Consider the following 105,316-nt stretch of genomic DNA (forward strand, 5'->3'; position numbering starts at 1 on the left):
GTCATCTTTACTAGTTTTCCTAGGGGTTTTAAGTATACAATCATAAAATAATTTTGCCTGTTACGTTCTGTAGGCTTACAGATTATGTCCTTTTGGAAATATCACATATGTTAGAAAAATATGTGATATCCTCCCAATAATGTTAATTAGTACTGTTTACAATAGACACCTCTGTGCTTTCCTGGTTTCAGTTGGAATGACATTAGGGTTAAGGATGTTCATTTCAGCACAGTTAATAACAGTCAAAAAAAAAAAAAGAAAATCCAAAAATATCAAACTAAAGGAATTTTAAAATAAAATATAACTTTATAATATTATGGAAGCATCAACAAAGATGAGCACATAAATAGATATGGAAACATTTGTACTTTGTCTTTAGGTGACAAAAGGCATTTTCTATTTCATTATATTATATAAGACTATTTTTGCAAGAATAAAATCACATTATGAAGTTCTATGTAATGAAATATTTGGTCACTCAAAAATATTAACAGTAAAGCAGGTACTATTTTTATTAGCAGAGAGTAAAATTACTATCTTTATTAACAGATAGTAAAAATTCTATCTTTATTAACAGATAGTAAAATTATGATTTTTCTCTTCTTTTTCCTTAACTATTTTTTTTTAACATGGAAGGTATTTTATCTTATATACAATGACATAAAATAGTAGTTTCGTGAAAAATATGATTTCTTACCAGGAAAAGAAGTATAGTATTCATATTTTATTACAAAATTAAAAAAAAGTTTTGATCAACTCACCCATAGTTGGTGAATATTTACCTGAAAGACACAATTTTAAACAAATATTTATTTCACTAGATTTAGCCTTTAAAATAAAATAAAAACAAAATATTTTACCAAATTCTATTCTAGTAGGAAGAATAATTTTGGGAGAATTAACATATACACTCTATTATATATAAAACAGAGAACCAACAAGGACCTACTGTATAGCACAGGGAACAATACTCAATATTTTGTAATAACCTATAATGAAAAAGAATCTGAAAAAGAATATATTTTTATGTATAACTGAATCACGCTGCTGTACACCTGAAACTAACACAACATTGTAAATCAACTATACTTCAATTAAAAAAAATTGTTTTATAAAAAATAAAAAAATTTTTAAGAGAATAATAATATTTTGAAGGCGATGCATCAAAATTCAATGTTTATTTTCAGTAGTGTGATTGTGGGTGATTTCTAATTTTTCCTTTCGCTTTAACTGTATTTTCCAAATATTGTTAATGAATAAGAAATAATTAAAGTTATTTTTAAAACAAAAAAATTCAGCAGGCAAAAGTAAATGATTTACTTTTTCCACACTTCCCGACAAAATAAACCATATAATAATAGGAAAAATGTGTTTTATCATCTCACGTTTACTTTCTGCTTTGTTTTGTTTTATTCTATTTCTTTTCAGTACTATCTGGAAGGTATGATTTGAAGCAAACATTTGCTTGACTTGTCCTTGGCTTTTAAAATGAGATGCAATTAGTTTTAGCATCTGTTAAAAAAGAGTCTTTTCATCAGTTTCATAGGTTTGTTGTGAGGATTAAATCAAAACATATGTCAGGGCTCAGCCCAGCAGACAGCACTTAGCAAGCACTTTGAATATGGTAACAATCTTATTGCAATGATAAGGCTTTCTCTTCTTACAATAATCACGATTATTTTCTCCCCATCAGATGGAAGACTTATTCAAGTTTGCAATAGATTTTCACAAACCATAGGGAGGTTATATCCATTTAAAATTTGTCCAGAATTCAAGTTTAAGAGACTTTGCTATCCAGCAAATATTGAAGTTACAAGAAATCTCAAAGAAAGTGCTGGGGCATTTCATAATAAATGGATTGCCCATTGTTCATAGATCTACAACTGCTCTTCTCTAAGATGAGAACACAGACAGGATCTCGACGGATGTGTATTTGCCTGTAAATTTTGAACAGGCAAGCTGTAAAACACAGAAAACATTTTTTTCCCTGGGAGCAGGAAACAGGGCACAAAGAGGGCCACTTACAAGTCTGAAGGATTCCAGTAGGAGGACACATAAATATAAACTGACAGTGTAAAGACGTGGCTAAAAAAATATGGTTTCTTAGACTCTAGCTCAAATCCCAGTTGTCATTAGCTAGCTGTGTGACTTTGGGTACATGACCCAGACCCTCTGTGCCTCGGATTCTCTTCTATAAAATGAGGGCAATAGTTTTAGCTACCCCAGGGGATTGTTATGAGGAACAGATGTATCAGGCATATAAAGTACTTAGAGTAGTGCCTGGAACAAAGAAAGGACTTAATAGCTTATAGCTGCTATTGTTACCAACAATGTTATAACTACTGAAATATTGTCGTCATCATCACCATCATTTCATCACTATTGTCTGTCATTAGTAATATTCAGGCCAGTGCACAAGATACTTGTATCACAGTATCACCTGTGCTATCAAATTATAATGTGAGTCTCACGCAAACATCCCTCTCTGCTTAATGGTAGAAATTTTTTCTGCCACTCACAGAAGGGAGGGCATTAGACAATTCTTTTGAGTATGTGGGAATGTTTGCGTGACACAAAGATTTTAAATATTTTTAAAAGGAAACCTGACCTAATCATAATAGCAAAGAATTATGCAGCGCTCATGGTAGGAACGTAAAATGGTGCAGCCGCTATGGAGGAAGGTATGGAAGTTGCTCAAAACATTAAGAATAGGTTTACCATATGATCCAGCAACCCCACTTCTGGGTATTTATCTGAAAGAATGGAAACCAGGATCTTGAAGAGATATCTGCACCCCAATGATCATAGCAGCACTATTTACAATAGCCAAGACATGGAAACATCCTAAATGTCCATCAATGATGAATGGATAAAGAAGATGTGGTATAAACATACAATGGAGTATTATTCAGCCTTAAAGGAAGGAAATGTGGCCATAGGCAACGACATAGATGGACTTGGAGGGCATTATGCTAAGTGATATAAACCAGACATAGGAGGTTAATACTGCACGATTCCACTTTATATGAAGTATCTAAACTAGTCAAACTCACTCTGTGAATATTAACTACTAAACCCTGTATTCTGCCTTTCTAATAGCTGTAATAACACCTGTAGTAGTACATGCAAAACAGTGCTAGTAATAGTAATGACATACTGTTGGCAACCCTGTCGGGAACTTTGCACTGACTGATAAAATCCACCCAGCAATCCTGGGATGGGAAGGCGGCAAGAATCATTCTCCTCTTGTTTCAGATGTAGGAACTCAGAGCATCTGAGGCTCAGAGCCTTGCGGGAGGTTACAGATGGAGCTAGGACAGGACCCTGCCTGGAGGGAGATGGGCAAGGGAGACGGAGGTTAGGCAAGGAGGGGGGAGGATGCCCAGGAGCTCCCTCGCCCCCATAAACTGATAAAGCCTCTCTCAACGCAAGATTCACATCTTAGCACAAACCTTTGCTGAAGTTTAACTATTATCCAGTGGGCGGTCTAATCCCACAGGAGCCTGAAATGGAAATGGGCAACGGATGGACAATCCTAGGACTTTAGGTTCACACTGCATGTCAGGGTCTGCCCGCCTGGACAGTCTTTCTTGCAGGGGACCGCACTGTCATGGGGTCCCTGAGTACTCCCAACAGCCTGTCATAGCGGAGAAATTACATTTTGTGCATGGCAAATTTCTAGTCCTGGAACAAGATCTCTCAAACGAGCCCTCTGTGAAGCCTTGCCAGGTCAATCACGTCTCCAACCTCCAGATAGGCGTATAGGCTATTAGGACTGACACTCCTTTGTCTTTCTTCCCTTTAGCCTGTGAACTCATTGAGTGGAGATACTCACGCCATTTAATCTCTGCTTCCTGTGCCCCTAACAGGATCTGAAACCTACCACCTCATTGCTTCTAAAACGCTCTAAAATGCGTGGCTTTTCATGTTCGAACGTCTCCGAAATCAGAATGCCCCTTACATTTGCAGGCATCTTATTTTCTGCAGACCAGGCTGCTATGGGGACGTGGTGGTTATTGCCTGCACTGAATATGATCACATTCAAAAAGTCAGCATCAAAACTTGTAGTGTGCACGTCAGTGGCTCAAAAGAAACTCCCAGAGGGAAGAACAGGCTCTCTTAACCCCTGGGTTATGAGAGGAGAGAGAGGTAGTGAATAAGCAACAGTTCTGAAGACTCAAGAGTAGACCATCACTACCTAATTGTAAAGACTGGCTTACCTGCCCAGGACCAATGGGTTTTAATTGTTTTACACATTGTTTTGAGAAATGCTGCAATCACTAAGGTTCTGCACAGCAAAAGGATAATATTAAATGGAAAAATGTGACACTGATAATTCAGGAGGCCAGACACTAAAAGTGGAGAAATTTTAGGACCCTCTTAACCAGATTCTTTCATGTATATTTTCTTTTTTATGTATGTATAAGAGTGACATCTCATAAAAAACCTAGGTACAAGTCAAAAGTGTTACTTTTCAACAAGTATAAAAAATTCTAACTGATAAGAAAGCAGTGGTCATAGTTACACCAAGAGCATTTTTTTCCTTTTTTAAAAAAAAGTTTAATCAATACTGTGTTTGATTTATTTTTCCATGCAAAGATGGCCTGAAGAATATTTGAAAATAGTTCACACAAGATCATAGTTTTTTGCCATCCCATAAAAATTGTTTTCACAACTGTGTGTAAGACATGTAAGAAATGAATCCGTAATGAAATCCCCTCTTATATTTCACTTTATAATTGTTGAAGGCAACATGATTTTGGTATAAGAATTAAATAGGTTTTCCGAAAATTAGTTCCATTTTCAAAACCTCTCCATAAGGCATTTAACATATATTAGCATAAAAGAAGACACCTGGTAATCAAGTAACATGACTTCTGTCAACAACATTTTCTCATTCATATTCCTGTCCTTGTATTTTTATTTGTCGAATCTTATTTACAAAAAAAAAAAAAAAAACTATCCGTGGATCGTGTCTATTCAATGGAAATACCTGAAAAATACAAAGAGTATCTTTTTCTTTCTGAGGGTACATGAGATAAAGATGGCCCTTACCCTTCAGGGCATCTCTGATTTGACTACATACAGCAGGAGAGGTTTCTAAGTATCCAACCCCAGACGCTGTCACATTGCTCCTCACCTCCATGTTGGAGACCGGCCAAACTGTGGAGGCAGCAGACCCAAACCAACAGAAGCCCCACAGGCAGCGCCATGCTCCTCCGTCCAGGGAACAGTGGTCCACCGGCTCACCCTCAGGATTTTATAGCCACAGCCCCTTTCTCCTCCTCCTTTGTTCCTCCTTCTCCTGTTTTTCCATCAGCCCCAGTCTCCTCCTTCTTCCGTCCCCATCCTGCTTCTAATACCCCTTCTCCTTCTCACCTCCCTTCTCCCCCTCCCCCTCCTCCTCTTCATCCTTCCTCTTTCTCTCTCTTTCTCTCTCTCTCTCTCTGCCCCAAAGCCAAACCACCTCCCTTGCATAGGGAAGACATACACAAAAAGAAGTACTTAATGAAAAACTGGCATTCAATAAGACAAGGATTAGAAGAGTCAGGGTGAAGAATTTCCAGTTGTTTCCATGACAACAAGGATCCCAGGAGCAGTCAGAGATTCTTCCAAGTCTTGGACCTTACCAGTCTTTGAAAGCCAGGGCTGAAGACTCCCCCGGAGGATGCCAGAGAGGCTGCCTGGGGAAGCAGGTTTGCTTTGCTCGTACAAGCATTTCCGTGTAAGCTCTGTGAACCTTCAGTGTGGGCCACTGTTCTCTGGTGGCCCTTGGCGATCTAGCTAATGAGCTGCCGGTGGCGGTGCAGTTCTGGGAATAAGCGATGCACCATTTCTGGTCACTTACATTTCACAACTCTGAAAAGTAAGATTAATTGGGAATTCTGAAACACACCCTACTGTATTCTTTATTTTTTAATTGAAGTATAGCTGATTTACAATACTGTGTTAGTTTCAGGTGTACAGCAAAGTGATTTGATTATACAAATATATATCTGTACATATACATATTATTTTTTCTGTTACAGTGTATTACAAGATGTTGAATATAATTCCCTACGCTATACAGTAAATCCTTGTTGTTTATCTACTTTATTTTTTTATTAATTAATTAATTTATTTACTTTTGGCTGTGTTGAGTCTTTGTTGCTGCGCGTGGGCTTTCTCTAGTTGTGGCGAGCAGGGGGGCTACTCTTCGGTGTGGTGCACGGGCTGCTCATTGCAGTGGCTTCTCTTGCTGTGAAGCACAGGCTCTAGGCGCGCAGGCTTCAGTAGTTGTGGCTCGAGGGCTCAGTAGTTGTGGCACAGGGGCTTAGTTGCTCCGTGGCATGTGGCATCTTCCCGGACCGGGGCTCGAACCCGTGTCCCCTGCATTGGCAGGCGGATTCTTAACCACTGCGCCACCAGGGAAGTCCCTATGATATTCTTTTTTTTTTTTTTTTTAAAGAAATCTCCATTTTAATTTTTATTTATTTATTTATTTATTTATTTATGGCTGTGTTGGGTCTTCGTTTCTGCGCGAGGGCTTTCTCTAGTTGCAGCAAGCGGGGGCCGCTCTTCATCGCGGTGCGCGGGCCTCTCACTATCGCGGCCTCTCTTGTTGCGGAGCACAGGTTCCAGACGCGCAGACTCAGTAATTGTGGCTCACGGGCCCAGTTGCTCCGCGGCATATGGGATCTTCCCAGACCAGGGCTTGAACCCGTGTCCCCCTGCATTGGCAGGCAGATTCTCAACCACTGCGCCACCAAGGAAGGCCCCTATGATATTCTTTAGTGTTAAGCCAAGGCACTGATCATGTATCTGTCCCTATAATGAATTAATAAACTATTTTCCAAAAAAAAAAAAAAAGGAAACTTGGCTCTGTAGAAATGTGTGCCCAGTTTGGTATAATGATTAAGAGCATAGGCTCTTTAGGCTACTGGTTTGAGTTATGTGTCTACCTTTATATAGGCTGTTACCTTACCTTTCCACGCCTAATCTTCTGTAACACAAGCTAATATTAGTTCCTGCCTCATACGGTTTTGTGATAATTAAATGCTAATTAAACAAAGCACCCAAAGTTATGCTTTGCACACAGCAAGTGCTCAGTAAACGCTGACCATTGTTATTTATTGAGCACCCACCATGTACCAAGGATTCTGATTAGATGGTCTCATTTAATTCTTAAAACAATCCTATGGGATAGATTTCAGTACTCCCATATGTAGACGAGGACCTTGAAAATCAAGGACATTCCATAACATGCTCAAGATCCCCTGGATGAGCTGGAATTCATATCTGGACCGTCCTTTGCCAAAGCCACAACGATGAATATAGTCAACAGTTGTGAAAATGGAAATTCTGAGGGGTGAAATGTCTTGCTTGGAGCCCCACAGCCAGCTTGAGAGGAGGGCTCGGATTTGAAACAATCTTTTCTGGACATAGTCCAGAATGGCTGACTCAGGCAGAGACAGCGATGATGAAAATGATAACGACAAATATTTATTAAGCACATTTTACGGGCCAGCTGGTGTTCTAAGCCATGTGTGTCTATATTCGTTTCCTGGGGCTGCTGTAAAAAATTAACTGTCTGATAACAACACAAATTTATTCTCTTACGCTCTATAGGTCCGAAGACTCACTGGGCTATAATCAAGGTGTTGGCAGGGCTGTGTGCTTTCTGGAGGTCCTATAGGGTAGAATCCTTTTCCCAGCTTCTCAAGACCACCTGTGTTCCTTGGCTCGTGGCCCCTTCCTTGCGTCACTTGAACCTCTGCTTCCATTGTTACAGCTGATTTCCCGGCCCTCCTGCCTCCCTTTTATTTTTTAAAAATATTTATTTATTTATTTGGCCGCGCCGGGTCTTAGTTGTGGCCTGCAGGATCATTAGTTGCGGCATGCATGCGGGATCTAGTTCCCTGACCAGGGATCAAACCTGGGCCCCCTGCATTGGGAGCAGGGAGTCTTAGCCACTGGGACCACCAGGGAAGTCCCCTGCCCCCCTCTTATAAAGACTCTTGTGGTTACTTTGAGCCCAGCCAGATCATCCAGGGTAACTTCACCATCTCAAGATCCTTAACTCAATCAAAATCCCTCTTACCGTGTCATATAACATATTCACAGGTTCCAGGGATTAGGGCGTGGACATTTCTTTGGTGGTGATGGGTATCTGGGCATTAGCATCTACTAACTACCTCACCCTAACTTTCTGAAGCAGCTGCAATTACCCTCATTGTCTTCATTTTACAGATGAAGAACTGGTACCCAGAGCACTGAGTAAATCTCTTAACGCCGTAAAGGTTGTAAGAGGCAAAGCTTTCTAACCGAGTTCAGGCACTTTTAAGTGTTCCAAAATTCTGCCTTTTGGGATCTTAGTATACAGGCAAAAAAATTATTAATTAAATTTGAATCTTAGGAAGAGGGATAGAAATGAAAGCTTGAGGTTAATAAATTAATGGAGGTATAGATATTGGGGTTTTTTTTTGGTGAGACAGGGATATAAGCATAAAATTATAGGTAGTAAAGAGTTTAGAAGAAGTGGTAAAATTTGTCTCTCCTCCATATCCATAAATGGTAATTATTATCTAGCTTGTACACCCTCTGCCATTTGCAAAGTACTTTCCAGCATCTATTGCACTTATAACAAGGTCTTGTGGTGGGTGTTATTCTCCTTCACTTGATGATTGGGAAAACTGCACCCACATCTGACTTTGGTTTGACTCCAAAGCCCCAGCATCACGGTTTTCTACCAGCCAACAATATGGTGACCGTGGCAGGATGCCAGCCCCAGCTACCCCGTGACCTGGGACGAAGTGTCCTCCAAAGCATTTGAATGTGCAGGTGCTTGACGAGTAACTTGGTCCTAACCTGAATGTTCCAGACATTCAGCTATTAAGGATATTAAGGCTCACTTTACAGTTCAATCCTTGCGTTGAACCACCCCCAACATATTTTCTATTCATATCCACGACTTGATCCAAGTAGACTCATTAATATTCCAGAATGGCCACCCATATCAACTCCTCAAGTCTGTACAAAATCCTTTAAGGCGCAAGGAAGCAAGCCATGCAATTGTCTGTTCTGGTTGGGAGAGGCGGGGCAGGAAGCACCCCACGGGGAGAGATGGGGGTATAAGCAAGCTGAGGTATAAGCAAGCTCAGCTGGCTTGTGCAAGAAATGGTAAAAAAGACTAGTGGAGCTGGAACAGATCAAAGGAGGGGAAGAGTGATAAGGAAAGAGTTTGAGAAGGACTTGGCATGGACTGTGGATTTTATGATAAATGTGGTGGAGAATTCTGAACTAACGAATGCCACTTCTCCCCACTTTAATCCCTCCGGTGGTTTCCAGTTGCCGTTAGGACATAAGAAAGCCTTTGCAGGGTCCGGCTCCATCCACCTCACCAAGCACCCCTCAGGCACTCCGGCTCGACTTGTTCCTTGACCACGTGTAACTCTTTTCTATCTCAAGCCTTTTTCACACCCTGCGGTCTCAGCCTAGATGACCCCCGGACACACACCCTGGCTCCCCTCATATCTACTCATCCTTCTCTTCTTCCGGGTCTTCATTCAAATGTCATTTTCTCAGAAGAGCCTCCTCTGACCTCCCGATCAAAAGTCACTTTGCCCCAGTTAGCCTTTATCACAGTCTCTGTTCTCCTTCATAGCAATGATCACAAGTAAGAAGAGTTACAGTTGAACCTTGAACAACGTGGGGATTAGGGGCACTGACTGCACAGGCAGTTGAAAATCCATTATAATTTACAGTCAGCCCTCCATATCCTCAGTTTCTCCATGTCCAGGGTTCCTCCATATCTGAGGTTCCTGGTTCCTCAGATTCAACCAACCTCAAATGGTATAGTAATGTAGTATTTACCACTGAAAAAAATCCACGTAGAAGTGGACCTGTGCCGTTCAAACCCATGTTGTTCAAGGGTCAACTGTATGTGCTTGTCTCTGGTTTATTCATTTCTTGTCTGTCTCCTTCATTGGCTGTCAGTCCCATGAAAGGAGGAACCATGCCTGTTTCACACACTGCTGTATACTCATCACCTAACCCTGCACCCCACCCATTGTAAGTGCTCAATAAATATCTGTTCTTGAGTGAATGCATAAAAGCATGCATCAAGAGAGATCCAATTGTTACTGAAGCAAACTTGGGTCCAGTCGTACAACGTGCAGCAAAGCCAATCTACTGACACTAGGTTGTGGTGAGGGAAAGTACAGTGTTTATTGCAGGGCACGAAGCAAAGAGACTGAGAAGCTAATGCTCAAAAGATCTGAACTCCACAATGGCTTTCAGGGAAGGGTTTTTAAAGACAGTGTGAGGGAGAGGGTCACAGAGTGTGTGATCAGCTTGTGCACAATTCTTTGATTGGTTGATGGTGAGGTCACAGGGGGTGATGTTTCCAACCAGTCTAGGGTCTCTGTGTTTGTGGTCAGCAGTTCCCATCTGGTGGGAGTCTGGTTTCCGTAAAAACAGTTTAGGAATCTCCATCAGACATCGTTATCTGTGTCCTTCAGGGAGGAACTAAGGTCTTGGGACTCTGCTGTGTGGCTGATCTGTTGTTTAAATTGTTACCAGTTCTCCTGCCTGGCTGCCGTTCTTTGTCTCTGAATATTCTCATTCCTCTAATCATTAACCATTGAGCCAGACTTTCTGAAACTCAAGGGGATGTTCAGGAGACTGAAGTATTTCTTTAAGTGAGAGCTTTTGGAATATGAAGGAGTCTGCTACAGAGAAAAGCCCATCTGGGGATTGCTCAGTTTCCATCTCCCCTTTTCTTTGTTACTCTTCATTCCTGAGGGGAACAGGGGCGGGACAAGAAAGGGAATAAAGTTTTGGATAGAGAGGTTAATCATGAATTCATCAGGGGAACTCGGATTCACTATCAGCAGCCTTGTAGACTGGACAGGGGAGAGACTGGAGGCCAATATGTCAGCGAGGGGAACAGGACAACAGTTTAGGGGAGAGATGGTGAAAGCCTGACTTGGATCAGTCACAGCAGAGACAAAAAGGGATGGATTCAGGAGCTATTCAGAAAGTAGAATCAACTGGATCTGATGACTAATAGGACATAGGGAGGAGATGGGAAGAGCAAAGCTTTACTCTTGGGTTGATAATTTGAGAGATTAGGAAAAACACTGACAGGTCTGCAGTTGAATCTCATATCTGTCACTTACCATCTGTGGTCTTTCGGTAAGTTACTTAACCTCCCAAATTCCAGTTTCCTTCCTCTGCAAAATGGAGATGATCATGCCTGCTCCTCCGGTTGTTAGAGGGAGTAAATTGGAGTGTGGATACAAAACTTAGAACATACAGTGAGTAGGCACTCAATAACTGGTAGCCAGTCGTAGAAATGGTAATAGTAGCTGAACCTCAAAGCAAACCCAGAACACCAGTTCCAAGACCTGCGTTGTTGTTTCTGCTAAGAATGGCATATTTATGTGTCATTGAGGAAATGGCATAGAGGCAACTAGAGCTAATAGAAAGTATGATTGATGAGGATACTAAATGCTGATTATTAAGGTACTTTAATATCCAGCCAAGTAGATGGGTGTGATGCATGAGGAGGGTTTAAGGCTATAGTTATGGTTCCCATAATGAGTAGAGCCTTCAGAGCCATGTATGTTGGTTCGAATCTTGCCATTTCCTCCCTGTGTAACGAAGTCACGCAGATTACTTGGCTTCTTGAACCTCAGTTTCCTCATCTGTAAACTGGGGATTAAAAATATCTGTCACTCGACTCACAGACGTAGAGAACAGACTTGTGGTTGCCAAGGAGGAGGATGGAGGAGGGATGGATTGGGAGTTTGGGATTAGCAGATGCAAACTGTTATATATAGGATGGATAAACAACAAGGTCCTACTGTATAGCACAGGGAACTATATTCAATACCCTGGGATAAAGCATAATGGAAAAGAATATAAAAAAGAATGTATATATGTGTATAACTGAGTCACTTTGCTGTACAGCAGAAATTAACACAACATTGTAAATCAACAATCCTTCAATAAAATAAATTTTAAAGATACAAAATAAGAGAACACCCCCCCACCCCAAAAAATATCTGTCACTCGATTTATGAGAACCAAGTGACTTAAAGTGTGTTGAGCATCTATCCTGGAACATAGTAAGTGCTCAGCACATGCTATGTCTCTCCTTCCCATCACACCCTCCCCTCCGTAATGACAGTATATATATTTTGTCTTTTCTGTAAGAATAAGCTTTGTTACCCTCTGGGGATAGAAAGAAAATGGCATGCATGACATCAAACCTGGGAGTTAGTGGAAGAAGAAGGAAACCCGTGGGAGTAAAATTTTTGTCTTCCTTCATTCCAGAAAGAAGCAGCCAGCCAAGATGAATGGATGGTCCAGTTACCTGTTGGGATGCATGACCTTCCTCCTCTACTCCTGTGAAACAAGTGGAGGTGAGTATACTGGGAAATGATGGGGAGGGTTTGGAAACTGGAAAGAATGAATGGACCAACGTAAAGATTACTGGATCCAAGTAGGGAGGAGATACCTTAGTAGAAATCTCAGACAGATGTGGGGTTTGGACCATGGATCTGCCACTTTTTCTCTGTGTGACCTTGGTCATGCAATGTAACCTCTCTGAAGTCAGTTCTCAACCTTGAAAGAGGAATAATGGCATTTACCTAATGGGGCTATTTTCAAGATTAAATAAAATAACAGACATAAGCATCTTTCATAGACTCAGCACATGGTAGGGGGAATGCAAATATTTTAATTTAAAAGGGGGGACTCTATAATTCCAATGGGCTGAAACCTCAGACCCCCCTACTTGGACACTCCCTTTATACTCATTTTTTTAAAAATTGTGGTAGAACATAAAATATACCATCTTAACCATTTTTTAGTGTACAGTGCAGTAGTGTTAAGTACATTCATATTGTTGTGCAACCAATATCCAGCACTCTTCATTTTGCAAAATTAAAGCTCTGTACCCATTATACAACTCCCACTCCACTCTTCCTCTTGTCCTTGGCAACCACCATTATATTTTCTGACTCTATAAATTTGACTACTCTAGGTACCTCATACAAGTGGAATCAGACAGTATTTGTCTTTTTGTGATTGGCTTGTTTCACTCAGCATAATGTCAACAAGATTTATCCATGTTGTAGAATGTGTCAGAATTTCCTTTCCTTTTAAAGATGGTTGATATTCCTTTGTATATGGATATATACACCACATTTTGTTTATCCATTCACTCGTTGAAGGACACTTGGATTGTTTCCACCATTTGACTATTGTGAACAATGCTGTTATGAACATAGGTGTTACAAGTATCTCTTTGAGAACCTGCTTTCAACTCTTTTGAGTATACACTCAGAAGTGGAATTGCTGGGTCATATGGTAATTCTATTTTTAATTTTTTTGAGGAACTACCATACTATTTTCCATAGCAGCTGTACCATTTTACATTCCCACCAGCAGTGCATTAGGGTTCCAAATTTTCCACATCCTTGCCAACTTGTTATTTTCTGCTTTTTTAAAAAATAAGATCCATTCTGGTGGGTGTGAGGCTACACACGATGTATCTAGGAATCTAAATTAACCACTCAAAGATTGTGTGGTAAGCGTGGAGGCAGAACAAAGAGAGACCTCGATGATGTATAGTTCACTCAAGCTATGGTGAAACATCCTCCATATTAGAGTCTTTTTCTGCCTGACGCACTTTTCTCCCTTGGATAAGGTTCAAGAAACATTCCCATATTCATGCACTGTGATCCCATGAAGTCTCTTCAATGATCACATTTGATATTCCAGAGATTCCTAGTTTAGAGCCACTTGGCAAGCACTAGAGTCCATGAAACCCTGGATTTGTATAAAAAAGATGTGTAATTATCAGCATAGTGAGGATATGTATTGTAACAGACACACTCCAAATTATCAACTGCTTAACACAATAATGATTGATTTCTTGTTCCTACAAAGTCCGATGAGGGTACAACCGGTCAGCAGGGGTCCAAGCTCCTTCCATCTCAGGGCTCCACCATCCCCTAGGGCATCAGAGTACTCTGTGGATTTTTTGCTTTCAGCTGATAGACAAGGATCCAGAGAGCCTGGAGGGTCTTGGAGGAGAGTTTTTTGGCCAGGACTCACATGATCCTTAACTGCAAGGGAGTCTGGGAAATGTAGTTTAGCAGTGGGTTTGGGAGGAAAACAAAGCTGGTTTTCGTAAACACACAGCAGTCTCTACCCCAAGAGCATACGAGCATTTTCCTAGAAAGAAGGGTCGGGTTCGCAAAAGAACTGACTAGTCCCTAGAAGGGTAAGAATGCATAGTTTATTCAGACAATGTACTTGAGTGTCAGCTTTTCTAGGTATTGTCTCATTTTGGTCCTGCCTTCCTGAGACCCTACCCCCATTCCTGTGCTGAAACTTGGTATCCCCAAGTCCCCCCTGCACATATTTACAGACTCATTTATTCAATACACGTTTACTGAGTGATTCCTAAGTGCCAGGCTCTGTGCTATGGGCCAGAAACATAGCAATAAATAAAACTCATGCCCTACACTCAGAGAGCTCACAGTGAATGGAAGTGATAGATACATAAACAGATAATATTATTTTAAAACTTGGTAAGTACATTTATAAAGATTGGATCAGAGTATTCTTTTTTTTTTTCACACACACACACTGTATTTTATTTTTACAAGAGATAAATAGAGTGACACCAAGCATTGTACATGGATGACCACAACAAAAGCAACAATGATTGCAATTACCAAACATGAAACACACTCATACTATGTCATAATATTGACATTCAGTCCAGTAATCCTCCACTGTAACAGCTCCTTTACTTTGCAGTGAAAATTGATTTGTATATTCTTTGCCTCTGAGACTTTGTGGGATTTTTTTTTTTTAAATTCAGACAGAAAGTCACAAAAATTATACTCATCCTCATCAGTTCACTCAGTCCCATGTAATTAATTAATTAAAATTTTTTTTTTATCTTGATCTTTTTTTAGCACTTTGGATCAGAGTATTCTAAGAGTGAGGAAGAGTATTCATCCAGGCCGAACTGAGTCTTAATGAATGAGTAGCAGGGGGGAAAGTCATTGTGGGGGGAATGAAGGGCATGAACAAAAGCCCAAAGACAAAGAACATGGAGTAAGGTCAAGGAAATGTTAATCTGGGAGTGAGAACAGAGAGGTCAGCAGGGCTCCGATTATGGAGGATTTTAACCCAGCTAAGAAGATTAGACCATCTGCTGGATTACTTTACAGATGGCTAATAGTATCTATTATGTGTTGATTTTTACTAACAACTCCCAAGGATAAACTTAATTCTATGTACAGGGGGTACCTGCCTGCCCTCTTTGCTACCACCAGCATCCCGTATACTCAGTGGTGTTCCTGGTTGAGGAAAATCATTGATGATGATGATAGCTAACTTTTGCTGAGTAGCAGTCATGCTCCAACTACCCTTCTAAGCACTTTCTAGATATTAACCGGTTTAAACTTTACCAAACTAAGACCAAACAGTTCTGAGACCCAGAGGAGATCCAGAGGTGGAAAATTCAATGTTACTTAAGGATCCCTAATTGCATCAACCCATTGGTGAGTCTCAGAAATGAAGGTCTGCCTTTTCTACTCTCTCCCAACCCATCTCTCATCCCTATCATGGCCTCTAATGAGGGTAAGAATCTGATCCAGAACAACAATGGGGCTACTAGGTTATAGATCTTGAAGAGAGAGACCGTGTCTTGCCCATCTGTATTAGTAATGGACTAACAGCTGTAATAAACAATTGCCAAATGTCAGTGGATTGACTCAATAGAGGTTCACGTTGAACTTGTCTAAACTTCAATGTGGGTGTTTGGTGGGCCGCCTCTTTTGTTGTGATTCAGAGACACAGGGTCCTTCCGTTTGGTGGCTCCACCTCCCCTAGGGCCTCAGCATTCTCGGCAGGTCCTCTTTATCAGAGTTTCTCAACGTTGGCACTGTTGACATTTGGGATGACTCTTTGCTCTGAACTCCTGTTTTGTGCATGGTAAGATGTTTAGCAATATCCCTGCCCTCTACCCAGTAGATATCAGTAGCACAGCTATCAGTTCCTCCCTCTACCTCTTGTAACAACCAAAAATGTCTCCAAACATTGTCTAATTGTCTAATATCCTCTGGGGGGGGGGTCATAATTGCCCCCTTCTCCATTGGGAACCACTATTCTATACCCAGTTGGCAGACAGAGGAACAAAGGAGTATGGAGGGTTGCTTGGGACTTGTGTTTTTTTTTTGAGCCAGGAAATGATTAACATCATTTTCACCCACATTCTATGAATCCTAATTTAGTCCATGGCCCCACCTGACTAAAAGAGAGGCTGAAAAATGGATTCTAGCTACTAGCTCAGAAAGAAAAGGAAGCTGGGTTTGGGTAGTACATGGAAGCTTTGCCTCGCCATCTTTGTAACATGAGCTAACACACATGCACACACATGCAGGAAGACAGGCATGTCGATACATGCACACATGTGCGTGCACACGTATGAGTGCACACACAAATAACCTATCAGAGTATCTTACACATAGTAATCCATCATTATGTCTTTGAGGGAGGGAGGGAGGAAGGGGGAAACGTGGTGAGGTGAAGGCAAGGAGGGAAGCTGTAATCCTGGGTTAGCAGATGAGAAGTCCAAGTCCTCCTAGTTCTGCTAAAAAAAAACGTATTAACTTTAAATCATTCCTTATCTTATATGGGTCTTCATTTCCTTCTCCACGAAATGAAGAATTTGGGCTAGAACCGCATTTCTTAAGATGTGTTTCAGGGACCATTAGTCTCTAGCACTATTGAGTAGTGGGGAAAAAAAAAAAGAATATCTCAATATACTCTATACCACTCCTGTTAATACAATCCTCAATTGCATATGGACCCTTCTGGTGAATCCCTCATTAAAAAAACTTGTTTAACTCTATTTCACGTGGTGTTTCCCAAACTTATTTTATTCTGTCGGTTATTTCTTGAACATCTGCTATGAGCAAGTCACTATTCTAGGTTCTGAGGATACATGGTGTAAAAGATCAAGTCCCTGTCCTCATACAGAAGAATAGAAAGGTCAAGAGTTGTGTTTCCTAAACTTTACTCATCTAAGTGTCACCCCCTCCATACTTGCCACATCTGCACGCCACCAGAAATATTCTGTACTCAACATTTTTCTTCAGATGTGCTCACTTCAATACATTTATTTTATTTTATTTTTTCAATTTATTTATTTTTTATTTTTATTTATTTTTGGCTGTGTTGGGTCTTCATTGCTGCGCGCGGGCTTTCTCTAGTTGCGGCGAGCGGGGGCTACTCTGTAGTTGCGGTGCACGGGCTTCTCATTGTGGTGGCTTCTCTTATGGCAGAGCGTGGGCTCTAGGCACGCGGGCTTCAGTAGTTGCAGCATGTGGGCTGAGTAGCTGTGACTCACAGGCTCGCAGGCTCAGTAGTTGTGGCTCACGGGCTTAGTTGCTCCGCGGCATGTGGGATCTTCCCAGACCAGGGCTCGAACCCATGTCCCCTGCACTGGCAGGCTGATTCTTAACCACTGCGCCACCAGGGAAGCCCAATACATTTATTTTAAAAGAATAGTTAGCATCAGCTCTGTAATCTATAAAAGCACTACTACTTGCCATAAATAGGAAGTACAAATAAAAATAAACACTATGAGAACAAAATCCTACTGTTAAATTCTACTAGACGCTATTGTCCAAATAGGGCTTAGAGCCTGAGTCCTGCTCTCTCTCTCTCTCACTCTCTCTCTCTCTCTCTCTCTCTCTCTCTCGTTATAAAGGGAGATTATTAAGTATTAGAGACATGGTAGAGAAATATTAGCATTAAACTGAAGCTTTCTCTTTTGTGTCATCAGAAGGATTGAAAGAGCATTGAAAAAAGAAATTGTTTTTCAGTCTGTGTTTCAAAATTATTTAATGTGTGTCTCTTCATTACCTGATGGGATCTTGTAATTCACCAAATGTATCTTGTGTGACATTAGTGGTGCCCATGCTGAGAAGCGCTGGTTTGAAGGAATAATAAATATATCTTGGTTGCCTTCATTGTTTATGAAACTCATCCACAATACTCTTGGTCCAAACATAAACTGGAAATGCCCTTATATGTCATTAGGAAGTTAGATGCAAAGACTACACGTGTAGATTTCAGACCACCATGTAAACCAGACCAAGTCTCATCCTTGGCTCATTCTTTGGGACTAATCCCCTGTTTTGTCCTTCTGTCCTTCAGATAAGAGAGATTTGTGTGTATTTCCCTTCATCTACAAGGGTTCTACTTACTTCTCTTGCACCAGGTGTGCGACCAGAGCAGTTTATGATGGACAGTGGAAGCTCTGCACGATAGAAGGTGAGTGATGCCACGTTGTCCCATTGGCAGGTTTCTTAAGATGATGGATTACAAAAGGGAATGCGTAAATGTGTATAATATGATCTTATTTTTTTGCAGACAAGTTATACTATGCAGGTGTACATAGACAATTCTCTGGAAGACCAAATGCTGAATGTTAATAATGGGTAATAACGTTAAGGATCATAGTGTTAAAAATGGTACTCTCCAAGACATGGAAGCAACCTAAGTGTCCATCAACAGATGAATGGATGAAGAAGATGTGGTATATATATACAATGGAATATTACTCAGCTGTTAAAAAGAATGAAATAATGTCATTTGCAGCAACATGGATGGACCTAGAGATTATCCCACTAAGTGAAATAAGTCAGACAGAAAAAGACAAATATTGCATGATATCATTTATATGTGGAATCTCAAAAATGATACAAATGAACTTATGTACAAAACAGAAACAGAGTCACAGACAGAAAACAAATTTATGGTTACCAAAGGCAAAAGGAGGGAGAGGGATAAATTAGGAGTTTGGGATTAACAGATACACACTACTATATATATAATAGATAAACAACAAGGACCTACTGTACAGCACAGGGAACTATATTCAACATCTTGTAATAACCTATAATGGAAAAGAATCTGAAAAAGAATATATATATGAACATATATATACACATATATATGAATATATATATATACACATATATATGAACATATATATATATATATACATATATATATGAATAACTGAATCACTTTGTTTTACACCAGAAACTAACACAACTTTGTAAATCAACTACACGTCAATTTTTTTAAAATGGTGCTCTCTCTATTGTAATATTATAAGACCACTTGACCAAAGGGAACCATTGTATTCTTTGTCTCTTTCTTAATTTTTTAAATCAATAAGGAAAAAAGAAACAGTATAAAAGAAAAGGGATTTGAGAGATTCTGTTTATGTTTTCTCAAAGCCAAGATACTTTTGATCATTACATGATTTCTATTTTTTGTGCACAGGACAAAAGACATTTAGTTTGTTTTAACCAATATCCTACTATTGGGTATTTAAACTGTTCCTGCTAGTATCCAGCTTTTGCATATTTAGGATTTACTTTTCCCTGGTATCACTGTCTTTCATTCTCTTAGATCAATGCCCCCCCCCTTTATAATAAATATAACATCCTTTTTACTCTCCTGAGATGAAATTTATAAATAACATTACCTATGTACATTCATAATTTCTAAACAATGAACATATTTCTTAACTGTAATATAAGACAGAAATTAAATGAAGGAAATTGATACTAAAGTAATAAGCATGCATGACCATAAGTAACCTAAAGGACATTAAAAAGTGGCCACAGGATTGTACCTCTAAGCAGAATCTCTGATTACACGAGCTAAAATGACTACAAGGACTTCCCTGGTGGTCCAGTGGTTAAGACTCTGCATTTCCATTGCACGGGGCAGGGGTTCCGTCCCTGGTCAGGGAACTAAGATCCCACAAGCCGCGTGGCGTGGCCAAAAAAACAAAACAAACAAAAAACAAAAACAAAACGAAAACACACAAAACAAAACCTGGAAGCAATTACAAGTATACCTCAGAGATATTGTGGGTTCAGGTCCACACCACTGTAGTAAAGTGAGTCACATGAATTTTTTGGTTTCCCAGGACATATAAAAGGTATGTTTACACTATACTGTAGTCTGTTATGTGTGCAATGGCATTATGTCTAAAACAAGTACATACCTTAATTTAAAAATACTTTATGGCTAAAAAATGCTAACCATCCTCTGAGCCTTCAGGAAAGTGTCATCTTTTTTGCTGGTGGAGGGTCTTGCCTTGATGACTGCTGGCTGATCAGGGTGGTGGTTGCTGAAGGTTGGGGTGTCTGGCAGTTTCTTCAAATAAGACAGCGATGAAGTTTGCCATATCAATTGATTCGTCCTTTCATGAAAGAGTTCTCTGTAGCCTGTAGTGCTGTTTGATAGCATTTGACTCAAAGTAATGTAGAACTTCTTTCAAAATTGGAGTCAATCCTCTCAAACCCTGCTGCTGCTTTATTAACTAACTTCATATAATATTCTGTATCCTGTGTTGTTATTTCAACAACTTTCACAGCATCTTCACCAGGAGTATTTTCCATCTCAAGAAACCATTTTCTTTGCTCATCCATAGGAAGCAACTCCTTATCCATAGCTTGTGCGTTTCAGGTTGCCCCCCAAACAATTATAATTGTCACGTCAAAGATCTCTGATCACAGATCACCGTAACAAATACAATAATACTTTAAAAGTTTGGAATAGTTCGAGAATTACCAAAATGCAACACAGAGACGCGAAGTGAGCAAATGGTGTTGAAAAAATGACGCCAACAGACTTGCTCAATGCAGGGTTGCCACAAACCTTCAATTTGTTAAAAATGCAACATCTGCAAAGCACAATAAAGCAAAGTGCAATAAAACAAGGTAAGCCTGTACCGCCTCTGTTGAAAAGTTCCACTCTGGTTCAAACGAACCAGGATCAACTGGTTGAAATTGAATTAGAAAATTAAAAATAGACATTTTTTTTAAATGCTGGAAAAGAGGTCCCCAGGGAATTCCTTGGCGGTCCAGTGGTTAGGACTCTGCGCTTCCACTGTAGGGGACATGGGTTCAATCCCTGGTTGGGGAAGTAAGATCCCACAATCCGCCTGGTGTGGCCAAAAAAAAAAAAAAAAGGATTGAAAAAAAAAAGTCCCCAAACATGCTTAAGACATATAAATGGGGGCAAAATTCTGCCAAAAGTACATAAACAGACACAATCAGGGCCAAGAGATATTTAATTCCATATCACTGTTTTGAACAAAGTAAAGAATGCAACCCATGCTTTTTTTTTTTTTAATAAATTTATTTATTTATTTTTGGCTGCATTGGGTCTTCGTTGTGGTGCGTGGGCTTCTCATTGCAGTGGCTTCTCTTGTTGTGGAGCACAGGCTCTAGGTGCGCAGGCTTCAGTAGCTGTGGCACGTGGGCTCAGTAGTTGTGGCTCGCGGGCTCTAGAGCGCCGGCTCAGTAGTTGTGGCTCACGGGCTTAGTTGCTCTGCGGTATGTGGGATCTTCCTGGACCAGGGATCGAACCCGTGTTCCCTGCATTGGCAGGCGGAGTCTTAACCACTGTGCCACCAGGGAAGCCCTGGTTCCACTTGTTTAAATTTAAATTAAAATTTTAGAAAAGGAGGCTATTGAACCAGGTGACCCATTCTCTACGTCTACTTAATGGATTTCAAAAGTGAGAAGAACTCGGAGGAAGGTGTCAAATGAACTCTTTATTTGGAGGACCTTTGAGTTACTGAAGTGTCCTGCTAGCAGGCAGAGGTAAGGAGGAATATATCTTTCCAGTTTCCCAGCACAGATCAGGGTCAGGAGGTGAGGGATGGAATCTAACAGAGGGAACCTCCCTGAGCAGCTCAGGGCAGACCCGCGCAGAGGCAGGGGCCTTCCAGGAATGGTTTTGCGGCGACCGGGCTGAGGATTTGGAAGAACCCATCCTCTCTCTTTTTGCATGATGTCATTTTGAGGGGGATTAATTCCCTGGGGGATCAGCTTGCTCTAAACCTTGATAATCCAGATTTGTGATTTAATTCAGTGGCCTGAGTATCTGACACAAGGAGAAGGAAGTAGGAGGCTAGAGAGATAAAAACAGACTGTGCTTCCAAGAAATCAAGGAGGGGTGGCGGGGGTTGGGGGGGGTGGTAATCTCACTTGGATGCCTCTTTAATTAACCAGTTCCGTGCCCAGTCTTATCAAGAACACTGTTTCTAGCCTCATGATTGACATGCCTCCTTCTACTGAGAGAAAGAAACTGAGGAGATTTGAAGCAGTTGAAGCAAGAAGGGGGAAGGGTAGACTCTGTGCTGAACTCTTTGAGTCTATCAGGGGAAAAGACTACTTTAACCCAGAGGAACTGCGGGAAGAGACTCTGGCCGGTTATAGGGATTTAGGATTACGTGAAGTCAAAAGATGTCATTAGTCTTTGGAATTTGGGGAGCAGCAACTAGACTGTTTTGTTCACATTTCCACACGCAGACTCTTCCTTCTTAAACTAGTTCCAGAGACGTAACCCCTACCCCATCTGGCCAAAGCTATCGTTTCTAGTCTAACCTCAATCCATAGCGCTGCAATGCCAGTCTCCCACCCTCCCTCCTTTGAGGGCCCATGCGGATGTGGTCCTCCACTAGGGCTTGATCCGTGTTGACCAGGTGGAGAGTGACGGGGGATTCCAGAAACTCCTCAACGAGACATCATCTTCACAAACTCTGCAAAAACAAAATTTCTGGTGAGGCACCTCTTTGTTGGGTTTTTTTTTTTTCTTCATTTGCTTTTTAAAATAATTTTTTTATTGGAGTATAGTTGATTTACAATGTTGTGTTAGTTTCAGGTGTACAGCAAAGTGATTCAGTTATACACATAGATATATTCATTCTTTTTCAGATTCTTTTCCCTTTAGATTATTACAGAATATTGAGTAGAGTTCCCTGTGCTATGCAGTAGGTCCTTGTTGTTTACCTCTTTTATATATAGTAGTGTGTGTGTATGTTAATCCCAAGCTCCTAACTTATCCCTCCCCCCTCAGTGAGGTACCTATTTGTAAGAGTAGCTGCCATTATTTTTTCCAGCCTTTACTATGTGTCAGGAACCACTGGTGATCTTTGGGAAATTAATAACTTGACCCCTCTATGCCTTGATTTCTTCATCTTCAAAACGGGAATCATAGGATTGCTATTTACCTTATATGATTTTTAAGATGGTTAAACAATATAACGCTTAGAAGACACAGTCGGTGTTCAATAAATAGTCATTATGAGTCTCTGATTTCAACTTTTCAACTGATCTTGGAGGGGTAAGTACCGTTTTACAGGTAAGCAAACTGAGGCTGGTGAGGTTGACCAACATGGCTGAGATCACGTGGATGGTGAATGGAGAACCCTGGAATGAACCCAGGCGGTACCTGACTTTGCTGGGACTCAATTTCAGGTGGACTTATTGGTCCCACCCAGGTCTCGAGGCCCCTCTGTCCTTCCCTTGCCTGTGGTTGGCCTGAGGAACTATTTCCTCAAACCATTGTACCTCTCCCAGATTTTCATTGATGACTGCTCTGCACCTGAGGCTGGCTAGATCCAGCAGGCATCCAGCAAACATTTGCTATCTTGCAGCCATGCAACAAACATCTACTAAGTTTCTATGCTGGGAATTGCACAGCAGAGATGGGTTAGAGAAGTTCCCTCTGCCCCACAGGAATTCACAACCCAGGAGGCAAATGTAACTCAAGGTCTGCAGTCATAACTTCCTTTGGAGAGGAAGAGAAAAATCCCTGTAAGTCTTCACAGCTGGGACTACTACACCAGATAAGGATGAAGGGGAGCATCTTAGCAGAGGTTGCACTGGCATGAACTCCTGAGAGATGGATAGGATTTGAAAATGCATTGATAACACTGGAAAGGTGTGGTAAGTGGAAGGAATATCAGGGAGAAAGGAACAGAAGTTGGAGAACACAGAGCAGTACCAAGTGTGCACCAGAGCATAAAAATTCAGAGAGTGGTTGTAGAAGATAGAGGCTGGGTGGGTGGGTAACTGGGGCAGCATCATAGATGCACTTGAACATCAGACTAAGAATCTGAACCAGAGGATGTCACGATGAGAACTTGACGTGCCCTATTGATGTCTCCCACAAAAATGATCCCCCCCCATCCGCTCAAGACTCCAATATTTCTCATTTATCCAATCATTCAAAACACGTGTGCTGAGCTCTCTGCTAGGAATTGGGGTATAATGATGAAAGATTTAGTCTGTGGCCTCAGAAGCAAACAGGCAGTCAATGACTGGAAGCTATTGTGATGTCATGTGCCAGTATCACTGCAGAGGCATGCGTGGGTGTTACGGGAGCACCGAGGGATGCCCAGCCTGGTAAGAAAGATGGGGCCCCATCCAGGGGCATAACTAAGACTTAGCCAGAGGAAAGAGGAAAGGGTTTTACAGACAGGACATGAGAAATGACAGCAAGGGGTCCTTAGTGCATGATTTCTTTTAGTTTTTCTCTAAAATTGGGGAGAAAGGTATCATCTTTACTCCCATTTTGCAGATGTGAAGACTGACACTAAAAGAGAGGAAGTGACTAGGATAAGGCCACGTAGTTAGTAAGAGGTGATCCTGAATTTGAAACCCATGAATCTGACCCCAGCATCCCAGCGGCTAACTAATCCACTCTCCTTCTGATGGGACATTTTTTCCCTATGATAAAGGCATCCAGGGAACAAAGAAGGGATGGGAGAGGTGGAGTAGGAATGGGCTTCTGGACAGGGTGTTCCAAGGAGTGGCCAAGACAGAAACAAGGAGAGGTGAGAGGCACTGAGCTCTTGGAAATGACATGGGCAGAAAGGAATGAAACAAACACCTCCAAAATCTAACCCCCCTCCTCCAACCTCAAACTGGGGGAAGAGTGAGAAGGAATGGCCGACTTGCAAAAAAATCACACTGGGGAGATGGAGGTGTCTGCCCCTATACACTATACAACATCACCTTCAAAGTCGACGGTGCCGTCTCCGTTAATGTCGGCTTCCTGGACAACCTCGGAGATCTCCTGGGGCGTGAGCTTGTCTCCCAGGAGCCTCTGCATGGCCTGCTGCAGCTCCCCCAGGGTGATCTCCCCGTCTCCGTTGGCATCAAACTGAATTGGAGCACAGGGGATGATGTTAGCAACAATGACCACAATAATAATAATAATAATAATAGCACTGTTTATTGATCATTTACTGTGAGTCAAGAACTCAGCTAAAGATAACCAACAAGGACCTACTGTATAGCACAGGGAACTATACTCAGTATCTTGTAATGACCTATAATGGAAGGGAATGCAAAAAAAAAGAATATATACATTTACATATTAAAAAAAAGAATATATACATTTATATATATATATATAACTGAATATATACAGTTATATATATGTATATATAAAACTGAATCACTTTACTGTATACCTGAAACTAACACGACATTGTAAATCATTGTAAATTTCACCACTGTGGCCCAGGGAACTACAATCCCGCAAGCCACGTGGTGTGGCCAAAACAAACAAACAAACAAAACTCAGCTGAGAGCTTTTGCACGTTATCCTCTAAAAGTCAGCTCCTTGAAGGCAGGTTCAAGGAGTCTTGTTCCTTGTTCCATGCTTAGCCCTCCCTATGCTGCGCACCTTTAACTAATCCACTAGAAAGTCTTAGAACGTAAGTTCTATGTCCAAACATATCTGGGAGCCAACTGCCCTTCTCCAGCTACATTGATGCTAATCTGGTTCAAACCACAATCATCTCGTGCCTGATTATGGCAACAGCCTCCTAATTGGTCTTCCAGCTCCCACTGTGGTCCTACATAATCTGTCCTCCACACGTTGGGACTTGACATTCTTGTTCATTTAAAACACCAGTCAGATCTTGTCCCTCCCTGGCTTAACATCCTCCAGTGGCTTCCTATCCCACTCAGAAGAAAATCCTGACACCGCTCCGTGACACGCAAACTCCTATGGGATGGGGTCCTGCCTTCAGCAGCTCTTGTTTATTTCATGCTACTCTCTCTCTGGCTCGTGCCTCTCCAAGTACTCCAGGCTTCTTGCTCTTCCTCAGACATGCCTTCCTGCCTTCCAGTGTTCGTACCTGCTGCTTTCTAATCCTGGGACGTGATTTCCCCTAGAGCAGTGCACTGCCCAAAGGAAATACAATGTGAACCTCATGGGTAATTAAAAATTTTCTAACAGCCTCTACCGCCACATACACAAATTTTAAGGGAACAAGTGAAATTAATTTTTTATAATTGATTTTACTTAATCTATCTAATATATCATTTTAAAAATTTAAAATGTAAGCAATTGAAAAATTATTAATGAACTATGTTACATTCTCTTTTTTTTTTCTGGGATCAAACCATTTTATTTACCCAACGTCCTTCTCCTGGCCGGGATCTCTCCAGCTTCACAGTCACTGAAAAACTGTTATATTCTTTTTATGCATACTGGATTTCATAAGACTTAGTATAATACTATGCTAAGGACTTACTTAGTATGTCCTTAGCATGGTTAGTTAACACACCTACCCTCCAAAGATACTTAAACTAAGCTACTAAATCTTAATCCAGCATGTATTTTATACTCACAGCACGTCTCAATTCAGACACTAAATGTTATCAGAAATACTTGATCTCGATGTAGGTTTCATGAAGTATATAGTTTGAAAAGGTAGATTTGCATACCCAAGTTGTTCCAAATGAAAGTTTTCCAATAATTGCATTGAGTATTCATTTTTAGATTCAAACGAATTGAAATTATGTTCAATTGAATACAAATGGAAATTAATTTAATTGAAACTAATCAAAATTAAATACAATTATGTGTATACAATGGAATATTACTCAGCCATAAAAACAAATGAAATAATGCCATTTGCAGCAACATGGATGGACCTAGAGATTATCATACTAAGTGAAGTAAGTCAGAAAGAGAAAGACAAATATCATATGATATCATTTATATGTGGAATCTAAAATACGACACAAATGAACATATCTATGAAACAAAAACAGACTCGCAGACATAGAGAACAGACTTGTGGTTGCCAAGGGGGAGGGGGTGGGGGAGGGAAGGATTGGGAGTTTGGGATTAGCAGATGCAAACTGTTATATAAAGGATGGATAAACAAGGTCCTATTGTATAGCACAGGGAACAATATTCAATATTCTGTGATAAACCATAATGGAAAAGAATAGGAAAAGGAATGTCTATATATGTATAACTGAATCGTTGTGCTGTACAGCAGAAATTAACACAACATTGTAAATCAACTATACTTTAATAAAATTTTTAAAAATTAAATACAATTAAAAATTCAGTTCCTCAGTCACACAAGCCACATTTCAGGCCAGCGGCTACCACTGTGGACAGAGCATTTTCATGATCACAGGAAGTTCTACTGGACGATGCAGCTCTAGATCTTTACATGAAGCTGAGAGAGAAAACCGCACAGCTAGTAGGTAGAGATCTTCCTGGGATTTGGACCCATGTTTGCCTGACTCCAGGGTGTCTCTTTCCAAACACTACACTCTTCTTTATTTTTGCCTCACGTAGTTGAAAGCTCTTTGAGAGAGAAGAGCGTTTTATCAAGGAATCTAAGTGAATTTCAGCAAGCCCCTTACCCTCCCTGGATCTCATCTTTTTAAGGCATCCCTACAACAAGTAGTTTCAACCAGATGATGTCTTGGAGCTTCTTTCTGGGATCTCAAATTCTTGGATTCCCTCTTCCTATTACAGGCATGAGGATTAGAGGCTCTAACATGTGTTTTGTAGATTGCAGGATCTTGGATAAGGTATGCAATTTCCATGAGCCTCAGTTTCCTCATATGTAGTATTGGGATACATGACTACTTACTCCTAATGTTATTTGTGAGGACAAAATTAGATGAAATAGGTAGAGGACCTTGTCCATTGCAAGTGCTTGAAATATGTTATTTTCCTTCCCTATAAATCCCACCATAGTTAGAAAAGTAACTGGTTTTGGTGGGTTCCGTCCATGGTTAATGGCTAATCATAGACCTCTTGGGTCTCCCTCAACCACCTCCAACATTATGAAACTCACTTCCTTGAAGGCATCTCGCATCTCCTGGACACCAATCATCCCAGCTGTTTCTGCAAGCAATTTGGGGGCCATCAGCTCCACAAAGTCGTCAAAATCTACACGGCCACCCACTGAGGACAGAAGAAGCAGGTCTAGTGAGATTCCATATGCCCCCAACCCTCCATTACCTCACTTTGCCCTTCAACTCTGTTCAAGAAATAGATCTGCTCCAATCTCTCTGCCTTCTAAGAGCTTCCTTTCTTAGCCAACTCAAGCCCTCTTGTCCCTCTCATCTGAACAGGAGTGGATGGGGTGCCGTATGGTTGGAAGTAACTAACGGTTGGTGTGACCTTGAGAAAATCTCTTAATTGGTTCAGATCTAGGTTCCCTCATCTGCATATCTGGAGAAGGGAGCCTATGAATTAAATGAGCACTAAATCCCTTCCAGATATGAATGCTATTACCTCCTTGAATTCAGCATTGTTTACTCAGTAACATGCCCAGAAGCAAACCCCGTAGCAATTTTAACCCAGCTTCGATGACAAAATCAGCTTGTCTCTATCTAAAAACCCATCTTTTTTGTAACATTATTCACCAACATTAGGCTCCAACTCCAAGTTTGTTTCCAGCACCAAATACAGCTCCAATGTTGCCCTCCACTGACGAATCTTAGTGGCGATAGTAATAACTTACATTTAATAGGCATTTACTAGAGGCTAAGCCTTTACCCGTATTAACATCTTTATCCCTTCCTTTCTACAGTCCCACAAGGTAAGGAGGGATATCATCTTCACTGGGTGGATGGGGAAACTGAGACTCAAGAGTGGGGGCTAACTCCACTTCTTATATGACTACAATTAGTAAATAACAGAACTGGGGCTTGAACCCAAATCTATCCCTAAAAGTCACGCTTTTAACCACTTCAAATGTTGCCTCCCTAAGTAGAGTCTGAACTGTTTCCTTCCAGACTTCTAGCCCCTCTTCCCTCCTCCGTATCTCCAACTCTACTCTCAACCTCCATATATCCTTCCTAGTTCCACCCTTCGCCCTCCCCTAAGCCCCGTCATTCCTCCCACCCCCTGGCCTCACAGTTCATGCGGATTTGCTGGCCCAGTTCAATCAGTTCCATCTCCGTGGGCATGTAACCCATTGTCCTCATGAGATTCCCCAAATCCTTACAAGAGATGAACCCATCTCGGTCCTTGTCAAACTCAAGAAATGCTTCCCGGAGCTCTGAAAGTTAAGAGAGAAGAACTTTGGGGAAGTTGAAACAGTCACTGGGGAAGAGTAGCATCCCTTGAAACTATCAATGAGGCACTGACTAAAGACTCCTCAAAAAAGAATACATTATAAAAATTTTTAAAAGGAGTGATGTATGAAATGTGTTAGCAAAAAGAATAGTTCCTGAGACCACTAAACGATAGCACTGAAGTCCTTCACATTTTGGGGTGAAGTTATGGGAAACTTCAAAACTACCAAGAGAAAAAAACAAGTTTGGACTCATCCTAAAACTCAGGCATCGTTTGTGGGTCTCTGAGACACTTGGGCATGGGGATGGTTTCTAAACACCTGGGGAAGTACTTAAACTGCCACAAAATCACAGTTGAGTGGGAAGAGAGAGTGATGTAAAATTTTCATGTCAAGGGGTTTATATTGAAATGCACAAAGGAACAGAGAGCAGGTAAGTGGGTGGATGGCAAAGTGGGGGCATTTAGGGGAGAGAGCTTTACCTTCAATCTCATCTGGTCCCAGTGGTCTTTCCTAGAAAGGAATGCAGGGGGGCAGGGGATTTGGATAGAGGATCAGGGATCCACATTCACTTCTTGAAACACATCTCCTCCTCATCCTTTCCTGTTTCTCTTCCCTTCTTGCTCCCGTCTACCCCTCTCGCCTTCTTTCTCCCACCTCCTGACTCCCATTCCATGGCTATTTGTTCTTCCTGCTCTTCCTCACCCCTTCTCATTTCCTCTCTCCCATCCTTGAATCTTGGTCTCTCTCCTCCTGCCTTTCCCAAACAGACATCCATCCTGTGTGCCGAAATGGGTCCTGGAGGCCATGGAATCCCCTTTTTCTCCAGATGAAGAAAGCCAGACTTAGAATCACAGCTCACATATTCCGTTTGTTGACTGTGCCAGGCTTCCACAATCATTTCATTTAAACTTCTTTGAGGTAGAGCCAAATATCATTCTCATCTTATTTAAGAGGAAGTCGAGGGACAGAGAGGTTAAGGAAGCTGCCTGAGGTCACACAGCTCATAAGTGGCAGATCCCCTCCCAAAGCAGGGAGATGTTAAATCATTCCTTTGAGGTCATGCAGAAATTCAGGTGCATTGAAAGCTGGGATTTGAATGCAGGTCTACTGGCTGCCAGGTCAGAATTCTTTCCACTATACCCCACTGGCTGTTTTTCCACCTGCCTCCATGCTTTCTCTCAAGGGTTAGAATCCCTTGGCTGTGGGAGCTGTGTTCAGTGGCACCCAGGCAGGATGACCACAGCCAGCATGACGGATTCCTAAAACCTTTCATGTTGCCACCAGCCACTCCTGGACATAACTGAAGGGTCAGGCTTGGGTATATAGCACATCAGCTGGGAAATTCCATCAACCCCTGGCCTCTTTCACCCCCTTTTCTCCCTTTATCCTTGGAGATTTTCCCCCAGCTTCTCTTTCTTACTATCCCCTTCTCCCCAAATCTTTCTCTCTCTCTCTCATGATCTTAAAAACGAACAATTAAAATCATGCCCGTTGGAATCAAACAGACCTGACTCTGCCACTTACTAATTGTATAAGCTTAAAGCAAGGGACTTCATGACTCAGAGCCTTAGTATCCACGTCTGTAAAATAGGAATGAAAGTATTATGGACCTCATGAGTCATTCTGAGGATTAAATGACATCAGGAATGCAAAGCCCTTTGCACGAGTCTGGGCACACAGCGATGACTTAATAAGTGGCATCTATTGTTATCACCACCTCCATCATCACCACCGTCATCACTATGGGTGTCAAAGAAAAGAATGGTGATGATCATCAACAATGACATCATCCTAGTTCCCCTTTTCTTATTCTTTTTCTCCTCCTTCATCTTCCACCTTTTGGTCCTGACTTCTGATTTCACCCTCACCCATCTTACTGACCCACGTGTCCCCACGATGCTCCCTGGAATTCTTCTCCCTTCTCAGTTCATGCTCTCCCCACCTGCTCCCCTCTTGTCCCTTCTCTTCCCCGCATCCCAGCTCCCTTTGCCCTGCCCACCATCCTCCGTCACTGTCCCCAGACTCACCCGCTGTTTCTCAGCGATGCCTTTTCTTAAGAAGATGCAGGCGGGGCCCATGGGAAACTGCATGGAGGGAGCAGGGCAGAGCTCACCGGGTGCCACTCTCAAGACAGCTCTCCCTCCTTCCCGTCCCCCTGGATGGCTCAGCCTCCTTGTCTTCTCTACCACTCCTTTGCCAACTCTTCCTGCCTCTCTTGGCCTCTCCCTCGGTCACCTTGGCTCCCTTAGAGCTGTGACAGCTGGGTCAGAAATCTCTACTCGGGTTGGGGAGGGATGACAGTTGTTCCTGCCTCCGCATCTGGCTTGAGAATGGAGGGGGGAGCCAGTGTCAGACTCTGACCTTTTATCCCCAGAATAGAATTGGAAGGATAGTCTTGAAAATGAGGATTAGAGCAGAGGGCATCGATTCATACAATATTTCAACAGGCACGTTGAGTGATCAGCCTAAGCCTGGCCTCTGCTGGCCTTTGTGTGTGTGAAGATGGAGAGGACATCTGGCCTCCAGGAGCTCTAGGGTAAGTCAGGAATGTGTGTAAATGAGCAGAATGCAAAAACTGCGTGACAACCTGACTTCAGGAATAGACACGCACAGTGGCTAAGAGGGGGATATGTGCCCTTCCTCTTGCTTCTCTCTTCCCTTCCTTTCTTCCTGAATAGTTCAGGGGGGAGGGGCAAGGTAGCCATCCATGCTGGTGGGGGTGGTCAGAGCCCAAGCAGGCGATAAGGGTGCCTGCACGGAATGGGGAGGGGACTGGGGGCCATCGGTGTGGGGAACGAGACCTTAAAATAGGAGAGTGGAGCAAGGGGGAGTCCCCACGGCAGGGGTGGTGGGGGTGGGGGTGGAGGAGGTGGCGTGCAGCCCCGCCCAGAGCGTCAGGGCCTGGGAAGGTGAGGAGGAACCCATGGAAGAGCAGCCTGGTGTGGAATGCTGGAGCACGAGCTGGGTGATGAGGAGATCTACATGCAAGTCTCACATCACCTAGGGGAAGGGTTTGCGCTGTGAGCAGAGTGAAGGCAGCACAGTGTAGGGTGCTGAAGCCAGATCATGGCGAGAAAGGCATCCCCACAGGGGTGGGATGGCAACGGAGAAGGGAGACTGGTTACATGGGGGGTTGTATTGAGGATAATGGGAATCAGATTGCTCGCTGTTGGAAAAGGGAGTTCCTAATACAGTACAGAAAGGGGAAAAGGTAGGATGAGCTCTGTGGTGTTGGATTGGAATGGGAGGGATTGGTATATACTCATGGATTTCAACTTACAGAGAGGGATATACAAACAAACACAGACGTCACTGCGTGTGTAGGAGAACATATATTCTCTAGCTAAGAGGACACAGAAGCAGTGACACCATGGCATTAATGAACACCTCTACCATCCAGATCCTGACTTCTAAATACCATTCTCCACTAAACAGGAACCAAGTCTCCTAGAAGCAATGGCTGATTTCACGTCTGGAGCAGGACAAGTGTTAATATTAGAAGATGAGCCTAAAATTTACATCTTGTTGCACCATAAAGCAAGAATGTGCTCAGAGAGTTACGGGGGCGTGTCAACAGAACACAGAGGTCAGCTTGAAGAAGTTCCACTGGCCATTTGAAAATTAAAACAAATTATATAGGATACATAGGAAACCAGGAGTCCATACAAATATAGATAAGTGGAAAGTTTGATATTTACATAGCTCAAAGTACCTCTTCACAAAATACTAATCTCAAAGGAGAGTCCCTTTATTTTTTATTTTTTTTAATTGTGGAGGCTCCTCTATGACTGGGTCTCCTTGGAGTTTTTATATTTATTTATTTATTTATTTATGGCTGTGTTGGGTCTTTGTTTCTGTGCGAGGGCTTTCTCCAGTTGTGGCGAGCGGGGGCCACTCTTCATCGCGGTGCACGGGCCTCTCATTATCGCGGCCTCTCTTGTTGCGGAGCACAGGCTCCAGACGCGCAGGCTCAGTAATTGCGGCTCACGGGCCTAGTTGCTCTGCGGCATGTGGGATCTTCCCAGACCAGGGTTCGAACTCGTGTCCCCTGCATTGGCAGGCAGATTCTCAACCACTGCACCACCAGGGAAGCCCGGAGAGTCCCTTTATAGTGGGGAAACTTGGCGGACACTTTCTTTTCCTTTTTTGAAAAAAAAATAATTTACTTATTTATTTGGCTGTGCCGGGTCCCAGTTGCGGCACTCGGGGTCCTCGCTGCCGCGTGCAGGATCTTCGTTGAGGGCATGCGGGATCCAGTTCCCTGGCGAGGGATCGAACAGGGGCGCCCTGCATTGGGAGTGCGGAGTCTTAACCACTGGACCACCAGGGAAGTCCCTGGCAGACACTTTCTTAAATGATTAAAATGAACATCATCAGTAACATAACCAACCAAGACAACACATTCCAATTCATATGCAATTATGAATTTTTGCTCCTGCAAACCTCCCTGGCTCCCCTCCTACAGACTCTTCCCAGAGCCCAGCTCCAAGAATCATCTCCCCTTGATTGGTTCCAACAATTTTTAGAAGGAGGAACAGCATTTCACCAGGGGGAACACGGTCTCCGCTGCTCCCCTCAGCTCCAGGCTCATCTCTTCAGGGTCTGCGAAATCCAGCCGTCAGCATGATCTTTTCACCCCTAGACCGTACTGTGTTGCTTCTCTGACTGCAGGATAAGGTCACACCCTCCCAGGGCCACACAGGCCGGGCTTCCCACGAGGCACTTTATTTAGTTGGGGGCTGAGTGCAGGGCCTCTTGCAGACTGCCCAGACCAAACCCTGGCCCTCCATTCCCTAGATGGTAGACCTGGAGAAAGTAACTTACATCCCTGTGCCTGTGTCCTCATCTGCTTAATGGGGACAATAAAAGCACCTACCTAGCAGGGTTGTCATGAGGGTCACTGATGAGTGAGGGCATCCCTGCCCAGCCCTGGCAGAGGGACATGGCAGCCCTGGCTGGTTGAGTGTGTTCACAGGGGCCCTGCAGGGGCATGGGGAGGAAGGGCATGTCCCTGGCCCCTCTTTCCTCAGGAAGACCCCGGTCCATGCCTAAGGGAACCGTGGGGACCCATGCAGAGCCGGACTGCCACTGGAATCCCCAGACATACAGTATTTAACGCCTAATCAAACATTTTGCCTTAAATGTTTTATTTGAACTTGATAAATACGGATGCACATTAATTGCCAATCCTTTGAGGAAGAGATCTTTCAACTATGAGAAACAAACCCCATTTTTACAGTGGTGTGATCACAACAGGATTTTGTTATTTTTTTCTCCCACCTCCACCCCACTCCCAGGATAAGAAACTCAGTTAGGCAGCTGCTGCCCTTGGTTCATTGGTTAAGGGTTGTCAGGGCGGCTTTCTCTGTCTCTCCTGATTCGTTCCTCATGATCACAAGGTGGCAGCCCCAGCACCAACCATCACATCCACAGTCAGGGCAGGAAGAAAGGAAGGGCTGCCAAAACCAGATCTCCTTTTTGATCAGGAAAAGTAGCACTGACTATACTCCAGGCACTGTGCTATGGGCTGGGGGATGTAAGGATGGGGAAAACAGGTATGTCCACCGCCTGCCCTCACTGGTCGGGTCTGGAAAGCTGTGCTGAGGATTCAGAGGCCAGGCGTGGTCACTAGATGGCGAGTGGCAGAGATGGGAGTCTCACACACAAGTCACCGCACTTAACAGTCTCCCAACAGGATGGGGACCATCCTGGAAAGGTGTGGGGCCTGAAGCCAGACTGCTGAGTCAGAAGCCTGGTGTGGTCCTCCCAGCAGCAGCCCTGGGGGAGCTACTTCCCCTCTCTGTGCTTCCTCATCTGTGAAACAGACTCTCGACGTGCCTACCTGGTAGGCTTGCTGGCAGGTTAAAGGAGTTAATATAGAGAGTTTGGACGGCCACTGTCCAACAAAATAGCCATTCGGCACATGTGGCTATTTAAGTGAAAATTAAAAATTGAGTCCTCAGTCGTACTGGCCCCATTTCAAGTGCTCACCAGCCACACGTGGCTGGTGACTGCCACACCGCCCAGCGCGGACGTGGCACATTTCCATCACTGCAGAGAGTCCTACTGCAAGGCCCTGGTTTCGACAGTTGTGACACACCGTTACACGCTATCAAAGGGTGGGCTGTTATGGCTGTACCCCCAGAGCCCAGCACGGACACAGAGCAGGTGATAAACAATTATTTATTGAAAAGAATGACAGAACCCCAGACCCCGGCTGAAACCATCCCCTCCCACACACACACCTGATTATCAAAACCCGCACACAGCTACACCAGATTGCTGAGCACCTGAGGCGACGCCCCTGGGTCCCCTCCGCCCCCAGTCCCCCGGGGAGAGCAGGGGGCCTAGTAGAAATCTTCCAGGTCAGAGTCTGGCTCTGCGTGCTGGTTCTGAATCTGACTTTGCTTCCGGTACAGACAGGCCACCTGAAGCGAGAGGGTGGGCGGTGGGAGGGTCAGAAGCCCTGGGGCTGCCCCACCCCCTTCCATGCCAAGCCAGGCCAGAGCCCACCTTCTCCAAAAAGCAGGCCTGGCCGGGCAAGCCCACCCCTGGGCCCACCACCCACCCTCTACCGCGGGCCTCACCTGGGCACTGGTGGTGGCCTCCTCTGGCTTCTTGTCCTCACGGACGCAGACAAACCGAGGGAAGCGGAGGGAGATTCCCTTCTCGCTATCCACCTGCGGAGGCGAGGCGCGGTGGGTAGAGTGGTGATGGGGACCAAGCAGCAGTCCAGCCTGCTCCCGGCGGCAATTCCCCATCCAAAGTCTCCTCCCCACTCCTGCGCCTCTGGCCTGTTTCCTGATCCATACAATGGGGCTAAGCGATGGGTCGTTGTAAAAATTAAATAAGGTCATTTAGTGCTTGGGGCCGCTCCCCTGGAGCAGGAGCGTGTAAGAAACACAGGCTGCAGTGGCTGTGCTTTAGGCTGTTGTTATTATTATTAGGGCCAAGAGGGGTGGATTCTCAAACCAGACTGTGAGGTTCAAATCGCAGCTCCCAACTCTCAAGAGCCTCGTGACCCTGGCCCAGTTACACTCCCTGGGGCTCTATTTTCCCATCTGTAAAATGGGATGGTCAGTGTCTTGGTGAGGATGAGTGTGAACAAGTGACATGCCTGCTTCACCTAAATGCTCGATAAATGCTGTTCCCATGTCTTTATCACCAGGGGCCCCCAACTTCCCGAGACAGTGCAGGAGTGAGAAATTTCAAGGAAACTAGATAAAAAGTATGAGTTTTGCCTTTACATGGAAGTCAGCTGCTAAGCCAAAAAGCACATGCTAGCTTTTGAAGGATCAGAAAAAATCCCCAAGGGAGTATGCACTTTAAGATTTCCTGTTCCTCAGTCAACTATACTTTAATTAAAAAAAAAACAAACCTCCAAATTGATGTTTCTAAGAATCCATAAAGAGAAAACAATATAATTTGCATTTTGACAATGTTATTAAGATTTGGGATTTCTGTGGATTTTAGGGTTGAACACCTTGGTTGATAATAAGCTGAATTTTTGTGCTAATAAAAGACATATCTGTAACAGTAAAAAAAAAAAAAAAAAAAGATTTCCTGATCTTCGGAAGAAGGATGTTAAGAGCTGTCCTAGTGGGCTTCCCTGGTGGCGCAGTGGTTGAGAGTCTGCCTGCCAATGCAGGGGACACGGGTTCGAGCCCTGGTCTGGGAAGATCCCACATGCCGCAGAGCAGCTGGGCCCGTAAGCCACAGTTACTGAGCCTGCGCGTCTGGAGCCTGTGCTCCGCAACAAGTGAGGCTGCGGTGGTGAGAGGCCCGCGCACCGCGATGAAGAGTGGCCCCCACTTGCCACAACTAGAGAAAGCCCTCACACAGAAACGAGGACCCAACACAGCCATAAATAAATAAATAAAAATTAAAAAAAAAAAAAAAAAAAGCTTAAACAGCAAGAGCTGTCCTAGTGCCGGTGGTGGCAGCGTTTCCCCGGGGACACTGATCCTCTAGCACATGCGGAGGACAGAACCACTATGAGAGAAATTAGCCTAGGAATGTTAAAACTTGGTAGCATGAAAATTAACTACAGTTGAGAAAGAAACGCAGTAGTGGACCTAAATGCTCAGCAGGAAGTATCGTAAATTTTTACTGAAAAGAGCTGTTTTCAAAAATTACTTAAGAGCGGAATGTGAGATTATATTTAAGAAAGCGATTTCAAAAAAGAATGATACCAATGAACTTATATACGAAACAGAAACAGACCCACAGACACAGAAAACAAACTTATGGTTTACCAAAGCAGGGAAGGGGGGCTGAGGGATAAATTAGGAGTCTGGGATTAACGGATATACACTACTATATATAAAGTAGATAAACAATAAGAACATACTATATAGCACAGAGAACTATACTCAATATTTTGTAGTAACAAAGGGAAAAATCTGAAAAAGAATATATATATATAACTGAATTACTTTGCTCTACACCTGAAACTAACACAACATGGTAAACCAACTATACTCCAATAAGAACATAAAATTTAAAAAATAAAATAAAAAAATTTTAAAAATCAAAGAAAGCAATTTCACGGTTTTCTTTCTACTCCTGGGGAATTTCTTTCTTTTTTAACGAGACTTTGACCTCATTATCTGAAACCCAAATAAAACGCAAGCTCCCGTCTTCCTAAGCATCACCCAGGAAGCTCGGACATGGGCTCCAAGATCCCCTCCCCCCATTTCCCCACCCTCCCAGCTGGGGTTCCTTCGGAGGGTCTATTCCAGGGTCCCCCAGTTACTCACCAGGCCCCGGACATGGGCTCCAAGATCCCCTCCCCCCGTTTCCCCACCCTCCCAGCTGGGGTTCCTTCGGAGGGTCTGTTCCAGGGCCCCCCAGTTACCCACCAGGCCCCGGGCAGCCGGGTAGATGGGCGAGAGGGAGAGGTCTGCGCACTTCACCTCCCACACGGCGCTGGGGTCCAGCCAGTGGTCGGGGGCCACGGCGCCGTCGGCCCGGACATAGGAGCGTGGGGCGGGCAGCACCAGCGCCTGCAGCCAGTGGCGGGAATAAGGGAGAGAGGGTCTTGGATCTCAAAGTCAAGGCTGAGGGGAGGGTTGCGGGGGGTGGGACTGGAGAGTGAGGAAAGAGGGAGGAAGACGGGGGAAGGGGATAGATACAGGTGCCCCTCAAAGTAAAAAGCTGGTGGTAGGTGGAGCTGGGGGGTGATGGGGGAAACGGGAGAAAGGAAGAAATGACAGAGACCCTGGGAGCTGAGACAAGAAATTAAAGGCAGAGAGAGTCAGGGAGAGGAACCGAGACCCAGAGACGGGGAGTCAGAGACCTAGAGAGAGAGAGAGGGAGAACCAAGAATGGGACAGACAGGACCAGAGACACCAACACACAGGAAAGCCAGAGCACGCCCCAAATGCCTGGGACCAGGACAGCAAACACCCCGACGACTAGGGGCTCCACTGGCATCCGAAGGGTGAACTCGGGGAACGGGCAACACACCCTCCCTGAGCCTGTCTCGAGTGCGGCCGAGGCTCCCGGAGTGGAGGCTCCAGCCCGTAGCCGGCAGGGCTGGGGCGTGAACGTGGACGTGCTGGGCTGGAAAGCCGGCCCCGCAGCAGCGGCCCGCACCCGAGCCCCCCGGAGGGCGAGAGCCCCAGGCACACACAGGCAGGGAGGGCGCACCTGCAGGCTCTGGTGATGCTCCTCCAGCTCCTCGTCACTGAAGCCCGTTCCGAGCTGCCAGGAGGAGGACAGGGGGGTCAGAGGCTCCACCTCCTCCCAGCTCCCGCCCCCCGAGGCTGAGTCACATCCGCTCCCCTCCCGCTTCCGCGGTCCCCCCGGCTCCCGGCACCTTGCAGATGGCCTGCAGCTCCTCGCTCTCCTCGTCGTAGGCGGCCAGCAGGAAGCCCCCATACCGGCCGGCCCGCTTCCCCCGGCCCAGGTAGGCGCCGATCACCACGAGGTCCAGGGTGTCGCCCACGCCGTCGAGGTAGTCCTTCTTCAGCTGCGAGGAGGGAAGGCGGGGGATGAGGGTGGGACGCTCGGGTGTGGCTCTCACCGCTGGGGGTTAAGCAGCGCGCAAGGAGGGGCTGGGTGAGAAGACCCGAGACGTCACTGGGAGGAGACTGGACGTGGAACCGGTTTCTAGGCTGAAAGGGCTGACGAGAAAGAGGGGACTCAAATGCGAAGAGGAGGCGGGATCGAGGGGACAGGTCAGGTGGGGAGACCTCGGGGGTCACCCCGATCCCCGCTCCGTTCGATATGGAAGCACATTCCACTCCTTCACACAGAGAACATTTATCCATTCATTCCAAAAACATTAATTAAGTGCCAACTGTGTGCCGGGCAGGAGCTCAGACGCGGGGATACAACAGCGAATGTTTCTGGAGACTGGAAAGGTTTGTACCTGCACAGCCGCTTACAGCTTAGTGGGGGCGGGACGGACCGTAAACAACTAAAAAACACACAGGGAGGGATTTCCCTGGTGGTCGAGTGGGTAAGACTCTGCGCTCCCAATGCAGGGGGCCCAGGTTCGATCCCTGGTCAGGGAACTAGATCCTGCAGGCATGCCGCACCGAAGTCCACATGCCACAACCAAGATCCCATGTGCTGCAACTAAGACCCGAGCAGCCAAAATAAGTAAGTAAATATTTAAAAAAACAAACAAACAAAAAAACACACACAGGGAAACCCTGTCCACAGGCTCGGCCAGCTCAGCGCCCGGCTATCTCTTGCTTGGGTCTCCTGGCCCCTTCCTCACTGCTGCCTCTCTGCTCAAGCTCCCATCACCTCTTACCGGACAGCTGCCTTCCGCCTGCCTGCTCCCACTTCTGCCCAGCACCCCCACACCCGTCCACCACCCACAGAGCGGCCGGAGGACTTGTGCCAAACGACAATAAGACCAGGTGACTTCCCCCTTAAAACCTCTGCTGGCTTCCTGAAACCCTTGGAGGAAAACCCAGTTTTCTTTTACCACCCACTGCTGGGTGAGCTGGGACCCACTCTCTGCCCTGACCTCACCTCACGCCTCGATGGTCCTCGACCCCTGCACACACCGAGCTTGTTCCTACCCCAGGGCCTTTGCACTTGCTGCCCGCCCCCAACCCCCACCTACCTGCTCCGCCCCTGATCTTCACATGACTGACCACTTCCTATCATCCATGTCTCGACCCAAACACTGCCTCTGGAAAGGCTTTTCCCAATCACCCAAAGTACTGCAGACCCTCCCTGGCCCCAAGTGGACTTGCTTTCTTCATAGCACTCATCACTCCCCAACTTTATCCCGTTTGCATCCCGGCTGACTTCCTGACAGAAGGCAAGCTCAGAGGGAACAGAAAGCTCCTTGGGCTCCCTCACCCCCACATCTGGGGTGCCTAGCCTGGCAGTTCTCCACCAGTCCTTGGTGAATTTGCTCATGGCGACTCGCTAGGGGAGCAGAGCCGAGGCTGGCTGCAGTGGGAGGCGGGAGGGATTGAGCAAAGGGCTCCGGGTCTCAAACGGGGTGAATGTGGGGACTGGGCAGGGACCACCCAGCAGGGGCAGGCTTCCGGTCCCCAGCTCAGCAAGAAACGGGGACGGGGGCAGGCGGTACCTTGAGCCAGTTGTGTGACCTCTTGGCGATCTCGTAGGTGGCGTCCACATCCAGGGTCTTCACCATCAGCCCCTCGCAGGAGTCTGGGGGACACATGAGAGCCCTGTGAAGCCCCGGCTCACAGCCTCACAACAGACGCAGGCAGGGTTCTGGTCCAGTCGTCCACGGTGGGGCTGGGATGGGTGCAGATCTCGGCGGGTGGGCAGAGGGGGCGCAGACCTTGGCGGATGCCCTCACCTTTCACCGACTGCTCCAAGAACTCGGCGATCTGGTCCGTGTCCTTGGTGTCCAGAGAGGTGGCAAAGACAAACTCGCCCTCCGTCTCCACGAAGTTCTCCCGGAGCCGCTGCCGGCGTCGGGAAAGGGGCTCACGTACCAGGGACTGTGGGGCAGGATGAGAGAGATGGGACATCATCGTGGAAATAAAGAGAAGAAACTCCGACCTCGGGAGAAGCAGGAAGCGGATGGGTCACAAGTCATCATGTGGCTTATGGAAATGAGTGTGAAGAGGGGCACTATTTTATATTTTTGCCAATTCTCTAATGTCTGGCGTAACAGAGGCTGGATTCTCAAAACTGCTTCTGCATTCGGACGGCTGCAAAATGTCGTTCAGGTTGCAGGACAGGAAGAAAATCCCCCTCACACAGATATTGGGAAAGGGAGGGCCTCACGGTCCACATTTTGAGAACCACTGCCCGAGTGTGGCCTCCGGGCTCAGTGATGAAACTCTAACCGCTGGCTCCCAAGCTCTCCCCCCTCACCTCAAGTCATGCCCCAGCTGACCCGGACATGATGCCAGAACTCACCTCTCCATTGAGGTAGATGAGGTCGAAGGCGTACAGACACACCTGCACCTGGATCTCTGCCGCGTCCACCTCCTGGGTCAGGGCAGGATGGAGACCAGGAGAGGGGGAAGGTGAGACGGGGCCCAGTTGGGTCCCTTCCCATCATGCCTGAGGCAGGCACCCCGGTCACCGGCCATCCCCCGCTTCTCCCCAGCCAACAGGCCGCACACCTGTGAGGGCATCAATGCTGCCAGCCACACGCACTGAATTGTGATGGCTCTTGGCTAATCCCAACCACCTCATTCACCTCTGCTAGGTATTTACTCTCCCAGCCTCCCTCACAGCTAATGGGGGTGACATGACACAACTCTGGCCAATGAGAGTAAAGAAGATTGCTGGGGTGCAGGTTGTGGGGGCTCCTAGAACAGATCTTTCATAATAAAACAGATGTTGGAAAAGAGGCCTTCCCTCCTTCCAACTTGGCATGCTAGGATAAGAATGTGATGGCTGGAGCTGTGGCAGCCACACTGCAAAAGGCTGAGAGAACTACAACCCAACTGACAGCTCTATCTCTCTGGGATTGCACAGGACTGGGTGGAAGATGAGGGCAGGCGGTGGAGGCGGGGGGGGCAGAGGCTACCTTGCGTTTGCGGGTGGTGAGCACTTGGAATGGCTGGATCTGCTTCTTTTCCCGGTCCCAAGCCACGGCTTCCGCGTCCAGGATGAAGGATGTGACTGACGGGAGTTTAATCTGAAAGGTGAAGAGGGAGACCCAGGGCTGGTGAGAGGTGGTGGATGAGGCCAAAAGACAGACACAGAGAAACAAATATCTTTTTCCTTCTGCAGCTCTGAAGATCCACTGACAAACTGACGTCAACCTTAAAGAGACACATGTGAACACAGACCCCTTCTCTTGTTCCCCACTGAAAGGGGAAAAAAACTATGTTTTCTGAGGACTTACTATTTGGTCCCACAAGCTGGAAACCAAGGAGCCTTTGTCATCTTCCTCTTCCTCCCACTTCACACTCAATTACCCCGTGAACTTGTCCATTTCCGCTGCGAAACTGCTAAGCTGTCCACCTGTCACCACCTTGCTGAGCCCAGTCCAGCCTAAGCCACAGCGTCCTACTAGTCTCCCCGCCCCTGCAGTGACCCCGTCCAATCCACTCCCCTCATAGCAGCCAGGCTGCTCTTGGCAAACCCCAAATCTGATCACTTCTCATCCCTGCTAAAAACCACCCCGTGGCTCCCCAAAGCTGTGGGACCTCTCCTTGGTCAGCCCGTGGCCCTCCCTCGCCTCACCTGGCCCCCTCAGACTCACGCTCTGTACCCCGATGCACTAGCCTTTCTGTTTCTTGAATGGGCTGTGTCCCTCCAACCACCGGGCCTTTGCACATGCTGTTTACTCTAGAATCTGCACGACTCCAGGGGCACCATTCCCACTGTACCCTGGGCTGTGCTTGGTGATGGCCCTGCTTTCCTGACACCAAGTCTAAGCCTTATTCTTTTAAAGGCTCAAAGAATGCTGGACCTTTTCTTCAGCGCCCGATCTCTGAGTATACTCATAGAGGCCGCAGCGGGACTCTGAGGAAGATCTGCCTGCCCCGCCGTCTCTGTTAAAGCCCCAGCCTCCAGCACAGGGCTCAGCACAGGGCAGTCGCCCAACAAATACTTGTCGAATGAATGAGCGAAAGAAGCCAGATACAAAAGACCCTGTACTATCACCACTTATGCGGAGCTCTAGCAGAGGCAAAAACGAACCTGTCCCAACGAAAAAGCAGATCAGTGGCTGTTGCCTCAGGAGATGGCTGATGGGGGTGGGGACAGGGGCCTACTTGGCATGGGGCACGGGGAAACATTATGGAGTGACGAAAACACGGCAACGTTTTACATGCTGATTATGTGGGGGTATGAACTTGTCAAAACTCTTCAAACTCTATCAGAACCTTTTACAAAGCTACACCTTAAGCTGGTTTAAAACAACAGCGCTTGGCATGTAACAGGAACTCCTTTAATGCCTGTGCTGTACTGTTACTTCTGTCCTGCTGCTTTAGGAAAGAACAAATTTCCTAATTAATTAGGGAAGGCAAGAGAATGGCTGTTTGATGGAAGACCCCTAAAAAAGGCCCCAAACCGCCCCCTTGGGGCAGAGACGCCCCCGGCTCCAGGGCCTTTGAGACCCGGCCCTAGTTAGGCTGTGGGGCCAGTCTGCAGGCTGCCTTCACCCTCATCCCAAACCCTCTCCCTGTCAAGAGAGCACGATTCTGGCGTCCCCAGCCTCTGCTGCACCACAGTGGCCATGGCAACCAGTGCTGGACAGGGACCCCCATGCTGGTGTCAGCCGGGGGTGGTAGGAGGTACCCAGAAAAGCACTAACTTTCTTTGTGGGAAGGGATAGAAGCTGGAACCCCTTTCCTGTCTGTCTGGAAGCGTGGTGGCTACTTGGAGACCACAGGGGACAGGCATTGGGATGAAATGGAACCAGCCAAGGACAGTAGAGGACAGAGGACCAAGCTGGGTTTGGGAGGACCTTGGTGCTCAGCTGAGCCAGCCTAGGGCCACCTGCCTTCAGATTTGAGAAAAAAATAACATCTACAGTTTTTCCGTTATTTGCAGCCCAACGCACTCCAATCTCCTTCCCATCAACCCCTGCTGTGCCGAGCTGGCCTGGCTGGGCCTCAGTTCCCTGCACCCGCAAGTGCAGCCCCTGCCCCCATCTGAGTGAGAGGCAGTGGCAGGTGCCCACCTTGTGGATGCGGCTGATGATATCGGGGTACCTTCCGGTATTGTCCTCCTGATTCCTGCTGAAGATCTTCACCTCTCCGCCTTCCAGAACATGGATCTGCCACAGTGGGGGAGCAGAGAGGGACTCAGGGCTGGGTCCACCCCCAGGGGCCCCTCCTTTCTCTTCTTGACCCCACGTTCATTGGCAGAAGGTTCCAGAAGCTCTGGAGGAGGTACTGGTGCAGAGACCTGAGGGAATCCTCTCCTTGGTTCAAACAGCACCTCCCAGCCCTGTTTGTGGAAGTCCCCGCCACCTCTGCTTTGTCTCCAATCCGTACCCTCCTCCCCCTGCAAGCACAGGCACTTTGCTCTGCGTGTATGTGTGGATCTGTCTGGATGTTGTTACGCCGTAAACATCATTCCGGTTTCTATGATTTTAATTTATTCATTTTACTACGTCTGGGCCACAGTCCTTGAGTAGAACTACATATGTGCCACCTAACACGTATATTATCCCAAGAAATAGTAGTGTGTATGATGTAATATATGACTTTAAATATATATATGTATTTTTTAAAATCACTGTCACTATGGTAACTCATTTTGTTCATTTTCTTCTCAGCACTGTATTTCAAAGATCCATCTGTGTTGTTAAGCGTCTACTGAATCCACTGTGTGTAGCCTCCTCAAGGCACCACCGGGTGGCACCCACCAAGCTCGCTTATCCATCCCGAGGTGAGGAACAGGGCGGAGCCAGCCCCAACTCCCCCCACCAGGACAGAAGAGCCACAACGAGCATCCTTACAGCCCAGGCCAAGGACATCTCCCAACTGGGAGGCACCCGTTACATTATTAACACACCCACCAGCAGGGCCCGAGCGCAGCCAACGCTGCTTGAGCTCCCACTGCCGTGGGTCAGGGCTGTGACGCTATTATCAAAACTGATTCTCAGAGAAGCCAGTCAGGTGGCTATGATCGCACATTGCCCGGAGATGGGAACTACAGACCCGAGAGATGCGCACGACCAGACGGGCAGTCGTGGCAGAGGCCGGCCGGCCTGGAACTCGGGTCTGAGGGACCCCACGGCCCTGCTCGATGGCGTGCCCCTTTCTGCAGAAGGGATGTGTCCACCCCCTTACCTGTGCCCTCTGCCCATCGTATTTGTACTCGCAGGTGAAAGCTGCCTCCTCAAAGCGCCTCAGGACCTCGCTGACGCCCCGGGTTGGGTGGGCCAACATTGGTTTCAGGGGGACCCCTGGGGGGGTTGTGATGAGAGTGAGGTCAGGTAGACGGGGTGGGGGGGCACATTAGGGTGACAACCTCAGGGTGACGAAGTGACGGGACCGAGGGAACGTGGGGGCTGAGCCCTGGAGTGCCGCGCAGCCCCCCCTGGCCTCCTGCCTCCCTCTGGACTCTTACATCCAAGAAAACGAGAGTCTGTCTGTCTGCCTGCCCTGTCTTTTGGGGTATCTCTGGTGTAGTAGCTCTAACACAGAAGCGGGAAGTCCGAGCAGAAAAGGACTGGCTTTTGGCACAGGGGACAGGGCTGACTTTGGAGGAGAGGGTCCCGCGGCTCCTGAGACGGTGCTCTCTGAGCAGCGGCCCTCCCACGGCCGCCCTGGAGGGCAGAAGCCAAGGCCAGGTGGAGGGGGTGGAGCCGGAAGGCGGCCAGCCCCGCGCTGGGGCCCAGGGTGAGGCTGTAGACCGACTCCAGAGGGGCCCGTGGGGCGGGTACCTGGGCTCAGCCTGCAGTGCTCCCGGAGCCGCTCCAGACCGTGCTCCAGCAACACGGGGACGATCCGGTCCAGGTTGGGCACCTCGCTGGGGTGGGGGGCGAGAACAAGGTGGGGCATATGTTTCTAGAACTCTGCTCTCTGGCTGCGAGATCCAGCTCTGCCTGCCACCTGGTCCCAGGGTCTGCTCCGGCCTGTCCCCGACTCCCCTTGTCGCCCTGTCTCTGTCAGAGTCCTCCCTCAGTGTCACTATACATCACTCTGACTCTGTCTCCCTTGAGCCGGGCCCGCCATCACTCCCCAGTCTGTCATCACGAGAGGAGTGATTCTCTACCTGGGCTACATGTCACAGCCACTCAAGGATGTGTTCGAAAAAGTGTTTCTTCAAGGCCAGCCTCCGCCTGCAAAGATTCTGATTTAACTGGCCTGGGCAGGCCTGAGAGCGACAGTCTGTAGGTGCCCACGCAGGGGTAGAGTTAAGGCTGCCGCCCTGGCCCCAGAGGCTCTGCAGGGCTTGTTTGCCTTGTGTACCCAGCACCCAAGGGGCCTGGCCCAGAGCAGGTGCCCTGCGGGCATTTGTGGAATGGCTCGGTTGCCCTCCTGCCGCTGACACTGCATCTGGGCTGTCACCGTCCCGCTGTGGCCAGCGCTGGGTCGGGAGCTAGCCAGGTCCCTCCATGTGGCTCTGTCTGGAGCCCTCACCATCACTCCGTGACTGTCACGACCCCTCACTATGCGTCAGTCACCAGCCCCCACCGGGGGCTCTCGCGGCCCTTCCACATGCGCAGTCCTGTCTGGAACCTGGAAACCGCTAGATAGCTCCTCCTCTTCTGTGTGTCAGCGTCCCTCCCTGTCCCCGTGTCCCTGACCCTTCACTGCTGGCCGTCTTCCCGATCTCTGTCGTCCTCCCTGTGCCCAGCACCAGTCTCGTCTGGATCACCACCCAGTGCTCTGTCACTAGCCCTGCGATGGTCACGGATGCTTGCTGGCTGCTGGCCCCTCCCACTTCACCTATGACCCCTCGGGCCCTGCCCCCCTCTGGCTCCCGCCGCCCCTTTCGCTCTGCCCAGGGCCCCTGGAACTCACCAGAACGTCTGCTTCAGGATCATGCCTTGCTCCTCCAGCCATGTCTTTCTGGCCTCTGCTGTCTTGCCCTTCCCAGCATCCACCACAGCTGGGGGGAATTCTAAGACAAGCCCCAGCAGAAGAGGCTTTGGGATGGGCCCGACCCCGCTCAGCCACCCGAGTCCACAGTGGGTGGTGGTGCCGGGGACAGTGTCCGCAGGGGAGAGAAGCCTGGAGTGGCAGCGGGAGGTGGGAACCACGTGTGGGCGTGGGCGTGGACTTCTGACAAGGAGAAGGGCAGCCAGGTTAACTCGAGTGGTGGGCACGGGGCCGGCTGCGGGGGCTCACCTTGACCTGGCGGGGTGAGGCTCACGGCCTGGGCGAGGGCCGCCAGCACCGACTGCTCTGCCAGCCCGAGGCGCAGCCGTCCACTCAGGGCTCTGGGGAGACAGCAGGTAACGGGGAGTGGGCTTGTCCGTATCTGTCCGACCCTGCCCTCTACCCCTTGCTCCTCCCTCCTCCGGTCTCCCCCACCTCGACCTTCTCCTCAAAACCAGAGCAACCTCCAGAGCCGGAAGTGACCTGAGATCACACAGCCCCACTTAACAGAGGAGGAAACTGAGGCCGGCCAGTAACCACCGCGACCGCTGGCATCGCCTGCGGACAGAACTAGGGGCCTTGCAGGCGTCTCCGCCTCTCTCCTCAGCTGCCCTCTGAGAACCTGGAGCGGCTCGGGGACGGTGGGGCAGGGCCAGAGCTGGGCCTGGAACTGGAAGGCAGCCTGCCCCAGGGGTGCCAGAGTGTGATGGTCAGGAACCTGTCCCCGCCACATGTGAGCCAGCGACCTCAGGCAGGAAGCTTCACCTCCCTGGGCCTCCATCTCCCCTTCTGTAAACTGGGGTGAGGCTAACAGGGCCCACCTCCAAGAGCTGCAGGGAGGAAGAAAGCACGTGGCATGGGACAGGGCACCCAAGAAACACTCCAACGACTATGTCGGAGAAATACTTCAAGGATGGCTACCGCTTGGCTACCTTGCTTACTGTCCCCACTCAGGCCAAGGCAGACATGACTAATCAAGCGCAGCAATCTTCACCCACGAGCCCCCACCCTTCTCCAGGCAGTGCTACTGAGAAGAGGAGCCAGCTGTGAAAGGAAACCTATGTTCCCATCCCGCCCCCTCAGGGCCCAGGCTCCTCACTCACGCTGTTCTCATCCAAGGGCGGTCGGGGCACTAGCAGTGATAGAGCTGCCAGGCCCTCTCCACCTTCACCTCTCCCCACCCTCACAGGCCCACGCACTCACCTGGCAATGAACCGTGCTTCTGAGTGGCGGCAGGCCACAAAGAGGCCTTTGATGACGTCCATCTTCTTGGCTGTGGACTGAAGATATGGGGGAAGGGCAGTCAGTGCCTGGGTGAAGGGAGGGGAGGGGACCACACCTCCCTGCCATCCATGCTGCCTGGGGAGCTGCCACCCTTGGAATACCTGCCCCCCATCCCCCCCCCTTGCTCCCCCATCCCACGGCCGCACGCTCACAGTGCGGTGAAAAGCTCGCTCTCTTCTTGCCTCCCACCCTAGCTTTGCTCAGCACATGTTTATGGAGCTGTGTCCCACGGCCCGCACTAGATCAGGGCTAGACTCTCAGGAAGAGGTTCCCTCGGTCTTGAGAGCGGCAGAAGGAGAGGAAGCTCTGATCCCACAAGCAGGGCCAAGGCGATCCAGCCCTGAACAGGCTACCCAGAGCCTTCTGGGTCCCCAGGGGAAAAGGGTCTGGAGAGGGCGTGAGCCGCCTGCCCACTCACAGCGCTGCCGGCCAGCTGCGCGATGTCCCGGAACTTGGTGAGGACGCCGGCGGCGGTGAGGGCGGGCGGGGGCAGCACGAGCCTCTGGGTGCTGCGGCTGCTCTCGGCCACCAGCCCCACGTCGCCCTTCTCGGCCGCCTCGGCCCGGACTGCCTCCAGCTGCCGGCCTTGGGGGGCGGAGAGAGAGGGTGCTGAGGGCAAGGAGAGGTGTGGCCACCCGGCTCCCGGCTCCAGGCGGCCTGGATCATGAACCCGTCTACACCAGAGGGGATGTCTGGGGTGGTGTCGCCAGTGTGTAGACGGGATTTAAAGCCTTGGGGTGGAATGAGATCACCAGGCGAGCAAGTGTAGGCGGAGAAGGCGGCCAAGGGACCCTCTGCCTGTCCTCTAGTTGCTCATTAACATCCTCCGGCAGAGCCCAATGGGCCTTTGCTCGTTTTCTGTCACCTTATCCTTTTGAAGTCATCAATTTAAATACAATGGAGGTGTTCTGGCCTTACTTATTGTGTAGGCTGGGTCCCACGGGCGCCCCTTGCTGTAAGAGTAGGCGGCTGGACCCCTAGGTTCATAGCAGCACTATTCACAATTGCCAAAACATGGAAACAACCTAAATGTCCATCAACAGATGAATGGATAGAGACGTGGTACATGCATACAATGGAGCGCTACTCAACCATATAAAAAGAACGAAATAATGCCCTTTGCAGCAACGTGGATGCAACTAGAGATTATCATACTGAGTGAAGTCAGACAGAGAAAGACAAATACCATATGATATCACTTATATGTGGAATCTAAAATATGACACAAATGAACTTATCTACGAAACAGAAACGGGCTCACAGACACAGAGAACAGACTTGTGGTTGCCAAGGGCAGGGGGTGGGGTAGGGAAGGAGTGGGAGTTTGAGATCAGCAGACACAAACTATTATATATAGGATGGATAAACAACAAAGTCCTACTGTATAGCACAGGGAACTATATTCAATATCCTGTGATAAACCATAATGGAAAAGAATATGAAAAAGAATGTATATATATTGGGTTGGCCAAAAAGTTTGTTTGGTTAGTGAATACATTGTTCAATAAAATTCTTGGTGAAAATGAAAAAATGTGTCTTTTATTTTTACTTAAAACCGAACGAACTTTTTGGCCAACCCAATATATGTATAACTGAGTCACTTTGCTGTACAGCGGAAACTAACACAACATTGTAAATCAACTATACTGCAATAAAATACATTTTAAAAAGAGCAGGAGGCTGGGAAGGTGGAGGCAAGTTATCACAACAGCTCTGCCCGGCAGTTCTCAACCTATCAGAACCACAGGCCCTTCCCAGGACAGGCATTTTGTGTCACTTCTCTCTACTCCGGAAGGAATGCAGAGGTGACACAACTTACCCACACATATCACGTCGGCGCAATGCCCCAACTCATGTACGAAAGAAACAGAGGGAAAGCAATTCACAATGAAACAGCACGCATTTCAATCTCTGGCCAAGTGGCCAGAGATTTTTTTTTTTTTTTTTTGACAACAACCTACACTTATCTATTCCATGGCATCGCTGATACGCAAAACACAAAGCAGGTTCTGGTGTCTGGATCCACCCCAACTCACTTCCAAAACAATTATATTCCAAAGCTTTATCTGGAAGCCACGAGGCCACACGACCGAGTTGCCAGGCCCCGTGCCTGTAAGTGGTATCGCCTGACCAACTCTCTACACCCCTTGGGCCGGGCAGCCGAGGGGGCCCTGAGGAGACACGTGTGAGCGTGAACACAGAAGGGCGGAAACGGCCTCGGCCCCTCGGTCCCGTCTGGCAGGAGGCCAGGCGGCGCTGGCTGCTGCCTACTCTCCACTCCTCACTATGTAAGAAGAAGAAATCCTTCCTTTGCGCCAGCGTGGCTGCGTTTTGTGTTACTGGCAGAGGGAAGTCTCCTAATGGACACAGTCTGCAGCGGGTCTGGTGCGATGTCAGCACCTAATGAATGTGTCTTGAGTGAACGAGTGGGAGGATTCTGATCTCAGCTCCTCTGGCTCCGAAGACCCCATGACTCTCTTCCATTCCCAGTCAATCTTCCTCAGACACCCTGTCCTCTCACGAAACCCTCAAACCTCTTCTTCCTTAAGCGCTGGTGCTGCCCAAGGTGTGACTCAAAGCCCCGCCCCTCTCCTCCCCAGAGACCCTCTCCCGGGGCGCGAGAACTGGGCAGCACGCAACCAGGCCTCCGAAGCTCAGGGCTCCCAGATCCTGCTCTGTGATCCAGACCTCCTGAGCTTCGTTTCCTCGACTGTTGGGTGGCCCACAAATACAGGTTGCTCCCAAGCTGAATTTAGTAACTTCCCCTGACCCGGCCTGCCCCTCAAGGTGTCCTGTCCTGGTGGTGGGTCCATCATGATGGATCCTGGGGTATTCTTCTCACCTCCTCCATCCCTGACCCCCTGAGCCCGGCAGTTCCCTCCTGGCCCTCGTCTCTCTCCTCTCCTGCCCTCTGCTCTGCTACCCACAGCTACCCTGGCGTCAGCTCCTCCTCCCCCCAGACCTCTGCCCCCACTTCCTGCCCGGCCTCCTGGTTTCCTGTCCAGCCTGCACACGGGCCCAGAACCGGCCCTGCCCTTTGCCCGCTCAGGACCTTTCCACAGCTCCCCGACGCCGTCACAATAAACATGGAGCAGTACAGGCCCTTGGTGGGCAGGAGGCCCCGTCCACATGGCCAGCCTCTCCTAAGCACCGAGGGCTCGGCCCTTGGAGGCTGCCGCCCCGCCCACACCCTGCTCTTTCCTCATCTCCCCCCGCGACTCTGCTGGTCAAAGCCCTGCTACCTCCGCAAGCCCCAGCCCTCAGTCCCGGCCCCCGTCCTGCTCTGGGCCTGCAGCACCTCCTCCCACCCCGACCGGGTCTCGGCGCAGACCTGGTCCTGCTCTCCTCCCGCACCCCGCTCTCTGCCCTCGCTCTCCCCGTCTCTCCACCTTCCCAGTCCCCCTCCATCGTCTCCCAGGTGCTCCCGGCCTCTCCACTCCCTCCCTCGAAGCTCCCCCCACCACCGCGGGGGCTTCCACCACAGCCCCCTCCTCACCTGTGGCCTGGGCCACCGCCTTGAGGAGGATGCCGTCGCCAATGCCGAGCTCCAGGCCCTGCTGGGGCGGCCCCAGGCGGCTGAGGCTGAGGTAGAGGACGGGGAGGAGGTCAGCAGGTGACAGGGCCGCCACGGAGCGCAGGAGGTTGCTCAGTGTCTCCACCATCCGGAGCCTGGAGGAGGGGATGGGGCAAGGGGGGGTGTGTGTGACCACCTGGCGTTTCAGGACCAAAGTGGGGCGGCGGTGGTGGGATAAAAGGAATCCGAGAACAGAGACGAGGAGAGGGCTCACGACCAGCGCCCGGTGTGTGACCCGAGCCACAGGCACCATCACAGGCTGCTGGGGGGAAAAGGAACTCCATGTGACCGTCATCTATAGAGAAGTAACAGCTGATGCGTACGGACTGTTTTCTAGGTGCCAGGCACTGGTGTTAAGCCCTCTGCATTCTCTAACTCCCTGAATTCTCACAGCTCCCCTGAGCTAGATATTATTTGATTTTACAGGCGAAGAAACGGAAGCGTGGAAAGATCATGTAACTTGCCCAAGGTCACAGAGCTAGTATCAGGCTGAGATGGGGTTCTCGCTACAAACAAGACCTGGATTTCCTCTAACGTCAAGGCACGTCAGCCAGGTGGCAGCTACTTCTGACTACTTAGGCTAGACTCCGTTCCTGCCTCCAGGAGGCGGGGGCTGGTTCCTCATGCCAGGGGTCTGGGCTCACCCTCACATCTTGCTCTGACCAACAAATGAGGCAGAAATGATGGCTGGGCCTCCTGAGCCTGGGCCTCCAGAGGGCCTGCAGCCGCTCTCGTGGCCACGCCCATGGCCTGTGATCTCGTGTGTCAGGGTGAAGCTGAGAGAGGAGAGGTTAAAAGGATTAAGCAGCTGGAGGCACAGACGCTGCCAGAGAGACAGAGCCGGAAGGGCCTTCACCCCGTGGCCCCGGCCAGGCCGGCCTGGTTAATTACCGCGCGGAAACCTCTTCGATCTTCTCAAACGTCCGGGCCACAGCCAGGTAAGGGACTCTGTGGGAGGAAAAGAGAAAACAAGCGCTGTGTGCACACCCATGTCGCCCCTCCAGCCACCTTCCTCCCCACGCCTCCCTGGGGACAGCCTTGCGAAATCCCCAGAGGCACGCAACCCCATCCAGCCACTGCCTGGGGTTTTCTCTCCGTCCCCTTCAGAGCTGCCGATGGTCTCCCCAAAACACGGAGGGGAGAAATTGCCAGTTTTCTCCCACTGAAGCCTCCGGAGACAGGGCCGCCCGCAGTGCCAGGGACTGGAGAAGGACAGTCTGCGGAGGGCCAAGCCTCACCTCTGGCCCACCTTCCAGCAAGCATCTTCGACGGGATGGTAGTTGTTCTTGGCAGGATTGTAGCTGGATGGGTCCAGGTGTCTGTGGAGGGAAAAGGGAGACTGTAGGGTAGATGCCTGGGTCGAAGGGAAGTCACTCTTCCAGCTAATATTTATTGAGCACCTACTAAGTGCAATTCCTCCAGCTAATATTTATTGAGCACCTATTCCAGGCACAAGGGCACAGAAGTGAATGAAAACAAGTTTGCTAACCTGGAGCTCACATTCCAGAGGGAGAGTTAGGGGGAAAAAACAAACAAAAAAACGTAAGTGGACCCAGGTTTCAGGCCTGGCCCTACCCCCGCCTCCCTGTGTGACCCAGGGAAGATGACCTAACTTCTCTGGGCTACTAGTCTCAATGTCTGTGCAATGGCTAAAATACCTGCTTCCTCCGCAGGACTACTGCAGAGATGAAGTAAAAAGGCGTAACAGAAACCTTTAGCACCGGATCTGACACATAGTAGACATCCAAGAACAGGAGCCGACCGTTCCTACAGGGCAGTCACGTGCTGAAATGGGGCCATTTAATCTCACTAATCAGGTCTCAGCTGGGGTACAAAATTGCCATTAAGAATCCCCCCAACATTTTTATTAGAATAATTAAACCCTAATCACAAAATTTTAAGGCTGAAAGAATGTTTGGTGACTACCAGTCTCATTTTCGGAGGCCTACCTACAATCAGATCAGAGAGATCTTGGACTCACTGCCTTATTCTGTTTAATCTGCTGTCATCTCTACAATAGATCCTGACTCACCCCTTGGTCTCGTCCTTTCTCAGAGCGCTGGGTCCCTCTTCTTTCGCTTCTTTTTTGATTGCTGGCTTCCGGGGAGCTGGGAATGAAGCAGGGAAATGGTGGGTCCTTTCTCCTTCTGACAGCCCCTGCCTGCCAACCACTCTCCAGCCAGCATTGCGAGAGGCGAGTTAGACTTTCTAACCAAGTTAGACTTTCTAACCCACGGGAAGGCCGCACTCTCTGGAGAAAGATCCACCCGCCTCTCCCCGGTGCAACCCTGCAAGGTGAGGGGGTGAAACTCACAGAAGAAACTGCTGAGCGTCTTGGGAGCTTTGGAGGGAGGCTTAGCCTGGCCGTCCTCCTGTGGTCCCTGCTTCACGGCCACCTTGGGCTCTGAAACGCTTTCTGTTGGGGGCTTTGCTTTGAAAGCGAGAGAGGTCAGATGGTGATGCAAACTATTTTGACTATTTTTTTTAACCTCAAGGTCATTCTGACCCTGAAGATGGAAGACATAATCAATTCTGCCCTTTTCCTTTCCATAGTTTCATTTTGGAGCCTCTCAGGCCTGATGCTTCAGGACTAACTAGTGGAATTCTAGCATTTGGCCTGAGATTGGAGACTCATGGATGGTGGGGAAAAAAATCTTGGTATGATAAGAAAATATTCCCACTTTTGCAGGTGCAGAAAATCAGATACGATCCTGCATCCTAAAAATATCCCCACAGCGTTCTTTCTGCCACGGGAGCCTTCTGGACACCTCACTGCAGGAACTGTCCTATGGTCTGGGAGGGTAACTTTAAGCTCTAAAATCTGTTAACTCCCCCTGGTTACCTAACTTAAAAAAATTATTGCTCAGGACTTCCCTGGTGGTCCAGTGGTTAGGATTCTGCACTTCCACCGCAGGAGCAGGTTCGATCCCTGGTTGGGGAACTAAGATCCCACATGCCGTGTGGTGTGGCCAAAAAAAATTTTTTTAATTAAAAAATTTTTAAATTATTGCTCAATTAATAACATACAGTGCCTACAATTTCTGAAAGATACTTTGTTGGAGGATGACTGGCTCTTTTTTTCCTCACATGCACGGAGGAAAAATAACAATAAAAATAGTAATAGCGGACTTCCCTGGTGGTCCAGTGGTTAAGACTCCACACTCCCAACTCAGGGGGCCGGGGTTCGATCCCTGGTCAGGGAACTAGATCCCGCATGATGCAACTAAAAGATCCTGCACTCGGCAATGAAGATCCTGCATGCCACAACTAAGACCCAGCGCAGCCAAATAAATAAATAAATATTTTTAAAAAATAATAATAATAGCAATAGAACCTATAATTTCCCCTAGAATTTGCATTTAGACAACACATTGGAGAATCTTATTTAAGTCTTATCTTATCTGAGCCTTATTTAAATTAACTGTCCTCCAAAGACATCTGACCCCCAAAACCAGAGAGATGGGGCTTCAGGGAGGAAGAGGACCAGAAACTCACTGGAGGTCTTCAGGGGCTCAGGGGGTGACCTGGGCTGGTCCCCTTCTTCTGCTTCCTTCTTCTTGCCCCCTTCAGGCTCTGTGAGGCTTTCTGTTGGTGTCTCTAATTCTGAGGACCGATAAAAAAAAAGCCAGGTGGCAAAAAGTCACTATGACCGCCCCCCACAAAGGGCATTTCAATTCCCAAGACACTCTGCCCCCGTCTTTTCTTTGCTGTGCTGACTGAACATCTGTGAAGTGACGGGAGGCGTGAGAGCCCGCTCCTGGTCAGCCCTGAACCAGGCAGGGACCTCGAGGGAAACCAGCCCCGATGCTCACCTGGGCAGCTAAGAAACAGAGAGGGCCAGTCTTTTCTTATAAACCATTATTTTAGAATTTTTCACTGCAAAATAGAACTGGAAAGGGTTCAAAATGCCAACAGTAACTTGTTAGAGATAAAAATAAAGGTGTTTTTTTTTAAGCTGACTGGAAAAACAAAAACAAAAACCCCACCTCCAGGGTAATAATAAAAACTGCATCAACTAACTTGGGAAAAATCTGCCTCAGTAGAAAGAAGCCCCATCTCACCCCCCAAAATCCCCAGACACAGACAATGGCTAAAACTGCATGATTTATAGTAAAATTTGTTACTAAAAATTGCCAACTGGAAATCAAATCTCCACCAAACTCAGATCTTCCCTGGGAAAGATAAACCTAATAAGGACCTTTTATTAAACAAACAAATTGACAGTGGCAAAGGCTACGATTATTATAATCTCGTACAAGCCCCAAATGATCAATGGATCAGGTCTTTATGGTTGTGTTTCCCACGGAGGGCATTTTACATTTTCAAGGGAAATTGGTGACATCTGCTGGACACCGTATGACCTACTAGCTCAGGGTATTTTACTTGTCAGTATTAGATCACATTCTTGGCAATTCCTGACGTTAGCTTTCTGCAAGGCTGGGTACTCACTGGTGGTGTGATAAAAACCAAGTACTGCACAAAAATCAACAAGGAAAGTGGCAGTGTTCAACTGGATTCCAAAGTCTGAGCAATTGTGCAGTGCCCAGCAGACATCACAATTAGTAACTAATTATGATTATTTAACAGTGAATTAAAATATTATTTTTCCTTTCAACGTTATATGTGTTATTTTCTCAAACGCCCAAGTTGCTAGAACATAAATAAATAGTTGTTCAGACATAACAACTTAACAAACCAAACAGTAAAGGTATTGGCCTTGACGCACCGTGAAAAAGTTACTAAGGCACCATGGGCCCTGGAAGTTTGCGAACCCCTCTGCTTTCTGGTAAGATTTACAACAAAAAACAAAGCATTTAGAGGAAAATATATTCCATATGAGAAACTTAGAAATAGAAGAGAAAAATGAGGAACTGTATATGAATTCATACTGAATTAAGATGGCCAAACGAATGTATTCCAGAATGTTTTCATGACAAAATTCCCCGGGTGGGGCTGTGGGATTCTGACGGACTCGTGTGGGTTCTTGGACAGAGGTGTCAAATCAGTGGGGTCCTCGCACCCTGCGCTCTCAGACAGGCCCCCGCCCCTCCAGATCACACTCTCTCTCTCTCACACACACACACACACAGTCAGTCCCCACCCCTCAACCCCGGGGCCTCACCTTCTTCCTCCTCCTCCTTCTTCTTCTTGGCTCCCCCGTCCTCGTCCTTGCCCTGCTCTTGCAGGACATCCTGAAATGTCCGTTTGGAAAGCTGCTTCCGGGCTGGGAAGGCAAAGGGCTCAGCGTGGCCTCCTTGCCGGCCCGCCTGCCCCACGCCAGTGAGCTCAGATCCCGCGATGATGGGGCCCTGAGAAGGCTCTGGGCCCCTGCCCTCCTCCGCCTGCCCACAGCCACGGCTCCCGTGCAGGCCTCTGCTGCTTCCTGGCTGTGTGACCCCGAGCAGGTTCCTGAATCTTAGGAGCCAGCAGCCACCCTCCTCTTTGCCTCACCTCTCGCCACACACTATCCTCAAACCCTCCCTGCTCCCCAAATCGCATCTTATTGCCCAGAGACGCCGAGGTGTATGGGATTCCCCCACGTGCCGTGCTGTTCCCGCCTCGAGGCCTTTGCACGGGCTGTCTTGGCTGCAACACTTCCCAACCACCCTTTCTCAGCACAGCCAACCCTAAGCCATCTGCCAAGACTCAGGCCAGACGGCACCGCCTCTGGGCCACCTCAATCCGGAGCTCCCCTCGCGTCCGGCGTTACCACTATTTTTCCTTATACCGGCACCATCAGTGGAAATATACAGTGAGCCACGTACATCATCTTTAACTTTCTAGTGGCTACACTGAGAAAAGGAAAAAGAACCAGGAGAATTGTTTGAATAATATCGTTTACTTAACCCGATAAATCCAAAATATGATTCCAACATGTTTTGAATATTAAAACAAATGAGTAACATTCTTTTTTCTATGCTAAGTCTTCAAAATCCGATGCACTTACAAGCACATCTCAATTGGACACTAAATATTCATCAGAAATACTCAATGTGTCTAGATTTCATGGAATTTACCGTTGACAAAGTAGCTTCAAATATCCAAGTTGATCAAATTATTGCAAGGCTTCAATAATTGAAACTAGAGTCAGCTTTCCAATTCAAATTGAATTAAAGTAGCATTAAAAATTCAATTCCTCTACTGTACAGCACAGGGAACTCTACTCAATACTCTGTAATGACCTACACAGGAAAGTCTAAAAACGAGTGAATATACGTATATGTATAACTGACTCACTTTGCTGTACAGCAGAAACTAACAATACTGTAAATCAATTATACTCCAGTAAGAATTTAAAAAAAAATTTAGTTCCTCAATCACCATGGTTCAGGGTCTCAGCAGGCCGTATCACCCTGAGTCATGTGGGGGTCTCTCCCCTGTCCCTCCCCTGTGCAAAAATCTTCCCAACCCCCCCTGGGGACAGAGGCGCCACTCCTCAGGCGGGCTTTCCACGGACCTTCGCTAGTCTCATTGCTCGTTGCACCCAACCCCGCGCTCTGAGCACCAACACACCTAGCCATCAGTGCCCCCAAGGCCTTTTCCACTCACACTCCCCCAGCCTAGAACCCTCTCCCCTCCTCAGTCCCTGCTCACTCCTCTTCTGTCCCTCAGGGCTCAGCTTGGTTAAGCTCTCTTCTAGAAGTCTCCCTGAGTCAGGGGCCCTCCCCTGGGCTCCCACAGTGAGCTGTGTGGCCTCCAGCACTGCACACATCACAGTGGCAATAACTGACATTTACTGAGCGCTTACTGTAGGCTGGGCCCAGTTCCAAGCCCTTACACGTATTCACTTTTAATCCTCCCAACATCTCTGGGTGGGAGGTACTGTAATTATCATTCGTTTTATGGATAAAGCCCAGAGAAGGGAAGTCATTTGCCCAAGGTCACACAGCCAGTGGATGGTGGAGCCGTGCTCTTAACCACAACGCTAAGATCGGAGCTGTCACGAGGATGGCTGAATGATGCGGAAATCCAAGTGCGGACAAAGACAGGCAACTGAGAGGGCGAGGCCAGGGGGTCCTTACCCGTGCGACGCTTCGGGATCCCTGATGGGGAGACAGCCGTGGGAGAGGTGCTGGGGTGGGAAGGGCTGCTCTCAGGCGGTGTGCCAGGACTGGGAGGGGAGACTTGTGGGGAATCTGGAGCAGGCTTCTGGAAGGGGAGAGAAAGAGCAATTCCTGAGTGAGAGGAGGAAGGAGGGAGCACCCAGCTATGTCATTTTCCAAACACTTGAGAGTACAGAGGGACTCAGCCCCGCTTAGGCCTCATCCCTTCTTACCTGGGCCATCCCTCCACCATCCTGCATAGTTTCATGGTCCCAGACTGTCCCTATCATGGACCCCAATAAAAATTCTTTTTTTTCTCAAGTAACAGAATCTTTGATTTTTAGCTAGGCATAATACAGCCCAACTAAAAACTATACTTCCCAGGATCCCTTGCAGCTAGGTGTGCTCAGGAGTCCGAGGACTACACTTCCCAGGGTCCCATGGTTCAAATAACATTCACCTAAAGGGAAGTGGAGTGCCCTGCTCTTCCCACTGGCTCAATGTGGGCATTCACTTGGACAAGGGCATCTAGGGATGGCAAGCAACAGTATAGAAGCACCCTGGGGCAGAGTTAGCCGAGGAAAAGATGAAGATAACAAGGAAGAAGCGGCTTCTGCGGGGCCTTGGAGGCTCTGTAAGGACCAGCTGTGGCCTGAGCTGGCAACGCCAGGGGGTTTCAGCAGGGGGGAGACAGGATCTCACTTCACCATCGACAGACTGAGAAATGCTGCACTTCAGACGTCACCCTCAGAGCAGCCAACAGGCATGAAATGACTTAAATGAGAGGAGCAAGTGAGCCGATGCATTTGAAGATGGAAAGCCCTCCCGCAACAGGAGAGACTGGACGGATTTCCGAGCCCTTCCTCTGTAGCAGGCGTTCTTCTCCGATCCGTATGTGAACAGACTCGCTGCACCTTCACGGCCACCCTACGAGGCGAGGGCTATCTATAGGGAGCTGCTCGTTCCAGCTGAGGCTGCCCAGGCGTCCCAGGCCAGGGAGCTGAGCCCAGCCCCAGGGCAGAGGCGGGGTTAGGAGCACAGAAACCAGGGAGGACCACTCAACTCCTTCACCCCCTGGGGCAGCATCTCCAGAATTCTCCTGAGAAGCCACTGCACTCAGCTCCAAAGGCCAATGGGAATGATGGTTTCTTCTGGTAAACGTGGGCAGGCTGCTGGGGCCCTACCTGGCTTTTGGGGGGCTTGGGGGCTTCCTCCTCCTCCTCCTCCCCTTCGCTGCCCAGGACCCGGGCCGCCTTCCTCCCTGGCCTCTTCACTGGAGAGTCGCCCTCAGGTTCCACTCTATTCCGCTCCTTCAGCGCCACCCTGGAGGATGAGAAAATGGAGGTGTTTTTCCAGCAGATAGAGTGGGGACACTACCCCCAAATTCTCCAGCTCCTTCATTATGTTTCATTCCCTTGCCTTTCAAGCATTCAATGAACATTTTCTAGGGGCCTCCTCAGCATATACTCTTAATCACCCGTCCACCCATCCCACTCTCTGGAGGCCTCCTGTGTGCCCACCCTGTGATGGGTGAAGCTGAGGAGCACGTGAAGTCCCTACTGAGGGCGGAGACTGGCCTCCAACATCCCTTTGGAGACACTCTTTCAGTCATATAAGCCCCTGAGTCCCCTAGGTAGGGACTACATTTCCCAGCCTCCCCTGCAGCCAGGTATGGCCATGTGATGAGTTCTGGCCAATAGGATGTTGACGCCTGCAACCTGCTCCTGACTGCTTGTCCTCACTGCTCTCTTATCCCTAGAACTTTGCCTTGCTGACCCCCTTTGACAATGCAGATGAGGGCAGGACAGAGCAGAGAGAGAGGGAGAGAAAGAACCTGGGTCCCGGGACCACCAAGTGGTACAGAGTCGCCTAGCTGCCCCAAACTGCTCAAACAGCTCAGAATCTTTCAAGTGAGAAAGAGGCAATGTTAACTTTAACCAAGTCACCGTGACTTTGGTTACTGGTAAAGCAGCCCAACGACTCCCCTGACACCAGCTCTGAGGCACTCCCAGTCTGGTGAGGAGCACAGACACAGCTGTCAAAATACAGCCAATATGCTTGCTGATGGAGGTCACTTACAGAGCTGAGAACACAGCTGATTCCTACCGGTTTCTGCACTCAGAGAGCTCGCGGTCTGGACAAAGACCAAGATACACACAAACACCTCCCTACTCAGGTCAATGACGGCAGGCTCTTGTCACGGAACATTAAAGGGAATAAAGTGAGTTTAGATGAAGTGCACGGCTCTAAGACATTTTTTTGTGGGGCGAGAAAGCAGACTGTCAAATCTGCGAGAGGAGTTGCTGTTGATTTTATTCACTGCTAAACCCACAGGGTCTAGGTGCCCGGCACATAGTAGATTCTCAGTAGATATTTGTTGACTAAATGAATCTATACAGTATGATTCCATGAATGTAAAAGATACATGAATGTTTGCCCATATGTACCTGCAACTTGCATGCAGAATAATTCTGCTTTTCCTATTTAAAAATAAATTAAAGATGTGTATTACTATCTGTTGTATGTCAGGCATGTGCCAGCTACTTGAGATATAACAGTGACCAAAATGAGAGCCCCTGCCATCCAATATATAAGTGTGAGAAACACTTATTCATTCAACAATTATCTATTGAGCACCTACGATGTGTCATAACTAACTGTATTAGGCGCACGTATGTTTTTATGCATAGAAAAAAGGTATGGAAGGATATACCTCAAATTGGTAATAGTAGTTTCTCTGGAGAGTAAACAGTGGAAGCACTTCAAATTTTCATTTACCTACTTCTGAGTTGATGTATTAATAATTACCATGTGTAATTCCACATGTGGGTATCTATGCTAGAAAAAAAAATCTGCATGTGTGCCCAAGAAGTCACACATACAGACTAAATTGCAGCATGGATTGTTTCAGCTAAAAAGTGGAAACAACCTAAATATCCATCAGTAGGGGGATGTTAAATAATTTCTACAGTACATCCATAAAATGGAACACAAACCAGAAGGTAAAAGGGATCCGATGGTCCTTTGTGTTCAGGAGTAGAAAAAATCTCTAAGTCATACTGTCACTGAAGAAAGCGAGTTCAGGAACCATATACACAGTATGATCTCTATTTTTCAAGACATTAAAACATGTCACAGAAAATAAAACCACATACAATAAGTGTGTATATACAGCAGTGCAAACACAAAAGGGGCGGATCTAAAAGTCGAGAGTGTTGATAAATTATGACCTGATTCTTACCACTTACTGAGCGTCTTTTATGAACCAGGCACTGTTCTATAAGTTGTTAGTGTGTTAATGCATCAAATCCACACAGAAAGCCTGATATAGATCATGATATCCTGCTACCCGTGAGGAAACTGGGGTACAGGAAGTGAAGTTACTTGCCCAGGCTCCCAGACTGGGGATGTGAGCTAAATCTACCCTGAGTGCATGCTTTGGAAAGCTGACCGGTCCAGGGGCAGGGTCTTCCTGAGAATCTGTGACAAGGACACTGGAGGAAAGAACACTGTTCTCTTCTATTTAGATGCGGCCAGTGGCAGGGTCTCCGCCTCGTGGAGTCTGCTCCAGAATGAAGTCAAGACACTGGGACGGAGCCCTGAAGACAACTCTGAGGCCCTGGATCCAGCTGTGCCTGAAGCTGACCCTACCTTTGGCTTGCCCAGTTTCTGGAGTCAAAACTTTCCCTGTGGGGCCCTGAGATATTCTGAGTCAGGTCCTGACTGATAAAAGGAACAGATTCACCACATCCCAGCCCCAGAACATACTTTGGAGGGGACTCTGTTTCTCTGGTGCTGTTGGATAGCTCCTTCTCTGGCTTCTTCACTTTGCCCTCTTTCGTGGGCTGGAAAAATGACCTGGAGGAGCAGAGGAGGGGGGGAAAAGGGAATGATAACAGAACCAATAACCCCTCTAACACACACCACATTCCACAGCTTCCGATGCCCGTCCCCATCCCAGGATGCAACAGAAGACTTCAAACAACCCCCTTAGACCAATAAGGAAAACTGAGGCTTATCAGATGGAGGAGGCAACGCCCTGCTTATTTTTCTGCCCCAACTCGCCACTCACCTGAGAAACAGCACACATCCCGATTTCCATTCCACAGGGATTAACTATGCACTTACTATGTGCCAAGGCCTGTCCTTGGAAGCTAGGGGCAGGGCAATGACCCAGACACATATGCCCCTGCCCTGGAGGGGATGACACTCTAGTGTGGTAGGCAGACATTAGCAAGCAGCTAAATATAAAATGTCCAAGGGCGTTACGTGCTCTGAAAAAGATAAAGGTGCCCTCCCCTCTACCTGAGCCTGGCTAGGCTGAGTGGCTTGCCCCAGAGAGCAGAGTACTGAGAGGGGAAAAACAGGGGCTTGATGGCGCAGGGACCTGGCCAGGTGAGGAAGGTTAGCATTGCCTACGATGTCTTGGGGACGTCGTGCACCCCCAATATGAGGCAATGAGAGGGCACCTCACCACAGTGCCCAAAACCCCAGGCTAATTATGAGAGTATCCGACAAACCAAACCGGGGGTAAGGCTACAGGTGTCATGACAAAGAAAGCCTGAGAAACTGTCACCCAGAGGAGGCATGACAACTAAATGCAACATGGCTCCAAATCAGATCCTGGAACAGAAAAGAACATTAACAGATAAACTGGTGAAATGCAAATGAAGTCTGGAGCTTAATTAACAGGAATGTATCGCTGTTGGTTCCTTATTGTGACCAATGGACCACAGTGATGTAAAGTGTCAACAATGGAAACCAGGTGAAGGGTATACAGGGACTCTCTGTACTATCTTTACAACTTCTTGGTACGTCTAAAATAATTCCAAAATTAAAAGTTTACTTAATCTTTAAAAAATAAAATAGGGACTTCCCTGATGGTCCAGTGGTTAACATTCTGTACTCCCAATGCAGGGGGCATGGGTTTGATCCCTGGTCAGGGAACTAAGATCCCATATGCCACGCGGCACGGCCAAAAAAGGAAAAAATAAAAAAATAAAATAAAGCAGGTGACAGAAAGCAATCAAAAGTGCTATCATCCCAGGAGAGACTGTCCCCAGATTTCTCATCACCTGAGAAAAATGCAGCCTGGGATCTGTGTAAGCCACCAACTCCCAGGTCTCTGGTGGTGACACCCAGGTCCGGATCTGTCTAGAGTCCATCCCCTCCTTCTGGGAATAGCCCTCCACGTTCCTCTTGTGATGCCCGTTCCCCCACATTCTCTCAGCCCCTATGGTTCGCGTGGGTCTGCGCTTTCACCCACAACCAGGGCACAGGCCCCGGGCCTGGCCACTCAAGGCCCTGCATCCCTGGGGCTACGACAGTGGCTGGTTCAGGGACCAGCATGCGGCCCAAGGTGGGCCAATGAAACTTAACTCTAGATATTGTTGTGACAGCTGGGAGAGACACCACCTCTTTCCACCAGGATTGCTGACTCTAGGGTACTAAAAGCCTAAGGAAGACAGCCTGCCAGAGTGATACAACATCCAAGAAAGCAGAGCTGCACGATGGAGACAGAGTCCCAGTGAGAAAGTCTGGACAACTGGATCTGACTATTAAAGCCAAGTTTCCACTACACAAGCCAAAGAATTCCTCTTCTGTTTCTCCTGAAGCCAGCCTGCCTGAGTACCGGCCTTTCAGGCCACATCACGCTTCGCTGCGGAGGGCTATCCGGGGCATTGTAGGGTGTTTAGCAGCCTGCCTGGCCTTTATCCACTGGATACTAGTGGGAAATTCCCTCTCCCCCCAGGTGGTGACAACCAAAAATGTCTGTGGTTCCCTGGGGGACAAAACTGCCCCTGATTGAGAACCAGGGGTCAGGGTCTCTGAACCTTGCAACTAAAAATTTTGGTTACTACACTACCCATTTTTCCGATCCCCTTTCCCACTGTCTGTACTGCTCAACTCCTGGAAATCCCGACGTGAAGACTAACCCGAGTTCTTCTAAGATAAGGCGCAGAGTCAGAGAGGGGAGCAGAGAACTTGGAGAATGTAAGCCGGTGGCAGGGGTGTGGGGAGGGTACTTACATAATACTTCGCTGCATGATGGCGTCAGAATCCTCCCCTCCCCTCTCCTCCTCTCCAATGGGCAGCTCCTGAAGTAGACATCCAAATACTTGGTGAGGATACTGATTGTGCAGAGATCAAAACAGAAACTTTCACACACTGAGGTCTGGGGAAATCACCCTGAAATCTACATCACCCGGCTTGAACTTTACACTCGCTGAACAGCCCATGATATGGCCTGTCAAACGTACAACGTGCAGCTGCTTTAACCAACTAAAGAAGAGAATGCATTTACCAGAAATAAAGAACGTCCACTCCGAAGATAGGCATAAATGTCTCCCTTCCTATGACAGCCGGGCTAGTAGCCCTTCAAAGACAAGGTTTCCTTCCCAGGTGCCACGGCCATACTGACTCACTGTGTCTGCATGCTAATCTTTTTTTTCCCTCTTTTTGAAACCTTGAAGGAATGTACTCCCGGTCGTGTTTGATGTACGTGCTTTGTTCCAACAAGATATAAAACTGTGCTGAAAACCATGCTTCTCTGGAGCAGTTCCTCAGAACTGAGAGGCTGTCTCTTGAACTACAGTCCTCCGTTTGGCTTGAATAAAACTCTTTTTTTTCTATTCCCATTAGGGATCGTTTCTCAATTATTTACGTTGACACTTCTTTGCAGAAAGAAAAAAACCCCACAAAATCAGAAACATGAGTTTCCCCATCAAGAAGAAACTCCCGTTTCTACAGACCAAAATGATTTGCTGGTGAGATTTATTAGTGAAGAAAAGGGGTCTGAGTCAGACAACAAGGCGCTTCCTTTACCGTAGGGAGCCTGCTTTTTGTCTAATACAATGACACACTGAAGACAAAAAGGTTTTGTTCAGTTGGGTTTTTTTTTTTTTGCTAAGTTTTCAGGTTAGTGAAAAAATTTTTTGCAGTGATTATATAATATCCTAAAATGGCTGTGAGACATGGCAGTTCATTAAATCATACCCACAGGGCTAAATAAATCAGCCGTTAAGCAGTTTCTAAGGTATATTGTTAACCAAAACAAAGGGCAGACCCTCGTGGGGGGCACACCAATCTCAAAAGGGTGCGGACTGGATGATTCCATTTACATGACACTCTGCAAAGGACAAAACTCACACGGAGATGAGCAATTGCCAGGGGGCGGGGCTATGAAGGGGTAGGTAGCACAGGGAGCTCCTCTGGGGAGACGGCACAGTTCTGTACCTCCATTGTGGTGGTGCGTCCACAGATCTCCGCATGGGATCAAACTGCACAGACACAGACAGTCACACACACACAGGAGCGCATGTAAAAACTGAACAAGGGCTAGAATCCAGCTAACAGCACTGTCCAAGGCTAATTTCCTGGTTTTAATACTGGATTACACTAATATAAGGCTTCCCTGATGGTGCAGTGGTTAAGAATCTGCCTGCCAATGCAGGGGACACGGGTTCGAGCCCTGGTCCGGGAAGATCCCACATGCCGCGGAGCAACTAAGCCCGTGCGTCACAACTACTGAGCTCACGTGCCACAAGTACTGAAGCCCGTGTGCCTAGAGCCCGTGCTCCACAACAAGAGAAGCCACCACAATGAGAAGCCTGCGCACCGCCACGAAGAGTAGCCCCCACTGGTTACTAGAGAAAGCCCGCGTGCAGCAACGAAGACCCAATGCAGCCAAAAATAAAATTAAAAATAAATTAAAAAAAAAAAAAGATGTCACCTCTGGGGGAAGATGGGTGTACTATTTTTACAACTTCCTGTGAGCCTCTAATTATTTCAAAATAAAAAGTAAAAAACAAAACAGAATGAAGGCACTATTACTGCTATAGAAAGAAGGCCTAGATCTAGTAAGTAACATTTTAACTAATAACAATAAATAATAAAGGAGGCAGAACACTGGATATAATATGCTACTGATTTTGCAAGACAAGGGAAAATAAGAACATACGTATTCATTAGTACTGCTTATATCAGCCAATCAGAAACTCTGGAAAGATAACCAAGAAAGCAACAGAAGTGGCTGGGGCCGACAAGGTGACAGGCTGTGAGGCGAACTGGTCACTGTGTACCTCTGTCCTGATTTTATTTTGAACCATACGCATTTATTACCTGTTCGACTTTTTAAATAGTAAATCTAAGCCCCAGATAACTTTTCTAATTCTCTTTCTCAGCCCCCCACTCCTTCCTCCTGGCTCTTCCCTCTGGTGAGGCCCTGCCCCCCACCACCAACAAGGGCCAGTCCCCTTGGCCCAGCTCTGAGCTGATGGGCCGCCAGGAAGCCTCCCGGGGGCACCTGCTGGAAGAGCAGCTCACTCTCCTGGCCTCTCATGGTGGTTAATTAGTACTTCTCTCATCACACTTACTGCATCCACCCCGTGGTCCCCAGATTACATTCAGAGTTTAACTTTCCAATCAGATGTGGGGCTCTGGAGCCATGGGGCTGTGCCTGGTTCACTCCCATCTCCTCCAAAAATTATTTCCCAACCTTCAGAGATTCTTCATACCACCTTGGCAATTTCCACCATATCTAGGTAAACCCTGAATTTTTTTTCACTGAATTATTTTTTCTGTGAAAGAATCAACTTCTTATGAACTGGGGTGCTTAGTGGGCAGTAGGCACTCTTCCAAAACTTTAGATGAATTAATTCATGCAAAAGCTATTACAATTCATCATTGTCCTGATTTTACAAATGAGGTGATGGAAGCACAGAGAGGTCGAGTAACCTGCTCAAGGTCACACAGCCTAATGAGTTGCAGAGCCAGGATCCAAAGCCAGGTGTCTGGCTCCAGAGTCTGTGTCCTTAACCACTAACATTCTGAGGGCGAGGAAGGAAGGGGGTCCCTCCATATTAGGATCGAGGGAGATGGAGGTGGCCCTAGATCTGGGGGCTGTTGAGATAACAACTGTACCAACGATAATGTGACCCCATACTTCCCAACCACCCACTCAAGCATTTCCAACTGTTATCCCCATGTCACCGATGAGAAAAGTGAGGCACAGAAAGGTTAAATCACTTATCCTGAATCACAGAGCTCATAAGCAGCAAACGGGGGATCCAAATTCAGACAACCTGGCTCCAGATCCTAGGCACCCTGCACTCCCATTTCCGTCACTCCCACAGACAGAACAACATCGCTTGTCACAAATAGGAGACAGCCGCAAAAATAAAAAGAACAAAACCAGATGATTAGGTTCTAGTTAGAAGCATTGGCTGCTGGAGGCTCTGAGCCCAGACCTGCTGCTTTCTGTTTGTTCAAAGCGGTAATTAGCCAAGTGCTAGAGGGGGCTGTGAAAGGCACCCTGCACCAAAGGGAGCCCTTCTAAGACAAACTGAAAGAGAATATAAAGGGATTAACTTTCTCCTTATGAGCGTTAGTGTTATTTAATGTCATACCCATACACCACTTCGTTTCCTTAAGTAATTCTGTTAATTTTTTTTTTTAATTTTACTTATTTATGGCTGTGTTGGGTCTTCGTTTCTGTGCGAGGGCTCTCTCTAGTTGCGGCGAGCGGGGGCCACTCTTCATCGCGGTGCGCGGGCCTCTCACTATCGCGGCCTCTCTTCTTGCAGAGCACAGGCACCAGACGCGCAGGCTCAGTAATTGCGGCTCACGGGCCCAGTTGCTCCGCGGCATGTGGGATCTTCCCAGACCAGGGCTCGAACCCGTGTCCCCTGCATTGGCAGGCAGATTCTCAACCACTGTGCCACCAGGGAAGCCCTCTGTTAATTTTTTAATGTGTGAAACTCAAATCAGAAAAAGCCTTTATTGCTTAAAGAAGCATGCTGAAATAAATAGGGACAAAATGTCATGATGTCTGTAAACTAGTTCAAATATTTCAGCAAATGCCTGAAGTTTGCTTTAAAATAATTCAGGGTTTTTGGGGGGAATTAAGGAGCATATAGACGAAATAAGAATGAACACATTTTGATCATTCCTGGGGCTGGGTAATGGGTACACAGGGATTCATGACACTACTCTCCACTTTTGTGTATGTTTGAAACTTCTACAATAAACGTTAAATTTTTTTATTCAGAAAATTAGATGGTGCAAACATAGCAAAATGTTAACAGCTGTAAAATCGAGGTGGTGGCATATTATCCCAGTTGCTCTACTTTTCTGTCTGAAAGTTTTTATGAGTCAAAGATGAAAAAGTAACCTAAGATTGGAAATAAAAATATAATTTGCGTATACAGCCCAAAGCTCAGAATTCATGAAAATCAATAAGGTAGTGAATAACCCAGCCCCCTTCCCCCCTCAAAAAACACAAGTATTGGTATGAGTCCGTCACTTGAGAAAGTTCTAACCTATCCTGCACATGAATTATCTGTCAAAGTCAAGATCTTTTCTTCCCAACCAGCCAGGGAGCCCCTAAATTCACTTCCACACAAGGGAGAACAGAGCCTCACGCAGAAGTCACTGCAGGGCTCCCAAGGCTTTCAGTCTCTGGGACAATACAGGAAAGGAAACCCAGTCCCTGCTCTTGAAAAACCTCACGGGCCCCACTGTCAAAGATATGCAAAGTACGGGATGTCCCTGGTGATCCAATAGTTAATAATCCGCGCTAACAATGCAGGGAGCACAGGGTTCGATCCCTGCTGGGGGAACTAAGACGCCCACTCGCCGGCGCGGCCAAAAAAAAAAAAAAAAAAAATGTGCAAAGTAAATAAGGATGAAATAGGACTCAGCGTTCCAACAAGGAGACTGGAAAAAATGAAGGAACGAACAAATTAACGAACTCGACTAAAACCCAATTTCTTGATTCGAAGCTCAGGGCTCAGGGCCCTGGCGTTAAATACCATTTATATGCTGATTTATACCTCAAACAGCCTATTTATTCTCCAACCACCACCCCTAAGTTGCCAGCCAACTTCCTTTAGGAACCCAACTCCAAAAGTTTCCCAGCCCTTCCCTAAGTCTACAAACCAGTCAATCCTCCTTCTTTTCACTTTCCCTCCCCATCACGTCCTCCCTTCCTGCCTTGACTCGCGTAGATGCCGGGGCACCATTACCATCTTTCGTCGCTCTCTTGCTCTTAACTCCCGCCCTCCGTCTCACCGTGCAAAACCCCAAAGCTGCTGATTCCAGCCAACTTTCCACCTACCCCGTGCCTGCACCCGCAGAACGGACCTGGACTGGTCCCCAGAGGTCCTTCGGACTGCGGTCCAAGTCCCTCCGTTCCCCCAGACCATTCAACCCTCCTGCTCTCCCAGAACGTACTTCACACCGGCTTCTCCAGCCGCTGGCACCGCCTCCACTCTCCTCCTCGGCCGAGGAAATGGCAGCAATCGGGAGAAAGACAAGTTCCCACCACCTTATCTGCCTCCGCAACTGCGCCTGCGCGCAGGCGCTCCGACTCCCAGCTGTCGGTACTGCGACCACCCAGCTGTGCCCGCATTTAAGGCCAGACCTTCGACCTGCGCACCAGATCTTACGCCCTCTCACCTCCTCAAACCCCATGCTCCAGCACGCCTCTCCCTTCTCTCCTGCATCATCAACTTTTCTCTCTACTAGACCATCCCTATCGGTTTACAATTCTGCTGTGACTCCTCCCATCTAAACAAACAAACAAACAAAAACCCCTCTCTTGACCCCACGTGCTCCTGGCAGCTATCGCCCCATTTCTCTGCTCCCCTTTTCAGAGAAGTCATAGAAAGAACTGTCCCAAGGCACCACCTCCAGTGTCTCTCCTCCCATCCCCGCTTGAACCTTTAAGTTTCCCCACATCACTCAGCTGGACCTTGTTCATTAAGATGATTGAGGACCTCTGGGCTGCTAAATCCAAAAGTCATTTCTTGTTCCTCATCTTGGCCCATCAGCAGCATTAGAAACATCTGACTCCTTGCTCCATTGAAATTCTTCCTTCAAACCACACCCTCACCTCAGTGTCCACTATTTCCTGCATTCCTGCGATGGGTCTTAGCCACTGCGGTGAGAAGAATAAGTGCCCCCAAAGATGTCCCCACGCTAATCCTGGACCTGTGGATATGTTACCCTACATGGCAAGAGACTCTGCAGATGTGATTAAGCATTCTGAGGTGGGGAGAGTACTGTGGATTATACAGGTGGGCCCAGTGTAATCACTTAAAAGTGATTACAAGTGATCCTTGTTAAGTGGAAGGAGGGGCTTAGAGTCAGAGATTGGAGATGCTACCTCGCTGGCTTTGAAGATGGAGGAAGGGGCCACCAGTCAAGGAATGCAGGTGGCCTCTAAAAGCTGGAAAATGCAAGGAAATGATTTTTCCTAAAGCCCCCAGAAGGTATGTAGCCCTGCCAACACCTCGATTTTAGGGAAACCAATTTTAAACTTCTGGCCTCAGAAACTGTAGGAGAATAAAAATTTGTGCTGTTTTAAGCCACTCAGTTCCTGGTAATATGTTACAGCAGCAACAGAAAATGTAGCAACTCACTTTCTAACGGTTGCAGTGCCCAAGGCCCAATCCCTCCTGTCTGTCCTATTTATACCCACTCCGTTGGAAACCTTATCCAGTTTGATGGCTTAAACATACTCTGGGACGATGATGACCCCAAAATGTCTACCTCTAGCTGTGACTTCCCCTCTAAACTCAAGGACTCATATTTCTAGTTTTCTGTGCTGCTATCTCCATCTGGATATCTAACCAACATCTCAGACTCAATGGGACCAAATCCAAACTCTAAGAAAAGACACACACACACACACACACACGCATACACACACTTTTATCCCTCCTCCAACCAATGTTCACCATCTCAGCATTGGTAGCTTTTTTCACCCAGCTGCACAGGTCAAAAACCTTGGAGTCCACTACATACCTATTATTTAATTATCAAACAAGTGACAATACCAAGGGCTGGGGAAGATGGGGAGCAACTGGAACTCTCATGTATTTCTGGTGGGAATGCAAAATGGTCCAGTCACTTTTGGAAAAGTTTGGCAGTTTCTCAAACCGTTAAGCATACATTTACCATATTGACCCAGCAATCCCACTTCTGGGTATTTACCCAGTGAAATCCTATGTTCACACAAAAACCTGTAACCTAATGTTTACAGCAACAGGTCTGTTCATAATCGCCAAAAACTGTAAAAAACCCAAATGTCCTTCAATGGGTGAATGGATGAACAAATTGTGGTACATCATACAATGCATTTAATTGCTGGCTAGTATTCCATTGTAGAATGTTCTAAACTGTGTTTACGCTTACTCGGCAATAAAAAGGAGTGATCTACTGATACACTACAGGAATGGAGAGGAATCAGTGGTTGCCAGACAGAGGACTTAAAGGGAGCCCCAGAATCATTTTTAGGGGTGATGGAACGGTTCTGTACCTTGATTGTGGTGGTGGTGACATAACTCTAAATGTTTCAAAATTAAAAGAGTAAATCTTACCATATGTAATTTTTTTTATTATTAAAAAAAAATCAATGGAGTTACCAATGATTCAGGTCCAGCTACCGCCACCCCTGGCCTGCTGTACTGTCCCCTCCCTCTTTTTCTTAACAGCACATAGCACAACCTGACCTTATAAATTAGAATTTGTCTCACCCTCTAGAGCAGTGCTTCAAACAGGACTTTCTGCCTGATAGAAATGTTCTCTATCCGCATTGTCCAGAAAGGGAGCTCTAGCCATATGTGGCTTCTGAGCATTTGAAAGGCAGCTAGTGCGACTGAGGCACTGAGTTTTTCATTTGTTTCTAATTAACTTTAATTTTTTTTTTAAGATTTATTGATTGATTGATTGCTATGTTCGGTCTTCGTTTCTGTGCTAGGGCTTTCTCTAGTTGCAGCAAGTGGGGGCCACTCTTCATCGCGGTGCACGGGCCTCTCACTATCGCGGCCTCTCTTGTTGTGGAGCACAGGCTCCAGACGTGCAGGCTCAGTAGTTGTGGCTCACGGGTCTAGTCGCTTCATGGCATGTGGGATCTTCCCAGACCAGGGCTCGAACCCGTGTCTCCTGCACTAGCAGGCAGATTCTCAACCACTGCGCCACCAGGGAAGCCCTAACTTGAATTTCAATAGCTACTACTATGTATAAAATAGATAATCAACAAGGACCTACTGTATAGCACAGGGAACTCTACTCAATATTCTGTAATAATCTATGTGGGAAAAGAATCTGAAAAAGAATGGATATATGTATAACTGAATCACTTTGCTGTACACCTGCAACTAACATAATATTATAAATCAGCTATACCCCAGTATAAAATAAAAATTAAATTAAAAAAATAATAAAAGTAATACCTAGTCATAAAAAAAATTCAATAGCTACACGTGGCTAATGGCTACTGTATTAAGCAGTGCAGGGCTCAAATGTAAGTTCCATAAAGATAGGGATTTTGTCTATTTGTTCAAAGATAGGGCCATGGGACCTAAAACAGTGCTGGCACTGAACGCACTGGCCCACACACACTCCTTTGATTACTAAAAATTGGGATAGCAAAAACATTACTAAAGAATTTAGGGTTTACAAGCAAGATCTTTCAAACCTGGAGACCATGGTAACAAGGGGGATGTAAAAGGGTGTTTAGAGGTGAATGGTCTGAGGATGACAGGCCAGAAGGCTCAAGTCTGCATTTCTTCTATTTAGTAAAAGCTCACATTTCCTGACCTGTCCCCTATCCTCACCCCACTCCTGTGAAATATTTTACACCTTTCCCCTAAATACGCTACTCTCCCTACTGCTCTGAGGTTTAAAACAACTCAGCATTCCCCCAAAAGGCAACTCAGGAAGCTGAGACAGGAAAGGGCAACTGCCTTGTCCAGGGCCACACAGCTGGTCAATGACGGATACTATAAACGAAGGGTGCCAGTTCTGAGAACCGCCAGGGATTCACATTTAAAATATCCCCGCCGCACTCCCAGACCTACTGAATCACAATCCTGGGAATGGAGGGGGAAAGTCTGCAGGCCTACCGAGCTCCCAGGGAATCCTAAAATAAGATGAAATTAAGGAGGTCTTACTTAACACGTCCTTCCTGCCTTTTCCTCGTGCCTTCTTCTCAGGCTGCCTAATAAGTCAGAAATTCAAACGGGCTGAAAAGGGGATGGTGGCCAGGGAGTGATGTCCTTAATCCCATTTTCTGCTGGCTCCCCTCACTGATTCCCCTCAGCTTTCAGACGCCAGCTCTCCTTTCCAAACGCCCCCTCTTCCTCCCAAGTACCCTCCCCCTTACCCTTGAAGCTTCCCCCTCACTTAAGGTCCTCAAGATCCTTCTCTCTTCCCTCCCCAAGCCCTTCTGGCCCTCCCTCCACCATCTCGGGTAACAATTAGCCCAGACCTTTCAGCTAACCTCCTCTATGGCCCCACGCCCTCCCAGGCCTTGGCCTCCTCCTCGCCGTCCAGCCGCCCCTTCACTGCTCTTCCCTTGGCCCCGCCCCCTCATCAGGCACACACAAGGCCAGACCTCCCCCCGTCCAGAAGGTTCGAGACCTTTCATAAGGCCTTTGCCTAGGCCTAGCTCTTACCACTGACTTTCCTCTGGCCCCACCTCCATCTACCTGGGCTCACCCCTTAAAGCTGACCCCTCGCCTTCAACCTTTCCCCCGGCCGCGTCCACTGTTAAACTTTTCCCTAGCCCCACCCCCTTCCAGGTGGGCCCACCTCCCCCGGCCCGTCCAACTTCCGGATGGCCCCGCCCACCGACAGCCTTTCCCCGCCCCTCATCCCTATATAACCGCGCCCCTTCCAGGTAGTCCCGCCCCTCCAGGCCTCTCTTCAGACCCTGTCCCGTACAAGGGTTTCGGCCCTCGTCTACCTTCTACCCGGCCCTGAACCTCCAGCGGAAGCCGCCCCGCCCCCTCCAGCGGCCTGCTGCCCGCGCTCTCCCCTCCGCAGCGCGCTTCCCGTCGCCTCAGCGTCCCCTACGTCCACTCTCTGTAGCCGATCGACCAGGCGAAGGCATGAGCCCCGAGTTTACGACACGCGCGCCGTTCCCCAACCCTGAAGACCCTCACGGCCGGCTCCACTTGCCTCGCGCCGAGCCCGCGCGCCGCTGTCCTGAGCGTCACACCCGGAACCGGTCGGCGCTACACTGCAGTCTCAAATTCGCGCCACGGACTTCGCGCGCAGACTTCGGCGGGCGGGGGCGGGGCCGAGCCGAGGGGCGGGGCCGGGGCGAGTCAGCGCCGCCGCCGCGCGGAGGACGCTGGGAGTTGTAGTCTCCCGGACGCGAGACTGCCAGGAAAGGGGGTGAAGTGGGGCGAGCCCTCCCGCAGAGCACTCTGGGAAACAGCCCCGAGCCTTCTGTTGCTCTGGATGAGTGGGTGTGGCTGGGGGTCTGCGGAGCGACCGGCGGGAAAAGGGAGATTCGGTGGAAGCCGCTGCGCGACGCACGGCGGGAAGAGAGGCGGGAGGCCGCGCGGGGCATCCCGGGAGCAAGGGCCGGGCCGGGCCTCGGCGCGGGGCATTGTGGGATGTGGACGCCGCTCCGGGGCGGGTAGGTGAGTGGGGAGGGGCGGGAAGGGTGCACATCTGGGGGAGGGGAGAGGCACAGCTGGGTGGGACAGCCGGGATGGGAGGTGCCAAGGCAGGCGGGGCTGGGAGGGGTTGCGGAGGCTGGAGCCGGTTGGGAGGGGCTTAATGATGAGGGAGGCGCAGCTGGACGTGGGGGAGCATCTGTGTTGATGAAGCCCATCTAAGGACGACGGGCCATGTCTAGGACGAGGACGCATATCTGGGGGAGGATGATAGCTGTAGATGGGAGGAGGGGGCCACAGCTGGGCTGGGCGGTGCATCTGGGCAGGTGGGGACCACAGATGAATATTGGTGACACTTCTGAGAATTGGCCACAAGTGAATGGGGCACACACCTGTACGCGAAGGGGCCATACTAGATGTGGGGAGTAAGTCTGGATATGGGAGCATCTCTGGGAAGCAGAGGTACAGCTGGATGTGGCAACCCGTATAGGGGTCACATGTTGGAGAGGGGCAACAGCTGCCCGGTATCTGAGACACATCCAGAGATGGAGCATCTTTAGAGGCGGGCACAGCTGGATGTGGGTTATAGCCCCTGTGTACGCTCATGGAAGGGGGAGTTCCAGATGAATGGGGGCACTAGAGGTTACCGCCAAATGTAGGAGGCACATCTGGAAGGGGAGGAGGTCCTACCTGGAAGCCGGGAACACATTGGAGGAGGTGTCCACAATTGAGTTTAAGAATCATATATTGGGAGAGGGACCCCAACTGTGCCTAGGGATCACATTTATGGAGGCGGCGACCAGAACTGGAGAGTTAGAGATCAGGATGACAGGTTCCAGCTGTCCCAGGAATAAAGCAGGGGGGGGTGGAAGGAGGCCAAAGATGGGCTAGAGGTTCATGTATAGAGATTAACGGGTATATCCCGCCCCAGGCCCCACCTGGATAGAGGCATCAGCACCGAAGAGGCAGGCCGAGAATGGAGGAAGCAGGACGCCTTGGGAGGGGATGGATCTGATATCCACGTGTCCTCCCCACCCCTCCCACCCAGGCGCCCCAGGATGGAGCCCCCACCCGGCACGGCAACGGGGCAGGAGGAGCAGGAGCTGCGGGAGAGGGCCTTCTTCTCGTGGGCCGAGTTCAGCCGCTTCTTCGACGCGTGGTGCCAGCAGCGGCTGGCGCTCTTCTTCGTCAAGAGCTCCATGCACCTGGCGCGCTGCCGCTGGGCCAGCGCGCCGCCGCTCTACACTCTCATCGACGTGCTCAAGTACAGCTACGTGCGGCTGGTGTGCAAGGACGTGCGCGCGCCCAGCCGGCCCGCCGTGGGGTGCGTGAGCTGAGCCTCCTGTCCTGCTGGGGGCTGGGGGGGAAGGGCGGCCCGGGGGAGGGGGAGGCAGTGAGCCCTCACCCCAGAGACTGGGAGGGGAGAGATGCCAACTAAAACCGCTAAATACACCTTGAAGTGAAGCCGAGAGGGTCAAGGAGGGAAGCTTCCTGAGACGGAGACAGAGCCAGTTTGCTGGAGGGACCGAGGCACATACAGAGGGTGGGCTCCACTTAGAGATTTAACAGAGACCCGTGGAGAGGCAGGGAGCGAGATAGACACACCCAAGAGACATTAAAAAAGAAAATTCCAGAAACATGGAGACATGGCGCCAGAGACACCAGCCAGCCAGAAAAACAGGTGAGAGCCAGATTTGGGACACCTACAAAGAGATCAGAGGCTGAGCTGCAGAGAAAGCCACAGGACAAAAATAGAAAAAAAAAAACCATCCGTTCAGTAAATACAGGGCCAGGTCCCATGCTGGGAACTAGGGATATTTCACTTGGGGGAGTGGGGAGTTTAGCAAGACAGACAAATTCCCCGCCTTTCTGGAACTTTCATACCGGACAGAAGACTGACATGATATGAACAAGCTCACAAATAGTTCCCTCCAACGGTAATGCTACAAAGGGCTTGAGGAATCCAAGAGGGCTAGGAAACATACCCAAGTGGCCAGGGGTGTTTTAATTGACCCCAATTTTAAACCCTAAACATTCCCCATACAATGTTGGGTTTCCAGCTTCCCTTCAAGCTCGGGAAGAGGCTGAGACCTTGTTCTCATGTGCAGATGGCCACCCCAATTAGACGGGGCATTGGTGCTCAGGTTTGCCCCAGACGCCGCTGCTCTCTGCCACCTCATCCTTTGCTACATCCTTGTTTTGCCTGTCTGGCCCCTGTCTGTGTGTGAGTTGGAGACCCTTGGGTGGGAGCCATGGACAGAGGAGTGCACTTAAGAACACAGGCTCTGCCTGCTGGCTGCTCGAGACCGGCTCCACCACTTCCTGGGTGGGTCTCTTTGGGCAACGGACTTCACATCTCCAAGCCTCAGTTTTCTCATCTCCAAAAGGGGGTTAGCGCAGTACCTGCCTCGTGGCGCTGTTAAGAGGTTACCGTGAGCAGGAAAGCGTTTACCCAGTGCCTGGAACATGGGGCGGCTGGGTACAGGAGGGCTGTTACAGGAGTCAAGAGCACAGACCTGGGAGCCGGCAGCCTGGGTGCCCACCATGGCTCCACTCCTGCCTAGCCTATGACACTGAGCTCGTGACGTCCCCTTTCTGGGCCTCAGCTGCCGCCCTGGGAGAAGGCGAGAAGTAATAGTATTGATCGCGTAGGTTTTGTGAGGATTAAATGAGCACATACATGCCCGTCATTCAGAAGAGAGCCCAGGTGAGCACTCGGTACCAGTGATTCTCACTCATAGTTAATTAAACATCTATTGTGAGAATTACGGTTCTCAGTAGGTTACTCACTGCTTATTCTGGAAACAGACTTGGAGATCCGGAAGCAGAACAGGATCAAACACCCATCATCACCCAGATACCTAGAACACAAGAGCTTGCCGGAAGCTTAGGCCCAATCTGGAATCTCTCGTTGTTAACAGAACCCAATGCAAAGCAGCAGACACTTACTGAGCCCCTACTGTGTGCATGCTCTTCGAGGGGCATGTGGAACCCAGAGAGCAGGTCTCTGCCCTTGAGCAGCTCAGGATCTAATGTAGGAGTCAAAGACACCCCCCCCCACAAAAAAATGGCCCAAAGTAGTGAGAAAGATGTTGAAGAGGGAGATGGAGGAGGATAAAAGAGGAATGGTCAGCTCTACTGAGAGCTTCCAGGGTGGATCTAGAAGGCTTCCTGGAAGAGGTGACCAGTAAGTGGAGCCTTGAAGGATTCTCTTTGTTTATGTATTTGTGTATGTGCAGTATTTGACTTAAACACATGGCACATATTACATGCAGGCACTGTCCGTCTACAAATAGCAGAGGGGAACCAGGGGGCAGAAGGGATGGGAGGGAGTGACAGGCCAGCAAGGAGGCAAGGACAGTGCCTTGGGCTTGGGCCTGGTGGCTGGGTCGACAGTGGGATGGTCCCTGGATGAGGAGCCTGGCAGTGGAGGTGGTTGTGAGCTGGTGGCTGGTGGCGTGGAGCCCATCACTTCTGAGCCCCTCCGTCCCTCTAGCTGCTCAGGCAGGGCCTGACCAGTGTCACAGCCCAGGGACCGAGGACAGAGTCTGGAGAAATAGTATATTAGGAAAGGCAGGAGATGTGGCTGGAACGGTGTCAGGCCCAGACCTGCGGGGCTGAGTCCAAGGGCTGGGACTTTATCCTAGGGCACTGGGGACCCCTGGGAGGGCTGTGAGCAGGGTCAGCTCTGGGGGTAGGAAGACCCTCTGGGTCTCATGGGGGGATGGACCTGGAGGAGAGAAACCAGAGGCCAGGGAGGTGGCTGGGGCTATGGTCCAGGGAACACACAGAAGGGCCATCTTTCCGGCCGCTCCTTCCGCCTTTCCTGGAGGTTGCGCAGTGACCTCGAAATCACCGTCCCTGCCCCTTCCCCCCTCCAGCTCCGGCGCTCTCCCACTCTCCCCCAGCCTCTCACGGCACTTCCCTTGCTAGAACAGGATTGCCAACCTTTCCCAACACACACCAGCCTTTGGAAACGCAAAGATCTTAAGAACCTGAAAGATCCAGAAGAAATGGACAAGTGGAGTGCAAAACAAAGCAATGGTATTTTAAAAATCTTTTTGGCTGCACCGCGTGGCTTGCGGGATCTTCCCGGACCAGGGATTGAACCCAGGCCGTGGCAGTGAAAGCCCGGAATCCTCACCACTAGGCCACCAGGGAAGTCCTAGCAATGGTACTTTTAGAAGAAAAAAAAGATGTTTGAACATAGCAGCGACTTTTTTAACTGTTTACCAGGCACCAGCCCCTTTTCTAACCATATGCATAATTTAATCCTCTTATTGAATCCTCTCAACAACCCTGCAAGGTCAGTATTATTATTAGCCCCAATTTCCAGAAAACTGAGGCACAGAGAGGTTAAAGGACTTTCCCAAGATAACACAGCTGCTAAGAAGGAAAACCAGGATTTGGACCCACACAGTTTGACCACAAATCCCACGTTTTTAATTACCATTCTATCTCCCTCTCCCTCTCGCCCTCCCTCTCTTCTCTCTTTATTTCAATCATGGATCGTTAATATGAGAGTTGAATGTGCCGACACCCTAAGGACATTTTGGTCCTTGGTACCATGTGTTTGTTCATTCATCCAAGAGGTTCGTTTTGAGCACCTACTATGTGCAGGGTGTGTATGTTTTAGATGCTGGGATTTCAGTGGGAGTGCTCCACATTCAGTGGGGAGCAGTCATTACAGATGGGCATCAATCAAATCATCACCCCAATATGTGATGGAATCTGCCTGGGGATGGTCAGGGAAGGCTTCCTGGAGGAGTGACGCTGGCTCTGAGTTGTGAAGGATGAGTAGGAGTTAACTAGATGAAGGGAGAAGGATGTTTCATGAAGAGGGAAAACTTACAGTAAGTTGGTTGCAATGGAAATGTGAAAAAAGTGGATGATTTGGAGAGTTTAAAAGGCATGATGGGCAGGACTTGTGATGGGTGGTTTTGGTGGGACGAGTGATGAGTGGTGTGCCTGGGTACCTGGGTTTCAGAAAAGGGGATACAGTCATTCACTCATCATTTGTTTACTGAACTGAGCACCTCCCAGGGGCCAGGAGCTGTTCTAGGTGCTGAGGATACAGCAGTAAACAAAACAGACTAAAATTCCTGCCCATGTGGAGTTTACAGTTACAGGGCGGTGGTGGTATTATTCCCCCAGATAGATGGAGAGAAATGGCCTGTTGAGGCTGCCGTAGACCATCGTGTGGCATACTGGGAACCCGCAGAGGGGACATGCCATTCTCTGGTAAGATGCACGGCTTCCCAGGAGAGGTAACCTCCCCTGAGCGGGGGTTTGTTCTAGGGGCTGAAACACCCAGGCCCAAAGAGGTCAAACCAGAGAGTTTCCCCAAAGCCCGTGAATTTTTCTAGACAAATGTACTGGGTAGAACCCCATGAACTTGCCATTTTGGTAGATCAGAAATGACTGTGGGTTGGAAATTTGTTTGAGCTGCATCTGATACCATCATGGTGGCTCCACATTTGTATTTTATTTACAATGATTTTACACTTTCGATTTTTCTGAATTTGCATTATTTTTGTTACTTTAAGCTAGGCAAAAAGTCTCAAATGCTCATGTAGATTTTTAAAATCTGTCAGCCTCAAGGGTTTTACTTCGTGCATAGAGGAGAAAAGGGGTGTGTCAAGGATCCCTTTCTGATTTAACAAAGACAATTCCTAAGTATTTAGACTGGAAGTTCTCAGGGTAGATCCTAAGAAGGGTCCCCCTCCTCAGGGACTGTTTAGAAAGAACGTAGGAGCATTTTGGGGGTGGGGTGTGCTACTGGCATTTACCCCCTGGGAGCCAGGCTTCTTAACTATATGCCAGGCCCCAGATGGTCTGTGTTACAAGGGTTGGCAAACTAGGAGCCCTTGGGCCAAATGCAACCTGCAGCTCATCTTTGTAAATAAAGATTTATTGACACACAGCCACACCCATTCATTTACATATCACCCATGGCTGTGTCTGCAGTATAGCAACAGGACATATCTACCATCTGGCCCTTGGCAGAACAAGTTTGCTGACCCCTGCTCTATAAACATGAAATCTACCAAAAATGCTGAGCTCACCTCCCCTTGGAGAAACATGGACCCGCTTTCAGACAGCAGATGTCAATTTAAATATTATCAGGGAAATATACTCTGATTTTCTTTTCCCCTATTCTCTTTTTTTTGTTTTGTTTTTGTTTTTTAAGTATTTATTTATTTATTTATTTGGCTGCATTGGGTCTTGGTTGCAGGTCTTAGTTGTGGCACGCAGGATTTTTTGTTGCAGTGCGCAGGCTTCTCTCTGTTTGTGGCGCGTGGGCTCAGTAGTTGTGGCGCTCTTTCATTTTCTACCATGCTGGATGTCACTCCCTAAATTGATGTTAGGTGATGGGCCATGCCCTTCAGTTTGAAAACCGCTGTCCGGGACACACTCTTGCTCACACACAAAGAGATGTATAAGAGAGTGTTCGCTCAAGTGTTGTTTGTAAGAAGGGAGAACTGGAGACGACATAACAGTTGGCGGAGTTGCAGAGTGGAATATTAGGCAGCAAGTAATGAAACATAAAAGTCTTGAAGCGCTGAGGAGTGAAAAAGCAAGCTACAAAAGGATATATTGAGTGGGATGCTTATATTTGTTTCCTGTTGCTGCTGTAACAAATAACTACAAATGTAGCGGCTTAAAATAATACAAATGCATGACCTAACACCTCTGAAGGTCAGAAGTCCAACACGGGTCTCACTGGGCTAAATCAAGGTGTCTGCAGGACTGCGTTTCTTCTGGAAGCTTGAGGGGAGAATCCGTTTTGCTGCCTTTTCCAGCTTCTAGAGGCCACCCACTTTCCTTGGTTTGCAGCCTCTTCCTCCACTTTTAAAGCCAAGAGCGTAGCATCTTTCAATCTTTCTCTGACTGACGTTTCTGCTTCCCTCTTCCCCTTATAAGGACCCTTGTGATTACCTTGGGCCCAGTATCTTCTCCTCATCTCAAGATCCGAATTTAATCATGTCTGCAAAGTCCATTTGCCATGTACAGTAACATTGCCCAGCTCCTGCGACTAGGATGTGACTATCCTTGGGGGGGCTGTCATTCCGCCCGACATCATGCTGGAAAACAAGAATTTCCCAAGTAAACTTCTACTTATTTATTTTGAATATTTATTTATTTATTTGGCTGCGCTGGGTCTTAGTTGCGGCATGCGGGATCTAGTTCCCTGACCAGGGGTCAAACCCAGGCCCCCTGCTTTAGGAGCATGGAATCTTAACCACTGAACCACCAGGGAAGTCCCCCAAGTATACTTTTTTAAAAAGTGTAACACATTCAGAAAAGTGCACACATCCTGCATGTACAACTTGATGAATTTTCCCCAAGTAAAATGCACATGTAACCAGCACCCAGTACAAGAGGCAGAATACATCCGATGCCAAAAACCCCCCTCCACCATGCCCCCCATAACCACTCAGGGTAACCACTGTCCACTCTTTGGCCAGCAGAGGTTAGCTTTGCCTGTTGTTGAATTTCTATAAACTACAACCATGTGGTGGGTTTTCTTTTCTGTCAGTCTTCTTTCATCCAGCAGGTTTGTGAGATCATCCATGTTTGGGGGGAGAGTAATGGTTTGCTGATTCTTATTGTTGATTAGTATGTTATTTTTAGGAATATATCACAACTTGTTTTCCTATTCTATTCTGTGTTTGGGTTGTTTCAAGTATTTGGCTAATATGAATGGTGCCGTTATGAACATTCTAGTGCACATCTTTCGGTGCTCATCTGCAGGCATTTATCTTGAGTGGAAATGCTATTCACAGAGGTGGCACATGCTCAGCTTCAGTAGATACTGCCACTCAGTTTTTCAAAAGTGACTGTACCGTGGTTGCCAGGGATTAAAAGGGAGGGAAGGATGAATAGGTGGAGCAGAGTATTTTTAGGGCAGTGAATAGTCATTCTATATGATACTGTAATGGTGGATGCATGTCATCATAGTTTTGTGAAAACCTATAGAATGTACAATACCAAGAACGAACCCTAATGTAAACTACTGACTTTGGGTGATAATGATGTTCATCAATTGCAACAAATACCAATAAATATACGACACTGGTGAAAAAAAAAAACAAAAAAAAAAAAACACAGTGACTCAAAACTAAAATCCATTTGGATACTCAAAATAGCAAGGTTTCATTTCCAGTTATACCAGAATGGTACACATGCTTCACGTGCATGTTGTACTGAAAAATCTATTATTTCATTAAAATAAAAAAATAAAAAAAAATAAAAAATAAATAAAAAAAAAAAAGTGACTGTACCATTTCACACTCCCATCAACGACATCTGAGAGTTCCAGTTGCTCCACGTCCTCACCAACAGTTGATGTTATCAGTCTCTTTTATCTGCTGGTGTAAAGTGGCCTCTCCCTAGGGTTTTTTTTTTTAATGAAATATACTTGATTTATAATGTTGTGTTAGTTTCAGGTGTGCAGCAAAATGATTCAGTTACCCACACATATATATATATATATATTCTTTTTCAGATTCTTTTCCATTATAGGTTATCACAAGATATTGAGTATAGTTCCCTGAGCTATACAGTAGGTCCTTGTTGGTTATCTATTTTATGTATAGTAGCGTGTATATTTTAATCCCAAACTCCTAATTTATCCCTCTCCCCCCTTTTGCCTTTGGTAACCATAAGTTTGTTTTTTATGTCTGTGAGTCTATTTCTGTTTCATGAATAAGTTCATTTGTATCATTTTTTTAGATTCCACATATAAGCAATATCATATGATATTTGTCTTTCTCTGTCTGACTTACTTCACTTAGTATGGTCATCTCTAGGTCCATTCGTGTTGCTGCAAATGGCATTATTTCATTCTTTTTTATGGCTGAGTAATAGTCCATTGTGTATATATACCACCCTAGGGTTTTGATATGTGTTCCCTTGATGCCTAATGAGTTTGAGCCCCTTTTCATGTGTACAAAGTTTTAAAACCTGGTAACATACCTTCCACTGTTTTTTTTTTTTTAAACGTGTGTTTTTAAAAAATTATTTATTTATTTATTTTGGGGTGCATTAGGTCTTCTTTGCTGCACACAGGCTTTCTCTAGTTGTAGTGAGCGGGAGCTACGCTTCGTTGCGGTGCGCGGGCTTCTCATTGAGGTGGCTTCTCTTGTTGCGGAGCACGGGCTCTAAGTGCGCGGGCTTCAGTAGTTGTGGCTCGCGGGCTCTAGAGCGCAGGCTCGGTAGTTGTGGTACACGGGCTTAGTTGCTCCATGGCACGTGTTTATAGATACATTAAAACATATGTGGGAATGCTCAATACCTAATTTGGGTAGTGGCTACCTCTGGGGTCAGAAGGAGGGAGGGGACTTTGTTGGGACAGGGTTCACAGAAGGCCTCAGCTTGCAATGTTGTTATCACTAAATCAAAAGCGGATACAGGAGTATATGAAATGTTTTATTTCTTAAAGTTGATTGAGGTAAGTATAATAAACTATGCATTCACTTTTAATAGAGCTGGGGGTGGTGGGTGCAGAATTCTAGCAAACGTACAGCGCTCCCCCATGTTCCAGACAATGTTTTTCAGTGCTTTCCAGGTATCAATTCTTTTAATCCTCACAACAACCCTATGAGAAAGGTATGATGTTTATTGCTCCCTTTTAAGAGGAAACTGAGGCCCAGAGACCTGAAGAGACCTGCCCAAGGTCACAGAGCTGGCATATTCTTAAGGCCCTCTACTCTTCTCTACACTTGAAACAACTTTTTAAAAATTTTTATTGAAATATAATTGATTTACAATGTTGTGTTAGTTTCAGGTGTGCAGTAAAGTGATTCAGTTATATGTGTATTCTTTTTTTTGGATTCTTTTCCATGATAGGTTATTACAAGATATTGAGTATAGTTCCTTGTTGGTTATCTATTTTATATATGGTACTGTGTATATTTTAATCCCAAACTCCTAATGAGTCCCTTCCCCTCCTTGAAACAATTCTTAATGTTAAAAAATAATAATAAGAATAAAGGAGAGAGGAGAGAGAAGGCAGAAGAGGGCAGGCAGCAGGGTGATGTGACTGGCGGCCGTGGTCGTTCCTCCCGCAGGTCCCCCCAGCCCGGCTGCCCGGCCTTCATCATCGTCAAGCTGAGCCCGCTGCGGGACCGCCTCGTGGTGACAGAGTGCCAGCTGACCCACTCACACCCGGCCTGCCCGCTCGAGTTCGCCTACTACTTCCGCCCAGGCCACCTGCTGGCCAACGCCTGCCTTCCCGTGCGCACCACCAACAAGATCTCCAAGCAGTTCGTGGCCCCGGCCGACGTGCACCGCCTGCTCTCCTACTGCAAGGGCCGCGACCACGGCGTCCTGGACGCCCTGCACGTGCTCGAGGGGCTCTTCCGCACCGACCCCGAGGCCAAGGTGGGGTCTCGGGTGAGGCGGGGCGGGGGGCGGGGCGCGGCGGGGGAGAGCCACGCCCAAGACTCGCGGGCCGTTCATTCATTCATCCATCCACCCACTCATCCATTCACGCCTTTCATTCATTCCTTCGCGTATTCATTCAAGATTTATCGAGGCATGGGGTGGTGGTCGGGGGCGGCCGCCCGCAAGATATGGCCCCCTCCCTCAGAGAACTCATCCCGTAAGGCAGCGCCCTCCACTAGAACTTTCTGCGGTGATGCGAATGCCTTGTGATTCCGCGCTGTCCAGTATGGTAGTCCCGAAGCCACACGTGGTTATTGGGCGCTTGCCCTGCGGCCAGTAGGACAGAGGAACAGAGTTTTTAAATGGTATTTCATTTTCACGAATTGAAATGTAAATAGCCACTTGCAGCGATTGGCTACTACAACCTTGCAGTTGTCGGGGGAGAAACCAATCATAGACAGATGCATCCAAATATGATATCAGGTCATTAGGGTTGGGGCTAGGAGGAAGAGGATCCAGAGTGATGGAAAGTGCTATTTAAAAAAAAAAATTTTTTTTTTAACTGAAACGACACACATAGAACATGCACAAATGATAAGTATAGAGTTTGGTGAGTGTTCACAAAGTTAAAAACACCCCTGTGCCCACCACCCAGATCACGTCTTAGTAGGGAGGGTGCTACATGACATAATACGATGGATTGGGGAGGAGAATGGTAAAGAAGAAGAGGGCGAGGGCGTGGACAATCGTAAGGGTGCTATTTTAATGTGAGTGGTCAGGGAAGGCCTCAGTGAGGACATGATGGTGAAGCAAAGGAGACAGACTGGAGGGAAGGGATTCCCCATTCTGTCTTCAGAAGGAAGTGAGTTCCAGGCAGAAAGAACAGCCAGTGCGAAGGCTCAGAGGCTGGAGCGAGATTCATGTGCTGGAGGAACGGTGAGAATAATGCTCCTCCATGAGGAATCTTTCTGCTGCTTTGATCCAACTTCAGGGCCAGGGTGGACTTGGAGGGAAGGGAAGAAGGAAGGAAGGAAGGAAGGAAGGAAGGGAGGAAGGAAGGAAGGAAGGAAGGGAGGGAGGGAGGAAAGAAGGAAGGAAGGGAGGAAGGAAGGAAAGAAGGAAGGAGGGGAGGGAGGGAGGAAGGAAGGGAAGGAAAGAAAGAAAATTGGTTTCTCCTTCAGGCTGTGCTTTTCTCTCATGCATGGAAGAGGTCCCAACTCAGGGTAGAGATGAGGTGTGAACCCACTCTCCAGAATCAAGTCCAGAGCACTCCCCCATCTCCATCTCATGCCCAGTAACCAGCCCTCTTTCAAGCCACCAACAGAAACCCAGCCCTCTATCCACACATAGTATTGATAATAATTTAGGAAACGTTCATCAGGCACTTACTATGTGCTGGGCACTACCCTAAGTGCTTTATAAATTGTAATCCATTTAAATCCCACTAGCACACTATGAGAAAGGAATCCACCATTCTCACCTTCACTTTACAAATAAGGAAACTGAAGCACAGAGAGGGCAAGTAACTGGCCCGAGGTCACACAGCTACTTAACCACAGAGCTGGACTTCAGACCCACACAGTCTGGATCCAAGGCCATGCTCTTCACCACTCTGCTATTCCCCAGTTTGGAAATGAGGTTCGGGCCCCTCCCGGTCAGTTCTAGCTCTACCCTGGAAACACCCTATGTAGGGTCGCCCCTGCAAGAAGCAGCATATTCATAATGGAAAGCCTTCAATGTCAAGGGATCATCCTTTTAACGCAGTTTGGATGCTGTCATGAAATCTAGCCTAAACCAAGTTTAGCTCCTGGATCTGTGATTTGCCCCACCTTAATTTTTTTAAATTGCATTATAGTTGATTTACAATATTGTGTTAGTTTCAGGTGTACAGCAAAGTGATTCAGTTATACATATAAACATATCTATTCTTTTTCAGATTCTTTTCCCTTATAGGTTATTGCAAAATGTTGAGTATAGTTCCCCGTGCTATACAGTAGGTCCTTGTTGGTTATCTATTTTATATATAGTAGTGTGTATATGTTAATCCCAACCTCCTAATTTATCCCTCCCCCTGCCTTTCCCCTTTGGTAACCATAAGTTTGTTTTCTATGTCGGTGGGTCTATTTCTGTTTTGTATATAAGTTCATTTGTATCATTTTTTTAAGATTCCACATATAAGTATCATATGGTATTTGTCTTTCTCTGTCTGGCTTACTTCACTTAGTATGATAATCTCTTGGTCCATCCATGTTGCTGCAAATGGCATTATTTCATTCTTTTTTTTGGCTGAGTAGCATTCCATTGCATATACATACCACATCTTCTTCATCCATTCCTCTGTCGATGGACATTTAGATTGCTTCCACATCTTGGCTATTGTGAATAGTGCTGCTATGAACATCGGGGTGCATGTATCTTTTTAAATTAGAGTTTTCTTAGGATATATGCCCAGGAGTGGGATTGCAGAGTCATATGTTGGCCCACCTTAATATTTTTAAAAGAAATGAAGACGTTCTAGAAAACCAAGAGACAGACCAAGTGAAAGGGTTATTCCTTTTTTAAAAAATTTAAATTGGCTTTTTGGGTATGTAAGACATTCACCTGGTCCTAAATTCAAAAGGTACAAAAGGGTATGTAGTGAAAAGTACCCTTGTCACCTCCTGCCCCTCAGGTCCCCTCCTCAGAGGTCGCTGGAGTATCAGTGGTTTATCCATCTTTTACATATCTTTCTGTTCTATGGCCCAGTGCTGTCCAGTGGAACTTTCTGTGATGCTGGAAATGATGTGTGTCTGCACTGTCCAGTAGCGTAGCTCGTGTGGCTATTGAGTGCTTGAAATATGGCCAGTATGACTGAGGAACTGAATTCTTAATTTTTTTTTTTTGGCTGCAATGGACGGCATGTAGGATCTTAGTTCCCCAACCAGGGATTGAACCCGCACCCCCTGCAGTGGAAGCACAGAGTCCTAACCACTGGACCACCAGGGAAGTCCCCTGAATTATTAATTTAACTTAATTAATGGAAATTTCGACAGTCCCATGTGGCTAGTGGCTTCTGGATGGAACGGCACAGCTCTATACACAGATACATTTGCGTGTCTTTATTTTTAACCTTATTTCCCCTTGTCCCCTCCCCCAGCAAGGTAGCACGTTATACCCACTTTTCTGCATCTTGCTTTGTATACTGGGGCGTGCCAGATGTTAGCATCTTTTGTTCTTCCTCTGGGGCCGGTCAAATCCCCCTGAGAAAACTCCAACCACTTGGCTGGCTGGCTGGCAGGTAAAGCCCAGGCTGCCAGCTTCTGGGAGCCATGTTGGGGAAGAGGGCTGGGGAGCTGGCCCTCCGCCAGCAAGATGCACGGAACTACCACTCCCCCCTGCCCCGCCAGCAGATGGGCCCGATGTCCCCGGGGCCAGCAACCCTCTCTGTTTTACTGCCTCCACAGAATAAATCTCCAGCCACCTGGGCGTGAGAAAAAGCATGAGCTTAACAGATCTAACTGCTTCTAAAACAGCCCTCATACCCTTTGTTTTAACCTCCCCACACTGCCAGGGTTTGCCAGTTCCTTTTGAGGGCTCTGCTATTGGTCCCAACTGATGGGGTTTTTTGGGGGGGTTGCTTTTGTTTTCTTTTCTTGTTGTGGGGAGCGGCGGTCAGCTTGTCCATCTGCTTTCCAACTTCTGAAGTTTGGGTCCTGTTGTCTCCTTTCCTAATGCCTCTATAACTTAAAAAAAAAAAAAATCCCTTTTCTCTAGAGGTACTTGAAGGTCAGGAAGGAGTGAAATTAGCAGGATGTGTTCAGTCTGTCTCCTTTACACGGAAGTTTCACCTGGCTTTTTTCACTTATAAGATATAGCAAAAGAGTTCTGGATATTATTCTCTCTGCTTCCAGCAGTTTCCTGAAGGAGCGATTATATTTGAGAAGCTGAATGCCGGGGACCCCCTGCGTTGAGGTCGTTCACTTGGTCTTGGGAGGGGGTCAGACAAGAAGAATGTACCCCAAAGCCACAACCACCGTTTGTGGGCAAGACTGAGTAGCCGCTTCAACCAAGGAGGTGTTAAGACCTTTTATAATCTGCCCTGAGGCCGTGATGATGGGCTGAGGTATCTAATCCCATCTCCTTTGTGGCAGGCTCCAGAGTAACCAGCAAGCAAGCTGGCTTTCTGGGTGAAGATGGATCTTGCACAGAAACGTTGCAGCCCTCTCTAACGTGTACGCTTTGCCTTCTGAGAAAGGTGAAAGTTGTTCTGAGTGTGCTACTTTTAAGCGTACTAACTGGTCAGCTGGTACAATCTCAACAGAGGACTCTTCGTCAATATCTGTCAAAACCACCAAGTCACTCACCCTTTGACCACTCCCTCTCCCACTGCTGGGAATTTATCCTGCAGATGTAGTTGCACAGATGCCGAATGATTTCCAAGCAAGGTTAATCATTGGGGTTCGTGAAAGTAAAAGATTGGAAACAACCAAACCCCACCCATGGGTAATGGTTACATAACTGGAATACTATGTAGCTTTAAACAAGAATGAGAACAATTCTAGGAACTGATCTGAACAGATTTCTCAGTTACAAAAAAAAAAAAAAAAGCAAGGAGCAAAACAATGTACATGGTATGTTGTATGTATAAAACGGAGCAAATAAGAATATAAAGGTGGCTTGCTTGTATTCACATAAAGAAAATCTGGAAGAACAGCAAGAGATGTGGATGGACATAAGAATAGCGAATGGCAACCGAGTGGTTAGAAAATAGAAGTAGGAAGAGGACCCAGTGCTGGATAGCTTTATATTATTTGACTTTGGGACCTTGTGCATTTTGGCACATTTGAATAATTCATTTTAAAAGAGAAGATAAAAAATAGACAATAGTCCCAATGTGCCACACTGATCTGTTTCTCTCTAGAAAAGAAAAATTCGGGATGAGCGATGAGTGTCCTAAGACGTGACAGGATGGCCTGGGTTTTGCCTTAGTAACAACCAGCCCTGGAATCTCAGTGGCTTACCTCACTGAACTTTATTTCTTGCTCATTGGCCAAAGCAAGTCACGTGACCATGGCGAACTGCAGAGGGGCAGAGAGATGCAGTCCGGCCAAGTGCCCCGGACAGGAGAAACCCACCATTACTTGGCACAGGGAAAAAGACAACCACAGGCTTATAGAGCTGTTTCACTGAGGGTCTCCCAGAGCCCTCTCTGAATCTGGGGCTTGTGTTTCCCCTGCTCTGTAGTTACCCTGGCTCAGTCTCAGCCTTTCTGCCTCTTCCTGGCTCCCCAAGGGAATCTTCTCTGTGTCCAATAGCCTATTTTTATATCAGACCAGCCACTTTGGAGGTGATACAGTAACAGCTAAAAACTTGATTTTATTTGTACAGATATACACTAAAAACTTTATATACATTCTAGCTGTGCCACTTCCTGGCTGGGGAACATCCAGTAAGTTGTGAACAAGTTATGTAACTTCTCCAGACCTTGGTTTGTTCATCTATAGAATGGGGATAATAATAGACACTACCTCATAGTTGTTAGGGTTGTTGTGTGAGGGTGTGTTTGTGTGTGTAAGGAACAGTGCCTGGAAAGTAGGAAGCTCTATATGGTTTAGCTATTTAGCTATTATTTTTATTCCCTCATTTTTTGCAGGGGAACAGTCTAGAGAATAGTATTATTCTGTTCACATGAAAAAGGAGGCTGTGTGCCTGAATATAGGAAGAGGTGTGGGTAGGGAGTGTTGCGTGGCATGGTTTCTGATGTCCGTGTTTGTGGAATCTGGTCTATGGTTAATGCATCCCTGTGCCACCGATTTGTGTGTCTAAGACGGTACCCACGATCATGCCCATCTTCCAGTCTGCTCCTCCCTGGGCTGCTGCATCCCCGCTTGTGCCCCGCCATCCACTCTGCGTCTCAACCCAGAAGCCTGTGTGTCAGGCCCGTGCGATCACTTTTGTGAAGAGTCCGGTGGTCAGTTGCACGGGCCCTGGGCCCAAACTGCCTGGATTCAAATCCCAGCTCTGCTGTTTACTACCCATGTGACCCCAGGCAAGCAACTGAACCTCTCTGTGCCTCAGTTTCCCCATCTGAAAAATGGGGATAGTAATAACAGGACCTGTTGTGCAGGATTGTTGTGGAGGTTGAAAGAGTTAATGCCTTGGAACTGGGGGGTTAGTTCTCCCCAGCACTTTACACACGTGAAATCTCCTGTTCCTATTTATTCATCTTTGGTTTTCAGGCTCTCTCTTCCCGCTCAGAGGTGTCTTATTGGCCCTCCTCAGTGCTTGAGCAGCACTTGGCATGTCTGATTTGCTCAGTAAATATTTGGTAGAGAAATTCATTCATTTATGTATCCCCCTCCCACCTTCATCACATGTCACCACACCCCTCCAGTGTCACCCACACATCTCCGTCCACACCTTGTTTTTTCCCCCCACCACCATCCTTTATGACCTGGACTTGAATCCCAGCCCTGCTGCTTGTCAGCACCATGATCTGGAGCAAGTCACTTCCCTGGTGTAGTCAGGGACCCTAAGACCACCCTCAGGTTCAATGGGGACTCACAGAACTCAGCAAAGCCATTATACTCACGGTTACAGTTTATTACAGTGAAAGGATGCAGAGTACAATCAGCAAAGGGGCACATGGGGTGGAGTCCAGGAGAGACCAGTGGTCTCTCCCAGTGGAGGTATACGGACAGTGCTTATTCCTCTCGGCAACAATGTGTGACAACATGCACGGAGTATTGCCCACCAGGGAAGCTCACCCAAGCCTCGAGTCCAGGGTTTTTTTTTGGGTTTGGTCATGTAGATATGACTGCCTGGGTGGCTGACCTCAGTCTCCAGCCCCTCTGGAGGTCAAGCCCGAAGCCCCCACTATAAACCAGTTGTTAACAAGAGACTATTTAGAGTGGCCCAAGCCCCCCAAGTGAACAAAGACACTCTATCAGGCAGGACATTCCAAGGGCTTAGAGGCTGTCTCCTAGGAGTCAGGAAAGAGCCAGACCTTTCTTTGGAAAGTGTGGGGTTTGGACAACCCAGACCTGCTGAGTTAATCCTTTACTGCAAACCTGGAATCTCTCAGCCTCAGTTTCCCTATCTGCAATATAAGGAAAATAATGGTCCCCTCTCATCAATCATCCTCGCTCAATCAGAGGACCCCACACTGGGAATTCCCTGGCGGTCCAGTGGTTAAGACTTGGCGCTTTCACTGCCCTGTGGGCCTGGGTTTGATCCCTGTTCGGGGAATTAAGATCCCACAAGCAACCACACACCAACCTCTGCCCCATTAGCCTTTCTCTTTAGCATGTCCTCCACACTCAGATGATGATAATAATAATAATAACAGCTATCACTCAATACACACTGACCTCGTGCCAGGCACTGATCTCCAAGCTTCATGCAGATTAACCCATTTAATCCTCACAGCAACTTTATAAGGCCAATGCAGTCACACTCCCCACCTTTGCGGATGGGAACAGCTCAGGCACAGAGAAGTTCAGACACTTTCCCTAAGTCACACAGCTGATGCATAAATCTGTGCAGTTAGTAAGAGGAAGAACCTGGATTTGGATCCCTACGGTCTGGCTCCAGGGTCCAGGAACCCTTAACTATCCAGTCATCGGGGCTCTCGGCTGAAAGCAACACTAGTTGTGTTATTGTTCATGGAGACTTGGCCAGTCCAACAGGGCAGGACTTGCACCTGCCTCATTCAGTCTCTTCTCTCTCCTCAAGGCTAACACAGTGTCAAGCACACAGTAGGTGCTTAGTAAATGCCGTTTAATGAACAAACGGCTGTGCAAGAAAAGCTTATGAGCCTTCTTTAGAAAGAAAACTCAAGATCAGAAATCTAAGTTTTCTCTTTAAGAATGAAAGTCAGCTCCTAATTAGGCAAGTGCTGGCCAGCTCCAGAAAATTCTCAAGGCAAATAAGTTTTGCTGTTTTAACTTTTCTCTTCTTCCTTTTCCCAAGGAGAAAAAGGTAAGAACTTACCTAATACTATAGAATCATGTAAGGTTTTTTTTTTTAACCCATTATGCCTATAAAAATTTTCTTTTTTTTAAATTGAAGTATAGTTGACTTACAATGTTGTGTTAATTTCTGCTGTACAGCACAGTGATTCTGTTATACATACATATACATTCTTTTTTATATTCTTTTCCATTATGGTTTATCACAGGACGTTGAATATAATTTCCTATGCTGTACAGTAGGACCTTGTTGTTTATTCTTTTTTTTTTTTTTTGGAGATGTAATTGACCTATAGCATTCTATTAGCTTCAGGTGTACAACATAATGATTTGATATTTGTATATATTGTGAAATGATCACCCCAGTAAGTCTAGTTCACATCCGATGACTTTTATCTTTACGTTAGTTTCTAGACCAGCACCGTCGAATAGAACTTTCTGTGGTGATGGAAATGTCCTCTATCTGCACTGCCCCATAGAGTAGACACTAGCCTCACGTGGCTATTGAGCAGTGAAATATGACCAGTGTGACTGAGCAAGTGAATTTTTATATCTTTTTAAATCTTAATTTAAATGTAAATGGCTACTGTATTGGACAGAACTGTCCTAGATGGAAACATCTGCTAAGATACATTAAATCATAAAGTAATAGTAGGTGTAAAAATTAATGATGGTTGAAAAAAAAGATAGTGGTATTGTAACCAATTCAGTGGTAAGCTGACTAGGCTTTGCCATAAAATTTATTGACTGCCTCTTCTATTTAAGATGCTGAATGTATAATTTTAGGGTGAGGAAAGCAATTTTCTTGCTCTTTTTGGACTCCACTAGACTTTTTTTTTTTTTAATAGAATTGTTTTGTTGTTGTTGGCTTTTTGGGTTTTGTTTTTTGTTTTTGTTTTTTTTTTTGATCTTGAAAGTGGAGAACTGTGCATTGCATTTTAACTGGTTTCATAGGACGAGGTCAGATTATGGCAGAATGGTTTGTGGAGAGATCTGTGTTTAAACTGTATTCCAATCCTGGTTCTGCAGCTGTAGGCCAGCTCTGCAGGGCCTGGCTGAAACAGTCTAGCCGTCTGCCTGGTATAGGGGACACTAGCTCATCGCTGCTAATCTCCCTACCCCATTAAGTGGCTTTTGTGCAAAAATAATGAGGCCAGAGTGGCTGAGCCCAAGGCAGACGAGAGGGACAGAGATGAGGTCCCAGGGCCTGATCGCCCAGTGCACAGCTGTGGCCTGAACTCTGGATTTGACTTGAAGGGTGATGGGAAATTCTGGGAAAGGTTTTTAAGGAGGGGAGGGGTTGATCTGGTCAGAGTCTTGAAAATGCCCCCCAGCAGCCGTGTGGGGGACAGGGAGAGACAGGGAGCCCAGGCAAAAGTGGCTACAGTAATCCAGGTGACAGGTGGTTATGGCTTTGACCAGTGGCCATGGGGGCGGGGAGAAGGGGTCAGATTCTGAAGGTCGCTGCTAGGATTTGGGGATGGATTGCATGCAGCGGAGCCAAGAATCAGCCCTGAGTGCTGGGGCCTGAGCTATAAAGTGGATGGTGAAGCCATTGCGGAAGAGGCAGCCGACCAAGGAGGGGCAGGTTGGTGGGGAGTGAGAATCAAGGGTGCCTTCGGGCCATCAGTCTCAAGGGACACATGAGCTGTCTAAGGGTCCATGTTGCTGCAGAGACAGGTAAGTAGGTGGGTCTGGAGCCTGGAGATACAGAACTGGGAGTTATCAGCTTAGAGATGCTAAAGGCCATGTAACTGGATGAGATCATCTTGGCTGAGCCTAGAGACACGAGAGAGGAGAGGAGAGGGCCTGGACGAGCCCTGCAGTGCAGCAACATTTAGAGGGAGCAGAGGAGGAGGGGCAAGCAAAGGAGACTGCAGAGGAGATGGCTGGGAGGAAGGAGGAAAGCCAGGAGGTTTTCAGGGTGACAGAAGCCAAAAGAGACCTACGTTCCAGAAAGGGGACAGGGTCACTGTACTGAATGCTGCTGAGAACTCAAGTAAGATGGTAACGATAGCTGGGATTTGATACATGCCAGGCATCATTCCAAACTTTGGACACGGATAATCTCTATTTAGCCTCACCACAAGCGTCAAATAGACATATATTCCCATTTTGCATAAAAGGAAACTGAAGCTAAAATGCCGGAGGAGGGAATTCCCTAGCGGTCCAGTGGTTAGGACTCCACGCTTCAACTGCCAGGGGCCCGGGTTTGATCCCTGGTTGGGGAACTAAGATCCCACAAGCCAGCTCAGCGCAGCCAAAAAAAAAATGCCAGGGGAAGTGACTTGCCGGAGGTCTCACAGCTAGGAAGAGACTAAACCAGGATTCAGAACTAGGATTCAAAGCCAGGATTCCCTGAACTTCCACTCCAGAGACACGGCCAGTGGATATCACCGCACATTCGCACATTCATTTACTCACTCATTCGGGATGTATTGAGCTGTGGCTCAGGCCAGGAGCCGTTCAAAGCATCAAGGGATGCAAAAGTTAAATGAAGCAATATCCTTGTGGGGCTTACATCTTAGGGAGGGCAAACAGGCAATAAGCAAAGCAGCAGATAACGATGTAACATGCTTCAGGGCGGTAAGTGCCATGGCCAGAAGCATCCAGAGAGAGCTGTGGTGTCCGCTTAGATGGGATGGTCAGAGAAGACCTTTAGGAGCACGTGGTCTTTAAGCAGGGGTGATAATTATGGTAATAAGGAACACTTCAAGAGCACTTACTATTTGTTGGGTGAGTATTGTTGAATAATAGTAATATTATTTGTGCCAGGCAGTGTTCTAAATGCTTTAATTCATTTCATCCGTCCAATCACACCCTCATCATCATCATTTTGCAAATGAGATAGAGGTCAGGGAAGTTGCGGGAAGCCACACAGCCAGGAAATGGGGGCTCCAGGGTCTCAGCCCAGGCCTCCATGCATGAAAGAATGACTCTTTAGTTCCCAGAAGGGGAAATTGGGAAACGAGGAGGTTAAGGAGGAAGCTGAGGCACAGAGAGCTCAAGTCACGTAGTTAAAAGCGTTGGTGAGGCCAGAACTCAAACCCAAGCAATCTGCCTCCACAGTCTGTGCGCTTTACTTCTAGACCTGTGGCTCTCAAACTTGAGCGTGCGTGGGAATCCCCGGGAGGGCTTGTCAAAGCAGATTGCCAGGCCCCTCCCCGGGAATTTCTGACTCAGCAGGGCTGCGGTGGGCCTGAGAATATGTGCATTTCTGTCAAGGTCCCAGCAGGCGATGCTGACGCAGCTACTTCAGAACCTACACTTGGAGAACCACTGCCCTAGAGTGCCTCTGACCGCAGGAAGGAATGAATACGCAGTTCCTAGTAGGGGGAACTGAGGCTCAGAGAGGCTGTCTAGTGGGCAAAACCACACAGCTCTTAGATGGTGGGGCCGGCATCGGAAACCCAGGCAATCCGGAATCCGCGTTTTTAATCATTCCCCTGCACTGCCTCCTGCTGGTCAAAAAAGCACGCACGTATGAAAGAATGAATGAACGGAGTCCCGTTTCCCCAAAGGGGGAAATCGTGGGCGGGGCGACCCCGGGCACCTCCTGACCTCTTTCCCCGCCTCTCCGCCCCCGCTCGCAGGTGAAGCTAGTGTTCGTGGAGGACCAGGCGGTGGTGGAGACCGTGTTCTTCCTGACGTCGCGCACCCGGGCGATGCTGCGGCGCTTCCCGCGCATGCTCCTGGTGGACCGGCTGCCGGGACTGCAGGGCGCGCTGGATCTGCTGGCGGTGCTGTGCGTGGACGGCGCGGGCCGCGCGCGCCAGGCCGCCTGCTGCGTGGCGCGGCCCGGCACTCCGAGCCTGCTGCGCTTCGCGCTGGCCTCGCTGCTGCAGAGCGCGCCCGACGTCAAGGGCCGTGTGCGCTGCCTCACGGCCGGGCCCGAGGTGGCGGCACAGCTGCCCGCCGTGCGCCAGCTGCTGCCGGGCGCGCGCGTGCAGATCTGCCGGGCGCAGGGCCTGGAGACGCTCTTCAGCAAGGCGCAGGAGCTGGGCGGCGCCGGCCGCGAGGACCCGGGCCTGTGGCCGCGCCTGTGTCGCCTGGCGGGCGCGTTGTCGCCCGCCGCCTACGCCGAGGCGCTGGCCGAGCTGCGCGCCCACGGCCCGGCCGCCTTCGTCGATTACTTCGAGCGCAACTGGGCGCCGCGCCGGGACATGTGGGTGCGTTTCCGCGCCTTCGAGGCGGCCCGCGACCTGGACGCGTGCGCCCTGGTGCGCGGCCACCGCCGGCGCCTGCTGCGCCGCCTGAGCCCCTCGCGCAGCGTGGCGCAGTGCCTGCGCGACCTGGTGGCCATGCAGTGGGCCGACGCGGCTGGGGAGGCGGCGCCGGATGTCTCCGACGATGGGGGCCCTTGGCTGGAGGGTGAGCTGGGGAGGGGAGCCCAGCTGGAGAACGAGAGGATGAAGGGCCTGGAAACCGGAAACTGGGGCGGGGCGCGGAAGGAAGGAAGTTTTCGGAGAGAAGCCCAGTTAGAGAAGGAGTGGGCCAGAGGGCTGGAGACCAGAGACCGGGAAGGGGCTCAGGTAGAAAGTGAGAAGGGGAGAGGGTTGCAAATCCGAGACTGGAGAGGGGTCCACTTGGAGAACCAGAAGGTGAGAGGGCTAGAGGGGAGTGTCTGGAGAGGGTCCCAGTTGGAGAACGAGCACTTGAGAGGGCCCGCGATCAGAGACTGGAGGGGGGGGCCGTTGGAGGGTGAGAAAGACTGGGGACTGGAAGATTATATCTGGAGGGGCGCCCAGGTGGAGGGCCAGAGGTTGAGGGGATTGGAAGAGTACACCTGGAGGCTGGCCCAGCTGGAGGATGGAAGGATTAGGCTGCTGGAGACCCCAGACGGGAGGGGGACCCTGTTTGATTATGAGAGGGCCAGCAGTCTTGACGGGAGCTCCTGGAGGGGGGCCCAGTTGCACGATGAGAGGGTAAGTGGGCTGAAAACCAGAGACTGGAAAGGGCCGCATTTGGAAGCAGAGAAGGAAAGGGGGCAGGAGGTCAGAAACTGGAGGAAAGTCCATGTGGAGAAGCCCCTGGAGTTGGTCCCCGAGAACGGATACCTAAGGGGGCCCCAATGGGGAGATGGGAGGCAGAGAGGGCCAGAGGCTAGAGAAGAGCGAGCAGTGAGGTTGGGTGTGAAAAGAAGAAGGGAGCTCGAGGATGTAGTTCTGGTCCAGCTGGGGGACACGAGGGTGACAGGCCTGGAGAATGGAGATGAAGGGGGAGACCAGGCTGGGGGCCCCAAGAGCAGAGGAGGGCAGGGGATGGAGTGTGGGGACACAGCAGGGGGCCGTCTAGGGCTGGGGAATGGAGGCACGTGCAGCACTCCCGTGGGGACTGTGTTGGAGGGTGACCCAGAGTGGGCAGTGACAAGGAGGACGTACCTGGCGGCCGGAGAGAGCGCGCAGGAAGGAAGTGGAGGAGAAGGCCCAAGGGCATCAAAGAGGCCTTGCTGCCCCTCGGAGGAGGAGGAGGTAGACTGGGAACCCCTGGCCAAGTTCCGAGCGGCCTGCGGGCCAGAGCTGGCAGAGCTGGTGGCCGAGGAGCTGGCCTTCGCCCGGCAGCACGGGACCCGCGGGTTCCATTGGACAGGAGATGGCTTTGCCCTGAAGGACGGCACCTCGGACTTCTTCCTGGACGGGGCCCTGACGCGCTGCAGCTGCTCCATCCATGCCGCCCGGCGTCTGCCCTGCCGCCACCTCTTCGCCGCGCGCCTGCTCACGGGGGCAGCCTTATTCCACATGGACCTGCTCAGGGATTGCTGGGGGAGAGCCCCCGAGCCCTGAGCCTGCGCGCCCCTGCCCGTCACCCTCCACGGTGGGCGCGGGAGGGCATTCTTCGATCCCAAAGATAACGGAGGCTGAGGCCAAGGAGGCCACCCCAGTCCCCCCGGCCACCTCCTGGGGCATCCAGCGACTTCATCCGGGCAGTTTGCCTCTCTGGGTCCGAGGGGAAGCAGACGGTGTGGTCTCGGAGGTCCTGGAGCCGCAGCTGTGGCAGATGGTGGTGGCCAGGGTGGATTCTGAGGGCTTCCCTCCAGAGAGGAAATGTGTGGTGAGAGGGTGTAGACAGGGTCAGGTCCGGACAGGAGAAGGAAGGGGATAAAGCTGGGGGAGGGGAGGACACCAGGATGTGGGGAGAGCCTGGCAGGAGGAGGGAAAAACGGGGGGGGTAATGAAGAAGAGGGAAGGGGAGGAAAGACAAAGGGGACACAGACGTGGTGGAGAGAGGACAAGAAAAGAGGCAGAAATGGGGAAGAAATGGGGACAAACAGGGGAAGGGAGGAAAGGAGAGGGGGGGGGGGGAAGGGAGGAGGAGACGGATGGAGGAGAGGCAAGAAAAAAAGGAGATGGCAAAGGAAAGGAGTGGGAGAGGGGGGAGAGAAGAAACGAGAGGGGAATGACTTGGGGATTTCTCTAAGGCCTGGAGTCTTGGATCCCCTTCACCTTCTGGTTGGTCATTCCTGGAAGAGGCAGAATAAGAGGGGGCCCTGGGAGTCTGGTGAGATGGGCTGGAGGCTCTCCAGTGGGGGAGGGGAACCCTCTGGACTTCTGTGCTTCAAGATTGGAATAAAACAGTATTATTTTGGTTTCTGTGCTGAGTTCTTGGCTTCTGGGGGACGGTGGGAGGCCCAGACCCAGAGGGCAGTTGAGATGGTCCAGCATTCCTTGACTTTTTCTATCAACAGGCCCTACTGTTGATGGAATGCAGGGACCCAAAATGAATCCATCTTCATGGCAGCTCAGGCCTCATCCTCCCTTGCCTGGGCCAGTATGCCATGGGAACAGCTTGCCAACATCCCTGGATCCTCCAATGATTAGTCCATGCCAATCTCGGCCACTATGCCAGTGATTGGTTTAAGAATGGGCGTGGGGGGACTTCCCTGCTGGCGCAGTGGTTGAGAATCTGCCTGCCAATGCGGGGGACACAGGTTCGAGCCCTGGCCCGGGAAGATCCCACATGCTGCGGAGCAGCTAAGCCCCTACTCCACAACTGCTGAGCAACCCCCGCTCTCCACAACTAGAGAAAGCCCGCACACAGCAACGAAGACCCAGTGCAGCCAAAAATAAATAAATAAAAATAAATTTATTAAAAAAAAAAAAAAAAAAGAATGGGCGTGGGGCCTGATCCTGCCCAATGGGTCTGCTTAGGGTGGGAGGCTTCTAAAGTTTCTCTCAATCCTAAGGAGAAGCCCCAGAATGAGATGGTTAGGCCTAAACCTGCTTGCAAGCCTCTTGATAAAATGTGAGAATGAAGGATGTCATTGAGGATGACAGAGCTAAGAGATGGAGAAAATCTGGGGAGTCCCCTGGCGGTCCAGTGGTTAGGACTCTGTGCTCTCACTGCCAAGGGCCCAGGTTCGATCCCTAGTCGGGGAACTAAGACCCCATAAGCCGCGCTGCAAAAAAAATAAAATAAAATAAAAAGAAAGAAAAAAGAAAATCTGCTTCTGGTTGAGTCCCTAGAGTCTGCCCTACGGGGGGGCTTCCTAAGTAAGATAAAAGATATTTTAATACTCATGGCAGTTTGAGTTGGGATTTCTGTTATCTCAGCTGGTGTGGGGAACTGCAGGTGATAGAAATTCAGGTGGAAATAGCTCGGCACTTCTTAAACTTTACGAACAGATGAATCACCAGTCGGTCTGCGGTGGGGCCCAAGATTGTGGAAGGTTCTCCAATGAAGCGGTTGCTGCTGGACTGTGGAGCACACTTTGAGTAGCAACGAAGGAGCTTAATGTAAAAGGTCATCCAGCCATTCACATCGCTGGGAAATTAAAGTCTTCAAGTGCAGCTGAATCCAGGGGCTCAAATAATGTCAGATTTCTCCCTTGTGCTTCTGCCCTTTATGTCATGGCTTCCTTCAAAAGAAGGCTATCCCCTTTGACTGAGAAAGATAGCAACTTGAAGCCGTAATCTCATATCCTCAGATCTTGATCCCCGAAGACCTTTCTACCAGCATCCCAGCATCAAATCTCAAAGAAGAAGCTGATTGGGTTTACTAAGTGTATCAGTATCAATTATCTATGGTTACGTTGATGCTGTGTAACAACCATGACACTTCAAAAGTATTTAGTGATAAGCATTTATTGTTTGTGCCTTTTACTGTTTCTTGTTTATGTGCTCAAACTTGAGCAGGCCTCAGGAAATTGATTACCCAGAGACCATGTTAAAACACAGACATCCCTCCCACCCCGAGTTTCTGATTGAGTAGGTCTGAGGTAGGGCCTGAGAATTTGCATGTCTAATCAGTTCCCAAATAATGCTGATGCTTCTGCTTCAAAGACCATGCTTGGAGGGTCTGCTCTGAGCCGTCAGCCTGGACATCTGCCCATTCTTGTAGCATACTGACAGGGCAGACAGAATGTACAGGGTCACAGAGAGTGAGGAGAGGGGTTGTTAAAGAAAATGAAGCAGGAGATAGATGGGACCCAGGCTAAGCAGCTGCAGTTTGTCCCCTGTGGATAGATACTCCAAGATGAAGATAATAACAGGATAATAGGAGAGGCTTAGCCCTGCCCAGATAAAAGAGACCACATATTTCTCATTCTCAAAGTCAAGGAGACCTTCCCAACTATGCATGCGCAGAAAGGCCCCTTGGAGGTCAAAAAGGGAGTGATGTCAACCTACCCGTAGGCCTCTTTGCTGGAATCCATCTTGGCTAAGAGATGCGCGTGCACACAGGGGAGGACCCTGAGATAAACCAAATACAGATCCAGAACCAGGCAAAGCAAGATGATTGGCCAAAGGAAACCCAGAAGAAATGCTCCATATAAGTGATTCAAACTGCCACAAGGGCGCGGCTCTCTGAGCCCGCCAGTTTGTGCCTATTCACACATACTCTTTTTCCTCCTAATATACACTTTACTTGTTTCACTACTTTCCGTTTCTCTGTGGGAATACATTTCTTTTTTTTTTTTAATGTTTTTATTGAAGCATAGTTGATTTACAATAGTGTGTAGTTTCAGGTGTACAGCATAGTGAGAGCATTTTTTTAAATAAATTTATTTATTTATTTATTTACTTTTGGCTGTGGTGGGTCTTCGTTTCTGCGCGAGGGCTTTCTCCAGTTGTGGTGAGCGGGGGCCACTCTCCATCGCGGTGCGCGGGCTTCTCACTGTCGCGGCCTCTCTTGTTGCGGAGCACAGGCTCCAGACGCGCAAGCTCAGTAGTTGTGGCTCACGGGCCCAGTTGCTCCGCGGCATGTGGGATCTTCCCAGACCAGGGCTCGAACCCGTGTCCCCTGCATTGGCAGGCAGATTCTCAACCACTGCGCCACCAGGGAAGCTCCGGGAATACATTTCTACAAAGCTGACGGGCCAGGGGCCTTGTCACTGGCCTAGTGGCTAGGATTCAGTGCTCTCACTGCAGTGGCCTGACTTCAATCTCTGGCTGGGAACCAAAATCCTGCTTCAAGCCGCTGAAGGCGGAGGCCACCTATGATCAAAAGGAGGCAGGAGGAATCCTGGGCAGGCAAACCCAATAGCAGTCCAGCGCAGACTGATGTCCCAAACCTCCCCACTTGACTCTTTTATCCTTAGGCTCTTGGATGTGGGTTAGGAAGAGTCCTAGGGAGGGAAAGAGCTCGAGCCATACCATAAATTGAAGAAGGGTTAGTAGAGGGGGGTCAGGGTGTGAAACAGGGAGATATGTTAATAGTGACCATCAGGGCCTTATAGGTACAGGAAGAGGTGAGTCTTTATCCTGGGAGCAGTGGGAAGCCATTCAAAAATTTTCAAGCAGGAGCATGGCTTGATTGGATGTACAAAAATAAAATGACCCCTAGCAGCTTTATTGTGACAAATGGATCGGTTGTGAGTCCAGAGAAGGAAGAGATTTATGGTTAGCAAAACAGGACAGAGAAGTAGTTTCTTCACAGAACCGGATCTTTTTTTTTTTTTTTTTTTTTTGGCTGCGCTGGGTCTTTGTTGTGGCGCGGGCTTAGTTGGCCCGCAGCATGTGGGATCTTAGTTCCCCGACCAGGAATCGAACCCACCTCCCCTGAATTGAAAGACGGATTCTGAACCACTGGACCACCAGGGAAGTCCCTCAGAACTGGCTCTTGAAGGATGCATTTGACAGGTAAAGAACGGGGAAGCGCATTCTCAACAGAGGGAACAGCGTGTGTAACAGTCTGCCTTTGGGGAAGGCAAGAGAAAAATCCAAAGGTCAGTGACCCTTGGACCTCTACATGCCCCACGTGCCCAGCACAATCCCTCAGGCCTCTACTCAAATGTCACCTGCTCCTAAAGGCCATCCCTGAACAGTCCATTTAAAGAGTCATCTCATCCCTTTTCTCTGCTTTATTCTTCACAACAATTAACACTGCCTGAAATTATGCCCCACATCTCTACCAGTTTAGCACTGTAGTTAAGTTTACAGAGTATGAATCCAGATGGTCCTGGTTCACATCCCAGGTCTACTCCTTGCTATGTGCCCGTCTGTTGCTTCATCTCTGTTTGTTACAGTTTGACGATAATAATAGTACCTGTCTCACAGGGCTTTGTGAGATAGATGAATTCGGGTGTGTACCAATGTTCTCACATGATCTGCATTTCCACTTCTCCCGAAGCACCTCAATAACCTATAAACATACTGTTTTCTCTAGCGATTTGTGTTCATCATTGTTATTAATAGTCAATCTTCCCCCATCAAATTATAAGCTCTATTTTGTTTCCCATTGTATCTCCAGTGCCTAGAACAGTGTCCGGTGCAAAGTAAGCACTGAGCAAGAAAGATGAAAGAATAAAAATGGCAGACTGGGGCTTCCCTGGTGGCGCAGTGGTTGAGAGTCTGCCTGCCAATGCAGGGGACACGGGTTCGAGCCCTGGTCTGGGAAGATCCCACATGCCGCGGAGCAGCTGGGCCCGTGAGCCACAATTACTGAGCCTGCGCATCTGGAGCCTGTGCTCCACAACAGGAGAGGCCGCGATGGTGAGAGGCCCGCGCACCGCGATGAGAAGTGGCCCCCGCTTGCCGCAACTAGAGAAAGTCCTCGCACAGAAACGAAGACCCAACACAGCCATAAATAAATTAAAAAAAAAAATTGAGATAAATTAAAAAAAAAAAAAAAAGACAGACTGGCTAGTAGGGCTGGTGCTTCATCACGCCTCAGAGTTGCTATGGTGACAGTGGAGCCTGCCCGACGATTCTCAGCTTCAGTAACCTTGTTTCTATCCGGCTCACCCATTGGCCACCTGTGTCTCCAGCTGTAGCATTTAGAAAACTACAACTCCCGGCAGGTTGAGCGCCTCCAGCGCGGTCCGCTAAGAGTGGGCGCCTGCGCAGTAGAATCTGCCATCCGACATTCCCCCGGAGTGTGTACCTGCTGCAGGGCGCTTAGTCGGATGGGGGCAGAAGAATAGGGAGGACCCTTTGCTCTCGCTGAGCATTGTGGGGCCCCCTAGTCTCTCCCGGCTCTCTCGGATCCGAAGGGTCTGGGTCCCAGAACAGCCATCTCAGC

The 105,316-nt window shown here is 48.1% G+C and overlaps 3 protein-coding genes and 1 non-coding gene across 13 annotated transcripts; 2 read left to right on the forward strand and 2 right to left on the reverse strand.

The window, feature by feature from the left end:
- Positions 1-22,622: 22,622 nt before the first annotated feature.
- Positions 22,623-31,332, reverse strand: CABP5 (calcium binding protein 5). Of its 2 annotated transcripts, XM_007168209.1 has the most exons (7): positions 31,270-31,320; positions 30,388-30,390; positions 29,722-29,752; positions 29,081-29,224; positions 28,013-28,122; positions 24,909-25,056; positions 22,623-22,648 (listed from the first exon to the last, which is right to left on the reverse strand). In XM_007168209.1, the coding sequence occupies exons 1-7, from the start codon at positions 31,318-31,320 to the stop codon at positions 22,623-22,625; spliced, it is 513 nt and encodes a 170-aa protein (XP_007168271.1). The 2 variants fall into 2 exon arrangements, with proteins under 2 accessions (XP_007168271.1, XP_007168270.1); XM_007168208.1 differs by lacking the exon at positions 30,388-30,390 and having other exon boundaries at positions 31,270-31,332.
- Positions 31,333-35,408: 4,076 nt separating this feature from the next.
- Positions 35,409-75,235, reverse strand: LIG1 (DNA ligase 1). 5 transcript variants are annotated; one of them, XM_007168210.2, is made up of 28 exons: positions 75,076-75,230; positions 65,140-65,207; positions 62,878-62,967; positions 60,294-60,432; positions 59,089-59,215; positions 57,189-57,290; positions 55,562-55,669; positions 54,381-54,497; positions 54,099-54,174; positions 53,305-53,385; positions 52,958-53,014; positions 51,989-52,161; positions 48,911-49,077; positions 48,412-48,488; positions 47,458-47,549; positions 47,131-47,230; positions 46,047-46,132; positions 45,451-45,566; positions 44,334-44,429; positions 42,228-42,338; positions 41,609-41,680; positions 41,040-41,184; positions 40,803-40,885; positions 39,063-39,215; positions 38,894-38,947; positions 38,104-38,247; positions 35,830-35,922; positions 35,409-35,670 (listed from the first exon to the last, which is right to left on the reverse strand). In XM_007168210.2, exons 2-28 carry the CDS (start codon positions 65,154-65,156, stop codon positions 35,590-35,592), a joined length of 2,757 nt encoding a protein of 918 aa, XP_007168272.2. In that variant the 5' UTR covers positions 65,157-65,207; positions 75,076-75,230; the 3' UTR covers positions 35,409-35,589. The 5 variants fall into 5 exon arrangements, with proteins under 5 accessions (XP_007168272.2, XP_007168273.2, XP_007168274.2 ...); XM_007168211.3 differs by lacking the exon at positions 75,076-75,230 and adding an exon at positions 70,342-70,379; XM_007168212.2 differs by lacking the exon at positions 57,189-57,290 and having other exon boundaries at positions 75,076-75,235.
- On the forward strand, positions 39,690-39,762 carry TRNAG-CCC (transfer RNA glycine (anticodon CCC)). The gene has a single exon. It is a non-coding gene; the product is annotated as a tRNA-Gly (tRNA).
- ZSWIM9 (zinc finger SWIM-type containing 9) lies at positions 75,230-100,017 on the forward strand. 5 transcript variants are annotated; one of them, XM_057534355.1, is made up of 4 exons: positions 75,230-75,545; positions 76,453-76,845; positions 85,595-85,907; positions 97,453-100,017. In XM_057534355.1, exons 1-4 carry the CDS (start codon positions 75,361-75,363, stop codon positions 99,640-99,642), a joined length of 3,081 nt encoding a protein of 1,026 aa, XP_057390338.1. In that variant the 5' UTR covers positions 75,230-75,360; the 3' UTR covers positions 99,643-100,017. The 5 variants fall into 5 exon arrangements, with proteins under 5 accessions (XP_057390338.1, XP_057390339.1, XP_057390341.1 ...); XM_057534356.1 differs by having other exon boundaries at positions 76,570-76,845; XM_057534358.1 differs by having other exon boundaries at positions 75,405-75,541; positions 76,570-76,845.
- The last annotated feature ends 5,299 nt before the right edge of the window (positions 100,018-105,316 follow it).

Source organism: Balaenoptera acutorostrata, chromosome 19 (assembly GCF_949987535.1).
Source record: "Balaenoptera acutorostrata chromosome 19, mBalAcu1.1, whole genome shotgun sequence".
In the NCBI taxonomy this organism is placed as follows: Eukaryota; Metazoa; Chordata; class Mammalia; order Artiodactyla; family Balaenopteridae; genus Balaenoptera; species Balaenoptera acutorostrata.

What these genes read in the sequence shown, in the direction of transcription:
- CABP5 (XM_007168208.1), bottom strand. Translation starts at nt 31,332, where the DNA reads ATGCAGTTTCCCATGGGCCCCGCCTGCATCTTCTTAAGAAAAGGCATC. An exon ending in GGGACCAGATGAGATTGAAG is followed by an intron (nt 29,225 to 29,721) that starts GTAAAGCTCTCT and finishes CTTAACTTTCAG; the next exon opens with AGCTCCGGGAAGCATTTCTT. An exon ending in TGCGAGATGCCTTCAAGGAA is followed by an intron (nt 25,057 to 28,012) that starts GTGAGTTTCATA and finishes GCTCCAATTCAG; the next exon opens with TTTGATGCCAACGGAGACGG.
- LIG1 (XM_007168210.2), bottom strand. An exon ending in GATCCCGAAGCGTCGCACGG is followed by an intron (nt 57,291 to 59,088) that starts GTAAGGACCCCC and finishes TTGCCTTCCCAG; the next exon opens with CCCGGAAGCAGCTTTCCAAA. An exon ending in ACCCGGCTGCCCGGGGCCTG is followed by an intron (nt 35,923 to 38,103) that starts GTGGGTAACTGG and finishes TCGCCTCCGCAG; the next exon opens with GTGGATAGCGAGAAGGGAAT.
- ZSWIM9 (XM_057534355.1), top strand. Translation starts at nt 75,361, where the DNA reads ATGAGTGGGTGTGGCTGGGGGTCTGCGGAGCGACCGGCGGGAAAAGGG. An exon ending in CCCAGCCGGCCCGCCGTGGG is followed by an intron (nt 76,846 to 85,594) that starts GTGCGTGAGCTG and finishes TTCCTCCCGCAG; the next exon opens with GTCCCCCCAGCCCGGCTGCC. An exon ending in GCACCGACCCCGAGGCCAAG is followed by an intron (nt 85,908 to 97,452) that starts GTGGGGTCTCGG and finishes CCCCGCTCGCAG; the next exon opens with GTGAAGCTAGTGTTCGTGGA.